The following is a 144,179-nucleotide window of genomic DNA, read 5'->3' as shown; positions in this document are numbered from 1 at the left end:
TAGTAAACAGTTGATATGTTTTTATTAATAATTATAAAAAAAATTCAATTTTATTTTCTATTTTTAAGAATTTCCAAAGAAAATGGTGAGAATTAAAAAAATTTAGCTTTCACCATTTCATTCACAATTTTAAAAATAATAATAATATGAAAATAAGGTGGTATTTTTGTAATTATAGATAAAAATATATTACTGAAAATAAAATAAAAAAAACATTTTTTTCTCATTCAAATTATATTATTGTGACGATTTGTAAGTAGTTGGTTGATATTTGATTTCTTTTATTGAAAATCATATAAAGGGTTTGCTTTTGTCAGTTTCAAATTTTTGCTAAAATAATTTTTGGGATAAGAGGAAAATTGTGTCCCAAAAGAGATTAATCTCACTCTTTCTTTAGTAACAGTATTCCAATGTATCATCTGTTTTCAATGAAGAGTTAATTTTAGAGATCGTATTCCAAAATCAAAGTGGCTTGAGATATTGTGTGAGAATAACTCCATATTATTTACCAATAAAAGGTAGTATGGTTTTCATGATCATAATGATAATATAGTTTGTAACGTGTCATCACTTATAAAGAATGTATTACGTTATGATTATATTTCATCAGAGCCACGTGAACCAAAAACTTTTATTCCTATGTATAAGTGCTTTTCCAACTTAAAACAAGGGTTACAATATCTATTTTTGGCGTCTTCTCATCTTCCGTTTCAATCACTGATGGGGTTTGTCTTTTTGTTGAGTACTGAGGAAGTTAATTTGTAGATTATAATTGTTATGTAGATTATTCAGGTAAGATTATATATTTCTTTTAAAAAAATCCATAATAAAAACTTGCAAAACGGTAATGATTTGATCTAAATAAGTGTACTTCAAAACCTATCAAAAAAATTATAGAGATAAAATCAGTGTAAATAATGTTACACTTTGATTATGGAATGTCATTGTTTGTTCTATAAATATCTTTACCGATCGCTCTACAGATGTTCATACTTCAATAACGCGTGTCTACTTTTTATGCTTCCCGTATTTGTATGTGATTTTCTTTACCTCATGTCACATGAATTGTTACGAAAGTCTTAATAATACTGTTTCACACACACGTATTATTATATATTAGTATAATTATTAACATGAGAAAATTAAAGTATGCTTAAATAAGATGCATCCTCAACAAAAGGAAACATAATCCCACTCAAATGGAAAAGATAAATTCCTTTATTAAGTTAGAATGAGATAATATCTAATCTCTTTAAATTTTAAGATAGAAAAAGAGAAAAATATTATTCGTGTCTATCTTCAACCATTTCAAAATGATATCATTTTAAGATTTTAGGATTTGGAAACAAAGAATTTTTTTTTTTTAAATTTTGCTTCTTTCTTGATATATAAATTTCTCAAAATATGTAGATTCTTTTCTCCAAACCTTAAAATGATATCATTTTAAATTGCAAAAGATAATTTTATATAACATGATATGAGCAAAACAAAATTCGTAAGAAATTATATTTAATCTACAAAAAAAAAAAAAATTATCAGTAACGCGTCAGTTTTTGTTGTTGAATTTATTTACATAAGTTTTGTAAAACAAATAAATTTACAAAAAGTATATCGGATCCTAAATTAATTTTCTTAACCAATGAAAAATTAACGAATTTCTAAAAAGGTTTAATTATCAATTACAATCAAGTGTGAGATTCCTTATATCATGATTCAATTAATGTGGATCAAATAGGTGATTACGAGAAGAGAGAAATATTCCTACTTTTATTGCAGAAATTTGCACATTTATACAAAAGTAAGTGAGTTTCATTAATATTTTATCTTTCTTTTCTTTATAACGGAATCACTCACTTTTACAAGTGTGCCATTAATATTTTTTTTTTTTTATAATGGAATCACTCACTTTTTTACGAGTGTGATAGGGATTTTTTTTTTCTATAAAAATATTAAACCCGATGAGAATACCTATTCTAATAAACATTCTGACTATTTCAAATGTTTCCACCGGTTCAAAAACAAAAAAAGAAAAAAAAATGTTTTTATCATGTTACATGAAAAATTTCATTTCATGTTACACACATCAAAGAGTCAATATTTTTTTTTAATTGTGGGATCCATCTAATTACGTTTTTTCGTAAGATAATTTTATCTCATGTAACACGAAAATATCCCTAAATTGACAAACGACGTAGTGGAAACAAATTTGGCTAATCCTAATTTTTCCATTTCAATCGAATATATCATCGACATTGCCCACTTGACAATGTTAATATATAAAACTTGCGAAAGTGCTACACTCCAAGTGTTGCAGAAACTTCGCCTTTGAATTGACAAAGAGAACAAAACGGAAACAACATTTAAATACTAATAAATATTCATTAATACCATTGTTTTCTTTTTTTTTCATATACGATTGTGTTGATTCTCTAGAGCGTTTGCAGATTCTCTACAATTCCCACTTCCCAAAAAATCCCCGAAAATCACATTCCTTTGATTTCGGGGAAAAAGGGTGGCTGCCAGAAAAAAAAACATAATTAATATATATACATACATATATGTGTGTGTATATATTTTACATATTGCAGAACCGACCTTGAAATTTAGGATTCTCTTCTGGGTTGGTTTTGTTGTTGTTGTTGTTGCTGAACTCACTGTTACTGCTCGTTAAGGGGGACTCGGTGAGTGCTCTGATCATCACGAGTGTGTACATTGGATCAATTTTGATTCGCATTCTCTTCTTGGGTATTCTTGTTTTTGTGTTAAAACCTTGGAGATTCTCATCGTTGTTTTGGATCCAGAGTGCTTGCTTGGACAGAGTTGTTAATGGCCTTTTGTGGGTTTTGCAATGTTTGGACACAGCTTCTGTTGGTTTTTGTTTTTGGGTTGTGATTTTTTTTTTTTTTTTTTTTTTTGGTTCTAGTTATGTTATCCGGGTGATCCTTCTCATGCTCTTAATAGTTGTTGGTTCATTTTTAATTTTTTGTGGAATAAAATGCTGTTTGTTTTGTTTTAGGTTGTATACAGAAGAGGGTGTCATGTGTGATGTTGGAATTATCAGAGTCTAATGGTGATACCTGAAAGCTATCTGTTCACAGTCAGTGTTTGGAAAGAAAAATCCTGTCCCTGTGTTCATTAGAGTCTACTGTTTCTGTGGTAACTTCTAAACATGATATTAGAATTTTACTCTTTGGGCCAATAGGATCTTCCGTGAAATACAACATATATTGTGTGGTTATTTGTTCTTGTGACAGTACTATTGAGATTTCATGTTTTGCTATTATGGGATGTGTCCAGCAAGGGCTCCAGTGGTTGTGTGTATTGAGGATATTTTTCAGGGCATCTTGTTTCTGCTTTTAATTCCAAGTTTGGCATATGCAATTTCTTCCAAAGTTAAGGTTCTGCTAAGAGTATGACTAGTTTATAGGTCGCATATAATGAAACAAAACTGTAGTTTCTATAATTAGTAATTACTTGGGTATCTTCTACCTCTATGCAGTAGGATGGGTTAAATGTGAACTACAGTTGTTGTGTTCAAAATTACACGACTACTGAAAGGATAGGAAGAAATAAGAATACTAAGTCTACTTTCTTGATTTATATTGGAAAAACTCATGTTGTGATTTACAAGCTATAATCATACCATGTCCGTTGGTGCAGGGATACAAGGATATATCTGTGGCATTAACATGGATGTTAGGCTATGTTTTTTTATTTATGTATTATTTAGCAATGATTTCTTCTTTTTTTTCTCTTTCTTAAAAGGAAATCAGAAGCTGTTCAATGGCAAAAGATACTTCCGGTTCTGATTCCCATAATAAACGTCTTGGTCTTTTAAAAGATCAAGTTCATTTGGTTAAAAGGAAAGACTCCGATCGCTATGAGATTGCTCCAATCCAAGATCAACTATCATTTGAGAAGGGTTTTTTTATAGTAATTCGTGCATGCCAAGTGTTAGCCCAAAAGAATGATGGAATAATATTGGTAGGGGTGGCAGGTCCTTCAGGGGCAGGGAAGACTGTATTTACGGAAAAAATACTCAGTTTCATGCCCAGCATTGCAGTCATTTCAATGGATAATTACAATGATGCTAGCCGAATTGTTGATGGAAACTTTGATGGTAAATTATCATCTGGTCTTTTGTTATGTGATGTCATTCTTTCTATGGTGCATTATCAGGATGCAGACTGCATAGCATGATTAAACACAATTTTTCTCTGAGGGCAGGAATGTCATGGCTCATCTCTCCATTTTCTTCTCCCTAATAAAAGTCTTAAATATGGAATAAGATATTTTATGGCTTCTGAATAATGGTAATTCTATTTTCAATTTTTTCAATTTTTGGGTATATACTGATATACACCACTGATTCAGCTTTACGGTGATTAGAATTGTACAGTGTAAATCATGTCATACGCTACTGACCTTGCTTAGGGTATTTGTAAGGTCAAAAGTCTGGTCTGATTATTTAGAACTTAGAACTGAGATGTTAAATCCACTTATAGAGTGGTAAGGCTATAAGTAGATGGGATACCTACGTTAAGTGGGTTCTAAGAACGTCAAGGATGGAAGAGGATGTTCTTACAAAAGACTCAATAGTGGATAACTTAAAATTAAATTAGAACAAATGAGAGAATTTCTGCATTATCCCTGAATGGGCAGAAAATAGATGGCATAATGCCAGTTCAGTTATTCTGCCCTTGAGCTCATTATCGAATATGAAAATTGTTAGAGATGTAATATGAAACCACTCGTGTATTTTCATTTACAAGCTTAAGCTTTTGTGATAGTTGGTTCATGACATGATATATAAGTTTCTATGACTAAGTGGTCTGGGGTTCGATCTCCCCATTCTTCTAACAAAATTTTTAGCATAAAGTAATTGTTGGAAGTATTCAAGTATGAGTTATAAGAAAGTACCACAACGACTAGACATAGATCAAGTGATAACTATATAAGTGCAAAAAGACCCATAAACCTACAGTCTTAAGGTTTTGGGTTAAAATGTGGTGTCGGCTCACTTATTATGGTTTGTCATTTGGCCCATTGGTAGATGTACCCTTTGCAAAGGGTTTTGGGCTCCCCCATACCATTCCCAACAGTGGTATCAGAGCCAAAGGTGCTAGGCCAGGTATTTAGAGATGGTGATGTTTCAAGGCCTCCGCAGAAGGCTTAGTATGACTCCAATACTTAAAGAAAAAAGACTTCCGCAGAAGTTGCCCTTAAGGGGGAGCATGATATTGGGTCTCACACTTGAGGGGAAGATGTTGGAAGTATTCAAGTATGAGTTATAAGAAAGTACCGCAACGACTAGACATAGACCAAGTGATAACTATATAAGTGCAAAAAGACCCATAAACCTACAGCCTTAAGTTATCACTTGGTCTATGTCTAGTCGTTGTGGTACTTTCTTATAACTCATACTTGAATACTTCCAACATCTTCCCCTCAAGTGTGAGACCCAATATCATGTTTTTTTTTTTTTTTTTTTTGTGAAGAACATGGCATCCGAAAAGAGCTTACAACTGCGTATACACCACAACAAAATGGTGTATCAGAGAGGAAGAATAGAACCATCCTCAACATGGTTAGAAGCTTGTTGGTAAGAGGAAGAGTTCCAAAGACGTTTTGGCCAGAAGCAGTAAACTGGTGTATTCATATTTCGAACTGCAAAGGTTGGACTTCTGTTCAAGACATGAATACACCAGTTTACTGCTTCTGGCCAAAACGTCTTTGGAACTCTTCCTCTTACCAACAAGCTTCTAACCATGTTGAGGATGGTTCTATTCTTCCTCTCTGATACACCATTTTGTTGTGGTGTATACGCAGTTGTAAGCTCTTTTCGGATGCCATGTTCTTCACAAAAAAACTTCAAATTCTTTTGAGCAATATTCACCACCACGATCTGCGCGAAGTGTCTGAATCATCCTTCCTGTCTCATTCTCCACACGAGCTTTGAAAATTTTAAATGTAGAGAAAGCTTCTGACTTTTCCTGTAAAAAATAAACCCACGTTTTTCTAGAAAAATCATCAATGAAGGTAATTAAATATTTTTTACCTCCATTAGAAATTGGATTTATTGGACCATAAATGTCTGAATGCACCAATTGCAAAATTCCCTTTGCTCTCCATGAGTTCCCTTTTGCAAATTCAGAACGATGTTGTTTGCTAACAACACATTCTTCACATACTAAGGAATGAGGAATTGTGATTTGAGGGAGGCCTGTCACCATATTTTTCTGTTGGAGCGTCTTCAACCCACCAAAGCTCAAATGGCCATAGCGAAAATGCCACAACCATGAAGGATCTTTCATTTCAGCCATTAAACTAGATTGGATTCCTTCAATCTTTAATGGAAACAATCTGTTTGAACTCATCTGAATAACAGCAATAGCACCTCTCACAGAATCATATATTTCACAAACACCATTTTTAATAGTGATCACATAACCCTTTTCTTGTAATTGGCCAGCACTCAATAAATTGCTTTTCAAATCAGGAACATACAATACATTAGATATTGTTTCCACAAAACCATTCTTCGTTTTTATTTTAATGTCACCTTTTCCCATTACTTTCACAGTAGAATGATCACCAAAACTCACAGTAGATTGAAAATTTTCATTCAGATGAGAGAAAGAAGACTTACTACCACTCATGTGGTTGCTACAGCCAGTATCCACATACCAAACATCTGGCTCAATTTGCTTTTCATCTTTAGCAACCATCAATAAGGTTTCACCTTCCTCCTTTTCTGCAAAGTTTGAACTTTCTCCTTTTTCTTTGCTATTTGGCAGCTTAGTATAACATTCAGATTGATAATGACCAAATTTATGACACCTGAAACATTCTACCTTGTATTTATCAGGGGCTCCTCCTCTGCCTCTGCCTTGAAATTGATCATTATTGGCTCTGAAATTAGTGGACCTGCCTCTGCCTCTGCCTCTGTCTCTACCTCTGCCTCTACCCCTTCCTTGAAAATTGTTGGAACGAGTATCGGTAGAAGCCTTTAATGCTTGCTCATCTGTGTCTGCCTGTTTGAACTTCTGTTCATGCACCACCAATGAACTCTGCAATTCATCAAGTGACAAATCATCTATATCTTTAGATTCTTCTATAGCACAAACAACAAAGTTAAATTTTGCTGTTAATGATCGAAGAATTTTTTCTATGACAGTTATTTCTTCTATCCCGTCTCCATGAATTCGCATTTTATTGACAATGGTCATCACGCGAGAGAAATAATCTGCAATTGATTCTCCCGACTTCATTCGAAGTGTTTCGAATTCCGAGCGTAAAGCTTGAAGCTGCTGCCTCTTTGCTCTTGCAGAGCCTTGATACTTCTTTTTCATGGAGTCCCAAATATCCTTGGAAGTTTCTTTGGAAAGAATGGTTTCCAAGATAGAACGGTCAATGGCCTGGAAGAGATAATTCTTCGCCTTCAAATCCTTCAACTTTACTGCTTCATGAGCTGCTCGTTGTGCTGCTGTCAATTGAGCTCCTTCTGCTAGTGCTGGTTCAACAACACCATTGGTAACTACATCCCAATATTCCTTGGATCGAAGGAAATTCTCCATCAACATGCTCCAATGATCGTAATGACCATCGAAACGTGGAATGGCTGCTTGCACAAAATTAGAATCTGTGGCCATGACTCTTCACTTTTTTTTTTTTCACAACTCAATTCCCTCACGTGTTTAACTCTCAACCTGGCTCTAGATTGGATTCCTTCAATCTTTAATGGAAACAATCTGTTTGAACTCATCTGAATAACAGCAATAGCACCTCTCACAGAATACATTATGTCTGGCCTTGTTGCAGTGAGATACATCAAACTTCCCACAATTTGTTTGTAGAAGGTGCTGTCAACCTTCTTTCCTCCATGATCTTTTTGTAACTTCAAGCCACATTCAACTGGAGTGTGCACAGGATTACAATCCTTCATCTGAAACCTGTCTAGAATATCTTCCACATATTTATTTTGAGAAATAAAAATTCCATCACTTGATTGTGCTACACTTATGCCAAGAAAGTAATGCATCATACCAAGATCAGTCATTTCAAACTCATTCATCATAGACTTCTTAAATTCTTCAAACAACATCACAATTTCCAGTGAATATAAGATCATCTACATATAAGCAAACAATAAGCATTTTTCCTTCATCACCAATCTTAACAAAGAGTGTATGTTCATAAGGACACTTTATAAAACCAGCCTTAAGAAAATAAGACTCAATGCGACTATACCAAGCTCGAGGGGCTTGTTTTAGTCCATAAAGTGCCTTTTTCAATTTGTAAACTTTATGCTCATTTCCAACTTTCTCATAACCAGGGGGTTGTTCAATAAATATTTGTTCCTCTAAGTACCCATGCAAGAATGCCGATTTGACATCTAGCTGGTAAATAGGCCAAGAATTTTGTGCAGCCAATGCAACCACCAACCTGATTGTATCATGTCTCGCAACAGGAGAAAAAACTTCTGTATAATCAATCCCATATTGTTGCTTGTACCCCTTGACAACCAAGCGTGCTTTGTGCTTGTCAATTTCACCATTTTCCTTTAACTTTGTTTTAAACACCCACTTCACACCAATGATTTTGTGTCCATTTGGAAGATCAGTTAACTCCCAAGTATCATTCCTCTCAATTGCATCAATTTCAGCATCCATTGCTTTTCGCCATTTTTCTTCTTTGACAGCACTCTCAAAAGTCACGGGATCACATTCTGAAAACAAAGCAAAGTGAGTAATTGGATCTTCAATTCCAGTTACCTCATAATCTTCCATCCAAGCAGGCCTTCTTCTAACACGACGAAGAGATTGAGTTTCTTCTTCGTTAACTCCAACTACTGTTGGTGAGGATTGACTAGCTGAAGAAGTTGCAATAGACGAATTTTCAGGCATACTAGATGCTGAAATTTGCTCTTGTTCAGAATCAATATCACAAAGAACTTCGGTAGGCTGCTGCATATTCCAATCCCAAGTGTTTTCTTCATCAAAAACAACATCCCTGCTAACCACAATTTTTTTCGTCAGTGGATTAAATAATTTATATGCTTTAAATGTATCACTTACACCTAGAAAGACACATTTTTCAGCCTTGTCATCAAGTTTTTTTCTTTTCTGTTCCGGGACAAGAGCATATGCAATGCATCCAAAAATTCTAAAGTGATCCACATTTGGTTTTCTCCCACTCCAAGCCTCTTCTGGCGTCATATTTCGAGGATCCTACAGAAATGCATTATACTACCTTCTGGCGTCATATTTCAAGTTAATTAGTAGGTATATGGAGAATCCTACAGAAATGCATTTGTTGGCTGCCAAGAGAATCCTTCGCTACTTGCAAGGAACAAGAACTTTCGGGATATTTTACAAGAAGGGTGTAAAATCTGATTTAGTGGGATTTACTGACAGTGATTATGCAGGAGATTAAGATGACAGGAAGAGCACATCAGGTTATGTTTTTATGATTGGTACAGGTGCTATTTCTTGGGCATCGAAGAAGCAACCAATTGTCACTTTATCAAGCACAGAAGCTGAATTTGTTGCTGCTACAGCTTGTGCATGCCAAGCCATTTGGCTAAGGAGAATTCTTGAAGAACTTCACTTCAAGCAAGAAGGAGCAACTTTAATTTATTGTGACAATAATTCTGCAATTAAATTGTCAAAGAATCCAATTTTACATGGGAGAAGCAAGCATATAGATGTGAAGTATCATTTCTTAAGGGATCTTACAAAGGCTGGTATAATTGATCTTATTTTTTGTAGAAGTGAGGATCAAGTTGCTGATTTGTTTACGAAGCCTCTCAAATATGTTGCGTTTCAAAAGCTCAGGGGATTACTTGGCATATGTTCCATGGAGAAAGTCAAAGGATTTGGAGTAAACTGAATTTTTCAAGAACATCAGTTTAAGGGAGGGAATGTTAGAGTCTCTTTGTTTTTTGTCCGTTAGAAAATTCAATGGTTTTTTAAGTTTGATGTAACGGCCATGTGCTGCACTAAAGTTGTTTGATGAGTCTTAACGGTATCATAATGGGTCAGTTTTGGGTAGTATAATGAGTCATTAAGTTAGAGTTTATTTGGGTGTAATGTGTCTCTTAATGTTATGTTTTTCAGTTTTAGTTTCTGGTTTATATTAAGTTTGAGTCAGTTTATGAAATTTGTATTCCCTCCTCAAACATTGTGAGTTATATTTCTGCATCTTAATTTTTCTCTATCAGTAATTGGGTCTTTGCATTGTTCACCCTTCAATCCCTAAAAGGACTTTCGGTGTGAGGGGGCGTATTTGAGATTGATTATAAAATTATTCATGTGTGCTTATCTAAAAGCTTAAGCTTTTTTGATAGTTAGTTCATAAGGGAAAAGGCAAAGGGCAAACCCCGATGCACAAGGCTCCTTGACTTTCCAAGGGTAGGGTGAGAGTCAATTGTTCGCATCTTTTCCATGCATTTTTTGCTAATGGGTTTTCCAGACTCGAACCAGTTTTATTCTGCTCACAAAAGAGTAACCTTGTTATTGCTCCAAGGCTCATCCTCTGGTATAGTTGGTTCATGAAAAAAATTATTATTTTTTTCTATTTCCCTTTCCCTCCTGCCTTCTGCTTCGGTGAGGTGTGTGTGCCTTGAAATTTCTTAAGGCTTGATTGGAAGTCAATCATTTGTAAGCAGCATTTTCATTTGGGAGACTGAGCTACTATGTAAGCTTATTATTGTACATTTGATGCAAATATTTACCTGATCCACAGAATAAAATGTTTCAGGTATCATGTTCATGCTTTGGTTATTATGAAATTTAGATGTAGGCTAAAAGTTTTAACTTAGGACACCAACCTCTTATTAATTCTGTTATCACCTTGTGCAGATCCACGGTTAACAGACTACGAGACATTGCTCCAGAATCTACATGATTTAAAGGAAGGAAAGCCAGTCCAAGTTCCTATATATGATTTCAAGTCCAGTTCACGGACAGGTTACAGGTCAAAATTCTAAGCCATCTTGAGTATCTGTACAATATGGCATATTTTCAGAGTTGAAAAGTTATTGTCTTGGAGCAGTGATATAGGAACACAATTTGACGAAAAAAAAAATTAGAGAGAATAAATAAGGAAAATTATATATAATTTTGGTAATAATTTGCAATCTGCAGCTATATGTGTAGCGATGTAGCCCTATACTGCTGTTTAATTTGGGCCTTCAATTTCTGTTTGATGTTCTTGTCTCCTGTGATTACAAAGTAAATTTAAAGTTAATGATTAATTTAACTCAAGATTGATTTCAATTGATTCAAAATACTCTGATACACCATTTTTGGCTTGTATGCCTTCAATTTCATGTTAAAATGTACGCTGCTTGCAGGACCGTAGAAGCCCCAAGTTCCCGTATTGTGATTATAGAGGGCATCTATGCTTTGAGTGAGAAGTTGCGACCTCTACTGGACCTTCGAGTCTCTGTTACAGGTGGAGTTCACCTTGACCTCGTAAAGCGAGTTATACGAGACATACAACGTGCTGGTCAAGAACCTGAAGAAATTATTCATCAAATATCTGAGACGGTTCATACTTTTATAATTCCCTTCATCGTTTTATACAGATTTGGAAAGTAACTGTTTCGGAAGTGCTTAAGTTTAAACTTCTGCAGGTATATCCAATGTACAAGGCCTTTATTGAGCCGGATCTCCAGACAGCACATATAAAAATAATCAATAAATTCAATCCATTTACTGGATTCCAGAGTCCTACTTACATATTAAAGGTTAGTTCCAAGATAATTATTTTTTTAATTCCACTTGTTAAAAGGAAAGGAAAAAGTCCTGCTGATTCTGATGCTTATGTGATGCTGTATTAATAAAAATTAGTAATTTGTTGTGTAATTTGTTCTAGTCAGCAAGGGATGTTACAGTGGATCAAATTAAAGCTGTTCTCTCTGAAGATCTTAAGGAAACAACAGAGCAAACCTATGACATATATCTTCTACCACCTGGTGAAGATCCAGAAACTTGCCAATCATATTTACGGATGCGGAATAAGGATGGAAAATACAGTCTCATGTTTGAGGTTTGGTTTCTTGTTATATTTTATATCTGGAGTGACATGGTTGTCCATTCAATATGTGATATCAGATATTCTTACAAGGGCATAGTTGAATTGAATTATAGGGGAAATAGATACGAAGGACTTTGAATCACTGGTTTAGATTGATATGTTGTGTTTAGATGCAAACCACTAACGCATTTTGCACTATTAATTTAGGTCAAGCATTATTGTTGTACATCTAGGACGAGCCCAACATAATAGTAACATGACAAGACTCATAACATTTGAGTAACCTTAATATTCTAACTGATATGTATTAGGATATTTAATAGAGAATGATGCATAGCAAAACAGTCTTATATTGTTGGCTGCAAGTAACTAGCATGGCTTTGTTTTATAAAGGACAAGGGTAATGGTTCTGTGGAGCAGGATTCAAGTAGCTAAAATTAAACCTTGCTGGTTGTAGAAGTACTGTTACCATACTTGTATTTTTGTTTTAATATGTGGACCTTCAAGTCATTGAAAAGATCTTGAATTCCGTATAGGATTTGATAGTTTAAGACTTAGAGGTTCTCCAAGGGAATGTTAGTTTAACTGATGGTATAATAAACTATTGCATAGTTCTGATTCTGAAACACATTTCTACCTATTAACAGAAAGACATAAACCAAAGGTGAAGAATGAAGTTCGTGTCTTGCTCAGACACTGCTCTGAATTTTATGTAGTAAACACAGCTTGTTTTATAAGCTTTTGCAGCTTTACAAAATACCATAAAATAAACACAAAGCTAAGGATACAGAACTGAAACAATAAGCGTAACGAAAACATCCTTGTATATCTAGGACTACAACTGAATTGGAATTATAAGTGCAATTCTGGGTTCAAATCCAGTAGTATAAAATAGCTTTTTGGTCTAGATTTTAAATTTTTAGTCTTTATTTGTAATTGTTTGGAATTAGCTCAACATCTTTTTGTGGATTTCATTGTGTTGAAAATGTGACTAAATAAGAGTAACAAATTTTTTGAAGACAGGATAAATTTGTTTGGGCATGTTATAGGTGCTGAAGCTGAGAACTTAAGGAACTATATGAAGCCAACCATTTTTGAAGTTTGCAATCCGCTTCTCCTTCCAAAATATCTCAATTTTCTTTCCTGATCAGTGCTTCATTCACTTGCATATGAAGTTAATTTTTTTAATGTAAAATAAAGTTAATTTAAATCTGAAAAGGTTAAGATTGCTTGAGTTGGAGGATGAGATATACTCCCCCATTATTGAAATATCAGATGCAAAATACAGGTTGGCACCCCTTTAAAGCTACATCATAGGATCCAAATAAAAGAAATGGAAAGAAATAGTAAAGAAATGAAACTATTGGTATAATATTGATTGAAAAAGAGAATGTTACTGCCAAGCTTGCAACAATGGCAGATTACAGATAGAAACAACAAAGATGCAGAAAAGAAAAAATAAACCCGTTGTACTAACAAAAAAGAAGAAGATAAACCCAGGAGAATTATAGATCCCCTGGATTGTCCCAATGCCCGAGTCCCAAGATATTCCATATCCCCCTGCAACTATTCCTTACCCTCTATATAACAACTTTACCTCACGTCACAAAACACATCCATAACAGAAAAGGGAATATTATTCCCATAACTAACCACATGCTATTATTCCCATAACTAACCTCACACTGACTAACTGCTTTACTGTTAGGGGTTGTAACACTACATTTTGATCTCCCCAAGAAGGCATAATATAATTTTTTTTTAAAAGTGAGTGTACATATACGGAAAATTGTTCATAGAAAGTGCACCAGAAATAATTGTGCCCGAAAAGGTATGCCCGATTACTGTGCACAGAACGCATTGCCACATATTTGTTTTGTCTCTCCTAAACATATTATACCGTTAGGTTTACTGATAAATGATAGTTTTGGTTGGATATGAAACTTAACATTTTCAATTCTGCTATTTCTCCAATTTTGGTTTTATTAAGCTTGAAGTTTGTAGTTGAAATACTTTTGGGTACACTTGAATATAAAATAATAGAAGAATAATATGTTGTGTATTGATCTGTGTCAGAGAGTTACAATATATAGAGACCTTAATGGGCTTAAGTGAAAGGCCCAAACCTAATCCTAATACAGTCAGGATACAGTCAGAATATTTACGGATAAGACGGAATCCAATCATATCTAATCATATCATATCTAATATTCTAACACTCCCCCTCAAGCTGGTGCGTATATATTATGAGCACCAAGCTTGTTACAAATGTATTCAACCCGAGGACCTCTAAGAGCTTTAGTGAAAACATCCGCTAGTTGATCAGAGGAGTTGACGAAAGCAGTCTTGATTTCTCCTGACTGAATCTTTTCTCGAATGAAGTGACAATCAATCTCTATATGTTTGGTCCTCTCATGAAAGACAGGATTAGAGGATATATGTAGCGCAGCTTGATTATCACAGATGAGTGTCATGGGTTGTTTCTGTTCACAAAGATGAAGCTCCTGAATCAACTGCTTTAACCAGACTAACTCACAGGTAGCATTTGCCATTGCACGATACTCAGCTTCTGCACTAGATCAAGCAACAACAGGTTGTTTCTTGCTCTTCCACGAAATTAAGTTTCCTCTAAAGAAGACACAATAGCCAGAAGTAGAGCGCCTGTCCGAGGGTGATCCTGCCCAATCAGCATCTGAATAACCACAAATTTCTGTATTTCCCTGATCTGAATACAACAAACCTTTTCCTGGTGCTCCTTTGATGTATCGGAGGATCCTCACAGCAGCATCCCAATGTGAATCACAAGGGGAATCAAGAAACTGACTAGCCGTACTAACAGCGAAAGAAATATCTGGCCTAGTCACAGTAAGATAGTTGAGCTTCCCAATTAGCCTCCGATAACGTCCAGGATCAGATAACGGCTCCCCCTGTCCGGGCAATAACTTGACATTAGGATCCATAGGTGTATCAACTGGTTTACTCCCCAACATACCAGTTTCTTCTAGGATATCCAGGGCATATTTCCTTTGACAGATAGAAATGCCCTGTCTGGATTGCGCCACCTCAATTCCCAAGAAGTAACGCAGCTTCCCAAGGTCCTTTGTTTGAAATGTACTAAACAAATGTTGTTTTAACTGACGAATTCCGTCTTGATCACTTCCGGTGAGAATAATGTCGTCAACATAGACTAACAAATAGATACACTTATCAGGAGATGTAATCCTATAAAACACAGAATGGTCAACTTTACTGCGGATTAAGCCAAACGCCTGAACAGCAGAACTGAAGCGACTGAACCATGCTCGAGGAGACTGCTTGAGACCATATAAGGATTTCCGAAGACGACACACCTTTCCAGACTCCCCCTGAGCAACAAAACCAGGTGGTTGCTCCATGTAAACTTAACTTCTTCTTGTAAATCACCATGAAGAAAGGCATTTTTGATGTCAAGTTGAAGGAGTGGCCAGTGACGAACAGCAGCAAGGGCAAGAAAGAGGCGGACTGACGCCATCTTAGCGACCGGAGAAAATGTATCGCTATAATCAAGGCCAAAGATTTGAGTAAAACCCTTGGCAACTAAACGTGCCTTGAGACGATCAATATGGCCATCAGGTCCAACTTTCACAGTAAAAACCCAGCGACAACCAACTATAGACTTCTCTGGAGGAGCAGAAACAAGGTCCCAAGTGCCATTGGAATGAAGTGCAGTCATCTCATCAAGCATTGCTTGGCGCCACCCTGGATGGGAAAGTGCTTCACCTGTGGTCTTAGGAATAGAAATAGAAGAAAGACTAGAAACAAAGGTGAAGAAAGACGGTCATAACTCAAAAAGGTATAAAGAGGATAAGGGTTACGAGTAGTACGTGTACCTTTTCTTTGAGCAATGGGAAGAGTCTCTGATGAAGGATCCGGAGGGGAAGAAGCAACAGCAGTGGGTGATGAGTCAGCAAGAGTTGAGTCGACAAGAGGCACAGTTTTGCGACGCTGATAGGTGAGAAGTGGACGGTCCTCAGGTATAGAAGTAATAGGTTGCTCATCTGGAATAGAAGCACCTGCAGCTGGCAAAGACAAGTCAAGAAAAGGGACAGGAAGTACATGATCAACCTGTGACATCTGAGATGGGATAGAATTAAAGGGTTGTTGATCAAGAAAAGTGACATCAGGGAAACTAAGTAACACTTAAGGTCGGGAGAATAACAACGATAACCCTTTTGAAGACGAGAATAACCAAGAAAGATACACTGAAAGGCCTTGGATGTTAACTTATCCTTACCAGGAGTGAGATCATGAACAAAACAAGTACAACCAAAGACATGTGGAGTTAGAGGATAAAGAGGAACATCTGGAAGCAATAGATTATGAGGAATGTCATTGTGGAGCACAGATGAAGGCATGCGATTGATGAGAAAACAAGAGATGAGTACAGCATCTGCCCAGAAGTGAAGGGGAACCTGCATATGAATAAGAAGGGTACGGGCAGTTTCAATGAGATGTCTGTTTTTACGTTCAGCCACCCCATTTTGTTGTGGAGTGTGAGGACAAGTAGTCTGATGTAAAGTACCTTGTGTGGCCAAGAAATTAGAAAAATCAATAGAAACATATTCCTTAGCATTATCACTACGTAGAATACGAATAGAAACACCAAATTGAGTATGGATCTCAGTAGAAAACTTTTTATATATGGAAAATAGCTCGGAACGATTTTTCATTAAATAGGTCCAAGTGCAACGGGAAAAATCATCAATAAAGGTAACGAAATACGGAAAACCTAAGACAGACAAGGTACGACTTGGACCCCAGATATCTGAATGAACAAGAGAGAAAGGGGCATCAGCTCGTTTATTGACTCGACTGGCAAAAGAGGAGCGTGTATGCTTCCCTTGTTGACATGACACACAATCTAAAGACTGCAGACCGGACAAAAGAGGAACCATTTTCTGCAACTTTGAAAGACTTGGATGACCAAGGCGACTGTGGATAAGTTGTGGAGATTCTGTGAGAGAGCATGCTACTGAAGGACGAGGCACATCCAGATAATAAAGCCCCCGTGACTCACGACCCACTCCAATCATTTTCCCCGTACCTGGATCCTGCACAGAAACAGAATAGTTAGAGAAAGTAATGGTGCAAGTGAGGGAGTGGATCAACTTACTAATAGAAATTAAGTTATAAGGGATGCCAGGAATGTAATAGACAGATGTCAGGGCCAAGGTAGGGGTCGGACGAGCTTGTCCAATCCCACGAACTGGGGCTTTGGTTCCATCCGCAAGGGTAAAAGACGGTAAATGATCAGAATAAGTAAGAGATGTAAAGAGTTCCTTATTACCACAGAGATGATCGGTAGCACCGGAGTCAAATATCCAAGTGCCAAGTGATGTAGAATGAGAAACACAAGCAACAGGATTACCAGTATAAGGCTGAGACTGCTCCTGAGAGGGGTTTGGAGTGCAGCATAGTCCGAACCTGAACCAAATGATGCATTGTCTGACTGAGCTATATTTGCAACAATAGAAGGAGAGTTAACCTCCGAGAGATCAAGAGATGCTGCTGCCATTTAAAGATAAAATATAAAAGTCGTAAACGAAGGCAAACGATATCCAATCAAGAAGAACCACGCGTCTAAGGTCAGACCCATAGAGAAACAATCACAGATCCAGAAAGGGGAGGAGAAGGCGAGCTTCTCTGTCCAAGACCGGCCGGAAAAAACCGCCGGAATAGTGCTCACGCGCCAGCAGAAGGTGGCGCGTGAAGCCCACGCGCAGAGAAGACAGGTGGCGCGTGACGGCGCGTGGGAGATGCGTTGCTGACCGGACCACCACAGACCTGGTCCCCGGGAAGAGAGGGTCCTGATCGCGTGAAGTTTGGTCGGAAAAGTCGCCGGAAAAAGTCTCCGGTTGCCTGAACAGTGATTCTGACGGCGGGCGGTGGTTCCGGTGGCCGTCGGAGGTGCTGACGCGTTTGGAAAAATCACTCAGAGGCTGTTTACAGCCCTAGAAGGCTTACCGGAAGGACGCACGGCAAGAAAGAGGACTCCTAAGCAGTGGGCTTAGGTTTTAAAGCAAAAAACAAGGTTTCTAAGCGGAAGCGAGGGTTCCCAGAACGAAAGAGCTCTGATACCAACTTGAATATAAAATAATAGAAGAATAATATGTTGTGTATTGATCTATGTCAGAGAGTTACAATATATAGAGACCTTAATGGGCTTAAGTGAAAGGCCCAAACCTAATCCTAATACAGTCAGGATACCGTCAGAATATTTACGGATAAGACGGAATCCAATCATATCTAATCATATCTAATCATATCATATCTAATATTCTAACAGGTACTTTTAATAGAAAATTGGCTTTTCATTTTTTATAATTTATAATTTATTTTAAAAGGCTATAGTTTCTTTGTTAGTGACTTCCTCTTTTAATTTTTCTTTTGGACCATAATAATTTATATTTCATTAGCACGGCATGCTATTAGATCTCATGTCTTTTGTATTTTACGTATGAACTTTTATTTTTCTCCATACTTGATTGATGGAGGTTTTCACATGGTGTCAACTAATTGATGGTTTATAACATTTTAGGAATGGGTGACAGATAATCCTTTTGTCATATCGCCAAGAATTACTTTTGAGGTCAGTGTGCGCCTCCTTGGTGGACTAATGGCCTTGGGATACACAATAGCTACTATCCTTAAGAGAAACAGCCATATCTTTTTTGATGAGAGGGTTTGTCTGAAACTAGATTGGCTTGAGCAACTTAATCGACATTATGTTCAGGTAATGCTAGAACAAGTCTATGATACTATCTTACTAATGCTAAATTGCTTTACTGGGACACTTAATCGACACTCAATGTTTAGATGTGTATTTCCAGTTATCCTTCATAAGTTTTGATTGAACATGTTGAACTGGCTTGATTGTAGGATTTGGTGGGAGTTAACGAATTTTGCATTTTTTGTTGTTGTTGCTTTTTTGTACATATATCAATCTATTTCTCAGAGGTAATTAGTTATATGGAACATTTTTCTAACAAAATTGTAAAATAAAGCAAAGCTGTTTGGTTTCTAACTTATAACTTAAAGCTCAAGAGATGTGAACTTTATGAAGAGTCTCAAGTAATTTGTTTCTTCGCATTTTATTTACTAAGGCTTCCTTCCAAAGAAAATAAGTCTGTCAAGTAATTTTTTTTATTTAAATTTAATGTCTGACATCAGAGTTTTGATTCCATGCTGACTTGGATTGCTTTTGTATTTTGTTTCTTTTGGTTTTTACATTTCTTTGATTTTTTGGTTTATGACACATTTTGTGTTTCACTGAATTGTTTGGAACTTTATAACTAACAGGTACAAGGAAGAGACCGCTTAGTTGTAAAAGACATAGGACAGCAGCTGGGTCTAGAAGGTTCCTACATTCCTCGCACCTACATTGAGCAAATTCAACTTGAAAAGCTTGTGAATGAGGTTATGGTATGGCAGCTTACCATCTGCTAATATTAAATCATATATCAACATTTTCTATCTAACTGTTCCACAGGCCCTACCAGATGATTTGAAGACAAAGCTCAGCCTAGATGAGGATTTGGTGTCTAGCCCCAAAGAAGCACTTTCTAGAGCCTCTGCCAACAGGGTTGCCGCGAGAAATAAACATCTGAGGAGGTGAAAATTTCCCATCTAATTGTTTAACCTAAATGGATGATTTTGACACTTCCTTAGATCATTCTTGGTTAGTAAATGGGTAGTTACATCATTTGACCAAGAATTGATGGCTTTACACTAACTGGATATTTGTTGTATTTTTAATGTCTAGAGTTTTTGTAGAATTTGCAAATAGAGGGAATGTTTGTGTGAGATCACCTAAACGGCTAAATCTAGGCAGGGCTAGAGTATTTTTCTTAAAGAACTTCATTGTATATTTCTTGAAAACTGCTTTGCAGTTACCTAATAATACAACTATTGTGTATCTTCAACAGTGGAATGTCACAGTCATATACAAATCAAAGGGACAAAAGTCTAGCCAAAGCTACTGGATATGTTGCCACCAATCAAGGGTTTGTTGAAAGAAATCCAGATTCTTCTGCAACAATAGTAAATCATGTAATAACATTTACTTGTAGTAGTTTTAATTCCTGTAAACATACTGTATTTATATCATCATTTCTCTGTGGTCCATTCCCCAATTAATTATCTATTTTTTGTCTTCGTTCACCTAATATTTGGTAGGGAGCCATCAGTCAGCTTTCAGATCAAATTTCTGCCCTTAATGATAGAATGGATGAGTTTACAAATCGTATCGAAGAGCTGAACTCCAAGTTAACCATCAATAGTACTTCTCCAAGCCAAAAAAATTTGTCATTTCAAGCTGAGGCCTGCAACGGTTCTGCACCCACGTCTTACTTCATCACTAATTTGGGCAATGGTTCCCTAACTGGATCTAAAATGCCAAATTCTTCATCTTCATCACAATTAGCTAAAGATTCTCCTTTAATGGAAGAGGTATCTTTTATGAGTCTTATTTTTTCTCACTTTCATTTTATAGTTTTGACCCTTTCAATTGATTCTTTGATAGCTGCATTTTCCTGAGGGAAATGTTTAGATGGTTTCCACTATAATGAAACTAGTCCCAATTTTTTTCATGTTAATTTTAATCTTAGAAACCTAGTATAGATAAGGAGATGGAGAGGGACAAAAAAGGAAACATAATGACCTTTTATTTGGATCCCTTAAAAGGAGCAACGTGGTGGGTAATGAAAGTAATGATTTCACTAAAAATTTAAAAAATTATGAATATGTTGCACATGTTTATTGGATTTGTGTAAATTCTGTTATGTTACTTGACATTCTTTTATGTTGTGAGTGGTCTAGCTCTAGGGCATTGATTTGACCTGAGGTACAATACTGAAATTGTCAGAATTTTCTCCTTGGCATAGAGCTTATCTATGTAGGTATTACTAAATTAGTAAGTGGAGAAACAGAGTAGCAACCATTTTGGTCACAATATAAAATGAAGAAGGTCTTATACCTATTAATTGGTAGGATACAAAGTTTTTTCTTTTAAATGCGCACCAGTTGTTTTCAGGTTGATGAATATAATTTGTTCTTTGCTTTTATTGCTGTTAACCCAAAAAAATAAAATTGTTCTTGGCTTTTAGCATAAGCCGGTGTAATGCTGTTAATGTATATAAACTATGTGAATAACCAAGGTGTCTCTGACTTTGGAATCAATGCTGCATTTTAGTTCTTATTGATTTACTTGACTTCTGTGTGTCATCAGATATCAGGTATTGTACGTGGTCAGCGTCAGATCGTGCATCAATTGGACAATCTCAATAATCTTCTCAGGGGGGCCTCTGGGGGGATGTCTCACCAAACAAGAACCAACAGAAAAAGCATAGCAACGGATTCAGGTTACACTGGAGCTCGTGTTATGGTGGTGGTAGCAGTTGGTTGTTTGGGGATATTCTTGATGAAGGGTTTGTTGACACGAAAGTGATTCATCTACACGTTTAGTCAGTGCTGTACATTCATGATAGTTTTTCTTCAATGTGACAACCCTTCTGGTAAGAAAGGTGTTGAGGCATTGACAGTGGAAGAGAGATTCTGCAGGCACTTTTTTTAGTGCCATTTGAGGGTCGGTGAGAGGATCACGCCCACTTGAAATTTTGTAACTTCATGGGCTTAACTTTTTTTTATCTAAATTTTATGGCATTTTCAACCTTATTTTTCATGCATTTTCAACCTTATATCCACAACAACATCAAAGTTGAACTCTTCGGATTTTCAGCTCTAATCCTTTAAAATATCAAGCTTTTGAGCTTCTCAGCTTTGGAGCTTCTCAGCTTTGAACCCTCCAGCTATAATCCTATGCAGAAACTCATGACAACCGCAGCATCTTGACTTTTGTTCATGACTTCTGCATATTGAGGCTCACCAAGATCAACCTTGGTTTTGCCCATCTTGAAAATTCCACTCCCTAGATCTATACGTTGTCTTTATAACAATCAAGGATCAATACTTGAATTAAAAAACAAGAAAGAAACTTTACTTAAGATGATGCATGTAGTTTCTTTGCATTTGATCTTGGACTAGGTATATGTGAAAGCTGGTTTTAGGAGCTACGAAAATTCTTAGTTGTGATTCACACCTATTTATATTCTTTCTAGCACACCACAATTTAAACATATTTACCATAGTCTCAGTCGGTTTATTTATTAGTAGATTGGTTCAATTCAGTTGAAACTCACACATGAATGTCATTTCATGTTTTTTCCTTCCAGATGCATCTACACTCACATAACATTTTTCTATTTCATATAGAGATACTAGTTATGATTAAAATTGACACAATTTGGAGTACACTATCGCGTTATTAATACAATCTTACGAAGTACTTAATCAAGACATATGTTTTCAATGTTTTAACATTGGAAAAAGTGTTTCTTATTTTAAATGAAATAACTTTATGTTATTTTTAATGAAATACGTCGTTTTGATATGTTTTTGATAAAATTAGAAAGAAAAAAAAGTGGAGGAGAGAGAATACAAAAATACATCAAAACAAAACAATTTTATTAAAAATGACACAAAGTTGTGTCATCTAAAATGAAAAATACTTTTTCCTTTAACATTATTGATCTCATTTGAAATATTTTTCTAAATGACTACAAAAACATTAAAAATAAAATAAAAATCATGTGTAATGAAGGGTCTCAATCCCTCCTATTATGGTAACATCATGCAATTAAAATGCAATCAATTATGTGATGTAATTCAATAATTAAAAGAAAATTAAAGTTTGCAAGTCAATTACATTACTGTAAAGAGATTAATGGCAGATGAATTTAAATGAATTGACTCGTGGATTTGTGCAATTCAGAATTTCGTCATCCGGAATTCCCAATAGCTTAATTATTTGAGCTGCTATGTATCTATCAATTGTTACAACCAAAATAATTCAGTTTATGTACCAAATTTTTTTTAAATTCAGTTTGAAAACGATGATTTTAAAAAGACAGATATGGATTCAATTAATAAGAGAGAGATTTTATACAGATATTATTATTAGAAAACTTTCCTTTAAAGTGAGTTTGCTTTTAAGGTAAGCAAATAATGATATATCTAGTTTTGATTTAATTTAAAATATATTGTAATTTTAACTCAGTAAAAATTGAAAACACAAGTTTCTGTGTAAATTTTGGGTCAGTCAACAATAAAATTGATTTTAGATAAGATTCTAGTTTTTATAATTTTTAACTATTTATATATTTGTTTTTATTTATTCCTTTTTTAATATTAATTCTTATATTTTCACTTATTTAAATTTTTGTTCATCACTTGCCACTATTTTAATAAGTTAAAATTATAAGGACCAATCCTTCATATATATATATATATATATATATATATATATATATATATATATATATATATATATATATATATATATATAAAGAACCAATACCTTAATGAATATAAGTTATAGCAGGTAAAAAATTCAAATGATTAATATAAGGATCAATACTTTAATGATAGAGATGAAATTGCAAATAAGTAAAAATTAGGGATCTAGATGCTCTTGTATGAAAAAAAAATGACATAACCATTTGGGGAATTAATCATAACCATACAAAGGTGGATCAATGGTAATAAAGGAAGACAGAGAAAATATATTGAAATAGGTAGTTACAAAATCATAATCGTTGATTCATTTTTGTATGATTGTGATCTTTCCACATGACCATGACATTTTTTTTTTCCACATGAGATGATTAATTTTCTGTATATTTCAAATCATCCCATAACTATGAGAGAAATATAAGTGTTTCTTAAGTGTTATTTTGAATAAGGCATATTTTTTTTTTTTTTGGAAATAAAGAAAAAACTAATTACAAAGATCTAACAAAACGGGCCCAGGTTACTCCCATTTGGTCATTACCTAACATACCTATACACCTTTTAGGAGGGGAATTAAACAAATAAGTCTCTCAACCTAAAGTATGAGCTAAACCAGCAAGATAATCAACTACCTCATTTTCTTCTCTATAGATGTAAGCAAACTCAACCTGCCAAGCTTGATTTTTAAGCTGGATGATCTTGTTAATAATCCCAGCAAGGGGATGATGTTGGGAAACTCCTGCTTCAATCAAATTAAGGGCTACTCTAGAATCCCCTTCCAAAATGATCCTGTGAAATCTATGGTTCCAAGCAATTTTTAGTCTCAAGAACAGGCCCCAAAGCTCAGCTTTGACAGAGCTGCCAACACCTAAATTCCTTGCAAAGCTCAGGATCCATTGACCAAAGTCATCCCGCAAAACTCCCCCACAACCACTCTGTTTGTTTCCTCTTGAAGCAGAGTCATTTGTGTTTATCTTGATCCAGCCAAGTGGGGGATGAGACCACTTGACCAAAGTTTCCATTCGATATCCTATTTGGAAGCCAGCGAACCTGTATAACTGTTTAGCCTCTAAAACACTTAATAAATAGGCACAAGCTGCTCTAACAGTTTCCTCCTCATTTAGACTCTTATTCTCAAAAATCAAGCTATTCCTTTCTTTCCAAATAAACCAACAAATAATACCAAGCAAGGTAATTCCATTCTCACCTCCCAACATACTCTGCTTTGGGTGCAAATTAACCTCCACCCAATTTTGAAGTTGAAGATTGTTGAATTCGTGCCACTTCTCTGGCCTGATGAATAATTTTCATAAAGCTTGGGCCCAAACACAATCTCTCATAACATGCAGGCAACTTTCAGATAAAGAGTTACATCTTGGGCATAAATCAGAATCAGTCAAATGTCTTTGTTTCCTTTTCAGATTAGTGAGCAAATTACCTCCAAGTAGCAACCATAGGAAAGTCTTGATCCTAGGAGGGCCATCCCAATCCCAGACAGCACTCCAATTCGGTTGAGGTTGTTTTGGGCCTTCAATAGTGAAACTGCCAAAAATCGATTTGATTGAGAAGCTTCCATCTTGAGAAAAATCCCATCACCTAGTCATTTCCATTCTCTGGATGGGGAGGACAAGTCTCTGCAACAAAATTTAAAGCTTCTTAGGTGAGAAAAAGATTAAAATAATACCACTTCCACTATCTAATGAAGGTCCACCATTTGATAGATTTTGGTACTTTGAAGTTCGAGACGTATGTGTTGGCTGGTATGATTAATGAGAGGGCCAATGGGTAGCCACTTCTAATTCCAAAAAGATGTACCAACACCATTCCCTACCATGATTCTCGACCCCTGGTAACTCTCTGGTGGATAGTTATTTTTAGGCATATATGTGATGTTTTAGTGTCATAAATATGCATAATTCTCTTGATTTTGTATGATTAATGCATGAATTCTATATTTTCATGATTTGAATGAGAAATATGCTAAATGTGGATATTTGAAGATAATTTGAGTGTTGGAACCATTTATTGCATTTGCTATTTTATTGCAGGTCGGAGCTGTTGCATCGGAAAGCAGAGTTATAGTATTGAAGCTGAGATAAGCAGTGCATTTGGTTGACATCATCACCAGCAAGCTTAATGGAGGGAAGTTTCTTAGCGCGCAAACAAGTGTTCTGATCTGAATAATCACTCATAGATCTTCAAAAAATCCTAATCAAATCTCTAACAAATTAGAGTCCACAAATCCAAATCAAATTTGAATTATATATTTGGAAAGATTTGGAGAAGATATGCAGCAACATTATGCTCTGCCCCTGGATCAGAGTTGCAGCAAAAATAGAGCAGTATCTTCAATCAATCCTAGAGCAGATTTGAATGTGATTTGCAATGGATTTGAAGAGCTGATTGAAGCTCAATGCATCAGAGTCTATAAAGAGAGAAAACCTACACACATCAAGCAGGCTGGAAAGGCTTTGACACGGATTAGAACACAGAATTCAAAGCTGTTAGAGAAAGAAAGTGAGGGAAACACTTAGAAAGGATTTGAGGGTTCGTTGAGAGAGATCTAGTGAATTAAAGGAATGAGCTAGGGTTCAATAAAGAGATCATTGAATCCAGTGACTTTCTGCATTATTCATGCGACTTAGATACAGTGATGGTGGTGGAGCTCACGATTGCTGCGATAGCAGAGCTACAACAACCCTGTTTTTCTTATCTTAGATCTATGGAATCTTATTCTTTCTTTATTGTTTCTTTCCACTCAAGTATGAGCTAAATTGTTAGGATTGGGTGATAAAGTACCCTTATTGTGATGTAATCAGTCTGCCTAAACTTTGTTGCATAATTATCTTTTTAGTTGTTTAATAAAGTGTTTACATTGTTTCTAATCTTTTTGATTCATCAAGAAAGATTTGCAAGGTACTTAGGATTTGGGCTATAGAGATATAGGTGAATCCTGAAAGTTATTAAACATTGTGGTTTAACTAAGTAAAATTGGTTAATTGTGGGTAGAGAGATCATTCACACCATAAAATCACATAGAACCTGAACTTAATGATTTATAACTATGTTGGCCATAGAGATATGGGAACTAGTATACATGTATTGTTGGTGAGAGCCCTTGCATGCATTAGTGTTCTTATTACTGAATGGATGATTATTGTAGCATTGTGACTGCATTCTGGTGAAACTGTAATAATGAGGAAATTGATCCCAATCTACCTTTGAATACTTTAGGTCCTTTAGAAGGACAATCTATTTCCCGGGTGTAAATTACACTCTCAATCTTGATCGTTAATCTTATTTATATCTAACAGTTCTGATTTATCATATACGTGAGACGTTAGACACAAGCAATTAAATAATCACAATTTAGTGTAAGACTTTTTATTCTTATACCTAGGGATGTAAATGGGTTAGGCCGCCCTACAGAAGCTTACGACCTAGCCTTTATTAAGCCAAACTTGGCCTATTACAAATAGTCAAATAGAATAGGCCTAGGCTTTTAAAATAACCTATTTAGAAAGCATGTCATAGGCTTTTTTATACATGTCGAGCCTATACGACTACAGGCAGGCCTATATCATATTATTTATTTTAAATTAAATTATTATTTAAATAATTTTGAATGATAAATTAATATTGTTTTAATTATTTTTTTAATTATTGAATGTTTAATAGGCTTAAACAGGCCCAGGATAATGCTTGTAATTTTAAAATATAAGTCAGGCTTAAACAGGCCTAGGCAAATGTAATTTGGGTCTACGCAGACTAACAGGACACGCCAAGGTTTTTTTTTTTTTTAAACAGGCCTAGCTTATTTAAACCAAAGCCTAGCCTATTTACACCCCTACTTATACTGGTGTAAGAATAACATGCCCCATATATATTTACAACTTTTTTTTTCTTACAACCACTTTTATTTTTATTGGATCAAACTCAAATCAACAGCTCTCATTTGATACCATTTTGTAACCATTGATTTGATTTTGATCCAATCACCATAAAAGTATTGTAAGAAGTTGTAAGGAAATAGAGATTGTAAGTATAAACTCTTATATATATATATAGGGATAGGTTATTCTACCTATTTTTCTTTTCTGCTTACATTTTTCTATCACTCTCTAACATCATTGATCAGAATTTCAAGAGGAGAGAGAAAGATAAAGGTTAGTTGAGATTATGATGTAATGGTATCTTAGAGTCGTAGACAAAGGTAGACAAAAAAAGTTGGGAACCCATATATATATATATATATATATATATATATATATATATATATGGGGAGGGATCATTTGACTCCAGAGTAAGATTTAAAAGTCTTACTCTTCATCCCAGCCCTTGATTTCCGTTCATCCAACGGTTATCATTTAGTAATTTAATGCATTAATTAATTATTAATTTCAAATAAATGATAACCGTTGGATGAACGGAAATCAATGGCTGGGATGAGGAGTAAGACTTTTAAATCTTACTCTGGAGTCAAATGATCCCTCCCCTATATATATATATATATATATATATATATATATATGGGTTCTCAACTTCTCATGTTGGAGGAGAAGAAACTTCTCCTGCAATCAATTAACACTGTGTATTACTGGTAATACATAGTTGTAATATTAAAGTTATTTTTTCTCTCTCCACGTCAGACAACAAGTTCTTAAAAGTTTCTAGAGAGAGAAACACAAACAACTTTAATATTATAACTATGTACTCTTCTTATAAAGGGTGGCTGAAAATAAGCTTATCTCAAGTGGTTGAAGAAATGTTATTCTCATATATATATGGGTAAAGCGGATATATAGTGACTGCATGTAAGGGTTAGTGCAGTCAAAAAGATTATTAACTATGTACTATGAGTAGTATATTGTTATAATATTAAAGTTATTTTTTTTAGAAATATAACTATGTACTGCGGGTAGTACATATTTATGATATTAAAGCTATTTTTCTCTATCCTCAGTAACTTTACAGAGGCTTGTCGGGTGACGTAGGAATAAGAAAAAAATAATTGTAATATTATAACTATGTACTTATGGTAGTATATAGTTATATTTTTGTAAAAAAACAACTCTAATATTATAGTAGTACATTGGTAAAAAAATTTGACCTTACCAAACCTTATATACAGTGACATTATTCATCATTTTTCATATATATAGGAAAAAGTATTTCTCCAGTCACTAGAGATAAAATTATTTCCGGTGAGCTCAAAACGACGTCGTTTTGGGGTTATAAGATTAAAAAATTATAATAATAAAGACTAAAATAACCCTGTAATATATTAGAATTATAAAAATATCTTGATTTTCACTCCAAAACGACATCGTTTTGGACTCACTGGAGATAACTTATCTCCGTTGACCCGAGAAATCCTTTACCCATATATATATATATATATATATATATATATATATATATATATATATATATATCTTTTATGCCACATCCACACTTAATATATGACTTGGCAATTATTTGAACAAGTTAAAAATAGGATAATTTTGTCATTACAGAACTATTGACTTTGTGATTGTTCAGTATGGTATGGTAAAGGAACAATGACAAGCTTTGTTGGTCATCCAAATGCAGTGAGTGCCACCCATTAAAATATTATATATTCAGTTATTGCAATCATCCACACAGATACGGATTTTACATTTAAAATTAAGGAATTGAAATGATGATTGCAGATACCTGCTGACATGGTGACAAATTCTATGATCATAGCAACGGTGGCTCATTCGAAGGGTCTTTCCAAGAATTGGATCTACAACGTTGGTTCTTCGTTGAGAAATCCTTTCAAATATTCCGACCTTGTAGATCTTATGTATTGTTATTTTAATAACAATCCATTGGTAAATAAATATGGAAAACCAATAGTTGTCACCAAAAAAACTGACATTATACTCAACTAGTACAGATGAGTTTCGCCGAAACAAGGTATTGATTGGTTCATGAAGCTTAGATTAATTAAGTTGTTAAGCAGCTTATTGCACTGATTTAAGTAATCGCTTTAGTTTTTTTTGGTTACTATCGTTAGATAATATGTAATTATATATTGTGCTCACATTTTACTAATAATTTATTCTGCCTTTGACTGTTCTACTTTTAAGGGATCAAAGTGGGGGAGCATAATAGATCTTTACGCAGCTTATGGTTTATTTGAGGGCATGTATGTACAATGTACTATTATATATTCAATTAATAGCTACTTAAAATTCCATCTTACTAATTACACTGATATGTAAACATGGTACTATATATTTTGTGAACAGCTTTGACGACCAGAACGCAGAAAATTTACGAATGGCAACAAAGAGAGTTGGTGATATATATGAAGAATTTAACTTTGATCCGAAGAATATTAACTGGAAGGACTACATGATGAATATCCATTTTCCAGGTCTATTAAAATACTCTATACGAAGTAAGATGTAACTGTTATAGTCACAAGGTCTTCGAGTCTAACGTGCAGATATATCTAAATTAAATGTCGCTGGCTAGTGGTGGACTCTAAATTTATTAAAAAAATAAAAAGAAAAAGAAAACTTTGCACTCAAATCGAAGGATCACGACATGAGAATTGAATTTTCATGTAACATAATAAAATGTTTTTCCAATATATAAAATGTTTTTAAGTGTTATTTTGAAAAAAAAACATATTCTCCTAATATAATAGATAGTGATATTATTCACTTTTGTATTTAGAGTGATATTTTAATTTTTTTAACATTGTGAAAAAAAAATTGTTCACATCTGTGATTTTTTTCGATTGAATTAATTTTCATATAAATTTTATGTCACTTCAATCGATGTCTTTATTGATGTCTTCGCAGCTAAAAATTAAGAAAAGACAGGTATTTAGAGGATCACGTTGAATCTGAAAAGAAATATGCCTAGACTCACCGGTTGAATGCTACTCTTCCTCGGCCGGTTTGTTGTGTGATTCAGAAGCCATCATTGTTATTTTTTTTAGAGTAAACATCTTTTTTGGTCCCTGACAATATCTACGAAATTCTTTTTAGTTCCTGGCAATAAAAAAGGACCAAATTGGTCCCTAACAGTATGTAAAAAGGGCCACGTTAGTGAAAGAGGAGTTGACATAAGGACTAATGTGGTCTTTTTTTCATAATTTTAGGGACCAATTTGGTCTTTTTTTATTGCCAAGGATTAAAAAGAATTTCGTAGATATTGTCAGGGATCAAAAAAGGTGTTTACTTTTTTTATTAAATTGATAGGAGGTTATGCAATAATTGAAGTGGGTTACCTTTTTTATAATATTTGGGATATTTTGGAAAAGAAATATCTACCAAAATTGTGGTAGGGGGGATAAAGGCATGGAAATGGCTTGTCTATTCAGACATAAAGCCATAAAGGCAACAGGGACTTGCATTCTGTTTGGACATAGTTCATTAGTTTGCTTTGCGTGTAGGCGACGGTGTTTGCTTGACTTCGACTCGCTGATATGTTAAATCCTACATTATGCATGTGACTCGTTAGCAGTCACTGTATATAGGGGCATGATATTCTTATACCAGTATAAGAGTTAGAAGTCTTACACTCAATCTTGATCATTGATTCACTTGTATCCAACGGCTCACATTACTAAAAAATTAGAAACCTTAGATATAAGTGGGATCAATAGACAAGATTAAGAATGTAACTTACACTGATGTAAAATGATCCTGATCCATATATATATATGGTACGATATTCTTACACCGGTGGTAAGAATTAGAAGTCTTACATTTAATCTTGACCATTGATCCACTTATATCTAATGGCTCACATTACTAAAAAATTAGAGTCCTCAGATATAAATGAGATCAATGGACAAGAATAAGAGTGTAACTTACACTGGTGTAAAATAATTTTAACTATATATATATATATATATATATATATATACACGGTACTTAAAGTTTCAATTTATATCAGCTATACACGGTACTTAAAGTTTCAATTTATCACTATATTTTTATATTTTTATGATTTTTTTTATCAATATTTAAAGTATTTTATGATTTTTTACGATTTTTTTATGTTATGATTTTATATTTTTTTTATTTTTTATTTTCCTTTCAATTTTATGTAAAATCTTATTTTTAACTATCTTGTTAGTAAGCATTTTTTTTTGGTTTTATTTTTTTATTAAAACTAATATTCGTCATGACGATCCTTCTTTTATGTTTAACATTTTTTTTCGCAAAAACTCTTATATTTAGGAGGTAGGATATTCATACTATCTACTTTTTTTACCACCACTCTAATCACCGTTGGATTAAAGGAAAAGTTGAATGAAGAGAGAGAAAAGAAAAACAACTTTTGAATCCAATGATAATTAAAGTGGTAGTGAAGTGATAATAGAAAAATTAGATAGTATAAATATCCTACCTCTATATTTAGTACGTATATATATGCTATCACACTCTCTCAATATATGTGGAATCGTTCAGCGGCATTGGACAACACCTGATATTTAATCATCATTTATTTAATTTTTTATTGTTATTATTATTATTATTACTATTATTATTATTTCCTTTTTACAGAGACAGGAGTTCGCTTTCTTTATTTCATAATTAATGGTATTCAGTTGAATGCTATCTGTAGACAATGTCCACGTCGCCAAAAGATAGCTAGAGATATCTTACGCAGATAGATCGTCGCTAATAGATGAAATGATATGGAAAAATCACATCTATCCAAATCGAACTAATTTTTTTTTTAAAAAACTGAAACTAATTCGATCCAAAGAACTTAACATTTTTTTTACCCTAAAATTTTCGATTCAAAATCGGTTCGATTCTATTTGAAAACGATTTCGTTCGATTAAAAATCGGTTCAGGTCAAATCTATTTTTCAAAGAAAAAAAGAGTAAAATAATAAAAATAAAAATAAAAACTAAAAAAAGCCATTAAATAAATAAATAAATAAGAAAAATAGAGAAAAAAAAAGAAAAAAAGAAATTTTAAACCAATTCAGTTAATGAATTAATTCTTTAAAAATTAATTCAGTTTATAAACTGATTTTTAAAAATTTATTTTACGTACAGTTCAATTTAGTTTAATTTTTTTTAATTCTTTTGTACACTCTTATCCATAACTTTGAAATTATTTGCTACGTCGATTGATTGATGAAGTATGACAGTTTTTTTTTTTGGTAAACGATGAAGTATGATATTAAGTAGTCTGTGTCCTGTTACATTTTATTTTACTAGCTATTTATTTTATTTTTATTTTACAGGGTGCTACAAATAGATGTCACATTCTCTCTATATATATGGAATCGTTCCGTGGCATTCGACAAAACAAAAGTTCATCTAATTCACTACTGAAATCATTATAGCTATTGGGCTTCACTTAGATATGGAGGAGTTGGGAAGTGTTCGCGACTTTCTCATGGGAAAGACCATTTTAGTTACCGGTGCAACAGGTTTCCTAGCCAAAAGTAAATGCCGTGTCCCTCTACCTCACTTGCATTTTTACTTGTGTACGTGAATATTAGTTCAAGTAACGTTTTTATCGCAGTTTTTGTAGAGAAGATATTAAGGGTTCAACCGGACATAAAGAAGTTATACCTTCAAGGGGCGTGAGTTCAAACTCCGCTGGCCGATGTGAGGACTTTGTTGGTGGGTGATATGTAATCCCTCCCAGAAATCCTCAAAGAGGTTGGGGGGTCTTCCCTGACCCTAGTGGGATACCGGTGTCTAACCCCACTTAAACTTTTATTTACAAAAAAAAAAAGAAGAAGTTATACCTTCTTGTGAAAGCATCAAATCCTTATTTGGCTACCCAACGCTTGCACAATGAGGTAAACTATTCCTTTAGCTGCTTAACATTATAACATGATTGCTGCACTAGTGCATATTACAAGTTATAGACATACATGAAACTTAACCCTTGCTTATATATAGGTGTTTGGGAAGGACTTGTTCAGGGTGTTACGAGTAAAGTTGGGTGCAGATTTTGGTCCTTTCTTATCACATAAAGTGGTTGCTGTCGCAGGCGATGTGTCTCTTGACAAGTTGGGAGTAAAAGACGTAAACATGAGTGAAGAGATGTTGGAAGAGATTAATATAATAGTGCATATTGCCGCAACTACCAAGTTTGATGAGAGGTGAATAAGATTGTGCACGGTAATTAAGCTTCGAAAATTCTTTTATAACTATAATGTTTTGTTTTCTGCAGATTTGATACTGCAATGGGTACGAATACGATGGGAGCTTTAAATGTTTTGAACTTCGCCAAAAGTTGTCGTAAACTAGAGATTCTTCTTCATGTATCTACTGGTAAGCGACATAACAACCTAATCATTCAAGGCCTATTATTTACATACTTAAAGCTGTCACGTGAAAATGATTTCTTTAACATGTGTAGTGATTACGAGGTAGCAAGTTTGGCACCCTTCATTTTTTATTGTAATTAAGGCGGAACAAGATAAAAAAAATAAAAATGGAGCTATGTGATATTCATGCATTAAATCAAAAGACTCTTGCGCGACGTCCTCATCGTTGACATATATATATATATATATATATATATATATATTAAACATTGATTTTCTACATCTAACGGTTAACATTTATTAGGTTTCACTCATTAATTTTTTAATTCCCAATAAATCTCAATCGTTAGATGTACGAAAATCAACGATTAAGATTTGGTATAAGATTTATTATTCTTACACCGGTGTAAGTTGATCATATATATATATGGGCATATCATTTGACACCGGTATCAAACTTTGAAATTTGACACTAAATCCTAACCATTGATTTCCATCAATCAATAGTTAAAAATAATTTTCATCAATCAAACTCATTAATTAATTATTATTTTCCAATAAATGATAATCGTTGATTTATATATATGGGTTCACTTTTTCTGTCGTCAATGTAGATAAGTTCTACATTGAGCTCAAAACGACATTGTTTTGGGACGAAAATTACGGTATTTTTGTAATTATAATTTCTTTCAGAGTTATAATAGTTTTTTTCATTATAATTTTTTAATCTTTCAATTCAAAATGATGTCATTTCTCATTTCGGGAGTGAATATAGATAACTTATCAACATTCATTGTAGAAACATTAAAGCGCACGCGCGTGCACACACATATATACTTGTAGGGTTGAGGATATTTTAAGCCCTAACTATTTCAACATATAATATCACCTAGGGGTATACATAGGTCAGACTAGGCCAGACTTTGTCTCTAATAGTCTACACCTGTGTAAGCTTTTAAGCCCTAACTATTCCAACATGGTAATAACACCTAGCGGTGTACATAGGCCAGACTTTGCCTCTAATAGTCTACACCTATGTAAGCTTATTAACCTATTAAAAACTTGGTTTATAAGTCTGAATTGACATATTTAATTTTTTTTTTTGAAAAGCTTAACGTGACTTATAAGGCCTCTAGACCTACAAAGTTGCAAATCAAACAAAAATAAAAAAAGACCAAATTTTTCATTCATTAATCCGTGTTTCTAGTCAGAGTCCAAATTATTCAAATTCTTAAATAGTTTTTTAATAAAATTACAAAGATTCTTAAATAATTTTCATAATAGCATATAAATAGTTATTTTTAGGAGCTTTTTCTGTAGTCTTTATAGCCTTCATAAATATATTATTTTATTAAAAAATTAAAAGACCAACCTACAAACTTTTATGCCAGGTTTTTAGAGTGAACCTATGGCCTAGTTTTTAAATGAGTTTTTTTTTGAAAGACTAAACTTGCTTTATTTTCTAAATAGACTAAGCCATATCAGACCTAAGATAAGACATGTTGTTTGACCTATTTATACTCCTAATAACACAACATTTTCACAAATCCCTTCATTTTCCACCCCAACTCTGCCACATTAGCCTAGATAAGAGATTGGGACGTAGAAGGAGAAGAGGTGTAATTAAGAGCCTGTTTGGATCCTCTTATTTTTAAGTTAGAAGCTACTTATAAGATAAAGTTAAAATAAGAGCCCGTTTGTTTGCACTTTTAAAAAAAGTAACTTTTATCTCTTCCTTATTTTAGAAGTTCTTTTTGCAAAAGTTAAAGTTATTTATATTTTTATAAAAATATTTAGATTTTGAAAAAATATTTGGCTTATCATTTCTCAAGCTGCTTGAAATAATATTATCTCCAGCTACTAAATCATAATCGTACAAGGATGTATAAATGATGATAAAAGAAGAAAGAGAAAAAGGGAATCATAACCATTCAAAGGTGAATCAATTAATATAAAGAAATAAATAAACAAAACGACGTAGTGTTAGAGTGAGCGGAGATAAATTTATCTCAAGTTGTCGGAGAAATATTTTTTCCATATATATATATATATATATGGGTAAAGCGGATATGTAGTGACTGCATGTCAGGGTTAGTGCAGTCAAAAAATTATTAAAAATATACTATGAGTAGTATATAGTTAATTATAATATTAAAGTTATTTTTTTTTTAGAAATATAACTATATACTACCCATAATACATAGTTATCATATTAAAGCTACTTTTTTCTCTCTCCTCAGTAACACTTCTTAGAGGCTTGTCGGGTGACGTAGGAGAGAGAAAAAATAATTTTAATATTATAACTATGTACTACTGGTAAATATAGTTATACATTTGAAAAAAACAATTTAATATTATAGTAGTACATTGGTAAAAAAAAATGACTGCACAAAACCTTATATACAGTGACATTATACATCATTTTCCATATATATATATATAGGGGTAAGATCCTTTGACACCAGTGTCAAATTTGAAATTTGACACCTCATCTGAGAGCCATTAGAATAAAAAAAATCAACAACTCTGATTTGTAAGCATGTGACACCATTGATCTTTTTTTATCTACTGATGTCAAAGGATCCTACCTCATATATATATATATATATATATATATATATATATATATATATATATATATATATATCTTTTATGCCACATCCACACTTAATATATGACCTGGCAATTATTTGAACAAGTTAAAAATGGGATAATTTTGTCATTACAGAACTATTGACTATGTGATTGCTCAGTATGGTAAAGGAACAATGACAAGCTTTGTTGGTCATCCAAATACAGTTTTTGATACAGTGAGTGCCACCCATTAAAATATTATATATTCAGTTATTGCAATCATCCACACAGATACGGATTTTACATTTAAAATTAAGGAATTGAAATGATGATTGCAGATACCTGCTGACATGGTGACAAATTCTATGATCATAGCAACGGTGGCTCATTCGAAGGGTCTTTCCAAGAATTGGATCTACAACGTTGGTTCTTCGTTGAGAAATCCTTTCAAATATTCCGACCTTGTAGATCTTATGTATTGTTATTTTAATAACAATCCATTGGTAAATAAATATGGAAAACCAATAGTTGTCACCAAAAAAACTGACATTATACTCAACTAGTACAGATGAGTTTCGCCGAAACAAGGTATTGATTGGTTCATGAAGCTTAGATTAATTAAGTTGTTAAGCAGCTTATTGCACTGATTTAAGTAATCGCTGTTTTTTTGTTACAATCTTTAGCTAATATGCAATTATATATTGAGCTCACATTTTACTAATAATTTATTCTGCCTTTGACTGTTCTATTTTTAAGGGATCAAAGTGGGGGAGCATAATAGATCTTTACGCAGCTTATGGTTTATTTGAGGGCATGTATGTACAATATACTATTATATATTCAATTAATAGCTACTTAAAATTCCATACCTACTAATTACACTGATATGTAAACATGGTACTATTTTGTGAACAGATTTGACGACCAGAACGCAGAAAATTTACGAATGGCAACAAAGAGAGTTGGTGATATATATGAAGAATTTAACTTTGATCCGAAGAATATTAACTGGAAGGACTACATGATGAATATCCATTTTCCAGGTCTATTAAAATACTCTATACGAAGTAAGATGTAACTGTTATAGTCACAAGGTCTTCGAGTCTAACGTGCAGATATATCTAAATTAAATGTCGCTGGCTAGGGAAGATTCTAAGCATATTTTTACTGGTACCAAGTAGCAATCGCTAGTCTCCATTACACCAATTAGTCCCAATTAGCATTTGTTATAGCTTCCACGGATAAAATAATGATATCAATATAGATTGGTATCGATTACTCCGTTTATTACCTTTAATTAGTATTTCAAATCCATGTAATATGTTGTTATGAAAGCCATGATGGCTGTATGGAATAAACAAGCAATTACTTTTTCCCAATTAATCTTCTTGGTGAAAGTATAGTGTTAGAGATACGGCTCTGTAAAAAAATTGATTCACTTGTTTTGTCCTTAATCTGACCTTGACTCGACCCACAAATATCTATTTTTTTTAATTAGATTAAATACTGATCCACTTTTATTTGGGTTAGTTTTAGACCTGACTTGTTTTAATAATGATCCATTGACCCAAAACTTGACTCATACTCATTATGTGAAAAAAAAGAAAAAAGAAATCACAATTACATTAAAGAAAGTTTTAACGTAAAACAATTACGTCAAAATTTTTTACGAAAAATATTTTTAGCAAAATTTCTGACTAAAAACATTTATGTAAAAAAATTTGACGGAAAAATTTTTTTGTCAAATTTTTTTACGGAATCTAAATTTCGTCAAAATTTTTTACAAAAAAAACATATTCATCAAAAATTTCGACGAAAAACATTTCCATAGAAATTTTTTGACGGAAAAAAGTTTCATCAAAATTCTTTACAGAATTCAAATTTCAGCGAAAGTTTTCGACGAAAATATTTTCGTTAAACTTTTTGACAAAAAAAAAATTTCGTCGAAATTTTTAGCGAAACACATTTTCCTCAAAAATTTTCGACTAAATATTTTCGTCAAGTTTTTTGATAAAAAATACTTCTATCAAAATTTTCAACGGAACACATTTCTGTCAAAAAATTTCGTAAAAATTTTTGACACAAATATTTCGATAAAAAATTTTGACGGAAAAAATATTCTGTCCAAAATTCATTAGAGAATCTAAATTTCTTCGAAAGTTTCGAATGAAACATCTCCTTCAAAACAATTTCCGTCGAAATTTTCGTCAGAACACACTCCCATCGAAATTTTGAACGAAAAATATTCCGTCAAAATTTGTGACTGGATAATTTTTTCGTTTAAAACATTTGATGGATGAAATCATTTTCGTCAAAACTTTTGACGAAAATTAAATTTCGATAGACCCACTTCAGAAACCAAGTCAGGTCAGATCCGACCTGATTCTAAACTAGTTCAAAAAATTCAAACCAAGTCAGACCTGACTTGGATCAAATTAAAGCGGGTCGGGTCAAAATACCTGACCTACAAAAATCAAGTTGGGTCGAGTCGACACAAAAACCTGACCTATGCACAGCCCTAGCCCTAGTTAGAGATGATTGCTGCCATTTACGAGATTGATTAACGAAAATGTAGCAGGCAGGTAGAGAGAAATAAAAGGGGGGAAAAGAGAGGAGAGAGGTTTACTCTAATGATTTATTGCCTTTTGGCATTTTGAGAGTATTGGATCCTCTATCATTTCCTAAAAGTAATACTAGAACCAATTAAAGTAACATGCAACATGTTAGTATGACCAATTAAAGTAACATGCAACATTGAAAGTATATATGTAACTTTAGTTGCTCAAAAAACTTTCTATGCTTGATAAATTTATTTTCAAATATTAGATTAATTGATGTAACTTCTTCTCTGTTTGCCATGATAAATTAGAGCATCCATAAATCAACTTACCAAGGGAAGATGATACAATAGTAACAGAAGAAGAGCAATTAGAAGAGGAGGATCAAATAAAAGAACAAAGCATTGCACAAAGGAAAGGGACACGTGTGAAGAAAATACCAATAAGGTTCAGAGATGACATGTAGACATTAGGTAGTTACACATTGTTGTATTGAAAGTGACGTGTAAAGAAAGGTAGAGTTAGTGGAAAGGTGGTTAGAAGTAGTGGGAGTATAAGAATACAGATCAGGATATACATTGTATCTTTTGATGAAATTCAATAAACCTAAGCATTCTTTTCTCATCTTCATTCTCTGATTTCTTTCTTCTCTTCCCCAATTCTTTTGATTTTCCCTAATAGTAGAGACACTCTCTACCAATTGGTGCTTTCATCTTGAACTATGGCTCCTGAAACTCGTTCGCGACCTATGGAGGATAGGTGGGAGAACACACAAGCTGAAGTCGATGTGTTGAAGGAGCATATGAACAAGCATTTTCAGGAAATAACTTGTAAACTGGATGCCATTTTTGATAACTACAGAGACAAACAATCATCACCGAGTGGTTCCACAAATCAACCACATGCATCCAAAGATCATGCAGCAGCGAAGAACTTGAGGCTCAAGGTTTCACGGTATGATGGATTAGTTGATCCACAGGGTTGGATCTACAAAATCAACCAATTTTTTGATTTCTATGATATGGAAGAGGAACAGCGATTGAAGATTGCTTCTTTTTACTTTGAAGGCAAGGCCTTAAAATGGTACCAGTGGTTCCACAAGAACTCCACCATTGATTCATGGCCCAAATTTCTTCAATCATTGCAGATCCGATTTGGTCCTTCCGAAATGGAAGATTATCAAGGTCAATTGACCAAATTGCTGCAAACAGGAACGATATTGGAATACCAGGAACAGTTTGAACACTTGTCCAACCAGGTTGATGGTTTATCCGAATCCTTTCTGGTGAGTTGTTTCATTTCAGGATTAAAAAAAGATATTCAACATGATGTTTCTGCTTTTAGACCTTCCTTCTTATCCCATGCAATGTCTTTAGCTAAGATCCACGAATCCAAACTACTCCTCAAAACTAACCCACCCAAATTACATTCCTCTTACCCTCCATTATTACCTACACCACAATCATGTTTCCATCAAACAACAAACACAACTAAACCTTTTGTTCCAAATACCACACCTACCCAAAATCAGCCTCTGACCCATAAACTTACCCAAAGCCAGATGCAAGAAAGGAGAGACAAGAACTTGTGTTTTTATTGTGGGGAGAAATATTTCAAAGGTCACAAATGCAAAGCTTCCGTGCATCTGCTGATAGTTCCTGATGAAGAGAATGTTGATTGTGGGACTCTTTCAATTCATGAACACAGTGAAGATCCTCCACCCATACATATGGAACCAATTGAGATGGATACACCACAAATCAGTATGCATGCTTTATCTGGTTTTGTAGTTCCTCAGACATTACGTTTTAATGGTTTTATTGGGAAATCAGAAATCCTTTTGTTAGTTGATGGTGGAAGTACTCACAATTTTGTCCAACCTCGAGTAATCTCAGATCTTCAGCTACCTATACTGACTGGCAAGCAATTTGATGTCATGGTGGGTAATGGTCAAATCCTTAAGTGTGAAGGATTTTGTTCTGCAGTACCAGTCCAAGTACAATAGCATGTTTTCCTTGTAGACTGTTATGTGTTACCTATTCAGGGTGCAGATTTGGTACTTGGGGTTCAATGGTTGCAGCTGCTGGGACCTATTGTACTAGACTATAAAAAATTATCAATGGAATTTTCTTGGGAAGGAGAATCTATTCGGCTGCAAGGAGATAAGCACACTACTTCCATTTTTTTCAATCTGTTTAAGAAAATAAAATAGCAAGGGCAGGTAGCTTCCTTATTCCAATTATCTGTTATAGATATGAATACAACCACTACTGTTCCTGCAGTTCACACAACAGTAACCACTTTGATCAATGAGTTTGATACACTCTTTCAAGAACCTACAGAACTGCCACCCCATCGACAGCTTGATCATCAAATACATTTACAACCAGATTCAACACCAGTGAATGTGAGACCATACATATATCCTCACTTTCAGAAAGGAGAAATTGAAAAACAGGTGAAGATGATGTTGGATTCAGGATTTATTCGTACCAGTACCAGTCCTTTCTCTTCTCCAGTCCTCTTAGTTAAGAAAAAGGATGGTTCCTGGCGATTTTGCATCGATTTTAGAGCATTGAACAACATTACTATCAGGAACAGATTCCCTATACCAACGGCTGATGAGTTGATGGATGAACTTGGAGGTTCCACAATTTTTTCTAAGCTAGATCTTCGAGCAGGATACTATCAAATCAGAATGAGTCCAGATGATGTCCATAAGACTGCTTTTAGAACTCACCAAGGTCACTATGAGTTTTTAGTCATGCCATTTGGCTTGACAAATGCTCCATCCACCTTCCAAGCAACCATGAATATCATATTGCAACCCTGCCTGCGTAAGTTTGTGGCTGTTTTCTTTAATGATATTCTCATCTACAGCTCTTCTATGGAGGACCATTTACAACACCTACGGGTAGTATTTTCCATACGTAAAGCTCATCAGTTTTACATTAAAAAATCTAAATGTTCTTTTGGCCAATCTGCAGTTGAGTACTTAGGACATATCGTTTCATATGCAGGGGTCAGTATGGATACTAACAAGGTTAAGGCTATGCTGGAGTGGCCTACACCCAAAAATCTCAAACAACTTAGAGGTTTTTTGGGTCTTACAGGGTACTATAGACGATTTGTCTATAGATATGCCACCATTGCTGCTCCTCTAACAGAATTGTTGAAAACAGATGCTTTTGTATGGTCAGACTTAGCACAAAATGCATTTCTGCAACTCAAAAATGCCATGACAGCAGCTCCTGTCCTCACTCTCCCTGATTTCCACAAAGACTTTGTCATAGAAACAGATGCATCAGATGTAGGCATAGGTGCGGTTCTATTACAAGAGGAACACCCTATTGCTTATTTTAGCAAGAAGCTCTCTCTTCGAATGCAAATGGCTTCTGCATATGTAAGAGAACTCTATGCAATCACAGAGGGGGTCAAAAAATGGAGACAATACCTCCTTGGAAGGCAATTTGTTATTCGGACAGACCAGAAAAGTTTAAGGGCTTTATTGGATCAAGTCGTCCAAACCCCTGAGCAACAGTATTATCTAGCAAAACTTCTTGGATTCCAATACTCCATTGTGTATAAGCCAGGAAGAGATAATCGGGTTGCAGATGCACTTTCCAGAATGCCTACAATTTTCTGTCTAATGTCTCTTTCTCTTGTTCAATTTGATATATTGGAGCAATTGACAACAGAAAATCAGACCTCTCCTTTTTTCCAACAATTATATGCAGAGTTGGAAACCAATCCAGAAAAGCATGCTGAGTTAGAGGTCAGGAATGGACTCTTATTACAAAAAGGCAAGTTACTTTTGGATCCCTTATCTTCCTTGATTCCTAAAATTTTGCATGAATGTCATGCTACATTGTCAAGTGGTCACACGGGTATCTAGAAGATTGCTGCAAGAGTAGCTAGCAGCTTTACATGGAAGGGCTTACAGAAGGCAGTGAAGAAGTTTGTCAATTCTTGTGTGGTGTGTCAACAATCAAAGTACTCCACCCATGCACCAGCAGGCCTACTTCAACCAATCTCAATTCCTGATAGAATTTGGGAGAATCTTACTATGGATTTTATTATTGGTTTGCCATTGTCCCATGGATACACTACAATTTTAGTAGTAGTGGATAGACTCTCTAAACAAGCTCACTTTGGCTGTCTTCCAAAGAAATTTACAACTCACAAAGTAGCTACCCTCTTCTCTATAATGGTATGCAAATTACATGGGCTGCCCAGATCTGTTATTACTGACAGAGATCCAATTTTCCTTAGTAGATTTTGGATAGAACTTTTTAAACTCAGTGGCACATCATTGAAACGAACAACTGCATACCACCCCCAATCGGATGGGCAATCTGAGGTTGTCAATCGCGTTTTGGAGCAGTATTTGAGATGCTTTGTTGCTGATTTTCCAAAGCAATGGTCTAGGATCCTGCATTGGGCTGAATTCTGTTACAACACCACATTCCATACTGCTGCAGGAATGACACCTTTTAAGGTTGTTTTTGGTCGAGAACCACCTTCAATTCTCGATTATATTCCTTCACCTACTGTCTCAGAAGAAGTGGATAGAGTACTACAAGATAGACAGGTCATATTACAACAACTGAAGGACAATTTACACAAAGCACAGACTGCCATGAAGAAACAGGCTAATAAACATTGAAGGGAGGTCAATTTTACTGTTGGTGAGTTGGTTTGGGTGAAACTTCAACCGTATAGGTAAACATCTGTTGCAGATCGGATGCCCAACAAACTTTCTCATAGGTATTTTGGCCCATTTCCTATTCTTAAGAAGGTTGGCAAGGTCGCTTACAAGTTGGACTTACCACCTACTGCCAAAATTCATCACACTTTTCATGTGTCATTATTGAAGCCATTTAAGGGAGATCACAACATTGATCCTTTTCCTCTGCCAGACGTTTTTAATGGGGGTCTACCAATCTTGCAACCAAAAGAGATTGTAGCATCACGTGTTTTACAGGAAAATGGACAACTGCTGCCACAGGTTCAGATCCTTTGGGATAGCATGCACAAGGAGGTCCTTACGTGGGAAAATGTCCAGGACTTTCAGCAGCAGTACCCTTCTTTCAACCTTGGGGACAAGGTTGATTTCAATGGGGGAGGTATTGATACAATAGTAACAGAAGAAGAGCAATTAGAAGAGGAGGATCAAATAAAAGAACAAAGCATTGCACAAAGGAAAGGGACACGTGTGAAGAAAATACCAATAAGGTTCAGAGATGACATGTAGACATTAGGTAGTTACACATTGTTGTATTGAAAGTGACGTGTAAAGAAAGGTAGAGTTAGTGGAAAGGTGGTTAGAAGTAGTGGGAGTATAAGAATACAGATCAGGATATACATTGTATCTTTTGATGAAATTCAATAAACCTAAGCATTCTTTTCTCATCTTCATTCTCTGATTTCTTTCTTCTCTTCCCCAATTCTGTTGATTTTCCCTAATAGTAGAGACATTCAATAAACCTAAGAATGGCTGAAAAAGTTTCTAAAACTTGTTTTGCCCTACTGATCTGGATATGGACTTTCAATTTGGTTGAGAGTGTTTTGTCGTTAAGGTTTACATTATAATTTGGAAATTGATCTCGATATATATTGTTCTGATCAGAAATGTAGTAAAAGGAAGGAAAATTCTATTTATAATATTTTCGTAATGAACATATATAGCTCGAGTCTAACAGAATTATTTTAGCCAAAATTGATAGGTCTTCTTTTCTGCGCCCTTTGCCATTGTCTTTGACATTGGCATGAGTGCTAATTTTCAAATTTTAGATTCTAATTTCAGAAGCATTCATACTGAATTTACAAAATAAAAGTAAGTAAAGGAAAACGTCCCTTACAACTGACAATGACAATGGAAATTTAAAGAGTGTTAATTTTGCAAATTTAGTGGCTGATTTTTGAAGAATTCATGCTGAATTTAGGGGTTATACTTATTGACATATTGTTTGTGTCCCTATTCATTCAGCTCAGCTATTTGAAAGTTTTTTCTTGCTCCATGCAATTCAATTTTCAAACTAGAATTAAATAAGTAGCTTATTTCATGCAAGATAATCACTGCCAACCAAAGCCTTAATCTTTTTTATAAGAAAATCACTATGGCAATTCCCAATGGACTCATCCAAGGATACATGAATCATCTAGCTGCTAAGTTCACTTTTCTAAAAATAACTGGAAAATCCTTGTAACCCACAAGTCATCATCTATCCGAAAAATACCTCATCCCTTGTCTCAAGCTAGCTTGGGGATCTACCATCTGTTATTAATCAAGGCTCCTGATAATCAGCGAATGATTATCTAATTTGGTGCTACTCCACTAAAAGCCCGAACTTGAACTCCAAGATTAACAACACTTATAACATGAATATGCATCACCCCTTTGTAGAATGTCTATAATTGATTGACAAGTTTTCTGTAACTCAATCAATTATTTATTCCCTTGACTATGATAGTTTCTCTGATGGATTACATGCACTGGCCAGTGTCTTTAATATCCAAGTACCGAAACATATCAAGGGGACATATCCTACAAATTCCATGTTTTTTATCTCATAAATACCGATAATCAAATAATCTCACTCCCAAAATACCGAGTTATTGGCCGTCAATAGATCGAACCTCACCCGTTGGTAAATCAAAGAATGAAAACTATTTGATTAGCAATTTATAATAAACTCAGGATTAAGAGCAATCACATAACTATAGTTAACTGGAGATTTGATACCTTATGACAGAAAAACAACCTTAATCAAATCTCTCCTTGATCCTTTCAATGTGAATGTTAATTCACACCAATATTTTACAATGATTCGGACAAAATCATTTCATAAAATATTGCAGCCTGAATAAAGTGCCCAACTTTATTTAACGGCTCTGACTCCATTCATCAATTGTGAGATCCTATAAACATGTCCTCCATGAACATCCATATGATCATATACTCCACAATTTGATCCGGACCTTTATGTTTGTAAATAGTGCGCAAAATAAATAAATAAAACCTTATTTATGAAATTCAGAAAATGATTTTATTGTTTCATCGTCTTATTCCAAGAGCACAATAAAACCAATAACTCTCACTTGCTTAATGCAAGTCTGGGATCCTCCTAAGACCCAAAGAAGTAACATGCCTCTCGAACACAAATTCAGGCAAACTCTTAGTAACTGGGTCTGCAAGATCCACCTCTAATGCTATCTGAGTTTAGTGAAAAACTCATAGCTCGAGGTTGATTTTCTTGAGTCAACATCCACTTGAAATAACTGAATTTTTGAAAACTCAGCTTTTCAAGACTCCCACTAGAATATACCAGCATATAATCTCTCGTTCTCCAAAGATACTTGAGTACATGCTTAACAATAATCTAGTATTCCTCTAGGTTCAAAATGGTACTATGTCACTACTCCCACTGCGTGACAGATGTCTGGTTTAACGCCCAACATGATATGCGTGAGTCTATCTTTGCCAAAGCATAAGATATCTTGCTCATGCATTCTTCCTTCTTAGAAGTCTTTGGTCACTCCTTAGGAAGATGAATTCCACATCTGAGAATTATAATTCTTCTCTTAGAATTCTCATGTTGAATTTTGGGTTTTGTCAATGTAAGTAGCCTGAGGTGATGCCAACAACTTATTCTTTCGGCCTCATAAGAGTTATATACCAAGAATATAATTGGCTTCCCCAGTACTTCCATACCAAAACACTAACTTAGCCAACTCTTTATGCTTGATATTACCTCCACATTGTTTCTAATAAGGAGCATATCATCTACATAAAGTACCAGAAAAGCTACTGTCTTCCGTTGTATCCTTTACATACAAATACACATCATTCATCAAGGTTCTCTCAAAATCAAAATTTTGATAACCTGATCAAAACTGATGTTTCAAGACCTGGATGCTTGCTTAAGTCTATGAAATAGACTTTCACAACTTGCATACCGTGTGTTCCTACTCATTTGCTATAAACCCTTTTGGTTGTTGTATGTAGATATCCTGACATCCAACTCCCAAAATGAAATCTCATAATTGAGACTTATAGCAACTAAGAGAATCTGGATAGACTCAAGCATGGCGTCTGGCAAAAAATGCCTCCAAGCTAGCTTTGAAGGTTTTCACCTTTCTGTCCATCCTCTCTTTTCCTTTTATGTCCACATGCACCTTGTGGGTTTTACCCCTCTTGGTGTCTTTACTAGGACCAAACGGAGTTGAAATACAAGTATTTCATCTCATTGTTCATAGCCTGAGCAACACTTGATCAACAACATCTTCTAGTGCATTATCGTAACTAGTATGATCAATGTCACTCAACAAGAAACAACTTGAGAGTTAACAAGGTTCTCTCCCACTACGAATGTACTGCACTAGACCTTGTGTATTTATAGGTAAAACACAGAGTGGGTCAAATGATGGATCTTCAATTTCTTGAGGATCTGCTTATCCTTGATATTGTTCCTTTAGATGTGATACTAATATTTCTACTAGTTTCACTTATATATTATCATGTTGAATTTCCAATCATTGTTCTCTTGTTTGTTCACTTAGAGATATATCTATCCCCTCTTGAACAATCAAGGGAACAGTGGATGAAGCTTCTAGAGATTCTGGAAATTCTTGAGCTGAGATAAATCTCATCAAGAATAACCTAACTTAAGAGCTTATAATTTCTTATCTAGTCCTCCTTTAAGAAAATCATGTGAGTGCTCACTTAGATTATCTTGTCCTTAAGACTAAATAAGAAATCATCTCTTGTTCTCTTAGGGTAGCCAAAAGATATGCACTCTTCCATACAAGATTCCATCTTATTTGACTGCTGTTGTAGGACGTGTGCCGTAGCACCCTAAATCCGAATATGGTTTGATCTGGGCTTGCACCCCTTCCATAATTCTTTAGGTGTCTTTACAACAAACTTTGACGGAACCAAGTTAAGAAGGTAGATTTCCTTCTCTTAGGCATCTCCTTTGAACAACATTGACAAAGATGAATAACTGAACATGATCTTCACCAAGTCTAGAAATGTTTGATTTTTGCATACTGCAACTTCATTCAACTAATGCGTTCTTAGAGTTGACAATTACAAAAACTATCCCCTCTTAAATCAGGTAAGACCTGAACTTACCAGACAGGTAGCCAACACTTTAGTCAGACTAAAGTGTTTTTGATTTGAACACCTACATGCTTTTCTGCCTCAGACTAAACCTCTTGGAAATTTCCAAAAGCTTTAGACTTATAGCGCACTTGGTTCATCTGTCCAAATCCAGAGTAAACATTCATATAATGAAGTACTCATCACCTCTTCTGGTCTGAACGCTAAGTGGTCCACATACTTTTGTATGTACCAGTTCCAGTTGAATAGTTGCGCAAACCTTCTTGGCCCTTGTAGGATTGCTTGGCCACTTTACCTTCCAAATAGGACTAACATGTAGCTGTTAGTTAAAAGATTATTGAACTGTCAGTCCCTCTTTTAACTAAAACATATTTTCTACTTGAGATAATGTGACTCAATCACAAAGGCCAAAGTTATGTTTCATTTGAAACTTTTATTTCTTTGGTGAAAATCCTTGTTCATCATCCTTTCCATTCAACATAACAAATTTAAAAAGGTTATAGCACATAGGTAATAAAGACTATTTAAACAATGTACCAGAACAAACAAGACGAATATGAACTTCGAAATGTAACTTAGGAATCAATTGCATTGTCAACCCATGTTTTAACCAAAACAACTAACAAAAATTGAATTCCTCTTGAAATCTGGAACAAATAAACAGTCACCCAAAACCATAGTCTTATAAATAACTTGTCCTACTGCAAATGCAGACACAAGTTCCCATTTTCAAGCTTAAAATATCTATGTCCATTGCTGACAGGTATGCCATGTTTGAACTACTACAAAGAGTAACAAACATAATCAGTGATTCCTGAATCAATAATTTATTCACTGATCAGGCCATTATATGCCCATGTCAGGTTCTTTTCATCACCTCTGGGCAATTTTTCTTTCAGTATCCCTTCAGTCTGCACTTGAAGAACTTGCCTTGCGGCTTCTTCATAGCAACTGGTTTGACAACTGATAACCAAGTCATTTTGTTCTTGTTACCACCCTTGGGTTTCCCTTTGGATTTAACAAGACTCTTAGCAAAACCTGCACCGACTGCATTCTGTCTAGCAGAGCTGCTAGACGCAGCAAACATGTCATTAAGAGTCTGAAGCATTTCTACTCCACTCTTAATCATGTACACTTGCTTCTGCAAGTATTTGGAAAGACTGACAATAATATAGCAGCGAACTACCATATCTGCCATTTCCTAATCTGAGAAATGCATCTTAGTTTCCTAAGACGCATCCTCTGCAGGTTGCTATGGCCCTCGCATTGTCAGAACAAATTTTAGCTTCCATGTTTTAGAACAATATCAAAAAATTTGCTTTTCACTTATTCATAGTTGGTACCATCTAGAGGTTTTCGACTCAAAATCATTTCTAAGATATTTTCTGAAAAACATATAAAGCACACAATTACAAACAAATAATGCAATAAACAAACGAAGTGCAAGTAGATTCTCATAACTACTCTTGTTTATTGTTAACAATCCTTCAGTTTATCTTTACAAGGCTTACGATGGGCAAGTCACTTGTAAAAACCAAAATTGTTATTTGGGCCTTCAGTGCCATTGCCAGAGCCTCGATGGGAGGGTTAACAATTTTACCAAAGTTGAATGTAATTAACCATTGTTTAATTTCAAAATTATCCTTAGTGTCTAAGCATTGCCGACGATGGGCCGTACAATACTTTACTAAAATTTTGAAATTATTAAGATTTAATCTAGTGAAATCTGATTATCCTTATCCGATGGGGCTTCAGCGATAACCATTTCACTAATAAACCCACAAATGGAGCCCGCAGGTTTTAAAATTAATTAATTTTTAAAACCTTCACCCATTCAACATTTTTGTTTGAGAATTTTCATAAGCCCAGTCGAATTCATTGTTTAATTTCAAAATTATCTTTAATAACTTAGTATTATCGACGATGGGCCGTACAATACTTTATTAAAATTTTGAAATTATTAAGGCCCAATAAAATCCAATCATGCTTATCCGTTGGGGCCTCACATGATTATTTTATTGATAGGCCCACAATGCGCCTGGAGGTTAAATTAATTTCTTAATTTAAATCTCCTCCCATAGATATTTAAGTCCAATCTAATAAAATCCAATCATGCTTATTCGATGGGACTTCACATGATTATTTTATTAATGGTCCTATAATGCGCTTGAAGGTTAAATTAATCTCTTAATTTAAATCTCCTTCCATTCAACATAAGCAACATTTTCTAATTTCCAAGAATTATTTAATTGAGAGTATCCTTTGTTCGATTTCAAAAACTATATAAGTAAGAGCGCCGATAAACGTGCACTAAGCTTAACATAATTTTGAAAGCATTAAGGTCCTGAAATCCGGTCACTTTACGTCAGCGTGTGCTCCAAACAATCATGATACATGAAGGTTGTATGCAGCGTGTGTTATTCCATGACCATTTCAGAAAACCCACAAATTACTCGCAAAATAAAAGAATTCTCTTAGGAAATTTTCTCTAATTATTTTTCTAGATTTAAATCATCCAAATAGCTGACTTAATTATTAATCTAGATTGCAACAATCATAATAATTATCATTTATGAGGATAATTTGAAATCAAAATAATTTCTATAACGATTATTTGTCTTGATGTTAATTATCCAAAATTAATTAATTCAATTATTAATCTAGATTTTTAATAAAAATCATAATAATTATTAATTAATTTCTTAGGATGATTTAAAATCAAAATAATTTCCATAACGATTATTTGTCTTGATGTTAATTATCCAAAATTAATTAATTCAATTATTAATCTAGATTTTTAATAAAAATCATAATAATTATTAATTAATTTATTAGGATGATTTAAAATCAAAATAATCCCATAATAACTATCATACTAGTCGCTGAAGACATAATAGCTATTATGCTCATGCAATCATACAAGTTATGCAACAATATGGCACCACCTATTCTATATGGCATGTTATCGCAATAAAGCATGTTATCAATCATATAATTTATACCAATCAATAAAAGCATTAAATAATAAATCATAATTACTTTAATCCATGGCCTTCCTATTTTAAAGAAAATAAAATTAAATAATAATAATAACTTTGGAATTCGACTTTCGCCTAGCCCATAGTATCTGTCTCAAGCCCCTTTAGGGTTTCATGGGCCCAAAAGCCCAAAGACCCAATCCTTTGGCGAGAAACCCTAGGACGTGAAAGAGGAACCCTAGCCGTCAGGTCTGCTGCACCGTCACCCAAAGTCAAATCAGGCTGAAACTCCAGGGGAAGGACCGCCACGTAGAGACGAGTGCTCCGCCGCCAGAACCACCCAAAAAGGTGGCCGGACGCTCCCTCACTCTCCCATTCTTTGCCGGAGAGTGGCGGCCACTCTCAGCCTCTTGTGGAGGCGCGTGGTGGAGCGTGAAGTCTCCGATGGCGGTGATCCATCCACCGTTGCGTTACTCTTTCCGTCCTCTTTCCAACCATATATAGATCGTCCCATTCCGAGATCGGTAAGTCCTCGAAAAGTCTCCGACAGTGCTGACTGCGCATCTTCCTCTCGATTTCTCGATCTTGAACTTTTACAAAATATTGAAAAAATACACAGAAATTCCAAAAATAAACAAAAACAGCAAGGAGGAAACCTAATCATATGGGATTAGCCTCCTTGTTACAAATCGAGAAATACACGAGAGACCCTAACCATGGATTAAAGCATTTTTACCGATTAAAATTTAAACTTTTATGAAAATGAATTATAAAATACACATGCTAGATTCATACCATAATCCTAGAACCCTACGTGCCACATTTCAAGAAGCAAAACTAATTACATGAATAGTGAAACTAGATTCACATACCAATGTACAGCCAAGGCTCTGATTCCAATTGAAGGAAATCTTAGATTTATGCGGAAGCGGTTTAGGACCTAGTACATTAGTATGCTTACCGAATCATCCTTGTTTCACAATTACCTCTCAGTGCACAGGTCTCGTGTAGAATCTTCCCTTGTAGGATTCCTCTTCACGAACAGCTCACCTCAGCGCTGCAGCACGAACAACCTCCTAGAAGCTGGACTGTGGCAGATCTTCCAAACTATCTCTCGAGGAGGAAGGGGAAGTGTGTGGGCACTGATTAGATTCTGAGCTTGCCTCTTTCTCACAAATCGAGAAAGACCTTGGAGGCTGATGACTTAAGAGGTACTATTTATATGGGTTCCAAGAAACCCTAGCTCATTGGGCTCTAGGTTCGGCTCTTCTCAAACTAATAACCCATTTGGGCTTTAGTAAAAGAGCAAATCCAACATAGTTAACCCTAAATTTAGCAAGAATATTTCAAATATTAGCCACTGAAATTTGAAAATTAGCACTCATGTCATTATCAATGACAAATGGCAGGGTACAATTTCCTTTACTCACTCTTTAGGGTGCATTTTTTTTATAGGATTATCAAATTATTCCCGAAAGTGAAATTAGGAACTAGACACATCTCTAGCAAATAATTAAACCAAGATTAAAACTTTTTAATATGGTGAATCAACCCTCTCTTTCAAGGAATTTTTAAATATGGTTAAGGACTACCATGGCCCTTTTACTAAAAAATTGACACCCGGATCAATTTTTTTTCTCTCTCCTCTCTTTCTCTTACCTCTGCCCCACCATTTTTTTTTTTTTTTTTTTTTTGCGTCGGGAGCACACAAATATCGCTCCTCTTTCAAAGTGACATTGTTTTAAATTTAGGGGAAAATATTTTTATAATTTTAGCTTATTTTAAAATTATATTAATTGAAAAAGATTATATTTACCATTTGTTTTTTCTTATAATTACTAGATCAAAATTAAATTAATAATTCTTATTTGATATCATTTTATTTTAATTCATTAATTAAAAATAATAATGGAAACTGTACTAAATAATAATAATAATAATGGTAAGAGATAATAAATATGAGATAGGTTATTTTAATTATATTTTTTCATTCCAACCTGACTTATCACTTTCTAATACTATTAGATCAGAATTTCAACCAACCTACTTTATATTATTCTTATCTAGTAACGTTGGAAAGTGATAGGTAAAATACATATTAAAAAAAGATAAATAGAATAATCTATCTAATAAATATAGTGAAATGTTATACTTAATATCATTTTAGTTTTATTACTTTTGATATCTGATTGGTTACCGTTGAATCAATTTAAAATTAATAATAATTAAACAAAATTCATTTTTTAATCATTAATTTTAAATTAATCAATAATAATTAATCAAGTAGTTAAAAATAATAAATGATAATAAATATAACCGACTCCACCTTAAATATAACCTCCTATATTAAGTTTTCGGGATAAGTACCCAATATTTTTTTTAGAAAAAATATTTGTTCTTTTAAAAGGATATAATTTTGTCATTTTAGATCCTAATTGTTGATTTATGTTAATCAACGATTAGGATTTATCGGATCAAATTTATTAATTAATTATTAATTTGTAATAAAATCCAATAAATCATAATTGTTAATCGACGAAAATCAACGATTAAAATCTAAAATCACAAATGTTTTTAAAAATACAAACGCTTTTTTTCATTTTTTTATGCCTATTTTCCTACTCACTACATACATGTGAAGTTTTGCAATGATATGTTATCGGGGTATTTGGTAGATTAATTTTTTTTTCTGAAAATAGAGTATGATAAAAAAAAAATTCTGAAAAAATTAAAATTAAAATTATTTAATTGACCGAAATATTATAAAAAAAATTATGAACAAATTAGAGTTTTACCGCAAAATCAGAATGCCACCCACCCAACGAATTTAATTTAAGTCAAAACCTTTCATTTTCTGCTTCTTCCTTTTCCCACTCTCTCTCTCTCTCTCTCTCTCTTATCTCTATGTATGCTTCCTCAAATTGTTGTCACTTCACTGCTCAGAAAAACCGCATTCGCAGCTTCATCCAGTGCATGTATGATGAGGTATGCGTGCTTACTCATCAGTCACTTCCATATTCTATTTCGTTTCGTATTTACCCTCTGATATTTCGCATTTGCTAGACCTGATTCGGCTTTAATTTCAAATCCACGAGTTCATAGTTTTCTGTGAAGATCTTGGAATAGTAAGTAGTTATTAATGTTTCGGGGGATTTTTAATGACCGATTCTATTAACTGCAATCCATGAAGGAGGCTATTCGACGAGATTATGTTCTGAGAGCAGTCACTGGCTTCTGTGTTTCTTGTGTTAGTTTGTTCTCTGCTCTCACGGATCAAATGTAATGTTACAATTTACTCTGACTTGCCTTCAATTTGTTGTTCACTTTCTAAGTTTATGTTTTTACGGGTAGGAGGAACCTTCTTTGGCTTTGTTGTCTCTAATTATGATACCATGTTCTGATCTGCAGCTACCAGCAAAAGGTTGATTTTCAGAATGTTCATGTTCTTGCTCGTGAACTATATGCAAGGACCACCGGATAACACGTAACTTCGCTTTAAGTGAGTCTTTCCTGGTGGATAAATTTTATACCATTATGACAAAATTGAAATAAACAAACAAATAACAACCATGCCTTATTCCCACCAAGTGGGGTAGGCTACATGGATTCTATCACGTTCCATCGTACTTGATCATGTATCATATACTTATGAAGTCCCATTTTATTTAGGCCCTTCTTAATAGTCTCCAACAGTCTGCTGAGTATTGGATTAAAATGAACTTGTGAAACCAGGTTGGATAGTTTATTAATGGCCTATGTATTAATTGACTTAATTGCAAAATTAAAATCGTGGGGGCATCATAAGTTATTGATAGTAATGAACAAAGGTATTGATTTTGGACCTAAATATATTATAATCTGCTATTGAAATGAACTCATAACACCTGATGGAGTAATTTATGACCTTAGGGTTCCATAATCTTCTGTCTATTTTTTAGCTTTTGTCTATACTCTTATCCAAAAAAGAAATATTTCTGTAGTTTTGAAGATATGAAAACTTGGCTCAATAATGTATGAGCATGAGGATTGTTGTGGTGGATGAGATGGTGATATGTGATCGGAAGCTTCCTGTTCATTATGACTATGATTTTAACAAATTCACAACTCAGTAGATTGTGTAAGCAAGTTCAGTTTTAAAAATAAGATCCATCAAGAAATTTTAATTTCCTTTCTAAGATTTTGGTCTTTTTGTCTACATGCATGCTTGTTCCCTCCTGAGCTACGATGTGCATATAGTTTGTCATGGCCATGCATACGCGTTGGTATTGGAATCTATGCTATAAAAATTATAAATATGCCTTGCCTTGTCAAAAAAAAATTCCTTTTGTGCATGTGGTGTGAATAAATTTAAGTTACCAAACTGGTTACAAATAACCAAAAAAAAGAAAGGTTTTTTGGGATTTATCATGTCTAGCTTAGTTTTTATACTTGATTGTATACCTTAGTCATTTTTCTTTCTGTGTTTATCTCAGTAGCTGCTACATCTCTTGCGAACAATTTTACTAGCATTTTGGTTTTAATAGTCATACGTTATGCTGTTCTTTCTCTTTTCCTATCCCTTCTCTCAAAGAGTAATGGTTGGTAATTGATGTAAGGTCACTGGTCTCTTTGCTGTTAATTTCAATGGAGAAGCATGAACGGTAACACTGATGCTAGCCACAACCTGGAAAATCAAGATTCAAAATGTAGACATGCTTTTTGAAGTGTTGCATCGTCTGCCATGGAGCTTTTCTTGAAGGTTCCCTTTTTTACTAAGATTAGTCATTCCCTGTTTGATTAAATTTTATGATATCTTCAATGTACAGTTTATCTGCTTGACAAAATTATTGATTTTAGGGCGTCTGAATCACATGCCCTGTTTTGCTCTGCACTTGTTGCTACTTTGTACTATCTTTTAAATATGTGGAAGTGTTATTTATTTTCATTTTTATCTTTCAGTTAACCATTATGGTTGCAAGTTTTAGTGAAGTTGGAGGATGGTGTCCAGAAAGACTGTTTTGGAGAGTAATATTTTAATTTCCAAATTGTTGTCATTTTTGCAAAAGAATATATATTTTTTCAACTTACCAATTAAGTTAATCAACATTTCTGTTGTTGACATAAATATTTGACTTGTGCTTATCATAAATATAGTTTCAGTTTGATGTTTAATGAAATGTATATGAGTAGATAATAGTTTCTACAGATAATTTTTTTTTTGGCGATGAATACTATTTTTCGCAGTAGCTTAAATGAATTCTTTTTGTACATATTATTGAAGTTTGAGCTATTTCTTATCAGTAGCCTTTTTGCTAGGTGAACCTCAAGAAATTATTGAGAAGATTTCTGAAATCTATAAATAAGGTAAGAATATAAAAATAATGATAATTGTTGTAAATATTAGAGTTATTTGATTATTATTTGTATTAGCTAGATTTCTCTAGAAGCATCTCTGGGCCATTAGGTCTTTTAGTCTTTTTAAATAGAGATCTCTTGTACAGTTATTGTTACAATTCAATAATATACAATCTTTTTCTTTCAACATGGTATCAGAGCCTCAGTGTCCCGGGTTCGATCCTCGCCGCCCTCCATTTTTTTCGTGGAATTTCTTAGCACAGGTAGGCTGGGCCTGATACATCATCTACCTTTCAAGCCCAATTGGCTCTCTTGTGAGGGGGCGTGTTAGAAATATATAAAACCATTAATGTAGCCTCACTCATCAGCTTAAGCTTTTGGGTTGAATTAGTTCTTTACATGATACCAGAACAGGAAAACTTGGTTGTAAACCTTCCAATACTCCAATTGAGCAGAATCACAAAATTAGGAAGTGAAAATGAGAGTCCTCCAGTTGACAAACAAAGGACAGTATCAACAAATAGTGGGAAGATTGATATATCTGGCTCATATTAGACCTGATCTAGCTTATGCAGTTAATATTGTTAGTCAATTCATGCATAATCCAAGGGAGAAACACTTGCGAGCTGTGGACATGATTCTCCAATATCTAAAAGGCACACCAGGCAGAGGACTATTAATCCAGAGAGGAGGAAACTTATCCTTAGAAGTTTATACAGATGCCGATTATGCTGGATCCGTGACTGATCGACGGTCTACTTCGGGCTATTGTCAATGTATGTTTCTCTGTGGAAATCTAATAACATGGAGAAGTAAAAAACAAAATGTGGTTGCTAATTTCAGGCAATGGCTCAAGGTATCTGTGAGTTATTATGGCTGAAAATCATTTTTGATGATCTCAAGGTGAGAGATATGAAGGATATATGAAGTTACTCTTTGATAACAAGTCAGCTATCTGAATAGCCCACAATTCAGTCCAAGATGATCAAACCAAACATTGAGATTAACCGCCACTTCATCAAAGAGAAACTAGATAGTGGACTGATCACTACTTCATATATTCCTTCTGGTCGTCAATTTACTGATGTCTTAACTAAGGGTCTTCCTAATGATAGGTTTCAAGAGCTTACTAACAAGCTGAGAATGATAAATATTCATTCCTCAGCTTGAGGGCGAGCGTTGTAAATATTAGAATTAATGTTGTAAATAGTAGAATTATTTGATTATTATTTGTATTAGCTAGATTTCTCTGAAACCATCTTTGAGCTTAGCCTATTAGGTCTTTTAGTCTCTTTAAATAGAGATATCTTGTACAGTTATTGATACAATTCAATAATATACAATCCTTTTCTTTCAATTATAATGTATGTGTTTTTTCATGCTGCTAGATTCCCCTGTATGCACACTTACAGTATTTGTGTTTTCCACTTGAAAGCTTTTTAATAAGATTATCTTATAGGTCATAAGAATTAGGGATTGCAACCTACAGTTGGCAATACTGAGTATTAGTTTGGGCAATCTTTTTTAACAAATTTTAATAATTTATATAATTTCCTTTGAATTATATATAGTCAAAAGCAGGCTTGTAAACTTATAATAGTGACAACTGACAAGTTATTAGTTTTTGTTAGTATAATATAAACCATTAAAGAGACCCTCGCCTAACAGCTTAAGTTTTTGGGTTGAATTGGTTCTTTACATGGTATCAGAGCCTCGTGTCCCGAGTTCAATCCTCAGCGCCCCCCACTTTCTCTTGTGAAATTTTCTTAACACAGGTAGGTGGGTTTGTGCATTATCCACCCTTCAAGCCCAGTGGACTCTCGTGTGAGGGGGCGTGTTAGAGTATAATATAAACCATTAAAGAGGCCCTCACCTAACATCTTAACCTTTTGGGTTGAATTGGTTCTTTACAGTTTTTAACACATTAAACTTTACTTAACAACATAAAAGAAAGAAATAAACTTGGAGAGAGGGATAAGAAGGTGAGGGATGGGGTGGTCCTGATCTCTCAAGATGAACTCTGTAAGCCATTGAAGTGGAAAAATAAAGTCAGAGGTTTAAGCACACTGCCTCTGATGTCTTTCCTGGACTGTTTGAAAATATTAAACTCTTTTTAACAGGATAAAAGAAAGAAATCAAAATGGAGAAGGGGATAAAAAGGTAAGAGGAGTGCGGCAATTTAATTTTCATTCATTGTTGATTGCATGTTTGAGTGATGGAGGAGTGAAAAATTAAAAAAAGATGATTTTATCTCCTTCATTGGTGAGATAAGTGAGATGAAAGAAACTAATTTTTTTTTTATATATATTCAAATAGCATTTGCATTCAAACCTAGGACTATTAGCCAATTATATAACGGTTTGGTTTGGATCGTGTACAATTTCACTTTCACTTCTTTTTCTGTTTTTTCCCTTTTTACAGTGGGACAAAATAATACAATTTTTTTGTGTCTTGTCTCATTGATTTGTGGCTACTTTCCTTCGGAGTAATTTGTTTGGTGCACAGTGAATATTGAGTGTGTCCTTTTACTTTTGAGCAGTTTCTCATTATATGTTTTAAAGGTTTATGAAAAGAAGCAGGCGAAAATTTTGTGGCAATTTGAGGATTGTGTAGCTCTATGATACATTTGGTAGCAATATATTCCCACGTCTGAAGAGCACAGAGATATGTTATAGAAGAGGATTTTGTTTACAGCTTCTCTTCAGGGCTTTATCATGGTTGTTTTGAGGAAGTTTTTATTCTTGATATGCAGAGGGACTGGAAAGCTTATTCATTGTTGATTTTTTTTGGTTCTATGTTGCCTTTCACCTTCTTTGTTGTAGAGAATATCTTATCTTCCCCCTAGTTGTTGTTTCTCTGTTATAAGATTTCTTTTTCTATTAAACTAATAAAAATGAATATTTTCAAGAATAAATTTCAGTGTCTTCTTTTCTTTCCATTTAGTTCCCCAATTTCAATCTGACATAGCACATCAAAGTAACTGTATATTATTATCTGTTATGAGTTTACAATTGTTTATACCTTGTCCTTCTTGAGTATTTCTCCCGCAAGAAGAGAAAGAAATGTCAATCCAAAAGAAGTAGAGAATTAAATTGAAATTGTTAATTTTATAAATATGGAAGAATTCCTTTAAAGAAAATTCCTATTAAAGGAAAGTCTCTAATTTAATATAAGATTAGAAGGAAAATTATTTTGAAATAACGATTACCTTTTCCTTCATCAGTGCATTTGAGAATGACAATCTTGACATACATGTGAATCTGCTTTTAAATTCAGGGAGAAATTCAATCTAGGAAATTCTGTCATTAAAGTTTCCAATATAAGAACATTGATCACTCCAGTTGTTAATTAAGTCAATAAATGGCTTAACACTTTAACCACTTAATTTTTTCAGTGTCAATCTTTTTAAAGTAGAATGATTGGCAGAATCCATAAGATTGCAATTTATGTGGCTAATTTCAAAACCTTAAACAAAAAATCATTGAAATTTCCTCAGTATACTTCACTATGCTTTTCATAAAAGTACAACTGTACTGACCTGGCATATTCTAATGACCATTACATTATAACTTACAAATAAGCAACGGAACTTGACTAGTTAAATAAACCTTGCCTTTTCTTAGAATTATTCTGGAAGAGAAGAGGGAAGGGCTCACTTCATAGTTCATAAGTTACAAGGACATAGCAAAAGGAAAAGGGTTTTTTATTTTTACTTTTTTACTGAAATCTGTGCTTTAGGGGTAACTGATATTTCTGAAGAATTTCTGCTGACTTTAGGGTTAACAGACAGAGTTTCTGTCTCTATTCATTCAGCTCATCTTTTTGACAGTTTTTGCTTGCCTCTTCCAACCAAAGCCTTAAATCATCCATCCAGCTTTGCTTCTCTATTGAAGCTATCTTTCTTCTTGTAAAAAATGACTTTGCCAATTCTAAAAGGACTCTTGCAAGAATACTTGAAATCCTTGCTTCAAGAGGTAAAAAAATTCCTTTGCAAGTGATTTAATTTTCATTTGTGTTTGATTATTTGCTAGGGATCTCTCTAGGGTGAGGATGACCCTAATCCCTTTTCAAAATTCAAAATTCTATCTTTCTTCCCTAGTTTGTTTATTTTTAGGATGACCTTAAGACCTGCTCGTAGATGATGTGACTTGCAGCTTGTCTCAGTATCCTAAAATTCAAATTACATTCTAATGATCTTCCTCTGAATTATTTCAATATTTTTTTCTCTTTGGAAAGCTAGCATCAACATCTAGTTGCGGAAATTCAATTTGTTTATCTGTGTTTTGCATTTGAGTTGTACATGAATATAATCTTGTTATGGTATAGCAGTTATTCTGATTTTAAATCACTGTTGTGAAAGAATGTTCAAATGTTTGACTGTGTTTTTTCTTGCCATTACTTGCAGGGGTTAGTGAATGATAAGTTTAATGACATGGTGTATCTGAGAAACAATACGGAACCGGATAGTGTTGTGCGGCTAATAGAAACTTATTTTGCAGATGTTGGCATGATCCTTTCTGAGCTTTCTCTTCATGTGTAATGCTGCTGCTATTTCATGGTTTTGTATTTTCAAACTGATTATCTAACTAGCTTTTCTGACCAGTATTTCTGTATCTACAGTGATACTTTAAAAGTTGACTTCGCTAAGTTGGCTTCCCTAGCTCGTGAAATAGAGGATAAAAGCACAAGGTAGATTGCAATGTCCATCTATTACAATTATGTTGGGTCTTAAATTGGAATGTTTATTTAGGCATTATGCATCTAGATACTTCGATTATTTTTCCTTGATTGGAGATGGGCATTTATCGACCACAAGTAGTTTGGGATAAAGGTGTGGTTGATGTTGATTGGAGATGGGCATTTAGTCTCTAACAATGATTGGTTAAATAATAGAGAAATTTGTGAAGCACTCATTTCTTTGATAAAGAGGATAAGGGAACTGGCTAAGAGGGGGAGAAATGTATTGCTGAAACTCAATAGTTCCCTTACCTTTAACTTCATATGTTTTTTTCCTTTTAGATAATCATGATAATTTTGTCAAAAGAAATCTTGACCTAAAAGCTTGAGCTGTTCATCAATGGCCTAAGAATTGTTTTAATAGCCCTAAAAAAGTTTCAGAATACCAAGTTAAATTATGCTAGATAGAACAGCGTTAAGAGTGTCCCGTGAGCCTAGTTACTTGGTTAGGACATTTGCTTACAAGTTCCCAGTACGAAATCCTTGTGTTCCCCTCCCCTTCCCTAGACCCCCTACTGGTGGGGCATCCCCTAGGCCCTAGCAAGGTCTAGTACTGAAGAAGAAAAAAAAAAAACTGTTTGGAGTCCGTACAGCTGATGTTCCATATCCATCCAGCAAATCAACATTCTTCCATTTCCCTTTTTTTCTCATAGTGTGTACCATTGGTTGTCTCTTTTTGCCGCCTGTTACCTTACCTCTTTTGTTTGTTTGCATAGAGACTATTTTGTTTTACTATTTGGTTTAATATGTTCATCATTGATTGCATCATGAATATGCGTAGAGTTGTAGTCCTGTTATTCAAGCTTTTGACCAGCTGACGAACAAGATATTATTTATGCTTTATCTTTTTCAAGCACATGATAAACGGTTGCATGTTCTCATAAATGTGAAGGTATTATAAATAAACATAATTCATTATATTTTCTAGAAATGCAAAACAGAAATTTAAATGCACTAGAAATTAAAAAATAGCTTATATACTTTTGTGGCAACACTTTGTGGTTAATTAATATAAAAATCCTGTTAGATACCTTTGTAATGTTACATGATGTGGATAGTAATGAGAAATATGTTTATCATGCTTTATTTTGTTGGGTTAATAAACATTTAAAATAAATACTTGTCTGTTGACTGTCCTTTTTAGAAATAAATAAATAAATAAATAAAATAGTGCTTAACAGCGTATTCAAGTAGTTTTATATGAGAAATTAAGTCTTGTAGGAATTTTAAAAGAGATGTGTGTAATCTTTGAGAACTTGATAACTTATACTTACACCTCAATCTAAAGGTGCAGCTCTGCAGAAACAAAGTCCAAGCAATTGGCTCGCATATGTTTCTCATTTGGCACCAGTTGACATCAAATACTGCTCTACTAAATATATTTTTACAAGACCACTGGTGTTTTGTGCTAGAAATTTATTCCACTAATTATTTTCTTAGTTTTCTATTAAAATTATTGCATTTAATTATCCATAATTTCTCCCTTTGGTATTTAATAAAATTAAAAACATTGACTTAACCTTAGATAAGAACCACTTGTATAATTTAGTGTTAGATTACCCTTTTGATGACGTCAATTCCCATGCATAAGCACATGCACAGACACGTAAACAAGTTTGCACAAAATCATCCTAGTTTGTGGCATGATCGCACAAGTATAGACCCCAGGTTGTTAACAAGCAAAAGCTGTGCATTTTTCAAAACACGAAACATTTCACTTTACACATGTTTTATTGTTTTTAATTATGTATATATTAGAATGAGTATTCGTGAGTGCCAAGCATATCCTAAAAGCTTAAGCAATTTGGTGAAGGATCATGAATGGTTTTTATATCTAATCTAGCACACCTCTGAACACAAGAACCCTTTGGTCTTTAAACATAGACGATGCACAGACTTTTTTTTATCATGTGCTGAAAATCAACTTTATTTAAAAGAACGTAGGCTCTAAGGATTGAACTGTTGATCACTTGGTCATAGGGGCTCTAATATCTTCATGTCAAAGACAACTCTCCTAAAATTTTAAGTTGATAGGTGAAGCCTCATAAATAATTTTTATATCTAACAGTGGGAATAAGCTTGAATATGTCTTTCTATATCCTTATAGACATGTTTTCAACTACTTAATATGATACAGCACTGGGGAGCAATATAAATCTCTCTTTGTGGGGCATATGAGCATATTTCTAGTAGCAACCTTTAAGCTCAAATCTTTCTCATTGTATTTTTGTTGACATGTTTTCAATTGTTTGTATTCTTTTTATAAGAGGTTGTTTGCATTAGTTTGGAAAGCTCTAATGAGAACTTGAAAAAGTGCCTATGATGCTAAAATCTGTTATATTTGTATTGCTTTTTTTTTTTTTTATGGAGAAGAGTCTAAGCTTGATATGACATCAGCATTTAAAGTTATATCTTATATTTGTAGTTGATGTTACAGCATTGGTGCAGAGCATATGAGGCTTGCATGTTCCGATCTCATTAAAGCTTGTGATGCGGAGCACAAAAAAAAGTAAATGCCCTGTCCACATTATCCAGTTTTTGATCTTTTGTCTCTATATGATACATTTCTGCTATCTTTTGCAACTTTTTTTGTTGAAGAAAACTGAAGACCTTCTAGGCAATAAATAGTAGAAAAGCTATACTCTTTTATGTGTGTGTGTAGGGGGCGTATCAAGTCAGAGCATGAGAGATGAGGGGAGCAAATCTTGACCGTTTAATATTACATGAATGGTTAAAATTAGTTCATCCGACCTCTCACAGCATTCAACTGATATATGTGTGTCTGTGTGGATTGACATGCATGTCAATGGGTGCCAATTAAATATGTTTTTCCTGAGTCTAATATCATCTTTGTTATAAGAGATTCAAGAACTGACTGTGATTCCTCTACAACTTACCTTTTCTTAAAAGAAAATTACTTTCTTTACTTGTACCTGTTTTCCACTTTTGTCCTATTTCATTTTTATTAGTCTTAATCCTATTGCTTATTTTCATATATTCTAAGCTTTTAGTTGTTTAAGACATTTAGTTAGCAAATTTATATCCTACAAGTGCTTAGATTTATTGCCATTCTCATTGGACCTGTAAAGATTATAATATTAAGAGAGGACAGTTTTTATTGTAATTACTAATTTCTAATTATTGGTTCATCCTAGTTGTGTTAAAGCTAGTCCTATATTATTGTATTATCTATTAGAGCATAGACCTTAGAGTTGTTTTACAATGTAAACATTTTTTGCTACACTGTGTCAACATCTTGTCATTCCATTTGGCAATCCTTTCTATTTATTTCTTGTTTATAGCATCCCTTGTCATGTATGCTTTGCTGTATCGTCAATCTATCTTAGGGTTTGCTTGATTGACACACTTGTACCTAAATTCAGAACTCTATATATTCATGACGATTATTATGCATCTTCCATTTCATTCAATGCTGAACAAATACTTACACATGTTGTATTGGGAAAATATGGTGTTATTGTCTTAAGTGTTACATAGTTCCCAACTAATTTTTGTCTTTCTGTTTACTCTGCTGTTCAGTTTTTCTCGAACCCTGCCCTGGGTAAAAAATGAGTTTACGAATACCAGGAAAAAGTTGGACGCCGTTGTTCAGGTACACTACATTATTTCTTTTCTGCAATGAAGACGTGTTTAGGAAAGAACATTGCTGCATGAAGCCATGCACGCTTATAGTTCCTTAAAATGCATTTGGGCACTTAATGCATGAAAAGTAAACAATAAAGAGCATGATAAGTTTGCATGTTGTTAATTGAATTTTAAAAGCTCGTATTGTATATTAATATGTAGATTACTCTAATTAATTTACAGATGGAGCGAAGGATTATCAGAGTTTGGAGTTCACAATCATCAAACTAGAGTTCATATGCTGTTGAATTCTGCTTTTAAAAAATGTGTTGTGTTGAACTTATGGGTTGTTGCTGAATCATGTGTCTCGTTTGCCTAATCTCCAAAAAAGATGCTCTCTTAGAAACATGATTGTTTTGCCCTTTTTCTTTTGCTTTTGCCAACTTTTCCATTTGATAATAGTTCTCCTTTGTTCGACTTTCTGATGATAATTTACTTGATGTTTGCCGGTTCTGTATTGTGGCTTTCTTCTTAATTTCTTGAAACTGAAGGTTTGAGCTAAAAATTAAGTGATACCGCACCACCAATTGTTTCCTGAACCCACTAAAGTAGTTAATGTCCTTTTGTTTATGACAGCTTCTAAGTAACTCATGTAAGGGAGGTGTTCCCTGTTCAGTACAGTGTAGATTGTCTGTTCACGAGTCCTTAAACTACCAGGAGAATAGTTGACTATAACAAAACAGGGAATCATATTTGGGCCTGTGTTTGATTGTGTTTTAATTTTTTTTGTTCTTAAAACTGTTATAGTTATGGAAATAGTTGTTTTCTATATTTATTTTTCTTTGAAAATTAAAAATCAAAACAAAAAACAAAAACAACTCAGACATGTTCTCTAAATTTGATTCTAAAAACAAAAAAACAGTTATACTTTTCAAAACAATTTTTACAAAACAAGCTTTACCAAACGAGTTTTTTTGTTCTGAAAACAAAAAAATTGTTTTTGAAAACAATAAACAAACAGAGCCAAATGACGCTGTTTGAAAGAAGTGTGATTTTTTGTTTTTGGGATACAAAACATGTATGATTTTAATCACTCTTTTAACAGTTTTTTCTTTAATATATCATGCAGGTAAATACGAATCAGTACTAACTCCAGAACATTGATTTGCTTACATCATTTTTCGTTGTCTTCAATAAATCTACTAGCGCCAAACTCCATTTAAAATCTGTTGCAAAAAAGTAAACTTTTTTTTTTTTTTTTCTGTTTTGCGTAAAATGCATGGATAACTAACGATAAAAATGATAAGAGGGAGATATTCTTACTGCTAAAACTTTTAATTACTAACTTACTATCTATCTAATCACCATTGGATCAAAAAGAGAGAATGCTAAAAAGTTTTTTAAAAAAGAGAAAATGTTGATCCAATGGTGATTAGATAAGTAGTGAGTTGGTAATAAAAAATTTTAGTAGTAAGAATATTGCTCCTCAAATTCTAACACGGTTTCAAAGAATATTTTGAGTCTATGGGCCATTAAGTACTTACAAAGTTCATCAAATTGATTAAAATTACTCGATAATAACTATTTGAATATAATTAGCCACTTGATAAGTTATTTTTAGTAAAAAAAACATTTTTACTACAACTTTTTCTTAAAAAAGAATCACAGTTGATATAAATTGTCCATGACTTAACAGGTAAATATTATTCTTCCGGGGCTAAAGATCGGTACTGTTGCCAAACATTGTTTGTCGTTTACCCATAAAGGCTTTTATTGATACATTGGGGAGAGTTTAAAAATAGTGGCATTATGCCATTATCGTCCGGAACATAAGTATAATTTCGGGATTATAGGAATAAGTATTTTATTAAAATAGGAAAAAGAGATGCTATTAATCATAAAAGAATGAATAAAATAGATAAAATAAATTATATTATTTTTTTAATTTTAATAAATAATGTACTCAATTATGAGAAGAGGAAGGATATTATAACAACTAATTAGTGTTACTACCAATCAATTTCATCGTTAGATCGATTATGTTTATCCAACGGTTATATTTATTTTCATACTTATTTATTTTCATACTTATATGTTTATGATTCCTTATATTTAATACTTCATATTTATTTTTACCTTTGTATGGTTATAATTTCTTATATTTATTTAATGTTTCCACATTAAAGATGAAAATAAATATAACCGTTTAAATCAATATAATCGATCTAACGGTGAAATTGATTGATAGTAACATTGGTAGTAACATTAATTGATTGTTACAATATCCTGCCCCTTATAAGAAGACTGAAAATATTTTCCCGAACGAAAATTGACATTATCTTGTGTAATACTGGATTATTATTAGCTCATAGGCTTAAAATTTCGAAGATAAACGATTATCAATAATCGATTATTCAAAATCTATTATTTTCGAGCTAATTTGGGAATTGAACTCTTTATTTAGACTCAATAATCGATTATTCAAAATCAATAATCAATAACGGTGTGAGAGCAAGGTTAATTTTGCTCTTTAATTAGCTTAATAATCCACTATGACAGAAAATAATGAAATATTTATGAAAAAGGTATTTTTACAATAACATGAAATAAAATTATCTCTAACAACGTAACGCAAAATGATATCATTTTGAGAGGTTTTATGGAAAAAAAATGAAGGGTATTTTAGAAAATATCCTCTCTCTTTTTTTCAAGCACAAAAAAAAATCATTTTGGGATTGTAGGAAATGATTTATTTCCTATTGCAGAATAAACGTTAATCTCAATATTTATATTAGAAAACTTTGGAACTAAATTTTTACTAATGAATGCACTCAGAGTTCAATGAAACTAAAGTTTTTAGTCATGATAGTCGAATATTAGGATAGCATAATTGATTATTTGTTACCACAGAGGATTCGATGTTCTTTGTGTTATCAAATAATCGAGATAATCACACCTTTTAGAGAGTTTTGTATATATTTTATGGATTTAAGTCTGTCATGTTACTCGAGAGACTTTGTTTCTCACGCTGAAACAAAAAGCTGTGGGGCTTATCTATATTAAAAAAAAAAAAAAATGGTTGCTTTTTCGTTTCTGAAAAAACCGGGTGACTAGGAGAAAATCATTCCACATATTTGATAGGGAAAAGTCATTAGAGATAAAATTATCTCGAGTGAACCCAAAACGACGTCGTTTTAGATTATAAATTTAAAAAGTTATAATGATAAAAACTAATATAACCTTGCAATATATTAGAATTACAAAAATATCTTATTTTCCGTCCCAAAACAAAATTATTTTGAACTCATGGAAATAATTTATCTCCATTTTCTTTTACCCAATTTTATATTAGCAAAAGTATTTATGTAATTGTGATATAAATATTTTTATCTCTCACAAACACAAATTTTTTTATATCTTCTAGAATTTACATGTGAATCCTTTCTTTTCTTTTCTTTTTTAAAACGAATGAGCTCCAGTTTGTTGTGTGACAAAGTTGTTTGTCACTTCTTCAGATCCGCGGAACCTTTTTATATTTTGAATATATTTTACACAAACACAGTTTTTTATGCAATTGCTCACCTCGAGTTTTTGGCCTTTTAATTTTAATTTAAACAAATTGATATTTATTTGATATTTAGTTTAATATGTTTAAGGCATAGATTTTATTTAGAATTTAAAATTCATGATTTGATTTGACTAGCGAAAAATAGATAAATACTAATAATAATAATAACGGCAACCTATTCAGATATTAAAAAAGAAAAAAAGTGGAACCACATAAATAAAATCGATAAAAGTATATATATATATGCATACCAAAAATATATATATGCATACCAAATATATATATATATATAGAGACAGGATTCTTTGACACTAGTGTCAAATTTGAAGTTTAACACCTCATCTGAGAGTTATTAGATTAAAAAAGATCAATGGCTCTAATTTGTAAGCATGTGACATCATTGATTTTTTTTATCTAACGGCTCTCAGATGAAATGTCAAATTTCAAATTTGACACCGGTGTCAAAGGATCCTGGCTGATATATATATATATATATATATATATATATATATATATATATATATATATATATAGGAAGGTTATACTTACAACCTTTTTTTTTTACAACCTCTTACAATCATATCTTAACACCGTTGATTTCCGTCAATCAACGGTTATCATTTATTGTGAATTAATGAGTTTAATTTGTGAGAATCATAACCGTTGATTGTCGAAAATCAACGGTATTAAGATATGGTTGTAAGAAAAAAAGTTGTAAGTATAACCTTACTCGTATATATATATACGGGAGATGTTATAGTTACTACTTTTTTTTCTTATTACTTGTTATTACTAAATCTTAACCGTTGATTTCCGTCAATCTAACGGTTATAATTTATTAAAATTAATAATTAATTAATAAATGTGACCTAATAAATTATAACCATTAGATTGGTGAAAATCAACTGTTAAAATTTGATAGTAACAAGTAATAAGAAAAAAAAGTAGTAACTATTACATTTCCCGACATATATATATATATATATATATATATATATATATATATATATAGAGGTAGGATCCTTTGACACCGGTGTCAAATTTGAAGTTTGACACCTCATCTGAGAGCCGTTAGATCAAAAAAGATCAATGGTGTCACATGCTTATAAATCAGAGTCGTTGATCTTTTTTGATCTAACGGCTCTTAGATGAGGTGTCAAACTTCAAATTTGACACCGGTGTCAAATGATCCTACTTTTATATATATATATATATATATATATATATATATATATATATATATATATATATGGTGGAGAGCAACGTAGAACACTGACATTGCACTTTGTCAATGGCTCTATTTTTGCTTAGTTATTTAGAGCAACAAGAGTAAAGTTACTAAAAGGAGTTACCTCGTTTGTGTGTCTGGTAATGCTATTATAGGCATTTGATTTGGGGAGTTTGGAAATGTCATTATTGCGGCATTCTTTGAGCAAATTCACTTTCAGTCCAAACGAAACACTAACTAGGAGAGGTGTTGCAACACGAAAACAGAAGCATGTGAGAACATATGAGTGTGTGCTCACACAGGATAACAAGCGCATTGTGGTCAAGAATGGTAATGATTCATTGGATATATGTCGAGTTGTGAACGAGATGTGGCAAACGAGTGGTGGGTGGGGCAGAATTGATAGAGATGATGCTGTTGATGCTATGCTTAGATATGCTGATGCTGGACTCACCACTTTTGACATGGCTGATATATGTATGTATATGCAACTTAATAGAGACTAATAGTTTTGAGTTTGGAATGTGATTGTTAAGATGTTATGAATGGTGGGTGTGGAATGACATTGCATAAAGATTTTGAGAATTGTTTTTTCATTGTTTTGTTCTTTTTTGGGTTTGCAGATGGGCTTGCTGAAGATTTGTATGGTATTTTCATCAAATGAGTTTGTCGTGAGCGTCCACCAGAATTGTTGGAACAGATCAGAGGGTGAGTTGATTAAGCGACTTGATATTTTTTATCTTTTTTTTAATATTATCCATGCATTGATCGATTACTCGATTAGTCTGATTCGAGTTAGGTAGTACTACATGAATGACAAAGTTCTCTCTATTTCCAGGACTCGAACTTGATATCACTAATTAAGCTGGAATAATCTTTTACCAATTGATTCACGTGATTGGTGGTTTAATTGATATTGATATGTATGTGGCTATTATATATCCTACTATATACTTTTAAGTTGTGATTAAAAACATAAGGGAAGGTATTGTCTTATCCATTTGTATCATTTGATGCAGTCTCACTAAATGGATGCCACCGCCACTTAAAATGACAAGTAGCTATGTAAGAGAGAACATTAATGTTTCAAGGAAGAGAATGGATGTGGATTCCTTGGACATGCTTCAGTTTCATTGGTATTTAATCTCTCTCAGTCGTGGCTATCAAGGGTCATGTCAACATTTTACAATTCTTAAAGTTTTTAGGGAGAATCAAAACCATCAATGTTATCCATGACATGAAAATTCGTCCATTTTGCTTCCTAGTCTATAACTAAAATGAATAATTGGTTTCCGTTGTCTAGCTGAAACTACGGTGCAAGATAATTCTAATTCTCTGAAGCTTAAGATTCTTATGACAATTATCCTCTATCTCTAATGGATTTAGGTGGGATTATTCAAATCCAAGCTATATTGATGCACTAAAACACCTCACGGACTTGAAAGAAGAAGGTTGGTTTTGTTTCTGAAAAAATGGTTAAGAAATTCACATTTTTTTATTTGATCAAACTACTTCAATTAGCCCTGTGGAGGTAAAATCAAGACTGTGGCTCTGACAAATTTTGATACGGAGAGATTACAAATTATTCTTGAAAATGAGATTCCTGTTGTGAGCAATCAAGTAAGTCCAAGTGCTTAATTTCTCATATCACAATCCTTCTAGTAATAACTGATAGTACGTGGTTCTTATTGGTATATATCAGGTGCAACATTCAATTGTTGATATTCGTCCCCAACAGAGAATGGCAGAGCTTTGTGAGCTTACAGGAGTCAAACTTATACTGTACCCCTTTATAAAAAAAAAATCTATTTCAGCTGTAGAAAATAGTTCTCCCAAATATGAGATGAAAGTGAAGGAAAACAAAACTACCAATTTCTTTTCTTTTTTTCTCTGAGTAGATCAGTTTGTGATGCAGATATGGTACAGTAATGGGTGGTCTATTGTCTGAGAAGTTCCTTGATGTCAACTTAGCTATTCCATTTGGTGGTCCTGCAATAAACACTCCCTCACTCCAAAAGTACAAAAAGGTATGATTTCATTGTTGGGTTATTCAAGTATAATGAATCTCATATTAGTTGGTAATGAGTTAAGTGAGGTGGATATAAGAGGATCGACCCATAAATTCAATGCTTTAAAGTTTTTGGTTAAAATGTAGTATCGGACTCACTTGCTATGATTGGAGTAGCTTAGTCCATTGATGGTGGTCTCCTGCCACGAACTCCCTCTGAACCCACCTGACATTCATGACCACCGTTAGTTATTTGTAGGTAATTTAAGAAACTTTCCGCACCTTCATTGGTGCTCTATAGAAATTTTCTATCCTCTCTGAACTGTTTAGGTAAAAAGAAAAAGGTCTAGCAGAGTGGAAGTTATTAATCATAAATAACTCTTAGTCAATATGTAGTCTACATGAGGAGGGTGGGATTTGAATTTGTATCCTTGTCATATTAAGAACCAAACTATCCCAAAAATTAAGAATGTACGTGGGAATAGTTTTATATTATATCTAGTAATATTAGCCATGGTGAAATCTTTGTCTTCGGTTTATATCTCTAACACAGTTATATTCATGTGTTTTGCTATACTTTGCATCACATGGCAAATGGTAGATGCTTGGGGAGGATGGAGTTTGTTCCAGGGACTGCTTCGAACTCTTAAACAAGTAGCTTCTAAACATGGTGTTTCGATCCCCCACTGTTGCTGTGAAGTATATATTAGATCAGGTGAAGTTGATATATTTCTCTGCAGAAAATTGCTATTCTAATTAATTTAAAATCTTATAATAAATTGGCCTAGCACTTTAACTAATTAAGGTTGACACCATGAACCTCAATAATAGATTAATAATAATAATAATAATAATAAATAAGAAAAATAATATATTTTGGTTATTGTAAATCTTGGTGTGAGACTTGGCTTGTCAGAACATATTCAAGACTCCAATGCTATATTTTCACTTGTTCTTGATGATGATGATGTGAATAGCATAAGAGAAGCCTCAGGAAAAGGAAAGGACCTCCTTAAAGTGATTGGTGATTGTGGAGATGAGTACAGAGGTGCATGACTCATGCTGACATATCAACCTGGTCATTATTGTGGTTTGAACTATATTTTTGGTGTTTACATAGAAATATATAATATTCAACTTTATTTTTATTTTTAACAAAACTCATTTTTTTTATTTAATTTCTATACAATATGTGTAATTGTGTTCAACCTTCTTTTGTTGTCATTATAACACCATAAGAATTGCATGAAGTTATTTCGAAGTGTAGAAATAAAATTAAAAATATATGTTCAGAATACAACTGCTAAGAACAAAATAGGTCACCTTTATCTATTAAAAAAGAAAAATCGGTCACTTGTTGTTACCAAAAAAAGGCCATTGTTTCTCAGAGAATAAATCATAAAAAAAAAATCTCATTTCACTTTTTATCTGCTGTTCAAAATGATAAATTAATTACCAACATGATATGTAAATTATACTCACAGATAAAGGACTGAAATTCAGATTTTAAATAATACAATTCTTGGAAATATTTTCTAGTAGTTGAGACTCGAGAGATTTGCATCACAAATATCATTTTGAATTAAAAGCAAAAAAGAAAAAGTAATAAATAAAAATAAATGAGAAAAATATTTATTATTTTAAATGACACAACTTTGTGTTATTTTTAATGAAATTATGTCGTTTTGATATATTTTGTTATTTTTTTTTATATAAAATTAGGAAGAAAAAAACAGTGAAGGAAAGAGAATGTATAAACAAATTAAAATAACGTAATTTCATTAAAAATGACATAACTTTCTTTTTTTAAAATGATAAATATTTTTTCCAAATAAAAAATGCATAACGATTATTAGTTTTTATAATTTAAAAAATAAAAGTGTTATTGTCTTTTAATTTTAAATGAGTTATATTAATTCCTTCAAAAATTCATTCAACAAATAGTCAAGGTGGGTTTGAGCCGGTTGGGTCAAGTGTCGCGGGTTTATCCCCGAACCAGTCCATTTACGTCAGGGGTCGGGTCGGTTCGGTTCAACCCAGAAGCATTCTTCACTCACCAGTAGCAAACTACATATATGACAGTACTGTAATTCCTACATACTTTCGTTTCAGTAATTGTTGCATTTTTGCGGGAAGGAATATTGGAAAGCAACCATGGATGGTAAGTGATCTCAGTGATGACAATCTATTATTTAAATATTCATTTTTGTGTTAAGTTGTTTTTGGTTCTTTACCTTGTAATCAAAATTGAAAGGTTCAATTTTTTTGGAAATAACATGAGGGAGATATGAGAATGAACGTTGATAAACTTGTATGTGTGGGTTTCAGTTGATTCACAGCCAACTATGGATGAAACAATTTTGGTTGGTGATGATCTAATGATGGGTCCTCCATCACCTACAGTACCACCAGAAATTGCCTCCCATGTGCTTCATGGTGTTGATTTGTGTGATGGAATTCTCAGAAATATGTTTTTGTGTAAGTCTTTTTTTTTTTTTTTCCATCCTTTTATTATTAACCATGGGTAGCTGTTCTTTTTTCTTCTTTTTTTTAATTCCTGTGGTTGCATAAAACTATAAACCATCTGATTTCATGCGATTTGATGCATGTCTTCAACCAATTTGTCACCAAAATTGCTTTTCATTGCTAGGTTTTAGATAATTGAGAGAGAAGGGCATGGAGAAACCCTAATAATTAATGTGCATGAAAAAGTAAGGAAATGAAAATATAAGAAAATCAATGTGCTTTGAAAAAGAAATAAAAGTAGAAGAAAATTAGAATTACTTATTTATATTCTTGTTTTTGCAGTTTTATTATGTGAAAAAAATATTTTATATTATTTTTAATAATTGAACTTGTATCTTACCATTCACTATTCAAAAAATAAGCCTTCGGATTTGCTTTTATATTTTGGTTTTGATAAACATGAATGGCTTTGTTGTTTTAGTAATAAGAATTAGGAACTTCAGCTCATGGGATTTTGTATTACTATAGTGGAATTAATACATGTAAACAAAAAATTAAGTAACTACATTGGCTTGTAATCAACATTTATTGGGTGACCTGACTGGAGAGTTTAAGTTGTTAAACTTCAACAAGGTTTAGTCCACTGATAAATGTGATAAGTAACATGATTTTTGTTGTTTGTTTTAAAGGTATAAACATTAGATGTCTGTACATCTTATAAGCTTCATTTAAATCTTGTAGGCTTGCAAATCAATGACATTGAACCATTCTGTCAAGATGAGATTGCTCTGTATAAACAATGTGCTGAAAGAAGGGTGAGATCATTGTTATCTGTTGTAGATATTCTTTTCTTTGTTCTTTCTTCCTCCTCTCTCCCTCTCCTCCATTTTACTACTTCAACTCATGTCTTACTTTCTTTGAATGATCTTAACATATGCACAATATTTACTCACAGTTAAAATTTGAGATAGAGACTTAGGAAGTGCAACTCAGTTTATTAGATCTAACATTGTTTCTGTTTCATTTTTTCTTTTTTGAGAAAAACAAATTGCAGGACAAGGAGATAAGGAAGCGGCTTGAAGATAGTGAATTTAAATTGGGTTCATCAATGCCTTTAAATGAAGCCAAGGATAGGGCTTCCCAGCTTGAGGCAGAAGTTACATCATTGGAGAGGTATATTCAAATAGTCCTTATGTGGTCCATATTTGGTAAATTGTGTAGATTGTTTATTTGCCTAGCATATCCTGAAGGAGCGTAAAGCCAGCTTATTGCAGATCCTGAGGAAGGATTTTTCCTAAGATATCAAACCACAAAATTTCTGGATAAGGCCTTCTGTGAGCACGATTATTTGTTATCATTATCATATTATTTCTCTTATATTGTGGAAGCTGCAGGCTACAGCAGCATATTGCTCTTCCAAAAGTTTAGTTGGACTTATCCCCAAAACATGAATTTAAATGCAACCCAGATGCTAAGGAAGAATATTTTTTCTTATTATTTCCCATTTGGAATACAGGTGAATATTAAAAATAAATAAATAAATAATTCAGGATAAAAGGTTTTTTTTTCCAAACTAGTCACCAATCTAAGTACCTTGCTTTCTTGAGATTTGCAATGAATTTGCATAAAGTAGGTTCTCTTTAGGTATTAATCACTTGAAACTAAATTTATAAGTGCCCTTGGATTGCCTTATGGTCTTCAATATTTCTATTGGCTGACATTAACTCTCTGAGTGTTCACTTTGGCATTCATACTAATTATTTGACGTGTCGCTATATGAATATGATGTAGAAAATTTTCAATCTCTGGATGTCTTAAGTACCTTCATTTCAAATGTATAGGCGCCTGATTCTTGCTAGTGGAGTTGAGGGCATGGAAGGTTTCCGCCAAAGATGGAGCTTGCATGGCCGCCTTACTGATTCCAAGTAAGGTTTATCATCCATAATTTTGTCATGAAAATATGGTTGATTTTGTGAAGCAGGGTTGATTTTGAAATATTTTAATCTCTCTCATGGAAATTCATGAAAAGTCTTTTGTCATATTAGTTATCAATCATACAGGATGGTTTTATTGGCTATATAGTCGTGTGGTCCATGGATCTTGTAATTACATTTGGAATTTCAGTTTCTTAATATCTTTCAACAAATTATTGCTATCAATAATGATTATTGGAGTATCAAATGGTTTGGACCTGGTGTTACCATAGGGACATAGCTAGAGATGTGGAACTAATTGTGATACGATCTGGCCCAAGATCATGTATGTATAGGAAGGATTAAAATAATGTGGGCCCAGCCTTTGCTGACTCAGCAAATCAGTTTCAACAGAATGGCGTGGAAAGGGAGGTTGAGATGGTTAAATAGCAAGGAAGGAGAAGAGTGAGGGTATCTGGAATCTTTGGGAAGCTTGGGATCCTTTTGGATATTGGGAGAGAGTGAGACCTCTAGAATTGTCTCACAATATCTTTTATATTTCTGCATTGTCATTTCCTTTCTTGTTTCCTTGTAATTTCCTTATCTCTGAAATTGTCTCTGTTTACTGTTCTTGGAATTGCCTTTGTTAAAGATATATAAAAACTGATGTTATTCAGGCCAAGAATCTATGTTATTGTTCTTATTTCTAGAAATTTGAGTAGAAGGTCTGTATCAATTGGTATCAGAGCTCTCTGATCTGGGGAGATTTGAAAAAAAAAATGGAAAAACAATTTCGCAAAATCATAATTCCTATATTTTCTAGTGAGGAAGATGTGTGGGGATGGTCGATCCAGGCTGAGCAGTATTTTGAGGCATATGGAATTTCAGACCATGAAAAACAAAAGGAAGTTGTGAAGCGGTTCACCGGTCATGCTCGTATTTGGTACTGATTCTGGAAATGGAATAACCAAAAAGCTAGTTGGTGGACATTTTTAAAAGCTTTCTTCAAGGAATTTCAACCGGAAGTTTGCTTGGAAGACGACGACACCGGATCAGAGCATGAAACCTTCAATTCTTCTGTGTGTTCGGAAGCGGAGACAAAACAGTTGAAGGTAGAGAAAGAAGAAGTGATTATGGGGGCGGATCTAGAACCTCCACAACCAGCAATGAAGCCACCAAGAAATTGTGTGTTGGAGAAGTCAGAGATCATGGAAAACATGGTGGCAGTGGAGGAGGGAGATGACCAGAAAAATCAAGGAGAAACGCTGGTGAAGGTTGACGAGACACCGTTGCCATTGACGGAGACGACCAACCCACCACAGACATGGCCACTGGAGATCCAAACCTTCAAAGCTCCAAAGTTCCCAGGTAGCGTATCAGAGCCGCGTGAGAAATCGTTGGCAAGGAGAGGCAAAGTAGAAGGAACTGGTCAGAAAGGGAGTTGGATCAAATTTTAGATCGGCCCAAATTGAGGTGTTGTCGTTTCTAGCCCAACTACGTGATTTTTCTCTATATGATTTTGTTTTGTTGAAAGACTGGGCTTGTGAGCCCATGAATCTACTTGAGATAAGTGAAGTTAAAGAATATGGACAGCAACTAGATGTGTTGGATTGGATTACCCAAGAACCAGGAATTTTAAGTAAGCCCATTGGATTGGACATAGACCCATTGGTCCATTTTACTGATCCAATAAGCCTGACCCAAACTATCTTCAATCCCGCCCGTAAGATACTTGAGGATTGGGATGGAAAGCCCAAGGTGCTGATTGATTCAATTAGCCCCAAAACACCTGCTTTAAACCCATCAAGGGTTGATCGTAACATCACCTTACTAACAAATTCATTCATAAGGAGCTTCACATTTTACGAAAACAAAACCGTCACCTCGTTGTTTCCTAACCTGGAGCAGTTGGCAGGAAATTGTACTTCTGATGTGAGATACTTTGGGTCCACGAGCATGAAACATGGATAACTGTTTTTTCTAATTGCCCGAAGCTTTTGTTTTTTTGTTGTGCCGATACGTCCTCGTTTATTGATTGGAAGGACGATGAGGGTTCCACGCGAGAGGGCATTGGGATCATTCATATAACGCTGGCTGTGCTGTCTTTGGGTTTTTGGTTTCTGAAGAGCATCCGCTAGGTGTTTGTAAAAATATTCCAGAGTAAAAGATATGTTTTCAAACCACTTGCTAGAGAGGCACTTTCAAGTATATATGTTGGGATCTCCCTTCTAATGTGGGCATGGTTGAGCAATCTGCAATCGAAGTTGTTCCTAGTATATTTGGTGGTTTGGCTCTACTTGTGTTTAAGGATGATAATGGAACGAATTCCAAAATGCTATGGGACCTAGGAGGAGATCAATATGTTGCAGATATACATTGGCCTTACAATTTAAGCAATGGGATCTCGGAATAAAGTTCTCAAGAGTTGATCTGCACCTTGAGGACAAGGTGCTTAAAGGGGGGAAGTATTGATACGATATGGCCCAAGATCATGTATGTATAGGAAGGATTAAAATAATGTGGGTCCAGCCTTTTCTGACTCAGCAAATCAGTTTCAACAGAATGGCGTGGAAAGGGAGGTTGAGATGGTTAAATAGCAAGTAAGGAGAAGAGTAAGGGTATCTGGAATCTTTGGGAAGCTTGGAATCCTTTTGGATATTGGGAGAGAGTGAGACCTCTAGAATTGTCTCACAATATCTTTTATATTTCTGCATTGTCATTTCCTTTCTTGTTTCCTTGTAATTTCCTTATCTCTGAAATTGTCTCTGTTTACTGTTCTTGGAATTGCCTTTGTTAAAGATATATAAAAACTGATATTATTCAGGCCAAGAATCTATGTTATTGTTCTTATTTCTAGAAATTTGAGTAGAAGGTCTGTATCAAATTGCTGATAGTCTGTCTAATTAGATGGGTTTAATTGTCAGAACCTGTTAATGTCCTAGTTTCAACAATTAAGTGTTGATGTGGTTGATTGCTGGTACTATGTAAATATCCCTCCCTGCTTCTATTTACTTGTGCAGTTGTATTTTGTAATATATGAATTTTATGCAGAAAAAGGTTGCAGTTCTTGAAGCAAGGCATAGATAACAGAAATAGAGGATGAGTCAATTGGGGGATCAGCTACGCAAAGTTAGTTCTCGAGGTGCTGGTTGACCGTCAGGGTTTGCACCTGGTTATGTGCCCCCTCCCAGTTGTGATAACTTTCTTGTAGTGATAAATTTGTTACATTATTTAGAGGGATCTTAGAATAGTATTATAAATATTTGTTGGGGTTTAGAAATGAATTATTTTAGTTTTTAATTCATTTATGTTGGAGATAAGAACTTTAAACCTCCCAATTTCAAAATTTCCATCATTTGAAATTGATCTTGCCTGATGGGGATGAGGAAAATTTTTGCATAGCTTTGAGAATTATGTAGTTGCAAATTTTTGTGTATACATGTCAAGCCACTTAACAGTCCAGTTCTCCTTTCTCATGTCTTGCCAATTTTCATTTTATTGTTGGATTGTTATCTAAAACGATATCAGTCATAAATTAATTAACGCATCAACTTATGCTTCTCAAAGGCGAGATTTTACCCAACCCGGTCACGCTCCACATCATTAAGGTTACTTCAAACCCGAACTCGTCGTACTAAAAAAAATAAAGCTTGAGGTTGGGCTTCTATTAAATTTTCACAAATTTTATCCTCTCATTTTAATTGTTGGGCAATGCTTTGTCAATTGTTGGGCTTCAATCTTTGGCATCTTAAAGATACTTGTTAATAAAAATCCCTAATAAGAACAATAGTAAAAGGATATCTAAACTTTTGCCAACAAGCAACTGCATCCCATACAAAGATATATGTTTACTTTGGGGTTTGCATAAGTTTTTTACATACACAACATTTTGTGGGGCTCACATTTTTTGAAACAAAAAAAAAAAACTACGGCACGCAAAACGAATCTCTATAACATTACACAATCACTTTTCCTATAACATAACTCTTATAAAACCCGTTAACTTTTACCGGCCATCTTGTATTAGTAAATAATTTATAAATATAGTTATAAGGATTTATTGATATTTGAGCTTTTTTTTTATACAAATATTTGAGCATGTTATGTCCTTAGAATTGGGCAATTTTGCCTATCCTAAACATTTGTCACAAAACAAAATATAATTACATTGACTTTATGAGAAATTGCATTATGTGTCTTTAGGGTTCAAAGTATTTGCTTTTTTAGTAGCCCTTCTCAAATAAAGAAAATTACACGTCACAAATTTGTCACCTTAAAATTTGACAGGAATTAATTTGTTGGAATGTTAATGTAAAATTTTCATATTATCATTCAATTATATAATATCAAATCATGAAAGTTTTACCATCTTAATCACTATTTACCAAAATAAATATTTTTAATGAAGCATTAATACTTTATTGCATGATAGTATAAAATTTTCATTATAATATATCAAATTTAAACTCAATTAATCACATATTAAAAAACACTATCAATGAGTTTAATTAAATAACTCCTGTTAAATCCATTAGTTTTGTGGATAAAAATTGGAGAAAATAAATAAATAAAGAATTTATCTATTGCTTACAAATTTTATACGCAAAAAAAATTAAAATATTGCATTTTAAATAAATAAATACAACATTATAAAAATTTGAAATCTATTTACGAATGTGTAGCAACCAGTTGCGTCCAAAATGACTCACAATACTAGGCTAGTCAAGCCCAAAAGCAAGCACGAATAGGGGCCAATCGTGCCTCATTTTGGGCGTAACTGGTCGTGCCTAAAAGGGGCTCGACTGGCCCCCATTCATGCTTGTTTTTAGGCGCAACTAGCCCATTATTACGTCCCATTTTGGGCGCAACACACACGATGATGCCACTTGACTTGATCTACACAATCCATCACCTCCCTCTTTCCCTATATAAACTCATTTCCTCTCCATAACTCTTATGGTTGAGAGTATGCCTACAAAGTTAAGCTAGAAATATCGTGCCCATGAGGATGGTTGCCTGTGGAGGGTTAGGGCAATGAAATCGAAGTATCATGAAATGTGTATAATTACAAAAAGAGGTGGAGATCACAATTGCTTGAATGACCATATTTTCCAAGATCAGAGACAACTCGATTCTGATCTTATTGCTTCACTTATACTAGGTATGCTCTTATAGATTTTTCTTATACATTAAAAAAGTGTGGTATTAGTGTTTGTCTTGACGTATACTTGAAATTTTGATTGATAAGGATGATAAAGGAGGAACTATTTATGTCAATTGCACTAATTCAAGAGATGAGATCACTAATCATTATGGGTTCAAATACTCTTATAGAAAGACATGGTGTACGATACAGAAACCAATTGCAACAATCTATGGTAATTGGAAAATATCTTATGCATTTTTGCCGAGGTGTGTGAATACATGCTCCGCTTCTCGCCAGGTTCTGTTTCTCATCATCAAACAAATAATAATGTTGTCCATCATCTACTAGTCATGGAAAACGTGTCTTTCATCGCATTTTTTGGACATTTAGACAGTGTTGTGAGGCATTCAATTTTTGCAAACTGTTAAGTAATCCAAATTGATGGCATTATTTATAAGGCAAGTACAAAGGAAAATTATTGATTGAGACAACTGAGGATGGAAATAATGAACTATTGCACTTTCATTTGCCGTTGTTGAAGGCGAGACCTTGGAAGCTTGGTCATATTTTCTCGCTAATATTTGTATGCATATCACCTAGAAGTCAAATATATGTCTCTTTTTTTATCGACACCGAAGCATATTATCTGCAGTGGATAATGTCCATCTTGGTTGGCAGCCACACTAGTTCCAAATCCAAGCCTGTAGGTTCGATAACTACTTTCCCTTCAGTAAGCAATCCCAAAATAGCCACTACGTCCTGCAAAGTGATAGTCATCTCGCCCTACAACTTATGAAAATGTGTATTTCTAGTCTCCACCTCTCAACCAGAGCACTAATGTGGCTAGCATAAATCTAAAAAGTATAAATTTTTTTATCAAATAGTGTCAAATTTAGCAATTTACAATTACTAAATTACAACACAATATAATATATATAATTTAAAAGTCATTATGTTGTATGCGCACGACATGTATAAATCCAATCTGAGTAAGTCCCCTCATTCCACATTGCCTGCGAAATGTGTCAGCGTTGTGTGCGTCGCTTACGGATCGCCTGTCTTAGCATCAGATCCACCGTGTGCAGAAGATCGAGGAGACTCAGACGGTAAAGAGTTAGCCATAACCCTAATATAAATTATTATTATTAAATTCTTAATGTTTGTACTGTAAAAAATGCAATTACAATTCATTTAATTAAATATATTTAAAATCCCTAATACAAAATATATTGAACATTGTAAAAGTCATGATAATGTAAAATATAAAATATATTATATTAAATATTCATAAATCATTATTTTTAAGGCAAAATCACTAAGCATAATAAAATTTATTAAGTATGTCCTAAGTCACCTGGCATTATAAAATTTACAAACTAAGAACAAAATCAGTAGGCATATTATAAGTCACTAAGCTTAATAAAATTATTAAATATGAATAAAATCACGAAGCATATAATAAGTCACTAATCATGACCTAAGTCACTAATCATTTTTCTAGCCACTTAACATGTTATAAGTCACTAATCATATCCTAGGTCACTATTCATAAAATAAGTCTCTAACAACATCCTAGGTCACTATTCAAAAAATAAGTCACTAATCATATCCTAAATCACTATTATTGCATATCTCTTGTTGTAATTTAAACTATAGAAAGCAAATATTAAGACTAGCTTGAATAATAGAGCTTCGACATGCAAAAAACTTAGAGGGGTGTCAAAGAGACTTCTTGAGAGAAGTCATAGCAAAATCCTAAAGAGGTTAGAGAGATGGAGTGAAATGAGAAAGTGAAGTAGGGGTATATATGTAGATGGCTGATCACACCTATTTTTGGGCGCGATTCACCCCCAAATACACCTAAATTTGGGCCCGACCTAGCCTCATACGCATATGCTTTTGAGTGCGACCAATTACATCCAAAGTAGAGCGCAACTGATCCCCATTTGCACTTGTTTTTGGGCACCACCAGTTGTGTCTCAATTTGGGCGCAACTGGTTGCTAAACATTGGTAAATACATTTCAAATTGCTACAATTTTGTATTTATTTATTTAAAATGCAATATTTTAAAAAAAATATTTGCCTATTATATTACATAATGAGGAAAAAAAATACTTACAAGATATGGGTTGACCCGTCCCGCCCTGTCTTTTGAATATGGGTTAAAAAGTCCAACCCAGCCCGTTTTTATAGTGGGTTGACGGGTCAACTCGTTTAAAAAATAAAAAATAAAAAAAAATATTTTATTAATTTTATAATAGTCTTTATTTTTATTTCTCACTCCACTTAGTTTTTTTTCCAATCTCAAGTTTAAATGTATATTAATAATTAGTCAAATATTTTTCGAGGAACTTATTTTTACTTTCATAAATAGATAACATTTGTCATAAAGAGATAACCTTTGTCATAAATAAATTTTTTTCTTTCTTTTTTTTTTTTTTTTTTTTGGAGTAGTAAGATAAAAAAAAATTATATTACAAAAAGTTAGTGAGAAATAAAATACTACATAATAAAAAAAACTCAACCGACTCCATTTTAACTCACCCAAGTGAGATTGGTTAGCCGGAACTGAACCCATATTAGGAGCTCTATCACTAATGTAACTTTATACTCTCAAAATATTTGCTCTCACTACCAGCAATGAAATAAACACGATGAGGGGTATTATTGAAAATCCAAAAAGATTAAGTACGAAGTGCTGAAAACCCTAGTTATATCAGAGTACCATTCTCAGTGGAAACCCTAATAACAAAATCAAAATTAAAATCGCTGTCCTTTATCACATCCAGCAAGTATGCTTTCGTTCTCTCACAACTAATTTCATTTTCACGTGTTGTTGATTTGTGTTACTAACTATTGTTGTTAGCTGATTTTGGAGTCAGATATGAAGGTCATAGCTGCTTATTTGTTGGCAGTATTGGGAGGGAATTCATCTCCTTCAGCGGATGATCTCAAAAACATCCTGGGATCGGGTGAGTAATCCCAATTTCTGCTTAACTTTCTTGTTATTTCTAATCTGGTAGAGGTTTTTTTCTTTTTCCTTTTTTTTTCCTTTTTTTGTGTGTGTGTATTTTAATCAATCACTTATGTTTTCTGGGTGAATCGTTGAGGTATTAGTAGTTTTCTACATTAGATTTCTGAACTGGCTTCTTAATACTCAGCTGTTATAGCACCTTCTTTGCATTATATCCTAGAATGTAAGGACAAAGTATCTGTTTTTTTTTTTTTTAATGTTAATATAAGTTTGGGATATGTAGAATTGATGATCAGATAAATAAAAATCAATAATTTAAAATATGAGATGTAGTTAAATATGTATGTTGTCTATGTAGCTTGGAAATATTGAAACTGAATTTTTCGTGGACCATAATTGAATAAGGTTTGGCTTCATTTTTATCCTGTAAATTACGCATGGATTTTCCCCTTGATCTGTTATTGTGTAGCTTTTTAGGAGGAAATATATATATATATATATATATATATATAGGGAGAGTTAGTATTTACAACTTTTTATAACCACTTTGTTATGTTTGGATTAAGGTCAAATCAACAGCTCTTACTTGTTGCCATTTTACCGTTCAATGATAATGAAAATGGTTGTAATACAAAAATATAACCTCTTTTTTTTAATATAATTTTATGATTATTTTTTTGGTTTATGAGTATAGGAAACCTCCATCATGAAGCGAGTGCAACATTGAATTTTGAATTGTCTGGAGTGAATTCTTTTTTGTTTATGATTAATAGTTGGAGCTGAGGCTGAGGATGAGAAGATCGAGTTGCTCTTAACTGAAGTCGAGGGCAAAGATATTGCTGAGCTAATTGCTAGCGGAAGAGAGAAGTTGGCTTCAGTACCTTCCGGTGGTGGCGGCGCAGTTGCTGCTGCTGCTGCTCCTGTGGGAGGTGCTGCAGCTGGTGGCGCAGCACCTGCTGCTGAAGCAAAGGAGGAAAAGAAGGTAGAAGAGAAAGAAGAGTCTGACGATGTAAGTTTCAAAATTGAAGCACTATTGATTGTTACTTAGTAAATTCACACGACTCTCTGCTAATAATTGTATATCTCATCTTTGTTCTACAGGATATGGGTTTCAGTTTATTCGACTAAAAGGTCTGAAGTGTTACGTGTCAGAAATTTGCAGTTCCAGTTAGAGTTTTAGATAGCCGAATCACAAGGTTTTTGTTACTTGAGCTACATATTGTATTAGGTTTTATGGGTTTTGCTTTTTCAATTGAGAATGTAATGGCATCAAACTGTGTGATATAATTTAATGATGGTTTGAATTTAATTTGCTTGTCCTATTGGTTGGTTAATTTTATACATTTCAGTCTTACTGTTACAAGACTAGTGGCTATTGTCCCTTATCCATTGCCATTGGTTCTCTTGATAACTACGAAATATGTTAGAAATATTGTAATTAGGTTTTTCTTATTTTGTAATTAGGGTTTCTTTATTTTGTATTAGGTCAGATTACATTAGGTTTGGGCTTAGCCCATTAGTTTGCTTATATATTGTACATCCCTCATTCGTTAAATACACACAGAAATATTTCAAATGTTCCTCTCTTTTCTCTTGTTATTTAACATGGTATCAAGAGCCTAAGGAACTTTTAAAAAAAAAAATTTCGGTGAACCCATTGTTCATCGTCGTTTATTTTTTTTCCGAAGCTGTCTCATTGTCAGTTTCCGGACGCTTTTCTCTCCGCATACAGCTTCTGTCTCGTCCAGAACCACCGTCCGGTCACCGTTTCCGACGATCCACATACCGCCGTGATCGTCTTTGCCGCACGGTTCCAACGCCACAGGTCTCATCCAGTTTTAAGGCCACACGCGCGCGTTGAAGCTTGGCCACTCTCCTCCACTCTGGCGGCGCGTGGCAGCTCCTCTCCGGCCGCGGCTGGTTGCGATCTTCTCGTCTCGGTGTGTAGGTTCTGGATCTGGTCTTGTTTTGGTGTTTGGACCTCTTTTTGTGTTGACGCACAGATCCCTCTTCTACTGGTTAGTTTTTGACCTGTGCTTTCTACTTTTTTTTATTATGGACACTCCTGTCTCCAATGTTTCTATTTCTGGGACTCCGGCAGGACAAAAGTCGGAGTCTACTATTTTCTCAAATTATATCCTTGCTCCGTTGAGTGTGGATAAATTGGATGGGTCCAATTATGATACTTGGTCTTCCGATCTGCGACTATGGTTGGATGGGCAGAATTACACATCCCATCTCACCACTAAGGCTGAATCTGTGGCGGAAAATGAGCGCACACGATGGAAGATGATTGATGCTCAGTTGTGTAGTCTCATTAAAGCTACTCTTCATCCGTCTATCAAACAGATTTTTCGACTTGCTGTTACCTGTGAAGCTATTTGGAGTCAGGCAAAGGCACTGTACACCAATGATACTCAGAGACTCTATGGTGTGTGTCAGAAATTGATGACTACCTTTGCTCTTCGGGACTTTAATTGTCCTATGACTGAATATTTGGGGAAAGCTCAGAGTCTACTCCATGATCTTATTGAACTTTTGCCTCTCACTGGTGATGTTGCTAAGGAACAGGAACAACGTAATACATTGTTTATGCTGTTCATTTTATATGGTTTGCCTGATCATTTGTCTGCCAATCAGGATCAAATTTTGGGATCTGCTACAGTTCCTACACTGGATTCTGTGATGTCTACCTTGCTTAGAATTCCCTCTAAGCCCTCTACATCATCAGCACCTCCTATGATGCATATACCCCCAGCGCATTCTGTTGACTCTTCCGCCCTTGCTGCTCAAAGGTATGGTCGTGGACGTAGAGAAGACTCTGTTGACTCTTCCGCTTTTGCTGGTCAAGGATATGGTCGTGGACGTCGAGACGATTCTGTTGACCCCTCTGCTTTTGTTGTTCAAGGATATGGTCGTGGACGTCGATTCTCTAAAGGCAAGCTCTTATGCACTCATTGTCATCAGACCAATCATACTGTTGATCGTTGTTGGAAGCTTCATGGCAGGCCACCTCCACCTTCTCGGAATTCTCATGTTGCTCAGGCTTTCTCTAGTACCTCTGCTCCAGAGTTACCTTCCAGTGCACAACCTCCAGCTGCTCTTCTGAATGAATTTGCGACTTGGTGGTCTGAAAAGCAATCATCAGGTCCTACTGCATCCATTGCTCCCTCTGGTAATTCTTTTGCTGACATTTCTCAGTTGCACTCTATAGGCCCTTGGACTCTTGATTCTGGGGCTTATGATCACATTTCTGGTAATAAGTCCTTATTCACTTCTCTTTGTACTACTGGTTCTTTTCCCACAATTACTATGGCCAATGGGTCTCTGGTCCAATCAAAGGGGATTGGCACAGTTCTTCTTTTACCCAATTTATCTCTGGATCATGTTCTATATGTGCCCGATTCTCCTTTTAACTTACTTTATGTTAGTCGTTTGACCAAATCCATTGACTGTGTTGTTTCTTTTACTAAAACCTCTGTCATCTTTCAGGATCGAAGTTCGGGGAAGGAGATTACCAAAGGATGTGAGTCTCAAGGCCTCTATCAACTAGTTCCTTCTTCTTCAGCCTGCTCCACTGTGGATTCTCCTCTTACTATCCATACTCGTCTGGGTCATCCGAGTCTTGCAAAGCTTCAGAAGATGGTTTCCCATTTATCGTCTCTTTCTACTTTAAATTGTGAGTCTTGTCAGTTTGGGAAACATACTCGTAGTGCGTTTCCAAGTCGTCTTAGTCGTCAAGCTGTTTCTCCTTTTTCTGTGGTCCACTCTGATGTTTGGGGACCAAGTCGTCATTCTTCTACTTTGGGTTTTAAGTACTTTGTTACTTTTATTGATGATTATTCCCGATGTACTTGGTTATTTTTAATGAAAAAAAGATCTGATTTGTTTTCTATTTTCCAGTTATTTTATAATGAAATAAAAACTCAGTTTGGTATTCCTATTCGTACTTTTCGTAGTGATAATGCATGTGAATACTTATCTCATCAATTTCAACAATTCTTTTCATCTCATGGCATTCTTCATCAAACATCTTGCCCTCATACACCTCAACAAAATGGTGTAGCTGAGCGCAAGAATCGCCATCTGGTTGAAACCACTTGTGCCTTGTTAATTGATGGTAATGTTCCATACACATTCTGGGGTGATGCTATACTTACTGCATGCTATCTCATTAATCGCATGCCATCATATGTTCTCAATCATAAGGTACCTCACTCTATTTTATTCCCCCATCAGACTTTGTATCCTTTAACTCCACATATGTTTGGTTCTACGTGTTTTGTTCATCATCTTGGTCCAGGTTTGGATAAATTGGCTCCCAATTCTCATAAATGTGTTTTTCTGGGTTATCCTCGGTCTCAGAAGGGTTACCGTTGCTACTCTCCCACTTTACGTCGGTACTTTATCTCGGCGGATGTCTCCTTCTTTGAATCAGTTCCCTTTTTTCGACCATCTACTACTCCTGTGCTGTCATCCTTCCCATGTCTTCTTTACCTTCCGCCTTTACCTGTCCATGTTCCTGACTCTCCTTCTATCACCTCTTCTGCTGATGAGATCGAGCATAGTTCGTCAGATGTCTCTGTGGACTCACATTCACCTGCATCTCCTCCCACGGCTTCGGTCCCACCTTTGGATAGTGACCTTCTCATTGCTCTTCGGAAGGGTACTCGTGATACTCGCCCTCCGGCCAGGTTTACAGTCAATATTAGTTATCATCGTCTTTCTCCATCATATGTTGCTTGCCTCTCCTCTTTGTCCTCTGTCTCTGTTCCTAAGACTACAGGTGATGCACTTTCACATTCGGGATGGAGACAAGCTATGATTGATGAGATGAGTGCTCTTCATCATAATGGCACATGGGATCTGGTGCCTCTTCCTTCTGGAAAATCTGTTGTTGGTTGCAGATGGATTTATGCTGTTAAGGTTGGACCTGATGGTCAAGTGGATCGTCTTAAAGCTCGCTTGGTGGCGAAGGGTTTTACTCAGGTCTTTGGCTTGGATTTCATTGATACTTTTTCTCCTGTAGAGAAAATGTCTACTGTCCGCCTTTTTATTGTTATGGCTGCTATTCGCCATTGGCCTCTCTACCAACTGGATATCAAGAATGTTTTTCTTCATGGTGATCTTGAGGAAGAAATTTATATGGAGCAACCTCCTGGATTTGTTGCTCAGGGGGAGTCAGGTCTTGTTTGTCGTCTTCGGAAGTCTCTCTATGGCCTCAAACAATCTCCAAGAGCATGGTTTGGAAAATTTAGCAGTGTTGTTCAACAATTTGGCATGTCTCGGAGTGCAGCTGATCATTTTCTTTTTTATCGACATTCTGCTTCTGGATCTATTTATCTGGTGGTATATGTGGATGATATTGTCATCACAGGCAGTGATCGGCATGAGATCACTCGATTGAAACAACACTTATGTCATCACTTTCAGATTAAGGATCTTGGGAAACTTCGATACTTCTTAGGAATCGAGGTGGCCCAATCTAAAACTGGTGTTGTAATATCTCAGAGGAAATATGCTCTGGATATTCTTGAAGAAACTGCTCTGTTAAATTCAAAATCTGTTGATACTCCTATGGATCCAAGTATCAAGCTTCTACCAAATCAGGGGGAGCCCTTTTCAGATCCTGAGCAGTATGGAAGATTGGTTGGAAAATTGAACTACCTCACAGTCACTCGGCCTGATATTTCCTTTGCAATTAGTGTTGTCAGTCAATTTCTCAATTCTCCATGTCAAGAACATTGGAATGCAGTCATTCGTATTTTTAAGTATATTAAGACATCTTCAGGAAAAAGGCCTTGAATATGAAGATAAAGGTCATGATAAAATGGTTGGGTATTGTGATGTTGATTGGGCTGGTTGTCCAGCTGATAGGAGATCTACTTCCGGGTACTGTGTCTTTGTTGGAGGCAACTTGATTTCCTGGAAGAGCAAGAAACAAAGCGTAGTTGCCAGGTCAAGTGCTGAAGCAGAATACCGCTCCATGGCGACTACTATTTGAGAGCTCATCTGGCTTAAACAGCTTCTCAAAGAGCTTAAGTTTGGAGACACTGGACATGCAACTCTCATTTGTGATAATCAAGCAGCTCTTCACATTTCATCAAATCCAGTGTTTCATGAAAGAACCAAGCATATAGAAATAGATTGTCATTTTATTCGAGAAAAGGTTCTTGCTGGTGAAATTAAAACTAGCTTTGTACCCTCTAATGAGCAATTAGCAGATGTGTTTACAAAATCTTTGAGGGGCCCTCGAATAGAGTTTATATGTAACAAGCTTGGTGCATATGACCTATACGCTCCAGCTTGAGGGGGAGTGTTAGAAATATTGTAATTAGGTTTTCCTTATTTTGTAATTAGAGTTTTCTTATTTTGTATTAGGTCAGATTACATTAGGTTTGAGCTTAGCCCAGTAGTTTGCTTATATATTGTACATCCCTCATTCGTTAAATACACACAGAAATATTTCAAATGTTCCTCTCTTTTCTCTTGTTATTTAACAAAATATATTCATTTATAGGTTCTACCGAGAAGATTAACACGTCTTTGGTAGTTATTCCTCAGAGTTATGGGTCAAATAGTTATTAATTTCATCATCATGGAGGTATTTTGAATGAAGAGTTTAGGTTTGTTATCTTGGATAAGGTGAAGTATCTCAATGTAATAGTGTTCTTAGATGCTTTGGTATGGACCAAAGCACTATGGAGGAGTCACTGTGACTATCCAAGCAAAGGCTACGAGAGGGTGATGGTGAAAGGGCATTGTGGCCCTTGAATTTTCCGAAGTAACAGCTCATGAAATTGTAAATACAAGATGTCTTTTCAATGGCTGAAGAGGGAGAAAATATTTCGTAATCATGAGAGAAAGCTATAATTGTTTTGTTTAGTGGGTCTCTTTGTTGAGCGGGAAGCAAGCACACCTCCAAGACATGTATTGAGGTGAGCTGGTGCAAAGAATAAGAGATTTTCTATTATGAAAGTTTAAAAATCTCATTTTAGAGAAAGAGGAGGAGAATGACCCCTTCAAAATAAGGCTAGTAAGTCTTTTGCAATTTGTTTTGACTGCCAGATGAGGGGCTACATATCAAAATGCTCCTTTTTTCTCCCCCGTTTGCATTATAGTAGTTCAAACTTGCGGTAAAAAAATTTTGGTATGAACTGAAGGTGACTTTTCAATGGTTCTAATTTTCCTCATCTAATTACCGAATTTTGGTTTGGGAGTTGCGATTTCCAAACGTGTATTAGTATCAGAGGAAGCAACTGGGATGGCTTCGGCGTCTGGTCCTGGATTGATCCTTGAATTTATGTGGAATAGAAAAAAAATCATTGAAAGAAATTTTTGGCTTAAATTTATGTGTAAGAAAAATTTATGTGGATTAATCCTATAATTAGCGTTGTACGTGAACAATAATTGCCACTGTTCATATGAAACCTATGAAGCTCAAGGTTGACTAATTACACTTAGATAGTGTTTGGTTGAAGGTTTATTTTGGGATTGATGAAAAAGTGTAAGTGAATATTGAAAAATACCATGTTTAGTTCAGGTTTTTTCAAAAAATATTAGGCAAATAGGATAGATGAAAAAATAACTTTTATGTTGATTTTTGGATGAAATTCACTGTTACAGAATACCACTTGAGATGTGGTATTTTAAGATAACTAGAAAAGTGAAAAAATAAGTGCAAAGTTTCTCCAGAATATAAATTTTGCATATTTAAATAAATTTCCCTGATAATATTTCGGTCAACCAAATAACTTTTTTTACATTTTCCTACCAAACTCACTTTCCAACCATTTCCCTATCAATTACATTTCCCTAGTAAAAAAAAATTTCTTCCGAACCAAACACTACCTTAAACTTCTTCAGCCACCTATCACCAGTATTGATGACTGACTGCATCAGTCATGCAGACCAATGACATTCAGGACTTGGGTACAGTGACATTTAGAATTTTAACATCTTGATACGGCTTATCTGTCTTGTCTGTCTTCACTTTTTCTATAGCCTGCCGACATCAAAGTTCTAGATTAGTTTTCCAAGATAGAAAGTTCACAAACATTAATCAACAAGACCTGAAAAAAAAATGTCAATATGAATATATCATAGATGAAAACTTAAAATATAAGACGTGATCTAGGAAAGGACCAATTTGAAAAAGACATGTGATCAGGTGATACAACAGCTCACATGAAATGATCGAAATTAGTTGGCAAGTGAATATGCAAGAGCAAATGCAAGCAATTCCGAAAGATACAATGGGACTTCGGATATATGTATGTACTAAATGATAATGGTGAGCCCTTTAAATGGGTGTACAACAGAAGAAAGACAAAAGGGAAGACCTGAGGCAGTTAGAAGGTAAAGGAGTAAGATCTAGCTACGGGAGAGTTAGGTAGCAAAGGAGATATGTGGCAGGTTAGGAGTACGGAGGGGGGAAAAGGTGCATAACAGATTGGGTAAGGAATAAAAAGAAGAGGGAGAGAGGGGGGTATGTAGATCAGAGTGACGTTGTAAATGGGAAATTGAGATTCTGGAGGTCTACATCTCCCGGGAAATCTGTGTTTCTTTCTGTCAATGTTGTTAGATACAAATTTCTTTAATTTGTGTTGGTTGAATTGAACTTTGAATTCTGGAGATATGTAAGGAGCTTGGCCTCCATAATATTAATTCAATACATTCTGTTTTTCTAGGTTCATCAGATAATGATTATGCAATAATAATTTACCTGTACAACATCCATTCCCTTCACAACTCTACCAAATACAGTATGCTTGTTGTCTAACCACGGAGTAGCCACTGTGGTGATAAAGAACTGAGAACCATTTGTATTTGGGCCCGCATTTGCCATTGACACTGTGAAAGGCCTATCATGCCTTAAGCTGCAAGAGAAAAATGATTTGCTCTCAGTTCCATCCGAGGTAAACCATGCCAGGAAGTTCCCCATATGCCATCGGCACACAAGACACACAGGCTAACCCAAAGGTAATCGTTACTCCCGAGTCTGAAATCATGATTATATTTCATGCATATTATAAGATAGAACTTTTATTAACAAATTGATTACCTTTTGTGAAATTCATCCTCAAATTCCCTCCCCCAAATAGATTGCCCGCCAGTGCCATCTCCTAAAGGATCTCCTGTTTGTACCATGAAGCCTTTGATGACCCGATGAAAAATAAGATTGTCATAATAGCCATTTCGGCAGTGAGTTGTGAAGTTCTCCACAGTTTTTGGACATTCCTCTGGGTATAATTTCATGTGAATATCACCCATAGTTGTGTGTAGAATCTGCAAAAGAAGAATTGAATTGCAAAGCTATTTTTTGTGGGAGCAAGAGGTAAGGATGTGATTTGAAAACAAAATTAATATATAGAGAAGACCTAATCTCATGTAAAGAACGATATTTCCTCTCTGTTATTGGATAATTACTTAAATAGTAGAACATAGAGGTGATACAAATATTTCTACATTTATGAGGTATGTTATTTCTAGACAACTTTTTTTGCATGTGAGATACATTAATTAAAGTGAAAGCTCCCCTGAATTTAATTGCAAGTCAGTATAACCTACTTTAAAGGCTAACAAGGATAACTCACCACATTGTCAGGAAGAGATGTGGTAACTGCCTTTCCAATATCTGAAACTGCCAAAAGTTCATCAGCAGGAGGCTTTTCATTGAACACATCTCTCCCCTTAGTTGCATCTTCTGGCTCTTCTGGCTCTCTCCGACTGATACATGACAAACTCCAAGACTTAAATACTTCATACAATGAAAATTTATATTTTCATGTCAGAAATGACATGCGATTAAACAAAATGGTACAACGTCAATGACTGAGGAAGAATGCTATGGATCAAATTCCCCACATATGATATTATTAAATAACAAGACTACGTAACTTCGGAGTTTGAGACAGTGGTAAAATGATCAGTAGAGTTTTTACTTTCATACCTGAATAAATATATCCTGTGCTTTTTGAAGGCACAACACAGAAGAGTGGGATCAGTCAAAGGCTCCTTGCTCTCGTTGGCATTTGCAGCTGCTGAAGGAATCTTTCTTACTTTTTTGCTACTCCGATCACCTCGATACAAAGCTAATCTTAAGAATCTATCATTATTCTCCACCTTTCCAAGTATTCGAGCAACTTTGTTGGTGTGCAAATTAACAATCTGTAAGCATACAAATGTAAACACATTAGGGAATGAAGTTCTATCCAGTCATCACCTCCTTGCACTAGTAAGCAATGAACGAAAAGTTATAGACATGGAGGTGAAGTGATTATAACCCAGTTAATTAAGAAAAAGTTAATTAAGAAAAAATTCTCACTTTAATCCCAAGCAAGGTTGCATATATAAGAAAATTAGAACTTTCATCAAAAACAGCATTCGGAAGTGGAGCACTTTCGGTCTTCTCTATTTCCTTCTCAACAGCCATTCTTCGACCAAAGTCAATGGCTTCCAACCGGTATAACGGAGCATCACTTCTTTGGAGATCTTGAGCAACCTAGCAATAAAGCAGTTCATTTACCATTAAATGTCCAAAAAGCAACAAGGGTGAAATTATGGTAAAACTGTTACCTCCAGGGATTCATCATAAACTCGCCTTAGTTTACCCGTTCTGAACCAAAACACACGTATCCTACGGTCAGGTGATGTAATAGAAAATTGGTTACCATCTGGGCTGACCTAAAACACAATGCAGTACATTATACACTTAATAAATACCATCTAAGTCAAACCACAGGATCTAGCTTTCATAAACCACCTAAATAATATAATATTAAGTAATCAGCTTTAAGTTTGGAAGTGTGTATAGAAAAGTGAGGCACCTCAATAGCTGAAACAGAAGTCTTGCATTTTACTATTTCAAAGAGGTTTGTATCACTTTTCAGTTTAAAATTAACCCTACAAGCACAAAAAGGAAAAGGATTAAAGTGCATTCATAACTACAAAAAATTCAGATGTCTAAAACTCGTGCAACTAGGAATTTCCAGAACAGTTTTATACAATCAAAAAATAACTAATACAGCAATAATGTATAACAGCACAATGTTAAAAATATTTCGGCACTTCATGGCTTGCTGATTATAATATTGATTCAAGTTGATCATGCTATATCTAATAGCAGTTTGTTGCTGGCCCAACCCAAAAGCCTTAGATCAGTAGCCAAGTTACCAATGGTGCCTGCCTGCAAGTATGCCATAGTTATATGACTGCTATACCAAAGATATATTCATAATACAAGATAAAAAAAATTATACTATACATATATAAATACTTAAAAATAAAAAATTACTCAAAATTTAAGACATATTCATAATTAATAGGAATGAAGTCAACAGAGATGGAATTAATTCGCAAAAACAGAAAACATTAGATACGTGAACAGAGACCAAAGGAGTTGGAAATAAAAAAGATCAGAGACAAATTAGGGGAAAATGAACCGTGAAATATGAAGGACAAAACACAGAAAAAAAAATATAAATAAAAAAAGACCTGCAAGCTATGGACGTGAATGGAGTCAGAGATCAAAGGAAGTGTGCTGTGATACTAGAACAGAGACCAAAGGAAGAACATAGATTTGTGTGAACAGAGATCTGGACTGCAAAGGGCAGTGCGTCTGTCAGAAAACACCGCGGTTGGCTGGACATGATGCCATAGAGTGGGGTCATTTTCCGGAAACAAAACAGAGGTCAAACCTCATTTTTTTTTGTTGGAACAGAGGTCACGATTCATGTACTTTGCATTGCAAAAGAAACCCTATATGTTTCTAATGTAAAGAGGGTAAATCACGAAAATACCCAAAACAAATGGATTCAATAACTCAGAAGACGGCAAAATATGGGTGTTTTCCCCTGTATAGGATGGCCGAGATTTGCTAAAAGAGCAGCCGCAACTGAAAAACTTGATGTGATGGAAGTCCTGTAGGGGCCTGAGGCGTCTACAACGCTACACCGCACTACTGACAACCAAGCAGGAGGCTATAACACGACATAAGACAGAAGTAGAACAGCAAATGAGTTTGGTCTGACAGTATTCAAGTCAAACTTCCTATATTGGAACATTTGGAATCAAATCCTAATTTCCTAAATTAAACATACAATTCCACTTTAAATTGAACAGATCCACATCTACATCCAGAAGTCCTGTCAATAGCGCTCAAATAAGAATGCTATACAATATTTATAGTAATCTTTTTTCAAACCCACCTAAAACTATTAATATTTTATATTAGATAATCCTGATCATACTATTGGCAATTGCACCTAGTGTTTAGATAGATTCAGTGAGAATTGAGGACAATTTTTTTTTTATATGAAAACAAATTAAAATGCTAAATGCAGACTTCATAATTATCTGGTTTTAAATTATCTTAACTCATTTAGCACAACAATAAAGGAGTGGAGCATCAACAAGTGGTTTGGCTACCCAAATTTTTTAATTTGTACATATTTTGACATATTTGTCAAGGGACAAGGAACTATGTGGACAGGCAGCCGTAAGTATTTGAACCCTGATAAGTCAGTTATATAAAATGGTTGAGGCAGAATTATAAAGGACAAATCCCAACACACAAGGCTTCCCGACTTTGGGAGAGTAGAGGTGAGAGTCGATTGTACACAGTCTTATTCTTACATTTTTGCAAGAAGGCTATTTCTTAGACTCAAATTCATAACCTTCCGGTCACAAAGGAGCAACCTTACCGCTAATCCAAGGCTAGCCTTTAACTGGACAGAATTATAAACCACTCCTCATTGAACCCCGACTAACAAGAATAAGGTAAAAGCAATCCTTGTACTCAACCTTACCCTCGCATATTTACAAAGAAGTTGTATTCCGGATTCGAACTCGTGACCTTTCGGTCGTAAAGGAGCAATTTTACCACTATTCCATGTTCGCCCCCTTTGACAATAAGATAGAAGTATAATATGACAAAAATAAGAACATACTCATTCTCCGGGAATTGAAGTGTAGTAGGGCTCCAATATTCAATGATCCCCTTTGTATCTGCCGAAATTACAGAATCATATACAGGATTGTACTTCATAACTTTAATAGGACCCATATGTATCTGAAAAAAAGGAGCAAGGAATGATACAATTATGTAAATGAGTTGTGGAAATACCACACGAAAAAAATATATGCATTTTGAAGTCAGTTATATTAGAGTTTAGTTTAGAATTGGCACCTCTTTGGAGATGATAGGATCATTTGAACCAGCTCGTGCATCATATATGTGCACAAAAGATGAGTTCCTATCACTAATGGCGACCCTAGCTTTGACATCCCCTTGATTGTAAACCCATTCAACGGCACCAGGAACATATGGCAAGCGAATCATGACCATCATGTCATAGTTGACTACGTCATATACTTTCACAGAACGGTCATTTGATATTGTACAGCAAAGCAGGCCATCAATACTAACCTGCATAGCTCAAATAAGTCATGGTTGATGACCAGTATAACAAAATGATTTTGAAAACTTAAAATACACAATACATCAAGGGGAAATTTTCAGTATATATAAACATATCACTAGCATTCTTTCCATGCCCAGCAAATGAGACTATACAGAGTCATAATATCACATATAAGAGAATTGAAGCAAGAAAGAACCATTCAAATTACATAAGATTTTATATGTAAAATGGTTATGCCAGGTTAATGAACTTACAGATAGACCTTCAATTGGACCAAGATGAGATCTGAAGTGTTTCGCAAACTCAATACCAATAGGCTTTTTCTTCCAAAACTTCAAATGTCCTGACAACAACAAGTAAGCCACCCACATGGACATAAGCCATATTATCATTCCAAAGACTTAGCTAATTTTATATTATTAAATATAACCCAGGTGCTACCGAAAAAAAAATTAAAAAACAAAAACTAATATCGCACCTGTGTTGGTGCTTTACATATGCTAAATCGCATGGAATACAAAAAATACAAACAAAAGTAAAGGTAACAGCTAATAGGATTGATCACTACATTAAAATTTGTTGCTTAAAGTTCTCTGCACACTTACAACTAGCAAAAATTTTCATAAATAAGAACTAATTTTAGTTAGTGTAATTTGTGAAGCATACGATAACAACGGAAATAATCAGAACTTGTTTTTACCATCAGCACTTCCGGTAATGAAAAATTCTGCAGCCGAAACAGCGACATGTGTAACAACATCACGATGCATATAACTCTTCTCGTACCTGTAAAAGGAAAACCAATAATAAGAAAATGACCAATATAATGTCTTTCATATTTCATACACATTCGCCAATATTCTGATTCAGCTTTAGAGAGAGCTACTGATAGAAATGAAACCCTAATTCCAAAACTATTCTCTCTCTGAGAGAGGTTAGGCGCAGTAACTGACATGTTAGCGGAGGGTAAGGCGTCGAGGTAGGCCTGCTCGAACTGGAGAGGTCGCTTGCGTCGAGCACGTGGTGCAGGACCCGGTCCTATCACCGCCTCGTCTTCGGATGCATTTGTGCCATTTTTGTGTTCCTCCATCTTCAACTACAGAAGATAGCTCCAACAACAACCTTAATATCTTTCTCAGTTGAATTAGGTCAAAGTGATGCCAAGGAAATGGTGGAAGCGGGAGCTTTTTCCTTCTTACTGAGGAGCACGAGTGTGAAGGAGGAGTGCCGTGAAACTAAACTTGGGTCTATTGAATTAAGATTTTAAAAGAATTTTGTTGGTTAAATTTTTTTATGGATTTTAAAAGATTATTTAAAATTGGAGATATTTAAAGATTTTTTTAAAAGATTTTTTTTACCGTCAAGATTTCATAAGATTGGATTTTGAAGAGTTTTAATAGAATTTATAAATTTTGAAAGGACAATATGAATTTATAAGATTTTAAAAAATTATAGAAATTTTTAACAAACATTCAAAATTATATGGGAAAGGTTATACTTACAACCTATTTTTATTTACAACATTTTATAACCATATCTTAACCATTAATTTTCGTCAATCAACGATTAACATTCATTGTAAATTAAATATTAATTAATGAGTTTGATTTGTGAAAATAATAATCGTTGGTTGACGGAAATCAATGGTTAAGATATGGTTGTAAACAAAAATATGTTGTAAGTATAATCTTCCCCAAAAAAAAAATAACAAAGAAATACAATGAAATTAATAAAAAAAGTAAAACATAATATAATTTTCTCAATCAGTAAAATATAATATAATTTTTAATAAACATTCAAAATTACTAAACAATAGTTTTTCACATATCTAATGGGTTAAAAATTATCTTCTTCATTTGATATCAATACTACGAATATATGATTATAAGATCCAATTTTTTTAAATTCTAAAAATAATTCTAAATTTGCATATAGAACCTAAAGTTCATGATAAAATTTCGGTTGGAATTTTTTGCAATTAATCTTTAAAATCTTGGGGGTTTTGTTTTACGTGATAAGAGTTTTCTAACCCAATATCATATGCATATTTTCATTGAATATTCTAAGAAAATTTCGAATTTGAAATTTTGGATTTAATTATATGAGAGTTTAGAAAATTTCTCAAATTTTTTTAAATCGATACATTGAAACCTTAAATTGCTTTAGGGCTTTTGAGAAACAAGCTTTTAGTTATCTATTGACACAAAAATTGTTTGAAATAGTTTCCTATAGTGAAAAATTTTCGTTCATGAATGTATTGTTACGAAATATAGGGTTCATATTATGAAAGTTTCAATCTTTCTTTAAATTGTTATTTTTTCATTGATGTACAACGAAAATTGTTTTGAGATTTTTAGTTCCCCTGTTATTTTTTCACTGTTTTATGTTGTTTTTAATACAAAAATCACACGTTTTTGTGCCAAGAAAAACCACGACTATAGCTTGAAAAATCACTTTTTCACTTTCAAAATTTATCGCTAAAAAATATGTTATTTTTGAGAAAGATTATATTAAAATCTCGTTGATTTGTTGTTTCTGGGTTGTTTTGTGATGAAAATCGCTCAAAAATATGTTCTCTTTTTTTAGTTTTGACGAAGCTCCCATGGCGGAACTCAAAGGCAGATCCAAGTGTTAGAGAAAGGGGGCAAGTGCCCACCCTTAAAATTTGATGAAAAAATATAAAAATATTTTTCTCTTAAAATTTAAATTTTCCTAATTTAATTTTGGGATAGGATATTGTAACAACCAAATAGGGTTACTATCAATTAATTTCACCATTAGATCGATTATGTTGATCCAACGATTATATTTATTTCCATCTTTGTAAGGTTATGATTCTCCATATTTAATACTTTATATTTATTTTCACCTTTGTATGATTATGATTTTCCATATTTAATGATTTTACATTAAATATGGGGATCATAACCATACAAGACGAAAAAAAATATAATTGTTAGATCCACATAATCGATCTAACGGTGAAATTGATTGGTAGTAACATTGGTGGTAACCCTAGTTGATTGTTACGAAATATTACCCCTTTAATTTCCATCCTTCTATATTATTTTCTCGTAATTTTTTTTTCCTCCACCTTCATTATTCAAACCTAACAGCAGAGAGCTCGTTTGCATCTACATACTGATTCATCTCCTCTCAAACCTCAATCTCTGTTATTAGAAGTTGGAACATTTGTTTCTTTCTCCATCATCGGTCAAGTTGAGTCGCAATCTGTCCAAATCTAGATCTAAATCAGACCCAGCCAGCCGGCACCTGCTCGCAAGTCGCGTTCCAGACCAGACCCAGATCTATATGTACTTGAACAGTGCCCACCCTTCATTAATTTCATGGATCCGCCACTGGTGGAACCCAATTTCGAGCAGTCAACCTGTCAAAGGAAGAAAAAAAATACTGCAATAGAAGAATATCAAGAAATTATAGGGATTAGGGTAAGATTGTGAGAGAGGCATCCTATTTATATTTTTCACTAAAAAGTCTCACGAAATCCATACCAATAGAAAATACCTTAAAATTGTCGGATTTTTGAATACCACGAGATTGTGATTCCATTGTTTAAAATCCCGATTGAATACCAACGGATTTGGACGGATTCTAAAATAATCCCTTAAAATCCTAATTGAATATCACGTGACTTTTTTTCAATCCATTAATATCCTAATCGAATGCCAACGCATTTTTTTGTCGAAAAACAATCCATTAAAATCTTTTGAAATCTCAATCCAATACACCCCCTTAATATCTTTCTTGTTACTTCGTTTTGATAACTCTTTATAAATAATTTATTATTATAATTTAAGGGGAAGTTATAGTTATTATCTCTCTTTTTTTACTACTAAATCTTAATCGTTGATTTCCGTCAATCAACGATTATAAATTTTTGGATCATAATTTCCAATAAATTATAATCGTTAGATTGAAAAAAAAAATCAACGATTAAGATTTGATAGTAAGAGATAGTAAGAAAAAGATATAATAAGTATAACATCTCCTATAACTTATAATCACTGATAATTTATTATTTTTTATTATTTATTATTTATTTTTTGTCATTTGGGTGAGAATCGTGAGACGATCCCTAAATCCATCATAAAACTCCCCTTTATTAACTTTACTAGTGTATTACTCGTGCGATGCACGGAAGAAAAAAAATTGGTTTGTTTGTCTCGTAAAAACTAACGCAACACATGCAAGTATATTGCTACATTTTGCCTTGTCATGTGGTCATTCAAAAATTACAAAGTTCGACTTAGCTTCTTTCAGTATTTCCCAGAGATGGTCAGAACATGTAACAGCGTTTTTGTATGACATGTCTGTAATAGAGTCAAGCATAATAAATATAATAACGCAACATGTGAACAAAAAATATGTAAATGTTGTGCTTGACATGAAGGTAATAAGAAAGATGCCTAACCTATTCTTGCAAAAGTTATAAAACACAATCCGCTATGCACTTGTGATTCTTCATCCTCTTAGAAATGAATGATAAACGATCTATGAATGAAAGTATGGAAAATAAAATATGAATGTGTGAGTACAAATCAAAAGTGTTATAACAATACATCAATATATTGATTACCATGAAATACTGTTTGTGCAAAAATAGCAGTGAACAATATACCTATTCTGCATGAAATATGAATCCTGCATGACAATGAAAAATCAGTAGTTAAAAAAGACTGAACGTCAAACCAAATGGCAACGAAGATAAGTAAAAAACGACTTCCTTACAATTTGTTTTTTTGTCTTTACCCGTACCAAACAGCGATGTTATCTCCTCGTAGACAGAACCAAATATACTACAGTAATCTTTGAAATTTTCCTTGTAAACTATATTAAGGGTACTATTTGTAACATAATCATTTTCATCAATTATCAATATCTTCAATCCATGCTTGCTTTTACTCTAGACAGTGCCACATATAATTGCCCATGAGTGAAGACAGGCTTAGGGAGATAAATTGCAACATGAGAAAGTGATTGTCCTTGACTCTTATTGATAGTCATGGCAAAAGAAACAATCAGGGGGAATTGTCTTCTTTGAAAAATTATAGGAAATGTATGACTTGATGGGCTCATCGTCATTCTAGGGATTAACACAGTTTCTCCTATATTGCTTCTTGTAAGAACAATTGCCTCAACAACATGATTTCCCAAATTTGTAATAAGCAATCTTGTGCCATTGCATAAACCTCTCGACTGATCAATATTTCTTAATAGCATTATTGAAACTTTAACCTTCAAGGTTAATTTATGATCAGGAATCCCCGAACATGATAATGTATTTAAGATCTCAGGTGTGAATTCATCATCCTCAACGAAGGAAGTCACATCTTGCTTCAGAATTCTATCCGAACTCAAAAATGTCCTTTCTTCACCAGGAATCATAGACATTAGGTGTTCGTTTAACATAACAACATCGGACAATTTAAGAGTTAGAATAACACGTTCTTTAAAGAACGTCTGATCTAAAATATTATCCAAGAGATTCGGTAAACAAAATTAACCATATCCGAAAGCGGATCTTCTGATTCCCTAATCAATAATTCATCTGGAATTGTTATAATAGATTCTTTGTCAACATTATCTCCAAGATCACCATCCCCAACTTTAAGTAGCCACTCAGAAAAATCTTTTATTTCCTTCAAATTATGAATGCTACTTCCAGAATTAAGACGCATGTTTTTGGTCAAAGTTAATAAATGACATTAGGACCATAGATGAGAAGAATTTATGGTTGCATGAACTATCTCTTGTCTGTTGCCATGAGGAATGACATGTAATATTTGCTGAAAGTCACCTCCTACAACAACAACTTTTCCACCAAACGGCATATCAACACACCTTCGATCAAAAATCTAAGAACATCTTTAAGTGTTCTATCCAGAGCCTCTAAGCAAAATCTATGTACCATTGGTGCTTCATCCCAAATGATTAACTTTGTTTTTGACAACAACTCAACTATAGTAGAATTCGGCTTTATATTACACGTTGAATCTTCATTGATTTGAATAGGAATACGAAATCTAGAATGTGTTGTTTGTCTTCCAAGAAGTAGAAGGGAAGCAATTCCGCTAGAAGCAACATTAAGTACGATTTCAGCTTTTGATCTAACAGATGCTGAAAGAGTATTCCAAATAAATATTTTTCCTGTACCACCGAATCCGTATAGGAAAATAACCCTCATTTACCTGCTCTAACTGCCGAAATGATTTTGTCATAAACAACTCTCTGCTCATCAGTGAGGGAATTCATTAGTCTTTTATGCTCTTCTTCCAAAGAAAATTTGTCATACATTAATTCATCAACCATTAATCGATTCTGCATATCAAGCAAAGATTGTGATGCGAGGCATTGACGGGTAATCAGAGAGGCATTTCCCATTGCTCTGCAGTACCTTATCAATTTCAGCAAGTGTTATGTTTTTTACAGTCTCTTGTGTAAGAAGCGTATCTGAAAAACCATAAAATACAAAGGAAGGAAAAAATTAACAAAAAGAAAGATATAAAGGAAAGAAAAAAAGCGAAATAAAAACTAAAGCAACATCAATTGAATGCGGGTAAAAAAAAAGCGAAATAAATACTAAAACAACATATGCTAAATTCGGTTAAAAAATAAAAATAAATGCATGAAATATATATATTAATAGATGCATGAAATACAATCATAACACGTACCTTGACGGCCTATGATTTTCCTATGCTGACAAACAACGTCGTCAGATAAAAATTTCCAACACTCTTCCCAAACTTTTTCAAGTCTGTTCATTGAGTTGGCAAATAACAATAGAGCAAACAGACATCTAAGATAAGCAGCAAATCCCCAGGAATTTTCCTCCTTAATTGCATCAATGTACTCATTGTCATCATCCTGAAGTCCTAAAGAATAGCAGCCATCCTTAAATGTAGGAAAAAGCACGCCATTGATCGTGCTAAGATATTCATAACTGGTACACCCCCTTTGAAAATTAAGCAACGTGCGAAGATAGGAATCTTCTTCATTATTGGCAGAAAAATGATTTATTCTTCCAATTGAAAATCTCATTTTTCTCGGATTCCATCCATGCATTTTTTCTTTGTAAACAAATTCAGTCGAGTACTCTGCATAAGTTAGATGCCTACCTCCTGGATATTTTTTATTTGCATCCATCTAAGACTCAAAAATTGATAGTCTAGACTCCGTCCTTGTCTTTACATCAGATAACGAAGCATTATCACTGAAAATAATGTTCTTTTCATTAGGTAGGTGAAATGGCAATCTCTGAATCAGTGTTTAAAAACTCGGCCCGACCATTGACCCGGTCGAGGTCAGGGGTCATGGGTCACGAGTTCAACCGGGGGGTCATGGGGTCACTACGCTGACCCGATTTTATATATTAGAAAAATATAAATATATATATCCTATATGAAAAGATTAAAAAATAAACCACCAATCATCAAAGATTCAAAATATACTTAACATAATTCATCAATTACAATCACAAGTCAGTATTACACAACCTAATTAAAGTATCAAGAAACCAAAGTACAAAACTCATATTCTAATGGGCTCACTACGCTGACCCGATTCTGCCTCTTTTGAGAAGGTCCCTGACAAATAAAAATTTAAAGGAAGTAAGAATGAGTTTTTGTTTTCCATCGGCGACCGTAAGGATTTCATTTGAATGGGTAAAATTCTTACCTTTTCAAGAAGATTCACGGCAGCGAGGTGAAGATTGAAGACATCTAGGTCGCTGGGAGAGAAGAAAACGATTAGATTTAGGTTTCCAAGCATTGTTATTTTATTTGTTTAATAAAACGATATTGTTTCATGGAATTTTTTTTTAAATAAAAACATGCAATGACCCCCTTTGACCCCTCTGACCCGGGAGTCACGGAAACCCGACTGGGTTTTCGGGGTCGAAGGGGTCGATATGCATATAGGGTCTACCTTGTGACCCCAACCCTAAGAGGGGAGGGGTCAGGGTTGACCCGGGGAGTAGGGCGGGGTTTTAAAACACTGCTCTGAATTGGGGGATATCTTGAATGAATGTCGAATCCAAAAAATCTCCAAGCATCTTCGCATGCGGAGACATACCTATCATAAATCAATAATTAAAACAATAAAGTTGAAAAATCCTCAAAAAAGTTATGCTGATTTTGTGGTACAGCAAAACACAGTGGATATAATTTTGAGTACCTGCAGTCATAAAACATTTGTATTTCATCTTCTGAATAAGAACTAGTTTTAGTTAGTCATAATTTGTAAAGCAAATGATGACTACGGATATGGCAATCAGAACTTGTTTTTACCATCAGCACTTCCAGTAATGAAAAATTCTGCAGCCAAAACAGCGACATGTGTAACAACATCACGATGCATATAACTCTTCTCGTACATTTAAAAGGAAAACCAACAATAAGAAACTGACCATTATAATGACTTTCGTATTTCATACACTTTCGCCAATATTTCGATTCAGCTTTAGAGAGAGCTTCTGATAGAAATGAAACCCTAATCCCAAAACTATTCTCTCTCTCTTTTTCTCTCTGAGAGAGGTTAGGCGCATTAACTGACATGTTAGCAGAGGGTAAGGCGTCGAGGTAGGCCTGCTCGAACTGGAGAGGTCGCTTGCGTCGAGCGCATGGTGCAAGACCCGGTCCTATCACTGCCTAGTCTTTGGATGCATTTGTCCTATTTTCGTGTTCCTCCATCTTCAACCACAGAAGATAGCTCCAACAACAACCTTAACTTTAAATCTCAATCTTATTCTTATAATTATATTCAAGATCCAATTATTAACAGTTCTTTCTATATTCGATTAAATCTCAATCCTTTGGTAATCCAATCCTTTACTTCACTCAAAAGCCTAATCCCTTAGTACTTTTTCATAAAGTAAGCATTAACGCAAGAACATTCAGTTATAGAAAAGTCTATCCCTAGATCATATAAATTTCAGCAATCAACCAATTAGAATCATACACCAACATCCTTATTGTCATGCACGACTCATATGTTTATCTACGAGTGATCAGTTCATAATAAAGCTAATCAATAAGAAATAGATTGATTGCATAACTTTAAATCATGAATATAAATTATAAGAAAGGCAAACAGCGTTCGTGAACCCATTGGTGGTTCCGTCTCGCCCTAACTACTTAAAGAAAATTAACCTGACATAGTCAGGAAAACAAGAACAATAGATGAAAAGAAACTAAAATTCATAAAAGAAAAATAAAATCTGGTCTCCACGGTAAAACTTTGATCGTTCCTCCGCTCCTCTGCTTTCTGAATGCGCTCCTCTGCCTCGTTTTTCCCGAATGTTCTCTCAAAACCTCTCTTCTCTGATAACTTCTTTCTTTCCCTCCACTCTCCCAACCACATTGCACATAAGGCACCACTTTATCTTAGTTTCCAATTCCAAATTGCATCACAGAGATCATTATGGAGTCTTCATCTCCATCGCACAGTGAACACAAGCAAGAAATTCTCTTACGCATTTCTCTTCTCAATAAAGCAAGGTATGTTTATTGATTTTCTTTGTTTTAACCTCTGTCTAGACATTGATGAAGCATGAGTTTGTAATGTTTATCTTGAGTGAATCACAACTTTCTCAAAAAAATTGAATTTAAAAAAACCGAATTGAGAATTACAAAATTAGGGTTTAGAAATTGAGAATTGTGGATTCTTGAATCTTGAGTATGATTAAGGGTTCTTGAAGTTGAATCTGTTGTGATAATGAGTCAGATGTCAGGATTGTGCACTGACATAATTTGATTGCCTTATTTCGTAATTAATTCATTACAATGTCAAATCATACGGTTGTCAAGATAGCATGCATACCTAGCGTTTGATAGAATGCCAATATAAAATACCCTTGCATTACTATAATCATGCTTATATAATCTGAATACTGGGATATAGGTTTTTAGAAATTCATATCTTATCATACGGATATGATTCGTGATGACAAATTGAGAGCCATGTTAATTATAATGAATATATGTTGTGGTAATACTGGTTCAAAGATTCTATCCTGGATGATTAAAAAGCAATGATATTATAAGCATAAAAGGTGTTTGATAAATTGCTTGGATGCATATTAGTTATTTCCATCTTGAAATCTCAAGTTTCCAATTATTCAAACATTAATGTTGTCTCGAACGCAATAATACATCTAAACCAAGATTTATTAACCACTTGCTAGAAAAGTAAAATGTAAACTTTGAATGGAAACCTTTGTGAGTAAATATGGTTGGAAGGGTCAGCTTGAATATGGATGCATGTGCTTATTGTATTTTTATAATGTTAATTATAATATTTACTATTTGCTTGATCTTCTAGTTTAATTATGACTGGGCAAAACAAGGAGGCTTTTCATATTGATTGAATCAATGACTTACCAAGTAATGTCATTAATAGCATCCTGGAGCACTTGCCTATCCATGACTTGGTTAAGAACAATATTCTTTCAAGAAAATGGAGGTATATGTGGGTTTCAGTCCCACGACTTCTGTTTGACGATACATTTTTTATGCAGTGTGGGCATCTTGCAGAACCAATTTCTAGTATCATCTCAGAAGTTCTTTTGCTCCATAATCATCGGCCGATACATAAGTCTTCTCTTTGCACCCCTTGTAACTACACAATCAGCATCGAATGCCTCACCAAGTGGATTCAGTTTTTGTCAAGGAATGGTCTCAAATATCTTGAGCTTTCGAACCAAAATTCACATATATCTCTAAAAATGCCATCTAATCTCTTCTTTTGTCAGGAACTGGCGCACCTTAAACTTCAAAATGTTGTATTGTTAGTTCCGCCTAATTTCTGTGGCTTTAGAAATTTGTGTTACCTTTGCTTATGTGGTATTAGATTTTGCTCAAGTTCACTTGAGAGTCTTATGTTTGGTTGTCCGTTACTTGAAACCCTCATCATTTCATTCTGTTCTGGTTTTGAATGCATTAATGTCTCAGCTCCTGGTCTTAAATTATTATTCATATGAAGTTTTGAGGCTATCAGGTCAATTTGTTGGAAGAAAGCAAAGAATCTGATTTGTCTCCAAATCATGGTCTATGGACCTGTGATGAAGAACTTTGAGAAATGCAGTATATCCGATTTAATTGAAGGATTGTCGAAAATTGAGAAGCTTTCTCTGGGAGCAGGTTACGTTAAGGTCAGATAACATTAAGGTTACATTAAGCTTTCTCTGGCCCTTGTTTTATGTTAGCTTGGTAGATTTATCTGAAATTATATAACAACACAATAATGAAATTAAGGACTAATAATACATCATGCATGATATGTGTTATTGTCTGATCTCAGTTTGACTGTTTTGCACAGCACTTCTACGTTGCCTGACCTCATGGTTTGATATCCTAAGGCCTTTATCTTACTCGTCTATTGTTGTTCAGAAAGAGAAACAAGATTGCATTTTGACTGATGATACAATATTTATAATTTGGTGCTTTGTATTTTGTGTAGAAAGTTGTTATTCTAGTTGGACGTGTACAAATATATCTCACATTTTTTTAGTGTTTGGATGCATAGATCCTGTCTGAAGGTATCATTCGACATATGCTGCAAAGGTCATTCAACACCTTAAAATATTTGGAATTGGATGGTGTGGATTTCAATAAAGGAGAACTTTTGTTAGTTATTTGTTTACTTAAAAGTTCTCCTAACCTGGTGGAACTTGATTTAAAGGTGACAAAGATCATCTTTGCTTCTTAATTTTTTGATAGTTACTTATATTTTGATTCTTTTTTAATTTATATTTTTTGTTTTTATAGAGTTATTGTAGGAAGACTGAGGGACTAGTGGCAAACTGTTTGAAGGAGTTAGACGTTGATAGTCGTTGCCTTGGTCAATGATGGAACCCAGAAAATTATATCACTGATTTCATTAACAATGGAGGCATAGCCTTTTTTTACATACACTAATACAAAGATAAAATGCTAAAAATAAATCCCAAGAGACCTCAACTCCCAGGGATCCCCAATTCTTCCCACTAATCAATTCTGAATTCATGCATACCTCACACTCCCACACTCCCTCCTTATATCCTATTATTTAGGAATATTCTAGAATAGTTTCCATAACAAACTAACTAACTCATTATCTTAAGTCCATCACTAATTATCTCAGCCCATCAATACTCCCCTTTCAAGATTCACCTTGTCCTCAAGGTGAAAGAAGGATAGATAACGTGAAAAAAAGCTTCCACCCGAATCCCATTGTTTGAAGCATATAGAACAAGTTAAACTTGATCCAACTACTCTCTTGCAAATTGTTGCAGATCCCTTTTCCTTTAGTGCTCTACTTCCCATAAAGTATTGACCCACAAAATATGCTTTGTTTTCCAAGGCAATTTTGGCCACAAAACAGAGTATAACTCCGTTGTCCCCCTCGGTGTTTACCATGTCTTTCATGGAGTTGTCCCCTTCACCCAATAATATTACATGCGGATGTGAGTTCTGGCAGATATGACCTGGTGCGTATGGAGCATCACATCTAAAAAAAATATTTCTTCTCCTTCGGTTATTCAGCTCTTCGTGCGTCAGACAACAAAAAGGAGCACCTCGACATCCGTCTTGGCCTGTCGTCGGTGACGTCGTCCGCCCTAGGTTGCCCTTTCCTTCTTTCTGGCGATTCTCATTTCAATTAATATTCACGCTACCCGTAGAAGGTGGATTGCTTCCTTCTGTTTGGGTTATGTATGTGTGGGCCATGAATTGCAACCCATTTCTCCCCCTTACTTGCAGATTGGCTCCTAACCCAATACCCATTCCAGACCCAACTACGTTTCGGCCCAATACTCCACCAGTTTGGCCCAACCTTGCTTCCTTCACCTCAACCCTATTCTCCAGATGCATCATTTGCTCTAAATTATCTAGAAAATGGACTTTGATTTCTGCATGAATTTCTTTCTTCATCCCCGTCGAAAATGCAGCTTGTTCCATGTCTTCATCAGCTTCTTCTTCATCAATTTCATTTTCTTCTTCTACATCGTCGTCATCTTCTTCTATTTTATGATCCGTGTCTTCTTCGCTGTTTGATTCTTCAGCTTTGATTTCCTTTGTTTCTTTTTGTTCAACTTCTTCTTCTACATTCTTTGCACTTTTATTTTTTTTCCTTCTTTTCTATTCTATGATCCTGCTACGTCTTCCTTCTTTCTTTCTTCATCTTTAATTTCTTCTTTTTTGATTTTCTGTTCGTGTTTGCTTCTTTCATTAGAGCTTTTCACTTTTCTTCCCAAGCATCTATGATCCTTATCATCTTCCGCATCAATTCCATGACATCCTTTGTGCTGGCCTTCTCTAATGCTTCAAGATATCTATTGGTTTTGTTCTCCATTTTTTTTTTCAGATCTGGACCAGAAGCACCCCTTGACTGGAAGTGCTCTGATACCAAATTGATGGAACCCAGAAAAATATATCACTGATTTCATTAACAATGGAGGCATAGCCTCTTTTTACATACACTAATACAAAGATAAAATGCTAAAAATAAATCCCAAGAGACCTCAACTCCCAGAGATCCCCAATTTTCTCCACTAACCAATTCTGAACTCATGCATACCTCACACTCCCACACTCCCTCCTTATATCCTATTATTTAGGAATATTCTAGAATAGTTTCCATAACAAACTAACTAACTCATTATCTTAAGCCCATCACTAATTATCTCAGCCCATCAGTCAACTTCAGACAGTGAAGATTAGAGTTAAAACTGCCTATGAGCATGCATTGAACTTGATACGGTGTTTACTTGCTAATTCCTCATCCTTGAACATACTCACAATCAAGGTTGGTCTTGGTCTAAAGCAATCGGATGCACCTATATTGTTAAGCATTTCACGAGATTTGTTGCAGATGGAACGAGCATCACAGAGAGCAGAAGTTAAGTTCCTTTATGATGGCCTCGTTTAAGAGTGATTGGATTTGATTTTATCCATCAATGTCCATTCCCTTTGCATCCTGTATTTTTTTCTTTTGTTTTCCTAGAAGGGGTTTTTGTGTTGGGTTTTGCTCCAGCCCCATTGAACAAACTACAAAGGTTTCTCACACCAAACAGAATAGTTTTACACCCATTTTAATGTTGGAGTATTATATGAAATTCCTTTTCTTTAATTACAAAAAAAAAATCTTTGTCAACAAGGCGTGGCACAAGTGGCTAAGGAGTCGGTCCATACCCCAAAAGGGCATGGGTTCAATTCCCTCTGGCCGCTTTGAAGGCCTTTGTTGATGGGTAAACTGTAAAACGGGTTTAGTTTGACGCTGTCCCTGGCGTAAATCCTCATAGAGGTTGAACAGGTTTGCCTTGGCCCTGACGGGTTACATACTGGTGTCTACCCTGCCAGAACTTTTTTTTACTAAAAAAGAAAAGCTTTAGGAATTGACAAATATTTTGAGTAGTGGTGCTCATGAATAGGATTAATTATGATCTTGGTCTAATATTTTGGTTGGGTTAAGTTTGAGGCTTGGTTTTGGCCCAATCATGAGTTCACTTAAAATTAAGTTTTGACTAAAATTTTGATGAAATGTATAAATTTAGATGTCTTTAGGTTGGGCATGTTCGGTTCAGCATAGGACACTAAACCAAACCGGACTAATCTAGTAATATGGTTTGGTTTTCGGAATTGAACATTTTTTTTGAACCGATTTTGATTTTTGGTTGACCCTTTTTTAATTGTATGTTAAAACCGGTTTAGAACCAGGTCAAAATTGGTTCAGAACTTATTAAGAATTGATTTTTAACATTTAAAACTGATTTTCATATAATATTTCAAAAATCATATTTTCAAAAATCAAAATCTACTTGGGTTGTTCCAGCAAGAAACGTTGTTATAATTGCATAAGATGATAAGTTACTATATAATTTTTCCAATTACCTATGGGTCGTGCTAAATTCACTTGATTATCATATAAAATTGCTAACTTTCTTAAATTTACATAAAATTTAGTTTATCAATCTAGCCGTACAAACTTTTCCTCTTACAAAAGTTCACCTCTTCTGTTCTGTGGCTGGATTACCTCTTAGATTAGTACAAGAACTGCATATTCGCAACCCCATCAACACTTATCTGTAGAAATCCACAGGAAAATCCAATGGCCTTAATGTGATTGAAACTACAAAGACCCTATATGTGTGTTCTGGCTAGGGTGAAACTGGGCCGGGTCGGCCTACGTCAGGCCAGACCTGACCTAGTATATTTCGTAAAATAGGCCGAGCTTGGGCCTTGAAAAAGTCTGTTTAATAAAAAGGCCATAGGCTCACTTTCACAAGGTATGGCCTTTATGCCTACAGGCCGGCCTATATTGTACTATTTATTTTAAATAAAATAAAATAGAATAAGTATGCCTTGAAGAAAAAACAAAAGATAGAAATTTAATCAATTGGAATTATTTATAACTTAATTATATTCGATTATATTTTAATAGAAATTTGACTTTATTTCTTATATAGGAGGAACCAACATCTCAAGATGTTAGATTGTGTATATGAATATGTTAAAAGGTTTTTGGGAGAGGTTATACTTACTACAAGCATCATGATATGTTTGTTGGATTCATGTAGTTATTTTGATTTATATAATATGGATTTGTTTGTTGGATCTCATGAAATATATGTTATTTAGTTTGAGCATTTTGTTTTTAAAAATGACTTAAATGCAGATTGTATGAGTTTTGTTGTGATTCATGATTCTGTTTGGATGTTGAAATTATGATTTTTGGTTTAGTAGTAGAATTTGAGTATTTTGTAAAGTTGATTCATAGTTCTGCTTGAAAGTTAAAAATTAACAGGCTAACGGGCTAGGCCAGACCATTTGTTTTTTTATAAACGAGTCAAGTCAAGCTAACAGTTAGACTCGTAATAGACTTGGGCTAGGCCAAACTGAAATTTTTTGGCGTAGGCTTGGGCTTTTCAGAGCAGAGCTTGGCCCAGCCCAGCCCACTTTCACCCCTAGTTCTGGCCCTTGCTTAATTAAAGCATTTGTTCGTTATGAACATGGATATGTTTAGAAGTAGTTCATTAGACTGAGTAGTGTTTAAGGTGTCGTCCTAATGCCTCAACTTTCAATTCAACAGGTCAACTAATGATACAATTAACACGGTTCACAATTACGCTACTCATAAAATTTAATTAACATGCCATTACCAATCTCCATTTATGAACTCCACAACCCGCAAAAAGCACAAAATCAATAAAACTTCAATTTCAGATCAGGTGTATATATAGTGCTTGCATCTTAACTTTTATACGTTTTCATCTGACAGTAGGCGACAATTCTTGCAAACATCACATGGGTATAGCAAGATTTTCCAGACATAGAAAGATGTAAGTGAATAAAGATTCAAGCATTTTTTCAATCATACAACAAAAAAAGGAAGGAAAATAAGTGAAAGATCTTTAATTATGAATTCCACAAGAAAGTTTAAGTGTGTTGAAATTAAACTCAGTTTCATGTAGCATGCAGTGATCCAAACTAGACTCTTAACATGTGGTGATATGAATAAGGATGGCTCTCATGCGTAGGTGGCTGCATGTATGGCATCTATCCAGGAGGCTGCATCAGTGGCTGTCTCAGTGGAACCTCCATAGGTAGTTGATAGTAATATGGATGTGACTCGCTTGATAGATGTTGGTGAGACCAACATCCTGCCTTAGCAAGGCTTGGTGTGGGTCGTAGGCGCGATGCTTGGGCTGGTAAGGGTAGATAGAAAGAGTTATACCTTAATTAACGGTTATAGCTTTTAGGTGCTCAATCCAACACTTCGCATCAAAACCGAGGTCAGATCGAACGTGGAGCTTGTGCTGATCAAGGTAACTACAAAGAGTTGTGTCTTGAATAATTACTATAACTTTTGGTTCACTCGTAAGTGCCCAATCGTACCACCTCGTATCAAAGATATTTGATAAAAACAACTTAATGATTGTTCTTTCTTTTCAAATTAGGCTTATGATTACTAAAATTAGATATTGATTGAAGTATCAAAATTATTATTACCTTATTAAATTTGAGATATTTAAGGTTCTTTCTAATTGGGTATTGACTATTGAGGGAATTATCACCAAATTTAATTGTTGAAGAGGTTAGAGCTTCACGAAATGATAATGCAAATATTTTCATTCAATAAACTCTAAATGATATTGGGGTGTTTTTTCTTGTTGCATAGTGATTATAATTTTATTACATGGTCACTTGATTTTATTTGCTAACTTACATGAAAAACTATATTATTGTAGATTAATCAATTTGGATAATGATGATGGAGATGATGCATGATATACTATAGGAAATGTGAATAATCTTAAAGCAATATTGGTAAAGCTACATATTTATTTGATGAATGAAGAGGGACCAAATTTAACACAACTTTGATTTCTTGGGTATAATTATATTATGTATCGTAGAGTTATAATTGTAATTGTGAGCTTATTTTCTAACCTTAATTGATTAATTGTGTTTACAGCTCGTGTTATTTATGTTTGGACTTATAAAAGTCTGTTAGATACTTGTGTAATGGACTTATGGAATTCAAAATATTAACTTGTTAAACTGTGTTAGGTTGTATTATATTTTTGTTTTTTCAAAATATATTGCTCTTTTAGAGTTGTAATTATAAAATTCTAAAATAAAAAGAAATAAGTAGGAAGTAAAAAATAATAATAAATAATAACAAAAGTATTTATTACCTTAAGCTTTTTTAGCATTCATTCACAAAATTTGGAAGGGTCTGGTGTTAGATATAATACTGCATTATAAGTTGTTACACAATCTATATGTCCATTCCCTTTGTGTCCTGGATTGTTTTGTTTTGTTTTCCTGAAAGGGGTTTCGGTGTTGGGTTTTGCTCTAGCTCCATTGAAGAAATGTTTCTCATTTAACTGCACCAAACAAAATAGTATTACACCCTGTTATCAAAAAAAAAAAAATAGTATTACACCCATTTTAAAGTTGGAGTATTATATGAAATTCCTTTTCTTTAGCTACAAAAAAAAAAATACTTTAGGAATGGACAAATATGTTGAGTGGTGTTAATGAATAGGATTAATTATGCTCTTGGTCTAATATTTTGGTTGGGTTAAGTTTGAGGCTTGGTTTTGGCCCGATCATGAATTCACTTAAAATTAAGTTTTGACTAAAATTTTGATGAAATGTATAAATTTAGATGTCATATTTTTTCACCCCACGGTAATCCCAAGATGGCATTGGTGAGGATTGAAGTATTTCTCCACCCATTCAGCTCTATTGCATTAAGTAAGTTACCATCATTAGATAAATTTAGATGTCATTAGGTGTGGGCATGTTCGGTTCATCATAGGAAACTAAACCAAACCGAACCAATCTAATAATATGATTTGGTTTTCGGAGCTGAACTTTTTTTTTTTAACCGATTTTGATATTTGGTTGATTGTTTTGTAATTGTTGTATGTTAAAATTGGTTTAGAACCATATCAAAATTGGTTCAAAACTAATTAAGAAATGATTTTTAACCTTAAACTGGTTCAGAACTAATTCTTCATATAATATTTCAAAATTCAGATTTTAAAAAACCAAATATCTACTTGGGTTGTTCCAGCGAGAAAAGTTGTTATAATTGCATATGATGATAAATTACTAAGTAATTTTCCCCGGTACATATGGGTCATGCTAAATTCACTCGATTATTATAAAAAAAATTGCTAACTTTCTTAAATTTACATAAAAGTCTAGCCGTACAAACCTTTCCTTTTACAAAAGCTCACCTCTTCTGTTCTATGTCTGGATTACCTCTTAGATTAGTATAAGAGCTACATCTTCGCACCCCCATCAACACTTTTCTGTAGAAATCCACAGGAAATTCAGATGGCCTTACAGTGATTGAAACCACAAAGACCCTATATGTGTGTTCTGGCCCTTGCTCAATTAAAACATTTGTTCGTTATGAACATGGATATGTTTAGAAGTAGTTCATCAGACTGAGTAGTGTTTAAGATGCCGTCCTAATGCCTCAACTTTCAATTCAATAGTTGAACAAGCAGGTCAACTATTGGTACAACACAGTTAACAATTACGCCACTCATAAAATTTAATTAACATGTCATTCACAATCTCCAATTATGAACTCCATAACCCACAAAAAGCACAAAATCAACGAATCTTCCAATTTCGGATCAGGTGTATATATAGTGCTTCCATCTTAACTTTTATAGGTTTTCATCTGACAGTAGGCGACAATTCTTGCAAACATCACATGGGTATAGCAAGATTTTCTAGACATGGAAAGATGTAAGTGAATAAAGATTCAAGCATTTTTACAATCATACAACAAACAAATTAAGGAAAATAAGTGAAAGATCTTTAATTATGAATTCCACAAGAAAGTTTAAGTGTGTTGAAATTAAACTCAGTTTCGTATAGCATGCAGTGATCCAAACTAGACTCTATTTAGGGTTCGTTTGGTGACACGATAGATCAAGGAAGGTTTGGATAAATAGAAAAGGATATGGTCTGTATAAAACTCATTCTATTTTGGGTTTGATATACACTAAATAACAAAATTTTTAATATGGCACGATTATAGGCTTTTTGACCCTTGTACTGCAAAAAAAAACAAAACATATCACTATTTTAGTTCTTTCGGCAAACTATTTGCCCAACTAATACAGTCAGACGCACATGGGGTATATGCACGTTTAAGTCACGCAAGAGGAAAACCCAAAAAATGTCTGCTACATGATACACTCTGTAAGCGCGCATCCTGGTTATGCGCGTTCAAGTCGCGCACGCCCCTGATGCGTGTCTTGCACAATGCAAAATACCCATACTATTCATGTGTGTTCAAGTCGTGCATGCTTCTGATGCGCGTCTTGCAGAATGTGACACGTAGCAAACACTTTTTTGGGTTTTACACCAATCGCGCATGGGGGTAATGCAAGACTTAAATGCGCATATACCCTTTGCGTGTTTGACTACATTAGTTGAACAAAATAGTTTTCCAAAAGAGCTAAAGTGGTATGTTTCATTTTTTTCCCTACAAGGGTAAAAAAAACCAGATTATGTTATCCTATTATATGTTTAATGTAAATCACATGGAATGGAACCATAATGTTAAAAAATGATATAATAGACCACGAAGTATGTAGATCAACTGATAAGGGATTGTTTCAACTCAACTAGTGGTCTCGAGTTTGAGTACTTGGGAACGCAATTGTGTTAAAACTTGGTATGGGGAGCTTCACTAGCCATGTGGTCCTACCATTCTATCAGGCTCAAATCAGACTAATCGAGTAATCGATGAGTCGATAGATAACATTAAAAAAATGATATAAATAGATAAAATTATATTATAAACATAAAATCATATAATTTTTTTAAAATTGATTTTTAAATGACTTTTTCCTTTTTTATTGATTTATACATTCATTCCTATTTTAAATTATTTAAAAGATTCTAAAAATCATAATTTTAAAATAAAATATATAGAATAACTTACACAATTCTACAAAATAAATTTTTCTATCTTCACCAAATAAATATTAGAATGATTATGTATATAACACACACCAAAAAAAAAAGTTGAATAACATTAACATGAAAAAAAAATTCATAGTCACTTGCAACTAGTGTTATTAAACTTGAGCCGATGATTAACTTGATCAAAGTATTAGGTTAATGAATCATTGATTTAACGGGTGAATTAATGAAATAATATATAATAAAGTGAAATAAAATAAGCAAAATATTAACATGATGAAGTGACTTAGTGGTTATCATCTCATAATTTGTTCTATAGTGTTTCAACTTTCAACTCCCATGATTGTGGCAATAGTTGGAGATGATAGTGGTGGTACGGTTGACTTTCAAAAAATTTTAAAACTAAAATTTATGATCCTCATATTAATAACAAATATACCAACCATTTTTAAAGAAGATTCCACTTGCTTACAGCATTAAAATTATGGGTTTTATTAATCTCATGTTAAAGGAGAGAGTTATCTCATGTCATAGAGACAAATTAGTGGACTTCATCACCTTAAAAAATAAAATAAAATAAAAGAAAAAAATGACACAATTATCGAAAGGTGTATAAGAGAGAAAACTTGTCTTATATGACATGAGAATAGTTTTTCCCTAAAATTATTCATTTGTATGTGCAAAAGAGTATGAGCAAACATTTACACTTGATCAACTCGGCTCATCCCATTCCAAATTAGAAAGCACCGTGAGTAATGAAACTAAGGGACTATGGCAAAAAAATTACAATGGCAAAACATATCAAATAAGAACACAACGACAAAACAAAACATGTCATCAAATAGATATTGTAAGTTATATATAAAGCATTATTTAATATAAAAAATTTCATATTTTATCTTCAATTTTCAAGTTATATTTATGTTTTAAAGTAGTACAAAATACTCAGCTAGGTTGGTCTCAATTACAATTGCTACCTATGCATTGACACGGAACACAGGATACGATAAGACACGACACGTCAATACGTTAATTTTAAAAATATTATATTTTGACACGTTGGGACACGTTTTGATATTAAATAATATTTTTAATATATATAATATAATTTATATTTAATACATATAACAGCTCATAATAAGTAATATAACCAATCAAATATTCAAATTTCATAACATAAAAATAAACAAAAATAATTTTTCGTATCTTGTTAATTTTTCATGTAAATTTCATAACAGAAAAAAATTGATTTATAAATTATTTTTTATTTTTACTTAATAAAATAAAATTAAGAAGTAAAAAAAAAAAGTGTAGAATGTGTGTCGGAGCGTTGATCGTGTGTTAAAAAAGTTGACTGTGTGTCAGAAAAACGTGTTGGAGCATTGATCAGATATCCAAAATATTAACCGCGTGTCAGAATATGTCAGTATCCGACGGCAAAAAAAAATTGCTTATCGATGCTTTAGAGATTGGCACGTAACCTAAAAAAAATTTGGGTATAATTTCAGAAGCAGCGAGTCAGGTTGTGTCTCCTCCCTTATGTTCAGAGTTGAGTTGTTCTTATAGCTCTAACTGGAATGCTACCAGCTCAGGCCATGCTACAAAATACAAATTGAAGTTTTGCACGACTTATTTTCTATTTTTCTCATCATAAAAATAAAAAGATAATAAAATAAACGTAATAATTTAATAAAATATATTTATGTTTGGATCAAAACAAGAATGTTAATTGTAATTTTTTATAAAATTAATAATAATAATAATAATAATAATAATAATTTTTTTGGTAAAAAATACTTTAAAAATAATCATCATTTTAAAACTAAAGAAACAATTCAAAATGTAGCTGAAAAGAGAGGGGAAAAAGCTAAGCTACAATAGTCCTTAATTATTATTATTATTATTATTATTATTAATTTTACAAAAAAAAAAAAAAAAATCATTGGATAAAAAATAATAATTAATGGATGTGTAAATAATAAGACAGTAAATTTGCTTTGTATTACTGTTTACTTCTCTGGTTAGACGTTAGAGTGTTTGTTCCTCTTTTACTTTTCCCCAACTTCTCTCTCTCTCTCTCTCTGTTTCTTTCTCTCTTCTCTCTCTCCCAATCGCTATCCCACCGATCAGGGAAGAAGATAGAGAAAGAGCTTCCATAGTCGATGTTAGACCAAGAAAATCAGAAATTGTTGCTCCGAAGTTTCGTTCTTTGGTACAATTCTCTCCCTCTCCTTTTTCATAGGAATCCAATTCCGTGTTTTTTTTTTTTTTTTCAATACGAGATCCAATTCTTGGTTATTTGGGTCTGTCTTCATTCATCTGCAATGTGCTTCAAATCTCGTTAATGGGGTTTTGTTTGGGTACATGTTAACGGATTCTTTCTTAGTGCTAGCTTGTTAGTTCTTTAAACCTGTGTTTTTTTATGGGGGCGAAAAAATTTCACTTTAATATAAAATGGTTAATATTTCATCGTTTTGAATCTGATATCCTAGGTTTTACTACAATATAAAAGAAGGGTTAGCGATATATAAACTTTTTGCTTGTGATTCTTCTATTTCTATATATATATATATATATATTTCTTAAATGGGTTATTTGATTTGTGGGGTAGAATTGTTTACTAGTTGAGTTCTTTTGGGTTCTTGTTTGATTGTTTGAATTTTTTTCCTTTTGTTGTGTATTAGCTGAAGCATAAAAATGGGCGATGTTTTGGGTACTGACTTAATCAGTGACCTTCCTCAAAGCATTATCGAGAGCATTCTGAATCAACTTCCAATAAGAGATGCTGTGAAAACTAGCATTTTATCAAGAAAATGGAGGTACAAATGGGCTTCCATCACTCAACTTGTGTTTGATGAAAAATGTGTCCCTTTGTGTAATGACCGAGATGTTGTTGAGAAAAGTATTGTTAAGTTTATCACCAGGCTGCTATTTCTTCACCAAGGACCAATTCATAAGTTCCATATTAAGAATTTGGACTTGCAGAGTTGCCCTGAAATAGATCAGTGGATTCTTTTCCTTTCAAGGAATGATCTTAAAGAATTGGTTCTTGAATTAGGAGAAGGTGAATTCTTTAGAATACCTTCATGCTTTTTCAGTTGTAAGAAACTGACTCGCATGGAGCTTTCCCGCTGCGAGTTGGATCCGCCTCTTAATTTTAAGGGATTTGGGTGTTTGAAGAGCCTCAACCTTCATCAAGTTTTGATATTCCCTGATGCATTAGAGAGCCTCATTTCTAGTAGCCCTCTCTTGGAGAGTTTATCACTCTCATACTTCGATAGTTTAGCTCTTAAAATCCGTGCTCCAAACCTCAAGTACTTGTATCTTGAAGGTGAATTCAAGGATATATATCTTGGAGATTCTCCGCTTCTGGTTGAAATATCCGTTTCTATGTATATGCCTGATGACATTGCTGAACTCTTTGAGCACTTTGAGCAAAGCTCAAATTGCAATTTTGTCAAGTTTCTTGGTGGTGTGCCAAATCTTGAGAGCCTTGTTGGACGTATCTACTTCACGAAGGTAACATTCTGTTATTATCTATTTATTTAGTTCATCCTCCATTTGCAAATAGTTTCATGAATCATCATTGTTAGCAACAAAGGGAGGTTTTTTTGTTATTATATATAGCCAACCTCTTTCTTATTCATTTCTGTTCATTCTTGAAGTATTTGAGCATAGGTAATGATCCATGGCATCTTCCAATAATGTACAACAATTTGAAGACCGTTGAATTATATGAAGTAAATTTTGAGGATATGAAAGAGATACTGGTTGTCCTTCGCTTGATTACAAGCTCTCCCAATTTAAAGGAACTTCACATTTCAGTAAGTCCTTACTCATCTTAAAAAGAGAGAATTTTCCCCCAGTTTTTACAAAGTGATGATAAATGGTTCTGTTATTAATTTTTACAGATCAGGCCTGTAATTAAATATTTAAGATTTATTTCTGCATATTTTATGAAATTGACTTTGGCAGGCTTCATCAAACACAACAACTGCTACTGATACCCCGGATTTTGATTTTTGGGAAAAAGAATGCCCTTCAGATCCTACACTTAGCCATCTTAAGGTTGTGAAGTTGACAGAAATGACTGGTGTGCCTCCTGAGTTGGCATTTGTCAAATTTTTGCTTGGCTGTTCACCCGTGCTTGAGACATTGAGTTTCTCTCCTTGTATATTTGATCCGGAAATTGAATTGAAAATGTTGCTCGAATTGGTCAAATTTCGAAGAGCTTCTACGAGGGCAGAAATTGCTTTCGCCGACGAGTAAAACTGTGGACTATGTTATCAAATGCACATTCTTTTCTATCCTTTCTATCATTTCCGATGTTCCTTCTGTTTTGGTTACTATTATCGTACGGTTATGAACCTTCTTTTGAAATACATGTATTACCTATGAGACAACTTGTAAATTCTCAAGAAAAATTACAAATTTATATGCATGATCGAATTGGAAGACATATATGTTGCATAACAAGTGCGCTTGCTTGGTAAAAATTCCTGTTATATTTGATAATATGGGAATCTTTTTTATGAATTAATCCATGCTCTCACTACTTAAACTTTCGGGGTCGGTTACTGTGAAAGTTCCATTACTTCTGTAACAACATAATAGCTCTCTGAAGAAAAGAATTTTTTGTCGTCTGCTTCAATTCTCTCCGAGGCTTCCCTTTTCTCGGCAATCCCATTTGCTTCAGTTCCAATAAAACATGTTGTGTGGTTTGCTCAAAAAAAATTATTTTTATATTTTTCTAAACAAATAACATAAATTTCTGCGCAGACCAAGGACATATATGTTTAAATGATCGAACATTTGATAATTTTTTTGTCTCTATGCCTTGCCATATACTGAAAATCTGTTAGAATTTAATGTAGAACAGAAAAGTAAATTAAGCAATTAATTACTGGTGAAACTCTCGAGGCCCAAAATACTATTAACAGCTTTCAGTACAATCTAGTTTATGAACGTTATTGTAACAGTTCTTCACCCCATGAATGGAGAAGAACATATAACACTCATATATATATGTCAGTGGATCAATCAGATTGTTTACAGTCAGAAACTAGCATAACTCTGATGCTAATGTACAGCAAATTCACTTTGAACTCAAGTAATTGCATTTGAAGTTACTTTGTTCCACTCTATACCAACTTTCAATATCATCTTGGTCCAGAAAGTTCCATTGCTTGGGCAAGTAATGAAGAGTCATCAGTAAGATCAGAATAGCGCTCTGAAGAGGAAAGTTCATTCCCTCTACTTCTTGTTGATTCAGCTCTCTGTGAGGCTTCCCATTTCTCTGCAAGCCCATCTCCTTCAAGCATCCTAACTACTTCAGACATCTTGGGTCTGTGGCTTGGAAGGTATTGAGTACATAAGAGAGCTACTTGAACAATCTCATCAAGTTCAATCCTATCATAGTTGTTTTTCAGGTCTTTATCAACTAGCAAGTCAATTTTCTTCTCTAGATGGATTTTCTTCACCTGCAATTACAGTGATAGTGAATACATTTAGTTTTGTGATAAAGATGATGTTAATGTTGATAAGGAACCTATCCTATTCTGTTTAGCTCACCCAATCAAGCATGACTCCTTTCTGGTTTGCTGCTTTCCCAAATTCAAGAGCTCTTTGGCCAGATATCAATTCAAGTAGAAGAATTCCAAACCCAAATACATCTGTTTTCTCAGAGGATTGGCCTGTTGAGAGATACTCTGGGGCTATATGCCCTACAGTGCCTCTCACTGCTGTTGTCACATGTGAATCCCGGTGATCCAACAGCTTTGCCAACCCAAAATCTCCTACCACAGCCTCACAATAATCATCAAGCAAGATATTTGCAGCCTTAACATCCCTATGAATAATCTTGGGGTCACACTGCTCATGCAAATATAGCAAGCCTCTTCCTGCTCCTAGAGCTATCCTCTTCCTTGTAGCCCAGTCCAAAGCTGGCTTGGCTGTATAATCAAAAAGTAAATGAGTACTCGTACTCCATACAAGCATAAACCAAAAGTTATATTTGGACACTCAATAAAGTTAGTTAGTTATATATACTTGTATGCAGTTTGGAATGAGGGAAATACTAGGACACAGTCTTTTTAACTTGCATATTTGCAAAGAGACTATTTTCTGGATTTGAACCCTTAATCTCTCAATAAAGTTAGTTATAGTTATATATATATTAGTGGTACAGGATTGCCATTACCTTTTAGACGGAAAGCTACACTACCATTTGACATGTAGGGATAAACCAAGAGCCTCTCTGAAGCTGTCATGCAAAATCCATAGAGCCGAAGAAGATTCCTATGGACAGCTAAGCTGATCATTTCAACTTCAGTCTGGAATTGGGTATCACCTCCAATGGCATTACCATCTTTAAGCCTTTTAACTGCTATAACCGTACCATCTGGGAGATAACCTTTGTAGACATTTCCAAAACCACCTTTGCCAATTAAGTTCTTGCTGCTGAAGTTATTTGTAGCAAGCTGAAGCTCTCTGAAATGGAACTTCTTCAGGTTTCCAAGGCAAACCTCTTCACGGTGTTGTTCTGAAAGTTTTGGAAAAGGGAGTTAGAGACAGGAGATTAAAATTATATGCCTACCCAGTTGGCCTATGCTTGTGTTTATGATTGAGTTTGACTAACCATTAACGTCAAAGAATATTTGCTTGTTATATCTTTGTCTCCACCAGAGGAGGAAGCCAAACCCCAGAATTAGTAAGCAGATGCAGCTTAGGCTTGAAGCAAACGCTAAGGAAACTTTGTGGCTCTTTGGTCTATTGGAGGATTGTGAATCTTGAGAAGCATTTAAGGCAACTATGTTAGGGTATAGAGGTAATTGCAAACAAACAAATAGATACAGGGGTGGAGAATGATTGAAGTAATGATTATAAATATGTTAAGACAACTTATAAATTCATTGTTTTGAACAGTGATTTAAAAAATATATTTGCACCCAAAAACAGTAGTATTGAACTAAAAAAGTTTAGACATGGTCAATAATGAACTTGTAGTCAAAATGAAATCATTGTGTGACAGTTAAGAAGCAAAACTTTAGATGCAAACATCATGAGGTTCGAGAAGCATACACCAATCTGCAACATGTAAGAACTATGATTACCTTGAGAATTATTCACGGCAGAAGAAATAAGTGTTGTTCTAAAGCAGTTTTGATCAACTCCCGTGGCACATATCTGGGGATTGCCTACAATACTGTTTCAAGAGAAGGAAACCATACAACTATTTAATAACATATAAACAGAATTTAGATTTTTTAACTTACATGAGGAAAACACAGAAAATATTGAAGAAAAAAATAATAAAATAAAGACCAAACACCTTACTTGAATGTTTTTGCATTTAATCTAGGTACAGGTCCACTCAAGTTATTATAAGAGATATCCCTAAGCAAAATTCAGAAAAAGACAAATTATTGATCAGAAATCAAATAGATGAGGAAGAAAAGAAGCAGAAAATAATAATAATAAAAGGCCTGGAGAGACTTACAGAAAGGCAAGCTGGGTCATGTTAGCTAAAGAGGAAGGAATTACTCCAGAGAGACTGTTATTGTTTAGCCGCCTGATTGCAATTCAAATTCCTATTATCAGATCTTGAAGCTTTTGGAATATTTTATATTGGCTTATATGTTATTTATCCCTTCAAACTGGCTAATTAACACATGTTTTTCTATAAAGCCAATAGAGGAATGTATAGCATCGAAGGCTTACAAATAATGTAGACCCTTCATATGGGACAGGGAATCTGGAAGTTGACCAATGAAGAAATTGTCAGAAAGATCAAGAGTTTGAAGCTTTTGGAGCCTCCCAATCTCAGAGGGGATTGGTCCTGATATATTATTATCCTGCAGGAGCCTGTAAAATTCCTAATAAGATAACCATAAGAAAACTTATATACCATGCTTTCTTTTACCATAGCTGGTTACTCACACAGTCTGGAGGTTTGTTAAGTTGCCTATGCTTGATGAAAGAGTACCAGACATATTCTGGCTAGGAATCCCACTGAAAAGAAGAAGAAGAAAAAAAGGGAATGGCTGAAATAGGAATTAAGAAGTAGAATCTTAACAAGAAGAACAAGAACTAAGACAAATAAATACTTGTTGGTATATTTTAGTTTGTTCCAGTTTGACTTACAGGGCAATCACAAAATGATCAGGAGAACAAGTGACCATAGTCCAGCTGCAGGGATCCACAGCATCAGGATCCCAGTTACTTAAGACAGAATGAGGATCCACCAGAGAATACTTAATGCCCATCAGAGCTTGAACTGCATGCAGAACATGGATATATATCAGCTTTACATTTATTAGGAGTGGTGACCTTAAATCCATGTGCTCTAAAATATCATGAAAATGCTCCTAATCACCTTCATAATTGACACCTTTTGGAGAAAGCAAACCAGCTACAGAAGTCCACAAGAAGAACAAAGCTAAACAAAAGAAAACCACATCTCCTCTCCTCTCCATTGGGTTGAAGGATCAGTAGAAACTTGTTAGCGGAACAAGCTGGATCAAGTTCTATCTTAAGGGGGCAAGTAAAGAGTAGGTATAGAAATATTCAGCACCAACAAGTTCAACTTGGTTTGTTTGTGTTACATGTCATGTTTACATCAGAAGAGGAACCAGTACCATTCCCTCCTTTCAAGCTAGAATTGCACTCACTCCCACCCTTGTGTCAGACTTGAATCAGAGCTAGTATTAAAAAGACTTGAAAGAGAGTCAGCATGCCTGCTAATGGTTCAACAATGAAAGCAAAGCAAAGCAAATCAAATAATATATAATAAAAGCCAAGGGTCACCCCCCCATTAGCCTCTTTCTAGATAAATGCAAAAGACGATTGAAAAAGAAAATTCCTTCAATCATGCATTGGTCTAAAGAATAAGAGTTTTATTCTATTCCTTCAATATTAAAAAATAAATAAGAGCAAGTGAAGTATTATCTGTTTAGCACTGTAAAAGTTTGGTTTAATGGAGCTTAATCAGAAAATCAACTAAGTGGGTCAGATAGTTTAGCTGCTAGTAATAAGGAGAGAGAAATAACAAAAGTGGATCACTTTTATTTGTTAAGCTCTCATTGTCCTGTAGAAATTAGAATCCAAACATTCCCTGTCCCTGAGTTATGCCATTATCTTTTAAGCACCAAACTCCACTTTCTTTGGTTTTATTCAATTATAAAAGATAAAAAAAGAGAGAGAATCCCGAGGGATTGAGATTGAGATTGATGATGCAATTGCTCCTTGTAAGATCTTTGTTGTGGCAATAATGTCTCCCATCTCCTCACTGTTCCTTTTATTTTCTTTGGTCATATTAATCCTAGTTGGGTTTGCTTTATTGATTCTCAATCACTCATTTTGTCTCCAAATAATCACATTCCACAGACAGTTCCTCTAATAAACAAGCCAAAAGCAACCAACTTTTTAAAGCAAAAGCTGTTCTCACACTATTTTGAATTCTTCCCCACTTGAGAAAACCCCCAAAGTGCCCTTGATAAACAAGCCAAGCTGTGTGCTTTTTTAGTTTTTGCTATCATTGCTGTATCATGAAGGACATAGGCTATGTAATGTCTATTTCCCTCCCGTTTTTATAGGAAAAAATAGATATTTTTTCTTATCAAAATTTGATTGACATATATACTAGAGCTGATATGCAGTTAATATAAATTTTGTTTTTCTACTGAGATTATTTCAGGTCTTAAACTTAGAATGAATAGATTTTATTAAGGGAAAAACTACTCTTATGCTACATGTGATAACTTTCTTTTCTACACATCTTTCAATAACTGTGTCATTTTTTTTTTCAGGCAGTGAAGCCCACAAATTTATATATAAGATAACTTATCTCTTTTAATATGAGATTAATAAAACTCTTTTATTAATCACCAAAATGGAAATATAATGCTATCTACAATTGCAACTTTTCAGTCAAAGCTGAGCAGTCTGCACATAGTTCAATTTGAATTAAAGGAACTTTATTTAACTTTTTTAAACTTGTATGAAACTACAATTAACTAATTATATGTACAATTTCATAAAGAAAATGAAGCTAATTAGGTAAAGTTGTAAGGTGTACCTTCAACAATAATGGTAAAAAATATATAAATATTATCGTTATCCTTCAAATATAGGTTACTAAAATAGTAATAATGTAGTACTGGTGTAAGACCTCTTTCTCCACCAACGTTTCTTTTTTCATATTTTGGTGAAAGGGTGTTCAAAGTTCAAACCCCTTTTCCTTTATGGGTGAAACGGGTCCCAGTGTTTCCATCTGAGAGAGAAGCAGTGACTACTTGATTGCATGGCATGGCTCACTATATGGCACCTTGGTGCACGTGCAATGGAGACCCCACAAGTAATATGACTTGACGTTCAAAGACCCCTTTGGACTGATTATCATAGCTGATGAAAAAGGTTATATATAAGGTGAAGGATAAATAAAACAAAACAAAATATGAAAAACGAATCTAAGATTTGCATTAGATTAATCATGTTTCTTTAATTTTTGATTAAGTAGTTCATGAATATGTCAATGTTCATTCTTTGGAATTGTATTTATAGATAATGATTAGTCCAACACACAAGCATCATGATTCTAATTTCTGTAAAATTTCAATGTGAAAAACAATATTTATGGTTATTATTTTATTTTTATGACAAAAATACTTCTTATGTTGCTGCAAATTGTTCTTCCCATATCACTCTCACTTCAATTTTCGCACTATTTCTTCTCTTTTTTACAGTATGGATCCTATTATTTTTCTCTCTCAGCTCCAAAATCAACTTTTCTTGTGAAAGGAAGAAGTTGAAACCCTTATTTTTATTTATGTCAAATGAAAACACTATCTTGCCAATTTAAAAACATTTTCAGAATGTTTTTGTTTGTATCACTATCGATTCTGGAAACTACTTGTGGCATAAAAAGAGCTTTATTTGCACTTACACCTACACAGCTTACACCATCTGGCATGTGCAATAACCATTTGATACTTTCCCTTTAGGTTTGTTTTGGGATTTTTGCTCTCTCTTTTCTTTTCTTTTTAAGTGCATGGGACTTTTGCTTTTTGTGTGGATAGAAGTGCTACTAACACAAAATTAGACTTGTACTTATATGTCTTAAATATATGATTCAGGTAACCAAATATGTTTTGCATAAGTGATTTTAAGTTGCACTGTAGGAGTTTAAAATTTAATCTTAATTTTAGTTTTTGTTTTTATATTATGGTTAAAATAAATTTTTTGTCCTGTAATAATTCTTTGTTTGAATTTAATTTCTTTCTATTTAACTCAATTTTTACAAACTGAACTAATTAAATCATTTTAAATCCTCTTCCGCTCAAAATGCACAATTCAAGACATGTATTTCACTTGAAATTAAAAAAAAAAAAAAAAAACCCCAAATTTTTATCCATTTGTAATCTTATTCTTATAAAATCCTTCAAATCTTCATTAAATTTCTATAGAATTTAAACAGTTTGAATCACTTTCTATTTCAAATCCATTTTCAATCCTGATTATTTAACTAGAAAATAAATGTTTGACTGTTTTTGTTTTAAGTAGAGCTGACAATTTTTAACACAACCCGTTAACGTGAAACGAGCACAACATGAAAAATTTATGTTCAAATCGATACATTTTCAAATTCATGTTCGTATTTGTTTTAGCAAAATCTAACATGAAAAAATGTGTGGTATTGAGTGTCAATCTGCAAATATGAAATTGACCAATATTAATCTTACGGATTATTTGTGTTGTATCGTGTCATGTACAAGTAATTTATGTCTTTCTAATAAGTGATACATTTTGATATTGCAAGTTATTTATGTCATGTTGTGTCAACATGTAAAATAAGTAGGTCGTATTTGTGTTGTATTCATGTTAAGGTTTTAATCTGTTTCCAAATTTGTGTCGTGTACAGGTTGAGTGTATTCATATTTGTATTAAATTCGTGTAGTATGGTGTCAATTTGAATTACCGTCCCTAAATTTATGCTTAAGGAAACAAGAAAAAATACTTGATTGTAACAATTTAAAAAATTAAGGTAGAAATTTGAGAAAAAATTATTGGGAGATTAAAATCGCAAACTAGCTATAACAAAGGGGTTAAAAAAAATTAAACTAAAAGAATTCTTGTAATTAGGTTAAGTTGACAATCAAATAAAATTAGTCTAACTTAAAATATCTCCTAGGTTTTTTCAAATTAAAAATCTTGCTTACATATAACAATGAGGGAAACGGTACTAAAATAAATCATTCACAAAGGGAAGTTTACGAGAACAATGTTATAAAAACTGGATTGACCCGGAAATTGATAAATCGGTCATATAACCGGTCTAATTTTTATATTGGATCGGCCATGTAATGAAACCGGTGCGATCTTGCTGATTTTTGTGAAAACTGGTGACCCGACCTGGTTCATTAAAAAAAATTGATTTGTTCTTATCAATTGATGTCTTTCTTTTTTTCACTCTCACCCACAAATGGTTTGTTTTCTTTTAAAATATTTGAGTGATCTGTTACTTATTGACTTACATAGATTATGTACCTACAACATTAATATTGTAAAGAAAAGATGTCTAATACAGAAGCACAAGAGAGGCGGGTGAATTGGCAGGAACTTGTTTTGCAAGAAATCAATAAAAAACAACCCTTTTATCAAGAAAATCAACCAAAACGAACTAGAACAGAAATCAAACATTTCCTTATATAAAAAATGAATTAAAACATACCAAATGTCTTTCAATAACAGGGTTTATGCAGCGGTATTGAAAAAGATGAAGGAAAAGGAAGAATCACACCAAGATTTATCTTGGTTCACTCTCTACCCACTTAAGAGCTACGTCCAAATTAATGTTGTCGATTCCACTATATTCTAGCTTTCAACCAGTGCTAGAAAAATCGTTTTAGAAAAAGTTTTTACAAGTCTATAATCAATACCTTTGATCGCACTCAACCTAACTCCTATAGGCTCTCTCAAAACTATCAAGAACTGTTCACAATAGTCCAATTCGTTCAAACAACAATGGAGCAATCTCTCATTGTTCAATGTAAAAAACAATATCAGAAAAAAATTAAGAAACGAAGAGATATAGAACTTTTTCTCCAAGATGTCAAAATATAGCCAGTATGGTGAATAATCTCTCAATTTTGAATTCTTATGAGTTTTTGTGTTAATTGTTTAATGTAAACGTTCATTGATCATTTATATAGGTGTATAAAAGGTAAGAAACCCAAATATAATTGTTACACCCTCAGATTTTAAGTAACTCACGTGGCAATGTCAATATCCGGATATTTATTGGGATGATATCCAGATATTCAATTATTTATATCCGGATATTTCCAGACAACAACTAGATTTTTGATCTTAATGCATTCTAAGTGATTTTCTACTCACTTCTCACACATGTACGAATGCTTCTAGCATTGAATAACAGTTTTCCTTGTGTGTGAGTCATGTATAAATGTATCATGTATGTATGGTTCATTTTATGCATGAGTTTATGGCTTCTATAATGCATATTTGAGAATTAGCTCTATAAACTCAAACCTCTAAACTCTCTCGACTCTGTAATAGCATAATAAACTGTTTAGTACTGAGTCTTCATGTCTCTTCATTTGTCTTCAAGTTTTGAGTTTTCTTGTTCCTTGTTTGACTTGAATATTTGACTTTTGAGTTGACTTTGTATTTTGAAGTTATTTTTTTACTTTTGCTTGTTGATTTAGCTTTCTCCTTTCACTTGGGAGTTGGGATTTATTGCACTGTCTTCCATGTTGTGCAAGCTTGTTAAGCTAGTTGGTGCTTTGTTAATCATGAAAACTTCATATCTTGGTCTTGTTTGACCTATGGTTCAATAAATATTATCTTGGTTACACAATATGCAGAAAATTTTGATTTGATTTATAGTTGGAGATGTCGCCCACTGAACCTGAAGCACCAGTATCACAAGTATTATATGTTTGATTGATCTTTTATTGGGCAATGATTTGTAATTTATTATTTTTCATATTAAAATATTTAAAACTAACATATTTTGTTTACATGTATTGGAGTATATTTATAGTTTTTAATATAAATTATAGATGTGAATATACTTACTGAGTCATGTAATTGAACTAGTGACTCATTATTTGAACCATTGACCCAATACCTCAATAGGATCAATAATCAGGCCGGATTTAGTAACATCGTATGAGAATAAAAATCTGTGCAACTAGCATTCATTTTAGGAATAATCATGCATATAATTTTATTCATTTATAAAAGATTTAATGATAGTTACGGTGTTAACAGTGATTTTAAAAAAATTGAATATTCATGTTTTGTAAATTAGGCAAAGATTTTAGTGCTAAAACTAAACTAATATGTATCTTAAATATATTGGGGGGTTTATTATATTTTTTTAAATAATCTTAAACACTATACTTTTTGTGGTAAAACACTATATACTTAGGAATAGAGTCTGGGAGAAAGACCTTCCTCTTTTCATTAATACAAAATTACGAATACAAGATACGGCCTTAATCTAACAATCATATTATAAATGGGATTTGCATTTGTAATTTAACATGACACAATAAATTTTTCTACACACATAACATTTTGTGTGGCCCACACTTTTTGAAGAAAAATGAAAAAAAAGAAATTACGGCACACAAAACGAATCTCTATAACATTACACAATTACTTTTTCTACAACATAACTCTTATAAAACCCATTATAAATATAGTGGGTGTAATAAGCTATGTAACACCGATATTGACACGGGACACATGATACGATACGACACTCCGACACGTTAATTCTAAAAAATGTTAGATTTCGACACGTTAGGACACGTTTTGATATTAAACAATATTTTTAAATTTATGTAGTGTATATTATATTTAATATTTAATAATTTAACAAAAAAATAAAACTAAACTTATAATATTCATCAATTTTACAAAAAAACATAAGATATCTCAAATATTTATTTTAAACTCAATAAAATGGTAATCGTAATCCAACGAATCTAATAGTTGGAACTAAAAAGTCAACGCAACGCAACCTTTGAATATTTTTTGGAATTTCTATAACGCTTGTCGGAGTGTCGGAGTGTCAAAGAATGTCAAAAAGTGTCAGACACGAGACATCAGAGTTTTTGAAGTGTCGGTGTTTCATAAGTAACAAGTACATCTTTTTATGGGTTATGATATGAGTAATAAGGAATAGAGTGCTCACTCACCTGCTGAGAATTGGCCATATATAACGGTTGAAATGCAAATGCAAATGCAATGATTATTTAAGATCAAACCAAGAGCAGAGATAAGCGGCTCAAATTACACTAGAATATAAAAATTAATCATAAATTTACCATTTTTTTATAAATGGAGTTGTTTGTTTATTGGGACGAGTATAACTCGTCGCTTATGCAATTATGTACACAAATGATCACATTATTAATTTAAACAAGAACATCATCTAATACCCATTTTGGGTAGTAGGGATTGTAGACTTCCTATTATCATACACGACCACTTGCATGTTCCCATATCGTAATCATTTTATTTCTTGACAAAGATTGAGGGTTTTTTTAACTCCCAACACATTTTGTAAGCGGGATGGTTGTGTTCAAGAAACGAATTGATGTGACCGAAAAGTTTCTGATTCGATTTTTTAAGCAGAGAAATTTGAGATTAATGCCAAAAACTTCGGAACTCTAATTTTGGGGGTCAATCTCATCCAAATGGACGGGGATGACCGTAAATAAATAAATAAATAAAAAACAATAGAAGAATTTTTGTGTTTACAAGCTTGACTCCTTTGCAATCTCCTTGTTCAAAGCTTTGAACCTTTCTCTTCCTCTTGATTAACAAACCCTACTGCCAAAAAAAAAAAAAAAAAACTGCATAGAAAGTTCTTTGACGCCCAAAAAAGAGAGTCAAAGAAATGGATTAAAGAGAAGTTGACCATGACCCTAATGAAGATATACAACATGGGGTTATCCCAAATGAGTAGGAAATCATTGTTCTTTTTACTCGCTAAGAATGTTTCAATGAAGGGATAGGAACCCCTTCATCATAACAAATTGTACCAACCTACCACATAATTATTATGCCTTTGGCCATGTTCTTTAGGAAAAGAAGACAATTATAAAGCTTCCAAAATTGTTGACAATTGACACCCTGTTGTTCCCTTCATTGTACCCAATTCTCATTTCACCTATTCACCACATCCTACCTTTGAACTTCTTCCCTACAAACAATTTTGTACTAAATACATATATGTCGGTCATGATATCGTGATGTCAAGTCTCATAGAAAACTGCAACTCTTTGGCTTTATTATATGGGGCAGGTTATATTTACAAATTTTTTTATTTACAAACTACACTATGTAGGACCGGTCCTACATTAATCACACAGTGTACGACCGGTCCTACATTAGTGTAATTGCAAAAAAAAAAATTGTAAACGGATCATGTCCCTTATTATATAGTGTAACTTGTGAATATTAGCTGTATCATTTATGTAAATATGCTGATAATAAAATAGTTGTTGGATTAACATAAGATATTAAGGCATCTCAAACTGAACTTAAATTGATTGGAGAAGTAAATATGTGGCAGCATAGTGATCACCAAGGGAAGAAATCTTGCAAGTTCAATGTTGATCCAAGGAATATTACACTAAAAGATGTCTAGAAAGAACCCACTATAGATTATAATAAGCTTTATTTCATTGGTTCCAGATCACAAATGGCTTTAATTAACACAGAGCCAGTGCATGTCAAAGATAAAGCTTCTCACTAGCTTTAAATTCACGTGAACCAGCCAATGAAGGGTTAAAGATAGAATAAATTCTTAACCAAGAGGTACCCCTTTAAAGCTTTGGATACTACACACGCTACCACCCCAACTTTTTCCTTTTCCATTAGTAGTGGTTACAAGAGATTGACATACCCCTATAAAATTCCTGATACCACTACAAAAAGCAAGACTCTGTTCTTGTCTTTTCCTCACCTTACCCAAACCCCACATAGCCACATATGCACAAGCTATTAGAAATTGTCAGTAATTCTAAACTTAGAAAGAGAGCAGAAATTCAAGCGTACAACACAGGAAATCAATATAAAAGTGAAAGAAACCAATATGAAAATGAAGTTGTAACTCAACTTAGTATAGGATTTGAACTTGACACATCAAGTTTGAGCAACTCGTGAGTTAAAAGGGTAAGATGAGCTTGAGCTTACAAAATTATCTCACTTTCTTAACTAGCCAAACTTATTATTATGACCTGAACAATGGTAACCAAACATGATAATAAATATTTTTAGTTTCTTAAAGTTTATACCTTAAATATTTCTCCCTTCAATTTTTTTTCCTCTTTTTTATTTTTGGGGAAGTGCCAAACGTGACCCTAGATATAGAACAAGAATTCTATCCTGTCAAGAGTCACGACTTCAATAAAATAATATTGAAAAAATAAGAGAAGGTTATATTTACTATCTTTTTCTTACTACCTCTTATTAATATGTTTGGTCATACTTATTAATTAATTATTAATTTCAATAAATTATAACCGTTCGATTGATGAAAATCAACGATTAAGATTTAATAATAAGAGATAGTAAAAAAAAATATAATAAATATAACTTTTTCCAAAAATAAGCCCATGAAAATTTTGAACTTGTACCAAAGTGGTAATTTAAACACCAATTTGCATCAAAACGGTAAAAGTCTCAACCACTCAATTAAGGCTAGCTACTTGCATCTGTACATCCGAAATTTCGAAAGCCAATTTAGCTCAGATAACATGATTAAGCCAGAAACTTGTAATTAAATTCTCGAAGAAAAATGGAAAATTGAAAAAAACTGTGGCTGCTGGGATTCGAGCCCAGGTCTCCACGGCCACAACGTGGAATTCTTACCACTAAACTACAGCCACATTTGTGTCTACCAACTTATAAAATAATTTTTAAAAACATTTCAATTTCTGATTTATTCTCATCTCCTAATAAAATTCAATGTAAAATCCACTATTAGTGAAAATATTGCATGATAATATTTTTTTTCTTTTACAATATTGATTTTAAAAATTGCATTTTCTGGTAAAATATATCAATTTTTATGATTGCAATATTGTATGGAACTTTGTAAATTATCCATTGTATAGTACTAGAATAAATTGAAATCAAGAAAAAGTTATATATTTCCAAGGTTGAAATTTTGACAGGAAAAAGTTGAATAAAGGTTTTCCTTTGACATATACTAAGAATATTTTTTAAAACAATTTGATGTAAAAAAAAATAAACAAACTAAAAAGCACATCATTCTTTATACTTTCTGGTATTGAATTTAAAGAAAAACTTTCTTATATATTATTTAGCAATTAATAAAACTTCCTACAGAGTGTTTGAGCCCCAAATCAAAATGGAACCTTCATCGATTTTGTGCAAACAGAATACAACTTCATTCCTTTGGGTTACCGAGAAGCCACAATTAACAAAGATTGCTAGTGAGGGTTTATGGCTGCTGCTCATTTTAATGCAAATGGAATTTACTATTTAGGTAACTCTGGTTGGTGCCAATTACAAAGGACAAAACATGTGCATGAACCAATGTCATGATTCATGAAAAAGTAAACATTGGAGTAACTTATGCCCCACCAAATCTGATTTACGATATCACTTTATATGCTACACCATTTTCTGAATGACTTTGCTTTCTCACCATTCCACTTAGAAGTGTTAAAAAAAGCGCTAATGCATGAAGAAAAAAAAAATATATTAATTGTTGATATGAAACGAACATTTTGATCAATTGGATGGACTCTAACAACACCGTAAATTGGGCTATATCTTACTGAATACTGAACAGATGAAAAATAACAAAGAAATTATATAAAAGGAATTAATCTAAAATTATATTACCAAACTGCTGTTATTACATCTGAAATACCAACACCTGTAACAAAAGAAAATACTAGGAAGTCTTTTATAGGTAATGTTCAGTTACAAGACATAAAAATCAGGGTCCAATTGCGTTGTGGTCTCTTCGTTCACCAGATACATAAAGAACGTTTCCTTTATGTAATTAGCAAACACGTAATTTTCAGTATCATGTATTGTTAAACATGTACTAAATACAGATAAATAAATAAAAAGCATGTACTTAATGGTAGACAAGAAATGCTACATTGTTTTTTGATATATATATTAAGAGAAATGGAAGTATAATATTGTAGAAAAGTGTTTAAGTTATGTTATAGAGACAGAGATCGTGGAACCCACACTTTTTTATTTTTTTGAATTTTAAAAATAAGTGTAGATTCCACAATTTCTATGTCTATAACATAATATAAACACTTTCTTATAGCATTATACTTGTTTTTCCCGTATGTTAATTTCTCCTCCTATTCACTCGAACTCGAGAATCAAGAAAGGAACAAGCCAAGTTAAGTTCATGACAAAGGATATGAGATCTGCTAACTACTATGGAGATAAACAAACTTTCTCTTATTGAACTATCTAGCATCAAGTATTATTTAAATGAGACGTGACACGATCAAGCAGGCTCTGTCTCACTTTTTCTTTTTCTCACACTACACTGCTAGTTCTTATTTAAAAAAGCTTAAAATGAAAAATACTTTCAGGTTCAAACAAGCTTGAACCAGATACTTCGCCCGTGAAGGAAATTATCGCACCTACGGTCCAACCAATTGGGAGAGAATCAATAGATTCCTTCATATCAGCTATTGCACAAGGATGATGATAATTTATTTCCAAAATAGCCGAAATTAAATTTGAATACGTCAATCTTGAGTACCTCAAGCAACAACACGGAAATGTAAGGGAGTTTTCAACAAAACGTATCTCATTTTCCTAAAACGACTAAAAACAAAATGAAGTAGCTACCGTCAATAGCAAGAAATGGGAAAATGGTTTGCAATTTAATGTTTTGCCCCATCCAAATGTAATTCTACTATGATTTTCTTAAAATTCAAAAATAAATAATGAATTAATGTAAACCGGTATCGAAATCATTAAATTAGGTGCGATTCTCCACTTCATGTCGCGAGTGCCATTGTAGCAGTAGCCGCCCTAAAAGTATATAATGAAATTAGAAAAGATTGTTCAGCCACGAAGACGCAAAAGGAGCAAGGACGCCGAGACACGAGTTATTTGCCACACGAGCAAATCGCAAAAGAAACGTAAATGATATCTAATGAAACACTTTTTGGATTTCAGAGTAAATAATCAAATAGAACCCCTTTAGGATTTCAGAACCTCCTAAGGTCTAGGGCATTGCGAGGTAACAAGCAGAAGCAGCACATTTCAAAAGAGCTCGAGATTTAGCAAACACGGGCCTAAAATTTGCACACTTCAACAATACAACGAATTAAAAGTTTTCAAGATATGCACACAAAATACCTTTATTCCATTCAACATTCAAAGGAAAAGAACAATAACAACGTAAAATACTTCAAACATAAACGAGTAGCAGACCCAAACCAAAGGTGCATCAAGAATTGCACGGAGTAAAAAAGACAACAAATGAAAAACATAGGGACATGCCTAAAAGGCAAGTCTTACTTTAATTAAAAGACACAACCATAAAACACTAAACTACTCTTCTTCATCTTCATCTTTCCAGCACTTCAGAGTTGATCTAGGTGAGCCACATTCAGAAGTCTTCGCGAACTTTTGGTAGACAACAGAACCACCCATTCCAAGCCCCTCGTGGCTCCTCTCTTCGCGACAGTATCCCTTAACATCCAGCAAACAGCTCTGCTCAAATGACTTGCTTGCACTGTCCACATGAACAGCTACCGAAAACTCGGTTGGTTGGAAACACGACAATACTCTCTCCACCAATTTGTTCAGATTCACCGCTTTCAAATCATATCCCACTGTTTCAAAGCTAGCATAACTAAAACCATCTTCTGGAGTAACATGAATGGTAGAAACAGCAGCCCCTTCAACAGAATTCATGGAATAACCACACGGTTCAAACTCAAAATCACATATCTGAGAATCTGGAAGAATGTTTCTAATGCCAGAATTGACCGTCATCGAGGCTGCAGAACCATACTGTTCTTTGTAGAAAACCAATGATTTCTCTCTGTCTAAGCCAGTCATGCACATCTCTAGAGTGTAAACATTGTCAGAGGTGCTCACAGAATCAGCATAGGCAGAGTAAACATGCCATTTCTGTGTTTTGTCCGAGCCACCCATAATATAAGCCATGCTGCCTCCCCCAAGCTTCGCAAAGTATCCATCCAGGATGGCTACTTCCTCAGAAAAGTGGCGATGGGGATAAGGCTGAGCACCAGGAAAAATGAAACTTCCTCGGGTGTACCTTACAGTTCTAACCTTGAGGGAAAGGAGCTCAGCCAACTTCAATATGGGTGGGATTGAAAGCAGTAACTTCGTAGTACCACAGGTTTTAATGATGATCTTGTAGGAATAAACAAAAAGGCTGGACTCAGACAGAACATACGAGTCAACTTCAGCATTTGACAGCGAAGAAACAATGGTGCACTCAGCTGGTGCCAGAATCTCATCCAACTGGGATTTGGTAAGAGACCTTAGACCCCTTCCATCAGGGTCAGAAAAGAGTCCTGGCTGGGAAAAGGTTATCTCCAGCCTCTTCTCGTAACCTTCAAAACCAATAGCAGAAACTGCCATTGCCGTGTTTCAGAAATGAACGCAGTCGGGAACGAAAGAACAGTTGCAAAAGAGTACGATCGCAAAGAGAGGGATTGGAAAGATGTCGTTTGAAGGAGAGTAGCGAACAAGCCTAAAAGAAAACAAAAAGGAAAGCTAATAAAACGCTGGTTGCATGCAAGGGATATCAGGATGGCTTGCGAGCGCACTGCACAAGAAACGTAAAAACAGGTATTAGAACAGATCAATAATCCAAATACATTATTATTATCATCTAATGAAAAAAAACTTACGTTGGAGTATGCAGCAGATCTGAATTTCTTGACTCCACCGTTGGGACGAACGTCTTCAATGCTGTAGCCGAGAGGAGCTTCGTAGAACAATGATTTATTACTACTACTACTACTACTAGACTTCTTCTTCCCACCTTTGGATTCCATTAGTTCATTCAGACCTGTTTCAACACAATCAACAGACAGATTAGCAATTGGCCAAACAACCCGATAAATTCAAAGAAAAATTTGGAGACAGAAGCACAAGAAAAAAAATATCCCTAGCAACCAAACGGCATGAAACAACAATTTGAAAGATTTAGCATACAACACTGGTAATTTGAAAACCTTTAAATCGATGATGAATAATGAAAAAATATCATGCAACAGAAACATGAGAAGATTCTTAACTTTGAAAAACAAAAAAAAACCCCAAAACCAGAATATCAAAAGAATAAAATGGACATACAAACCCAACCAATTAATCAAATAGTAGGTCCCAGCTACTCAATTAGACATGGACGTGACAATCACTGAGAAAAAACAGTACCCACCAACAGACACGAAATTCTATTAGACAAAAGGAAATAATAATCATAAAAAAATCATTGAACCAAAGAAACGCAAAAAAAAAAAATTAGAAACAGAAAAGAAAACATATCCGTGTAGGACGAAGCATGCCCATAAGATCAAGAATTACATGGGCTAAACAATATCAAAATCAGCACTTCGAACGGTCAAAATCAATAAATCATCATCAGATCTAAAAATCACGCTATGATAAGAAAAAAAGTGAAAACAATGGAATCTAAAAAGAGAGAAACATATACCTGAATTGATGAAATCAGATTAATATGCCACAACAAACCACGCTTTCAACACCTTTAACCCAACAAGAACGAATCTCACAAAATCTGGAAGAAAAAAAATAAATCAGAACCGATAATCGGAAACGCGAAGGACTCAAATAAATTGAACGAAGCAACACCGACTCGAAGATCGGAAAAAGAAGAAGAAAAGAAAAACCTTAAAGATGCGATGAGGAAGCGGCGGAAGAGAGGAAATGAGAGGAAAACCCTAAAAATCGAAACGACAGGGAATAACAAAGGTTGGGGAGTTTCGTTGTATCTTGAATTGAGGAGGTGAGGCTTTCATTTATAGGTGGCGTGCGTGATGAGGTGTTTCCGTGTTTGTTTTGTTTTCGCGTTTAGGGTTGTCCGTGACTCATGAGAGGACAGTGAAAATACGGTCTTGCCCTTGCCCATCTTCCGGGACGTTTCATCATTTTTCTAGGGATTGGCGGCATCTTTTACTATAATATCCTTCCATGTTTTCGGGTGGACCCGGTGGGTGGCTGGGTAATTAGGGTTCGACTTTTCATAAAATAAAAATAAACGAATATTTCTCGTGTTTGTTTGTTTGATTTGGAGTTTCTCCTCTTTATTTTTGGAGAAATTTATTTCAATTTATCTCATGTAACATTTAAAAAATTCGAAAAAATTCATTAAAAAAAAGAAATGAATTTTATCTTTTTTTATGATCTTGAGAAAATATATTCTTTTATTTTATTGTGCAAAAGAGTGGTTGAATAAAAAAATCTTATTATCTTCTTTGGTGATTTTAATTAGCATTTTCTTGTAGAATGCCTTCACTGTCATTTGAAAAGCTAAAATATTTTGTTGCGTTTATAAAATTGGTTTTAACAACAACAACAAAATGCAAAAGAAGCCTAAAATGCTTGTGAGATAAGACGTGTTAATTACAAATAAAAAATTGAAGAAATTAGAGAAAAAGAAAATAAAAAAAGTATTGCGTGTAGAATCTGATCATTGTCCGTGTCAGGTAATTCATATAAATTTAGACACTGGTAACTTTATTCTCAATCGATCTGAAAAGTCGATACAACCATATATATATTCTCATCTCTACTTTTTAGATTCTCAGACATGCATGATTATGATCATCTTTCGAGTTTTTTCAACTATTAGTCAAACTATTTTTTCTTCCAATTATTAGGATCATCATCATGACCAACTTCACTATTTTTCTCGTTTTTCTTTTTGCCATTCATATTCTTTCGTATCTTATTCTGGCCTTTGTTCTAATATTTTGTACGAAACTAAAAGCATGATTTTCTAATGTTCTACCACAAACAAAGCTATGATAAAATTAAAATATTGAAGACTGAATTCGGAAAACATGTATCTTTCAAAAAAAATAAAAAATAAAAACAATTAATGTATCAATCAACATTCACAATTAATGTATCAATCACCATTCATAATTAATGTACCTATCACAGTTAATTTTGATTGGTATATTAATTGTAAATGGTGATCGGTACATTAATTGTTTGTGATACTATTGTTACAAATTCAAACAATATTTGTGAGAGATAAAATATGTCAAATAAGGTGTCATTGAGTAGATCTCGAAAAATTATGTGAAATAAAATACAAAATATCTGATTTGGATATTTGAATTAAAAGTTATGACCCTCCAAAGTGATTGGTCATTGATACATTAATTATGATTGATATAGTCAAAAGTTAATCTCATTGGTAGGCTAATTGTGATTGGGGATTGGTACATTAATTAAATAGTCATTTCTTTCGTTTTCTTTTGTTGATTGTGATTAATACATTAATTTTGATCGGGCAACGAGATTGTGCCACGTAGCGCACCAAGTTCTTTATCCCTGGTAGAGAACTTCGTTCAGCCAGCTTTTCTTACAAAAGTGTGCCACGCGTCACGAAATTATTGGCTACGAACACGTGGCATCAGTTTTTCGTGCGTAAGTGAGTCACATGTAACAAAATCATTGGCTACCAAGTTCATTGGACAGTAGTAACATTGTCCGCGTGGTATTTGGATAAAAAAATTTAATGAACGATGGCATTTTGATCATTGTTTTAAAAACAATCAATTAATCAATTAATAGGAAGAAAGTTGAATAGTTTATACATAATTACATAGTGCAATACAATTTCATAAATCATCATATAAAACATGAGGTTGAAAACTTGAAATCATTATGTCAAAGGTGCCATTGATTTTTCCAAAAAGAAAAAAGATGCCATTGATGACTTCTTAATTTAATAAATATATGTATTTGAGGAGGAATCAGATCCGAGTGTACAAGATAGTGATGGGTGACATTAGAAGGACAACATTGTATATGGTAGGTGATGGTGGATAGGACTGAAGCTTACTCATAAAAAGATTCCATCTCACGTGACACGCAACTCATCTTACTAAAACATATCTTGCTTTTGTTTCTTTCACTACTTAGTGCTTTGCTGTGCAGGCCTGGTTCACTAGCTAATATTTCATCTCCCTTTGTTAATGTAATTATCCTTAAAAAAAAATTAGTTAAAGGTTTTATGACTTCGTAATGAAATAGTATTTTCAGTCCAATGTTTTTTTTTAAAAAAAAATTCAGCTGTGATTAATTAAAATTAATTTTTGCATATTGAGAAAGTCTTCAAGTGTGATTAAAATTAATATTTTTATCCAAGAGTTATTCGTCTAGTAACACTGGACTAAACTTTAGAATTTGATCTACTCAAAAGATAATAAATTTAATTTTTAAGAGTTGTTTTTAAAAGGGATAAAAATACTCGAACTCGAAATGGAATTAGGCTGATCAGTTAAAACTTTGGACAATGATTGATATTTATATATAAAAAAAAAAATTTAACTCCAACTATAGGATAAGAAACTAAGTCATATAACAAGGAAAATTTGAGAAGGTTAGTTACAAAATGACAACAATACAGTCTTATTTATATTTTACACTTAAAATTCAACTTGAATGAAACGGAGGACCTTTACATGCGAGAAAAAGATATGCCTTAGTGTATGTTAAAAAAACAAATATTTTCATTCGAAAAGTGAAAATGACTTGCTGTCTTTTTTCCAAACTTAAATTCCAAAGTAGGATTTAAAAACGGTGCAAAATGAACAAAGTAATTAAAGTTTAAAAAGAGAAAAATCGTGCATGAAATTATTTGAATTTTTTAATAATAAAAATGCTGTCGAATTACACTACCTTGGGAATTATTCTTTGTACTTTATGGAAACGTTATCTGTGCCTCACATTTGGTAGGCTAAAGAAGACTTTCCCATCTAGGCACGGACCAAATGGATGACAGCCACACATTTTATGAGAAGTAAAATAGAGATTTGCTCCTAAACAAAGAAAAGAAAAAGAAAAAGAAGATGTTATCTTGTTTGGCATGTGCATTATTGGCCTCTGCCAAGTGCCAACTGTTTTTGGAATAATGAATACATGGTCCAGATTTTTCCATACACAGTTCATGGTCCAGGCTTATCAATTATAACGAACATCGATTAAAGCATAACTGTGTGGCAAAAATTTCATTGAACGATATTTTTTACCACATTATCACATGATATAATTGGTTATGACTAATAATAAATTATGTTCATTAATAATTTTGTG

At 33.9% G+C, this 144,179-nt stretch overlaps 8 protein-coding genes, 1 long non-coding RNA gene, 1 other non-coding gene and 3 pseudogenes across 17 annotated transcripts; 8 read left to right on the top strand and 5 right to left on the bottom strand.

The window, feature by feature from the left end:
• Positions 1-2,574: 2,574 nt before the first annotated feature.
• On the top strand, positions 2,575-21,875 carry LOC133287181 (inorganic pyrophosphatase TTM2). Of its 2 annotated transcripts, XM_061484742.1 has the most exons (13): positions 2,575-2,681; positions 3,017-3,156; positions 3,766-4,120; positions 10,863-10,977; positions 11,357-11,552; positions 11,639-11,752; positions 11,881-12,054; positions 18,620-18,814; positions 19,381-19,503; positions 19,571-19,692; positions 20,007-20,130; positions 20,257-20,529; positions 21,308-21,875. In XM_061484742.1, exons 3-13 carry the CDS (start codon positions 3,784-3,786, stop codon positions 21,524-21,526), a joined length of 1,992 nt encoding a protein of 663 aa, XP_061340726.1. In that variant the 5' UTR covers positions 2,575-2,681; positions 3,017-3,156; positions 3,766-3,783; the 3' UTR covers positions 21,527-21,875. The 2 variants fall into 2 exon arrangements, with proteins under 2 accessions (XP_061340726.1, XP_061340725.1); XM_061484741.1 differs by having other exon boundaries at positions 3,017-4,120.
• A 7,113-nt stretch (positions 21,876-28,988) lies between these two features.
• On the top strand, positions 28,989-29,868 carry LOC133287170 (probable fatty acyl-CoA reductase 4; annotated as a pseudogene).
• A 3,610-nt stretch (positions 29,869-33,478) lies between these two features.
• Positions 33,479-37,369, top strand: LOC133287169 (fatty acyl-CoA reductase 8-like; annotated as a pseudogene).
• Positions 37,370-53,822: 16,453 nt separating this feature from the next.
• On the top strand, positions 53,823-65,109 carry LOC133287193 (histidine-containing phosphotransfer protein 3-like). 5 transcript variants are annotated; one of them, XM_061484758.1, is made up of 10 exons: positions 53,823-53,936; positions 54,142-54,230; positions 54,360-54,435; positions 55,547-55,689; positions 55,890-55,955; positions 60,691-60,821; positions 60,906-60,974; positions 63,460-63,531; positions 64,563-64,635; positions 64,851-65,109. In XM_061484758.1, exons 4-10 carry the CDS (start codon positions 55,672-55,674, stop codon positions 64,896-64,898), a joined length of 477 nt encoding a protein of 158 aa, XP_061340742.1. In that variant the 5' UTR covers positions 53,823-53,936; positions 54,142-54,230; positions 54,360-54,435; positions 55,547-55,671; the 3' UTR covers positions 64,899-65,109. The 5 variants fall into 5 exon arrangements, with proteins under 5 accessions (XP_061340742.1, XP_061340743.1, XP_061340741.1 ...); XM_061484759.1 differs by lacking the exon at positions 55,890-55,955 and adding an exon at positions 56,247-56,294 and having other exon boundaries at positions 54,360-54,450; XM_061484757.1 differs by having other exon boundaries at positions 54,360-54,450.
• A 4,473-nt stretch (positions 65,110-69,582) lies between these two features.
• On the top strand, positions 69,583-72,467 carry LOC133287168 (flagellar radial spoke protein 5-like; annotated as a pseudogene).
• A 993-nt stretch (positions 72,468-73,460) lies between these two features.
• Positions 73,461-79,240, top strand: LOC133287196 (uncharacterized). Of its 2 annotated transcripts, none has more exons than XM_061484764.1 (6): positions 73,461-73,572; positions 73,740-73,889; positions 74,619-74,692; positions 74,932-75,050; positions 75,719-75,802; positions 78,842-79,240. In XM_061484764.1, the coding sequence occupies exons 1-6, from the start codon at positions 73,566-73,568 to the stop codon at positions 78,891-78,893; spliced, it is 486 nt and encodes a 161-aa protein (XP_061340748.1). In that variant the 5' UTR covers positions 73,461-73,565; the 3' UTR covers positions 78,894-79,240. The 2 variants fall into 2 exon arrangements, with proteins under 2 accessions (XP_061340748.1, XP_061340747.1); XM_061484763.1 differs by having other exon boundaries at positions 74,917-75,050.
• Positions 79,241-83,543: 4,303 nt separating this feature from the next.
• LOC133287162 (large ribosomal subunit protein P2A-like) lies at positions 83,544-85,220 on the top strand. 2 transcript variants are annotated; one of them, XM_061484725.1, is made up of 4 exons: positions 83,544-83,729; positions 83,804-83,909; positions 84,685-84,920; positions 85,013-85,220. In XM_061484725.1, exons 2-4 carry the CDS (start codon positions 83,822-83,824, stop codon positions 85,037-85,039), a joined length of 351 nt encoding a protein of 116 aa, XP_061340709.1. In that variant the 5' UTR covers positions 83,544-83,729; positions 83,804-83,821; the 3' UTR covers positions 85,040-85,220. The 2 variants fall into 2 exon arrangements, with proteins under 2 accessions (XP_061340709.1, XP_061340708.1); XM_061484724.1 differs by having other exon boundaries at positions 83,546-83,729; positions 83,820-83,909.
• Positions 85,221-91,606: 6,386 nt separating this feature from the next.
• LOC133287150 (peptidyl-prolyl cis-trans isomerase CYP71) lies at positions 91,607-98,544 on the bottom strand. Its single transcript, XM_061484708.1, has 13 exons — positions 98,289-98,544; positions 98,036-98,121; positions 97,590-97,678; positions 97,101-97,340; positions 96,862-96,983; positions 94,741-94,816; positions 94,490-94,597; positions 94,239-94,415; positions 93,864-94,081; positions 93,508-93,640; positions 92,976-93,199; positions 92,637-92,790; positions 91,607-91,916 (listed from the first exon to the last, which is right to left on the bottom strand). The coding sequence occupies exons 1-13, from the start codon at positions 98,423-98,425 to the stop codon at positions 91,833-91,835; spliced, it is 1,848 nt and encodes a 615-aa protein (XP_061340692.1). The 5' UTR covers positions 98,426-98,544; the 3' UTR covers positions 91,607-91,832.
• A 21,302-nt stretch (positions 98,545-119,846) lies between these two features.
• LOC133287198 (F-box/FBD/LRR-repeat protein At1g13570) lies at positions 119,847-122,228 on the top strand. The gene is made up of 4 exons (XM_061484767.1): positions 119,847-120,006; positions 120,479-121,313; positions 121,460-121,618; positions 121,770-122,228. Exons 2-4 carry the CDS (start codon positions 120,492-120,494, stop codon positions 122,061-122,063), a joined length of 1,275 nt encoding a protein of 424 aa, XP_061340751.1. The 5' UTR covers positions 119,847-120,006; positions 120,479-120,491; the 3' UTR covers positions 122,064-122,228.
• Positions 122,229-122,703: 475 nt separating this feature from the next.
• On the bottom strand, positions 122,704-126,536 carry LOC133287197 (protein NSP-INTERACTING KINASE 1). Its single transcript, XM_061484766.1, has 11 exons — positions 126,169-126,536; positions 125,937-126,069; positions 125,733-125,804; positions 125,514-125,657; positions 125,293-125,364; positions 125,130-125,189; positions 124,907-124,998; positions 124,432-124,581; positions 123,994-124,335; positions 123,366-123,745; positions 122,704-123,274 (listed from the first exon to the last, which is right to left on the bottom strand). Exons 1-11 carry the CDS (start codon positions 126,266-126,268, stop codon positions 122,954-122,956), a joined length of 1,866 nt encoding a protein of 621 aa, XP_061340750.1. The 5' UTR covers positions 126,269-126,536; the 3' UTR covers positions 122,704-122,953.
• Positions 126,537-135,649: 9,113 nt separating this feature from the next.
• On the bottom strand, positions 135,650-135,721 carry TRNAH-GUG (transfer RNA histidin (anticodon GUG)). Its single transcript has one exon. It is a non-coding gene; the product is annotated as a tRNA-His (tRNA).
• Positions 135,722-138,192: 2,471 nt separating this feature from the next.
• LOC133287153 (S-adenosylmethionine decarboxylase proenzyme) lies at positions 138,193-139,628 on the bottom strand. The gene has a single exon (XM_061484711.1). It carries the CDS (start codon positions 139,461-139,463, stop codon positions 138,402-138,404), a length of 1,062 nt encoding a protein of 353 aa, XP_061340695.1. The 5' UTR covers positions 139,464-139,628; the 3' UTR covers positions 138,193-138,401.
• A 927-nt stretch (positions 139,629-140,555) lies between these two features.
• Positions 140,556-140,927, bottom strand: LOC133287154 (uncharacterized). The gene is made up of 2 exons (XR_009748204.1): positions 140,741-140,927; positions 140,556-140,628 (listed from the first exon to the last, which is right to left on the bottom strand). It is a non-coding gene; the product is annotated as an uncharacterized LOC133287154 (long non-coding RNA).
• Between the last annotated feature and the right edge of the window lie 3,252 nt (positions 140,928-144,179).

This window comes from Gastrolobium bilobum, unplaced genomic scaffold (genome assembly GCF_033153095.1).
Source record: "Gastrolobium bilobum isolate Gb01-03AN ecotype WA unplaced genomic scaffold, APGP_CSIRO_Gbil_v1 utg3288, whole genome shotgun sequence".
NCBI lineage: Eukaryota > Viridiplantae > Streptophyta > Magnoliopsida > Fabales > Fabaceae > Gastrolobium > Gastrolobium bilobum.
The sequence above is the reverse complement of the archived record's forward strand: the minus strand, read 5'-3'. Positions and strand labels throughout refer to the sequence as shown.

Coding starts and splice junctions, on each gene's coding strand:
- LOC133287181 (XM_061484742.1), top strand. CDS start 3,784: ATGGCAAAAGATACTTCCGGTTCTGATTCCCATAATAAACGTCTTGGT. Junction 11,753..11,880: donor GTCCTACTTACATATTAAAG/GTTAGTTCCAAG, acceptor AATTTGTTCTAG/TCAGCAAGGGATGTTACAGT. Junction 19,504..19,570: donor AGCTTGTGAATGAGGTTATG/GTATGGCAGCTT, acceptor ACTGTTCCACAG/GCCCTACCAGATGATTTGAA.
- LOC133287193 (XM_061484758.1), top strand. Junction 60,975..63,459: donor ATAGAGGATAAAAGCACAAG/GTAGATTGCAAT, acceptor TTGATGTTACAG/CATTGGTGCAGAGCATATGA. Junction 64,636..64,850: donor AGTTGGACGCCGTTGTTCAG/GTACACTACATT, acceptor ATTAATTTACAG/ATGGAGCGAAGGATTATCAG.
- LOC133287196 (XM_061484763.1), top strand. Junction 74,693..74,916: donor AACAATGTGCTGAAAGAAGG/GTGAGATCATTG, acceptor TTCTTTTTTGAG/AAAAACAAATTGCAGGACAA. Junction 75,803..78,841: donor GGCCGCCTTACTGATTCCAA/GTAAGGTTTATC, acceptor AATTTTATGCAG/AAAAAGGTTGCAGTTCTTGA.
- LOC133287162 (XM_061484725.1), top strand. CDS start 83,822: ATGAAGGTCATAGCTGCTTATTTGTTGGCAGTATTGGGAGGGAATTCA. Junction 83,910..84,684: donor CAAAAACATCCTGGGATCGG/GTGAGTAATCCC, acceptor TATGATTAATAG/TTGGAGCTGAGGCTGAGGAT. Junction 84,921..85,012: donor AGAAAGAAGAGTCTGACGAT/GTAAGTTTCAAA, acceptor TTTGTTCTACAG/GATATGGGTTTCAGTTTATT.
- LOC133287150 (XM_061484708.1), bottom strand. CDS start 98,425: ATGGAGGAACACAAAAATGGCACAAATGCATCCGAAGACGAGGCGGTG. Junction 97,341..97,589: donor GTCCAATTGAAGGTCTATCT/GTAAGTTCATTA, acceptor TGAGCTATGCAG/GTTAGTATTGATGGCCTGCT. Junction 94,598..94,740: donor CTTCTGTTTCAGCTATTGAG/GTGCCTCACTTT, acceptor ATTGTGTTTTAG/GTCAGCCCAGATGGTAACCA.
- LOC133287198 (XM_061484767.1), top strand. CDS start 120,492: ATGGGCGATGTTTTGGGTACTGACTTAATCAGTGACCTTCCTCAAAGC. Junction 121,314..121,459: donor GACGTATCTACTTCACGAAG/GTAACATTCTGT, acceptor TCATTCTTGAAG/TATTTGAGCATAGGTAATGA. Junction 121,619..121,769: donor TAAAGGAACTTCACATTTCA/GTAAGTCCTTAC, acceptor TGACTTTGGCAG/GCTTCATCAAACACAACAAC.
- LOC133287197 (XM_061484766.1), bottom strand. CDS start 126,268: ATGGAGAGGAGAGGAGATGTGGTTTTCTTTTGTTTAGCTTTGTTCTTC. Junction 126,070..126,168: donor AAAAGGTGTCAATTATGAAG/GTGATTAGGAGC, acceptor TTCTGCATGCAG/TTCAAGCTCTGATGGGCATT. Junction 124,999..125,129: donor TTAAATGCAAAAACATTCAA/GTAAGGTGTTTG, acceptor CTCTTGAAACAG/TATTGTAGGCAATCCCCAGA.
- LOC133287153 (XM_061484711.1), bottom strand. CDS start 139,463: ATGGCAGTTTCTGCTATTGGTTTTGAAGGTTACGAGAAGAGGCTGGAG.